The 144,179-nt window shown below is 40.5% G+C and overlaps 3 protein-coding genes across 4 annotated transcripts; 2 read left to right on the top strand and 1 right to left on the bottom strand.

Annotated features, from left to right (window-relative positions):
* Positions 1-28,205: 28,205 nt before the first annotated feature.
* On the top strand, positions 28,206-116,870 carry kcnb2b (potassium voltage-gated channel subfamily B member 2b). Of its 2 annotated transcripts, XR_003691526.1 has the most exons (4): positions 66,232-66,300; positions 66,988-67,029; positions 67,142-67,222; positions 114,427-114,479. XR_003691526.1 is itself a non-coding variant. In XM_028569577.1 (3 exons), exons 2-3 carry the CDS (start codon positions 29,493-29,495, stop codon positions 116,410-116,412), a joined length of 2,571 nt encoding a protein of 856 aa, XP_028425378.1. In that variant the 5' UTR covers positions 28,206-28,558; positions 29,372-29,492; the 3' UTR covers positions 116,413-116,870. The 2 variants fall into 2 exon arrangements, 1 of the variants encoding a protein (XP_028425378.1); XM_028569577.1 differs by lacking the exons at positions 66,232-66,300; positions 66,988-67,029; positions 67,142-67,222 and adding exons at positions 28,206-28,558; positions 29,372-30,077 and having other exon boundaries at positions 114,427-116,870.
* A 4,840-nt stretch (positions 116,871-121,710) lies between these two features.
* Positions 121,711-131,984, top strand: terf1 (telomeric repeat binding factor (NIMA-interacting) 1). The gene is made up of 10 exons (XM_028570033.1): positions 121,711-121,998; positions 123,807-123,902; positions 126,206-126,333; positions 126,555-126,641; positions 126,754-126,903; positions 130,512-130,618; positions 130,725-130,751; positions 130,878-130,975; positions 131,163-131,233; positions 131,703-131,984. Exons 1-10 carry the CDS (start codon positions 121,815-121,817, stop codon positions 131,862-131,864), a joined length of 1,110 nt encoding a protein of 369 aa, XP_028425834.1. The 5' UTR covers positions 121,711-121,814; the 3' UTR covers positions 131,865-131,984.
* Positions 131,985-131,988: 4 nt separating this feature from the next.
* On the bottom strand, positions 131,989-135,901 carry sbspon (somatomedin B and thrombospondin type 1 domain containing). The gene is made up of 5 exons (XM_028570034.1): positions 135,330-135,901; positions 134,153-134,347; positions 133,965-134,043; positions 133,284-133,460; positions 131,989-133,057 (listed from the first exon to the last, which is right to left on the bottom strand). The coding sequence occupies exons 1-5, from the start codon at positions 135,550-135,552 to the stop codon at positions 132,940-132,942; spliced, it is 792 nt and encodes a 263-aa protein (XP_028425835.1). The 5' UTR covers positions 135,553-135,901; the 3' UTR covers positions 131,989-132,939.
* Between the last annotated feature and the right edge of the window lie 8,278 nt (positions 135,902-144,179).

The raw sequence follows: 144,179 nt of genomic DNA, 5'->3' as shown, positions 1-144,179 counted from the left end.
GAGTTAGCGCTGCTCAGAGATGTTCTAGAATGCCCATGTTTTACGGTGCTAAAATGAGGGTTTAGCGAAGCAATTTTGAACCACCCCTTTAAGTTGTAACATTACCTAAAGTTCTTGTATTTGTCAACAGATGCCATGATGAAGTCACAACTGCAGTCTAACTCTGTAAATAGGCCCTATATTCACTGCTTTAAATAAAGTCTTTTTTTTCTGATTTTTAGACATCTGACATTGCACTGCATCGAAGGAAAACTTATCTTGAAGGTCTACCCGTATTTGTCCGTGACACAGCAGAGAAGCTCTTTCTGACCTGCCTGGTGAGTACAGCATGGCCAGCCAAAATACTAAGCTAGCTGCCTGTTCCCTGAACACGCTGTAAAAAAGAAACGCGGTCTCTGAAGACAGCTCAGGCTCCACAAACGGCAACAAAAACAAACTGCGCCAACCTGCCCCACGAACCATAACAAACAGTGTTCCAGCCAATAACCGACAAGAAGGAACTGGTTGAGCCATCACTGCAGCAGCGTTAGCATGTAGGCTACTTCCACAATGCGTATTCATCAACCAACTCAACCAAAACCTTCTTGTCGGTTATTGGCTCGAACACTGTTTGTTATGGTTCGTTGTGCAGGTTGGTGCCGTTTTTTTATTTTTGCTTTTTGTGAAGCCTGGGCTGTCTACGGAGACCGCGTTTTTTTTATAGTGTGTTCAGGGAACAGGCAGCTAGCGGATAGTGAGATGTTTGCCGTATGTGACAAAAAATGTTGTAGCCTAAAAAACGCATCGCATCACTTAGAGCACCTTTTAAATATAAATGAATGTATGGGAAACACTGAGTGAAGAAATAAGTTTGGATTGGAACACGACATCCCTAGTTACAATGTTTGCAGTTACACTCCAGAGCCAGACTTGTGACTAAAATCCTTCATCTTGTTAAATAATATAGTTAAAAAAAACAATCAGGATCTAAAACGGGTCATTAAAATGTGACTTAAAACTGGATCATTCAGTTTAACAACTTCTGTTATACAACCACAACACTGAAGATTACTGAAATGGAAATATAAAACTATCGACAGGTGATGAAATGGACTGTTGCTCTGTATAAAATTATGGATTTGTTTTGGTTAGGTAAACATATCGTCATTACCACAGGTATGGCAAATTAAAACGTAGCATACATCTGCAACCTGTGCCGACACCTTCATGGCCCTGAATCCAACTTGTATTGCATTAGTTATAAGGAAGATGACAACATAATTCATATACTGTTTGTTCGTGGCTTCTTTTAACATGACACGGATGCAGAAGATAGGCAGACCAGAGGTGTCAAGATGGGTATCCTGACTGTTTTCCTTGCAGCCCACAGTCAACAGTATTTACCTCACAGATCTTCCAGACCTCCCCACTGCGTTTGCGTACCTTTTCGGCCTGCTCTGTGCCTTGAACATGGAGTTTCCAAAAAACTCAAGTACACTTTTGAAGCTATTCAGCACATCTTCATGGATCTTTCTGCCAGTTGCTCTTAGTGTGTCAGGAACTTGAAAACAAAGTTCTTACTCTAAGTTGTTAGCTGGTCTTTTTGATTTTACATTATGGCTGGCCTAATCAGCTTTAGTGACATTTCAAAAAACTTGGTTTTAGTATTGACAACATAATGTCATTGTCAGTGTTTTTTGAGATGTAGGCCTGTTTTGTGATCACTTAAAGGGGTGATAGAATGATTATATAGGGTATTTCACACTCTTCTTTAAAGGTACTCTAAGCGATGTCACACGTTTTTTAGGCTACAACCTTTTTTGTCACATACAGCAAAAATCTCTTCAATATCCGCGAGGTGCCGGTCGGAACACACTGTAAAAAAAACCCCGCTGTCTCTGTAGACAGCCCAGGCTCCACTAACTATAACAAAAACAAAGTGGTCCAACCTGGATCATGCAAACATACACAAACCGTGTTCCAGTGTTCGGCCAATAACAGACAAGAAGGATTGAGGGGGGGTTAGTGAGCTGAAGCACAGAAGGGATGGAACTGGATGAGGAGCAGGGAGGAGTGAGCTATAGTCTTTGAACTAATACTATAGTCTAATACTTTGAACGTCAACAAGAAGTAACGTCACCCAATATCGCTTAGAGCACCTTTAAGGTCTCCTAATAGGGTATGTAACATTGATTGGGCTGAAAATTGCCCGGTTGCTATTTTATGGGCCCTTATGCATCCCTGTGTTTTGGCCCTATTTGCTTCCAAATATGATATGCTCATGAATATTTAGATGAGCTGCATGCTGATTGGTTGACATACACATACATTAGAGACATTAGTTGGACTTCAGGAGGTCCACACAGTCTGATGAGACAGCGGCAGCCCCTCTGCGCTCCATACGCAGGAGAAGGTTACTGTTTCTGGGTTACTGGACAACCGGCTCGGTGCTCCGCAGAGCTCGCTGTCTGCTGGTATAACTATAGTATATTTACTAGGGCTGTGCTCGATTGAAGAAATTCTTAGTCGACTAACACTCATTCAATTGTATCGACTAATCGATTAGTTGATTTAATCGACAGAGCTGCAAATCTGAGTTTCTCCGCAAAGAGTCATGCAAGAGCACCACTTTAATTCTTGTGTTTACCAGAGATGTGCTCGTACGTTTCTTGGAAATAAGTCATTCAGCATGAAAAAAAGCATAAAACATGACTAATCGACTAAAGAAATCTAAGTTGACTAAGACCAAAACGACCGATTAGGCGACTAATCGATTAAGAGGGAGCAGCCCTAATATTTACAGTTTGAATTTCGTCACGCCACTTATACTGTATTACAGCTAGTTAGCAGTTAGCTGCTAGTGTCCCTTCAATCCTATGGGTAAAGATCACGGCTAGCTGCAGGCCCTGGAGCTCTGAAAGGGCCTCTGCGACACAGTCGGACAGATTTGCAATTAGCCATCAATTTTTGTAAAACAGCCCATATTTGACCTCTACATAGTTGATTTCTCGAATAAAAAAGTCTCAGAAGTGAATTTAGTAATTAAAAACCAGACGAACATTTCTGAGATCTGCATGACCTAGATTCAGAAGACTAAGCTGACCTCAGGTGAGTGGTGTAGCCTATGTAAATGTTGGGGCGTGACAAAGGTAGAGACTAGAGCCAAATAAGGAGGAGGTGGTTCGTTGAGATTTGCCCGTTTTCAGAGGCAGTTTCAAATTGTGAGATTTGCAGAGGAAAGAGGTGTCATTGGGATTTTGAGGTTCTATGTATGTCCTATTTACCCTCCAAACTGTCGTTTTTCAACTATGACAAGATAAAATCGGTTTCTATCACCCCTTTTAAAGAGAAGTACAGTTGTGAAGTTGAGTAACATGTTGTTGAGGCAAAGTAAGTAAGCCTATTTTAAATTGCCCCAATTACATTTGCAAGAGAAGTACAGTTGACACAGTCTTGCCAATGTTTTTTTGTGATTGGTGATCAGATGTATATATGTACACTATTTTGAATGTCTGTTTTTAAAGCTTACATGATTCATGATTTGCATGATTCCAACTTGAATGATAGAGTTTTAAATGTGCTTAATGTTTGTTTAAAATAAACATGTTAATTGAAGTGACTTTGTTGTCTTTACAAAATAATTAGTTGGCAGTTGGCACAAATTTCTTTTTTGGAATTCTTAGTGTATAGAGCTCAACATTTTAAGTTTTTATTTAAATGAAAGCAATTATCTCAAAACGTAATTAGTTGGCATGACTTTTTTATAACTCAAAACTATGTTTTTATACATATGAAAGTTAATTATCTGAACAAAATATAATTAATTGGCATGACTTTTTGTTTTGGATTATTTAGTATGTAAAATTTAAGATTTTTACACAAGATCATTTTTGAGTTTGCCGAGTTGACCTTATTGTTAGCATTTGAAAAGGCTCCCTCACATTTTTCACCAAACCAAAGAAGAAACTTGACCACCTAGCCGCACATAACATACTGTATACCATTTATCAAACCATAACTGTAGGGAAACTATTTCCTTTCAAGCACATGCTTGAGATGAGGCATGTTCTGCTGCTTTTTGTGACAAGATAGAATAAAGATGACCTCCAAGACCTCCTTGTTGATGGTGGGGATTAAACATGTCCTTAGGGAATCTTTATCAGGCAGGATTATCAGATAAGGTATATCATTAACTAAGGATTACACTATTTCAACCAGCATTATCATGAAGGGAATAAGTATCATTGGAAATTGTAGACTGGTCTTTGACTACACAAAACGTATCTAGCTGCCATGCCAGCAGTACTGAATTTTCCAATCTTATTTTTAAAAGGTAACTTAAAACCATGCAAGAATATTACTTAAAATAGATGAGCCACGTAGTACTTGTTGCTCTGATGACCTCTTTGGTCCAGACTGAAATATTCCAACTACTACTGAATGGATTGCAATGAACATTTGAGATTCTTGGTCCACAGAGGATAAATCTGGTGATCCCCCTGACTTTTCCTCTAGCACCACTTTGAGGGTAACCTGACGCGCCAGATATTTTTTTACACAGAACCATCTAAGAAGCCATCATTGGAAACTGAACCTGGCAGGTGATTGGATAAACCACCTGTCTATCCCGTCTGCCATTGTTTTGAACGAACAGTCTTATGCCGTCACATACACCTAAACCACGTCCGTAGCTGCCAGTACAGCTCCTCACCCTAGGCTGATTTTTGTGGTAAGCATGATTCTCGCGTATCTCATGATAATGTGAGAATCCAGTTGCCGTGCAAGGTAAACCCAAGGGGGTAAGCTTCTCCTCGGAACACGTAGCTCCTATGGCGCCATTTTGATGCTAACAAGCCATCACCTCCCGTTAGCATTCCATTGACTGCCATTCATTTTGGTGCCACTTTGACAGCGAATAACTAGCTACAGCTGAAGCGTTTAAAGACTTTGTCCATTGTTTATTTCTAAAGAAACACGACAATGTATAAAAGGCTCCATTACCTTGTACTTCACGTTATGGCTCAGTAGCAGGCGTTTTTGTAAAAATAGGCTAACGATTTTGTTATAACCATGCGACTTACTGTCGCATAGTAGAGATATTACCGTACAGTACAGGAGAAGCCCGCGGGCAGTTTCGACTCACATTAGCCGTTTAAGTTTAATTACTAATGTTAACTAGCATTTTCGTCGCAATAATTACCCTCTGCCTATGTTATCTCCTTACATATTCCTACGCTCTCTGTCTCTGCAAGAATGGGAGTGATTGAGATTTCTCTTGGCACAGCTACCAGAAGACTTACAACTTTCAGACAGATTGCTCACGTCACATCTACGTCTTCGAACTCAGTTGAAGGCTGCTCAGTAACGGGATCTGTTGGTCCATTTTAAATGTCAATGGGTAAACCTTAAGGTTGACATTTTCAGAATGTAGGGAAATGTTTTAATAACTGCTGGATAGATTGCTATGAAATTTGGTACAGATATTCATGCAACGATGGTGAACAAAGACTGGGTAAAAAAACTACAATGATACATAATGTAAACATGCCAAATATCAACATGTCTCTGCCAAGTTAGCATGCTGACTTTAGCATGTAGCAAAAAGCACAATTGTGTTTGTTGTGTCAATTGCGGCCTCGCAGAGCTGCTAGCATGACTTTGGATTCTTGTTAGCATATTTAGTTATTGTGTATTCTGTCTGACAACATACCTGACTTAACCTCTAACACTAAAAAAGAATTGAAACTTTTGACGCAGGTCTGATTTATAGCCGCTGTATTATATTAATGAACCAATAAATACGCAAACAAGCAAGCCATTTTCTAATTTTATTGAAGATCTCTAAGTTTGCCAAGTACAAAATTATCTATCCCAATAAATGTCATCAGGTATACTTAATTTAGATCCAGAGTCCAAACCTAGCAAACGTCTAATATCTCAAAACTAATATTTGCCTGGTTATTGTTCCCGCAGGTTATCTTTGTTATTGTCTAAGCAATATTTGAAAAGCCACACATGCAACAGAAGTGGAGCCAGTGTCACAAAGCGTGTATTATCTGTCTAGCTGAGGTTGATGATTTGCCTGGATCAAGTTGTATTAGATAAATAAATACAAGTACAACCAGAACAATATGAATGTGTTTGTTTTGGAAATATGCGTTGGGTAATAATTTAATGCACAAAGGCAGAGATGGAAGAGAGGGTGAAAAAGACAAATTGATGAGCATGTATGTGTTTTAACTAGGGCTGTCAAAATTAACGCGTTAATTTTTGCATTAATTTATGCGTTAATTTTTTAATATCTAACTCGTTAAAAAAAATTAACGAAATTAACGCAGCTGTGTTTGTTTACTTTATGTGGCGGCTGAGAAACGTAATACGTCTCCATAACACCAGGCGGCGCTACTCTGTATTGTTGCCCAAGTAATGAAAACCGGCAGCTGATTGGACGAACGCGTCACATGGGTTTGTTTTCTCCGGATATTGAGAGCCAGACTGTCATGGCGTCCGTTCAGAATACGATCTCATATTGTACTAAAATAGTTCACTGAAACATGTTTCTGAAAACATTTTAAGCGAGAAATAGGCCGTGCAGTTGCTGAATCTGTCTTCATTTCAGCTCAACAAAGGTCAGTTTAGAAGATTTTCGTCAGATTTTGAGAGACTAGTCACGTCACCTCACTCCGCTCGCCTTTTCCGGGTGAGTCCCGACTGCCCTGCCGCCGACTGAACATAGGCTCGTTGGAGATGAACTGCGCCTCGCCTGTAAAGTAGACGAGAGCAGGCGACAGCAGCCGGGGACGGTGACAAAAATCTGCTCTCAAGTCAGACAGTTTCTAGCCGTTTCCAGCAGCCTTCAGCAGGACTAAATAAGCCAAATTGTTGCTGCTGTTGTTCTGAAAGATATTAAACATTCTGAACTTAGCAGAACCTTTCCTTGTTTGTTTTTTTCTTCATATTTGCAAAGTTAAATGATTTAGCATTTAAATATCCATTATTATAAGCTTCAGTCTCAATTTAAAAAAGCGATTAATCTCGATTAATTACAGCAAATTGTGCAATTAATTAGTTAATTTTTTTTAATCGATTGACAGCCCTAGTTTTAACCAAATTTGTTTCAGGTATTGACTTTATGAGTGTGTCTGTACATATATGTAATGGCTATATAATGATGATTTGAATATGCTGGCGTTCAGATGGAGGACATCTGTATTTAGCAGTGAAGTGGCGCCCATGTCATGATGCTCAACTGCACCTGTTGAATGATGTCGTAACTGCTGACGATACGGTTACCAAGCTCTGATGCTGGAAGGGCTACTGAGGAGTAAATTATACATTCATGTCATGTCATTATGCAGAAGAGCACACTGCATTAAACATGTAATTTCTTACATGCTCTCCCACATGCTAACCCATGTATTTGATACCACTATTACTAAGACATATAAAAACTTTATTTCCAATTTTACACATTTGCCCTGATTTACATATTGAGTGTTTTATCGGCAACAGAACATCCTCAGGCAACAAGGAGGAATATGTGATGCACTTCACCCATAAGAGTTATTTAAAGCTTGCTTGCAGTAGAAAAGCCTCTTATTGGCTTACAAAGTGTGAAAATGACAGGTTAATATGTTGCTCTACAAAAAGTGGCTGAGAACAGCAATATGCAGAGTGCTTTACCTGTAGATCTGTCAATCACAAGTTCACAACAGCCTAAGTGGTCTAAGTGTGTGTGTGTGTGTGTGTGTGTGTGTGTGTGTGTGTGTGTGTGTGTGTGTGTGTATACGTGTGTGTGTGTGTGTGTGTGTGTGTGTGTGTGTGTGTGTGTGTGTGGTCCTGGTAACATGTGGCACTGCGTTGGTGTTCTATCACTTATAAATGAGGTTACCTCTTAAGAGTGGTGGTGTCCTTGGGGACTGAGCAGCAGGCCTGGCTGCAAGACTGCTTTTTGACACTCTATTTATCCTTGCTGAAGAGGCAGTCAGCATTTTTGACTTCAATTTTCACATGAATCATCATTGAGTTGAAATCACTTCCGCATCCGTTAAACCAACATGAACCGACAAAACTTTTTATAATGCTTACTGTATGCTCGTTTCAGTTATTTTCCTGCTGGACAGTGGCAAACCTGTCACACGTTGAGCTATGGAGCTAAGTTCCTGCAAAACTTAACAAAACATGTTTTGCAAATGCCCTACAATTCACTAACACACAGTGTGGTTTCAAATGCAAAACATTAACAAACTAATGCATTTTGTTTGGCAAATACAAAATGTACCTATCAAACAAAACACGTTTTTAATACTTAATATTAGGAATCTAACAATACACTCAACTAACAATTCGATAGGATTCACGATTTTAAGTTCACAATGCCAATTTCCTTGATTGTTTATTCCTTTGTTTATAAAACTACAAAACAGCAGATGTGTCCTTTTCAAAATTGCAACTGAAATAGTATTTTATCTTAAATAACAAAAAATTAAAGATTAAAGAAAGGCTTGTTAATTGCTAAGGCCTTATGGTTATATTTAAATTATTTATTTAAAGTTTAATAATAACTTATAGTCTCCATTACCTTGTACCTCACGTTATGGCTCCGTAGCAGACGTTTTTGTAAAAATAAGCTAACGATTGTGTCATAACCAAGCGACTTACTGTCACACAGTAGAGGAATTACCGTACAGGAGAAGCCCGCGGGCAGTTTCGACTTACGTTAGCTGTTTAGGTTTAATTACTAATGTTAACTAGCATGTTAGTAATCAATAATTAGCCTGTGCCCATGTTATCTCCTTACGTATACCTACACTCTCCGTCTCTGCAAGATTGGGAATGATTGAGATTTCTCTTGGCACAGCTACCAAAAGACTTACAACTTTCAGACAGGTTGCTCACGTCATATTTACATTGTCTCTGTCAGTTGGAGGCTGCGCAGTAAAGGTAGTGATCACCGGAAAAGTGCTTCTAATAGCCTTCACTGGTTTTCGTCCAGAGCAACGGGCTCTGTTGGTCCATTTTATATATTTCAATGATCCGACTGGCAGTGCCCATGCTGTCAAAGTCTCCTCTGTGTCTTCAGCTGCAGCCGGTTTTAACGTCCCGGTGTTGGAATCCTTTCCAGTGAAACACAGTAACACTTTTATTTTTACTTTTTTTTACCATACTGTATGAATCACTTTGAACCAATGATGCAAATTTCAGTATAAATATCATGTTTGCACAGTGAATCTCTTTAGTCATACTGGGGATTAAATTCTTGTTAAGCATATAATTAAGAGCTCAAAGGCATGCTTTTCAGGCTTTACTAAGAGATGGAGTTATGCCAGGGAGACACATTTCCTCTTTGGAAAGGAAAAAATGTATGATGCTTGTATTTCTCCACACATTTCCTCAGGGCAATTAAAAACATTCTGAATATTGGTTTTAGTAACAATTATAAAGATGTGAAATTCTTCTTATTCAGAATATTCCACACAACGCTGAATTAATTATTAATGTCTGTGATTTTAATGTGACACAGTGCCTGTCCAAGCCAGACAGCACACAGCAGTGGTATCTCACACCAAGAGACATCGGTATCCATTTTACAATTTTGCTTTGTCTTCAGTGTAAGAAAACCCCATAATGAATAACTTAACAGTTGTCCTATGCTTTAGTGCAGAATTTGCAGACTGAGTGTTTCAGTATTGGACTTTCCTCTGTGCAGTGTAATTCAGTGTAAAGCAGCACTTTTTAATAATTTTTGCTTACCACAAAGAAATGTATGTATGAAAAGTTTATAAGACCCCTTTACATGTTGGGTCAAGGTAGATACAGAAGTAGATAAAGAGGTAATACATAAATGTCCACCCAAATCAACATGTACTATAAATGCCAAATAAATATATTTTCTTTATTTTTAGAATTTCTATATTACCACATTTAGGTCTTTCTTTCTTCTATCTATGTATTTCTTTATCTTTTAAAAAAAAAATACAACATATAAATTATTTTTTTCTTTGTTCATTATCCTAATTTGGGCCTCCATAGACTAGGCGAATATGTGTGTGAAGTAATACAAATAAAACAGCCATGGAAGATTTAACAATGGTTGATAGGGGTGACAACAATCAGGACACCATGTCAAGCTCTTTGGTAAAAAGTTTAATAGTCTGCTTCTAAAGTTTGATAATTGCCTCCTACAAGCAAACCATGCATTGTCCCACTATGAAAACTTGACAATGTGTAAGCTAATGTAAGTGGGATTTCTAGTCATCTCTGTTGCTGCTCTGAATTATAGTTTAGAAGGGTATTTCTGAACCTAACCTTTTAAAATGTTTCCCTTGTGGGCAAACATTTTTCACAGCATGACACGATAATGTTCAAACTATTTGTGCGTGAAAGGCTGAGCGGCCATAGATGTATTGGACATGATAACTAACAGATAGATAGATGATGGTCCCTTCTTCCAGGAAACTTAAAGGTGTAGTATCTCTTTATATCACTGTGTCTCTCTCCTCCATTTCTATCCTTTGTTTTTTATCTCTACAAAGCCCCAGCTGGTCTGAGCTAAGCTGAGGTGAGCTCAACTGCATTGTCTTGAGACTACCATGAGCATTATAACTGCTGGAACCCCCTGAGGGCTAAATCCTTGATCCTGGTGACTCTTATTATCTGTGTGGATTCGCACACGTCAAATTGGAAAAAACAATCATGAGCTACACAGGCTGTCAGAGACAGTATTCATATCCCATCGCTGCTACACCATCTGCTCAGTTTGAAAGGCCATGCCCTCACACACTAGTGGAGCATTGGATTTGTCAGCATTCCAGTTTTTTTTTCTCAAATTCTTTCAATAAAAAGGTTCACTTCGCAGCTAGATATTGATCATATTTATTGCTTGTTGTTGTTTACTGCTTATTGTTTGTGATTTATATTGCAGTATAATTCCACGCAGATTAGCAATAACTCCAGACCAGGACTGAAGAAGAGAAGGATGTGTGTTGCAGCTGCTTCCGGAAAGCAATCCATGCACTTCATGTGATTGTCTCCATCCCCTGGCGTACCTGGAGGACCCCTTCCCCTGAGCCAACCTTTAATCCACTTTAATGGTATTTTTCCACCTATCAATGCTGTGCTTGGTTCTGATCGTTAACACTGAATTTACACTTCGGCGACCAACCTGATGGGTCCTCACATCCGCAGTGTCAACAAAAAAAAGTAAGCTTTAATTTTGAGATAAGCAGCATTACAGGCAAACTATGTTCAGGAGTGCAACTGTACACAACACCCTAGATTGGGCTGCAACAGCTACTCTGAAATTCATTAGAGTGTGTTTCCCTCACAAATTCTTAGTAACCAACAAGTAGTAGCCATCCATTTTCTGTTGCACATCCAGGGAAGTAGCTAGTACCTAGCTAGTTTCAAACTCAATCAATAAATCTTAAGACATTAGCTAGTTAAGACTTAAGTAATGTGTAAACGGTAGGTATCATTTGTAGCATGGCACAATCAAAAGCAATGAACTATTTGTACCATCACTAACTGTAAGATATAAGCCAAAAGTAGCAGTTTAAGGGGGTACATGCACATGGCACAAGCGCGTGCTGCCTCTCCCCTCCCCCCCTACCATCAACTGTCACCGCCTGTTACCCATTGGCTGGAATAGTATTTTGTGGCTTGTGCACTCCTTTCTGTTCCATTTACACAGCCAGGGCTGTGTATTAACACTGGATTTTTTTTTTCAGCGCACACAGAAAATAGAGAGCTAGGTGACCGTGGGGATATATTCGCTGAATTTGACAAAAAGTGTATTGGAGTAACATAATTTACTATACCTTTAACCCTGGCACCAAGGGGGTTGTGACTGGGTTATCCTCAACGTTACACTTCCGGGATTGTTTTCGCCGATGTCTATTTCCTTCCGCTTTCTTTGTGTTGGAATTTTAAACTCCGGTGGATTTATGAGGACTATGGTTAACTGCTCCTCAGATCTCTGCACGGTAAATTGAGACAGCTAGCTATACTATCTGACCAATCTGAGTTTTTTTGTTGCACGACTAAAAACATTTGAACGTACACATTCCACCAAAACAAGTTCCTTCCCGAGCCTATTTTGCAGCGGAGTTTAGCACCGCCCATGATGATTGTGATTGGTTTAAAGTCAAGTCAAGTTACTTTATTTGTCCCCCAGTGGGGCAATTTGTTATGCAGCAGGTAGTATAATAAAATCACACACAATCATACACACAATACAGAGATTGCCTACCTTGCAGGCAAATTTAAAAACATAAATAATAAATCAAGTTATCCATGGTTCTTTATAGAATAAAAAAGTAGAATGGCTGCAGGTACAAAGGAGTGTTTATATCTATTTGTTCTGAGTTTTGGAAGTATGCCAATAAACCAGTGCACGTTTTTTCTCCCATCCCGGACTGGTATGTGGAGTAACCAGACCCTCCTCCGCAGCAAGGATGGTCTGGCAAAGCGAGACTATGACTGGGTAAGATCAGCCACAACCAGAGCTGACCAGGGCAATGTGTCTTTCTGTGGACGAAAGGGGTTTACTTATAATTGTGTTGCATATTCACTAATTTCTTTTTGCACACAGCTTGGAATTACAAGGGTAGATAATCTATAAAGTATACATCGATTTCTGGTTATTTTAAAAAAGCAAGTGAGAGTTTATGTGATGATCATGAGTGAGGATGAAATTCAGGAAGAGACCGAGGAATTAGGTTGGAAGGCTGATCAGTTGGAAAAAAGGACAGATAGGAGATAGAGATGAGAGTCAAGCTCTCACCACTCGAGGATGCCCTGTTTTCTTGCCCTTATTTAGAGATCGAGGATGTATGAGCAAGTGGACTGACAGGAGTAATGAACAGTATCCACTCCGCTGCAACCATTATTTTGAAGGACAGTGGATGGGTCAAGACAGCCAGCTCTATTTGCTGATACCATCCAAACTGTGGTAATGAATGGTTAGCTTCACTGTCTCACTTCACTGAACTGCTCTCAGCAGTGAAAGATTTTGTACAGTCACACTTGGCTCTTGGATAACAAGGGTCCACAGACAGTAAAATTGACTGTAATAAACAATAAAAAAATGCACATTTTTTCAAATCTTCCTTGACTGTTCAGACTGAATCAGAGTTAATTACAGGTCCACTTTTCACTACTCTGTTTCTTTCAGCTAGTGGTGTAGATGGTGGAAAGGGAGAGGTAGCATCACCCACCCAACAAGACAAGAGTCAGTATGATAATGAGCTGAAACATTTAGCTAATGAGCATGACACCACCTTGTGGAGACAACACAGATTTCTGACTGGAACACACATGCTGAGGGACTTGGAGAAAAGCTCTTTCATTAGTTTGGACAGACCATTTGTGAACATCACACTGTGCTTAGAGGCAGGCTGTTAAATGATAAAGTGGACAGGAAATGTGTGTCTGACAAATGTATGAATATGCTTTGTGGAGTGCAATATCATCCTGTGGCACCTCTTATAAATATTTGTTTACCTTGTGGCCACACTTTATCCCACTTCTTCCCAGAATTGCTGTTTTAAAATGTGTTCCACTTCGCGGTTGAAGAGACAACACTAAATCGGACCAGGCACCCCCAGGCACCTCCCATCAACCCAAAACATCCAATCAGGATTGATGAATTTGAAATTGTTGGCAATTCTTTATGAGCGCAGGCACTTACTTGTGTGATCAGGGCCACTGAAAAATTAGAAATGAGAAGAAGAGAGGTAGAGGAAGAGATTGCGAGGTGGAGGCAGCTAAACTGGGAAGGGGGGGAGTGAGAATACACTAGTAGATTTAGGGGTTCTTGTTTAGGGCATACTGCTGAAACAGACTCATAAATGTTTGTGATGGTCCACCAATAAATAACTCCCAGCATGTCCACTCAGCAAACCATAAATAATCCTAAAAAGTGTAATCATTCTCTATCCTTTCCGATTTATTTATTGAGCTCACATATACTGTAAAATACATAGAGTACAGCCAAGGCAGAGGCTTATACTATCTTTACATCTTACCCCATGTGTCACCTTCAAATCTGTGAGATTTCTACTGAAGTTGTAAAAATCTTGTGCCAACAAGATTGGGAGAAACGAACACTGGACGTGTCTTGTTCCTGCATCTGAAACTCTTCTCTGTGCAGTAATTTCAGTGTATGTGCTGAGAGCCACGTTCACCCCTGAACCTCCTCCTCTCCCACAGCAAATAGCTTCCCACATACACAGGTCAAGAGACTTACTGTATTTGTGCCCTTTGTATAACTCAGTACTCATTATACCACATAGGGCTCAGTCCATATGCGTCTTTTCATGCACCATTACATCTCTTCTCCATGCACATGGCATGCATGTGCAGTATGTGCTGCAAGCTCATGCTCTCACAAGATGCATTTCTGTGTAGGAAGACATTTGCAGTGATGCATGTGTTGGTGGGGCGCCTGCGATTGACCAGTGTGTGGGACTGCATTAGTGTGTGTGTGTGTGTGTGTGTGTGTGTGTGTGTGTGTGTGTGTGTGTGTGTGTGTGTGTGTGTGTGTGTGTGTGTGTGTGTGGGTGTGGGTGTGTGTGTGTGTGTGTAAACTCATATGTGTTGGCGGAGGTTTCCCTGGAGAAGCCGAGCAACAGAGCTGACCTTGCAGTAAAAAAAGACAATCATTTATTCATTGGCATTGCTCAAATTTCTCTCTATCTTCCATTAGGTGTTTAGCTGTTATCTCAGCTGTTTTAAAGTGTCTGTTCCTGGACTCTGGATATTATTGACTCCTCCAAACACTTCTTCACATCTTTAGTTTAGGACACCAAGATTGGAAAATTATGATCTCATCAGTGTGCACTAAGTAGCTTCTCCGTCATATTTTTGAATCAGTCGTATACCTCCTAAAGGTCCACACTTACCAACTGTGCTGCATTGTGTATTTTTAAACACTAAGGCTTAACCTCCCTGTAAAAATGTCTCTTATCGGACAGTGTCCAGCTGGCAGTCAAGCAGATGGCTTTATACCCCCTAAGGTTTCTATTCAGAATGAATTAGTTCAATAAAATACCAAGAGGGCACTTAGAAAGCAAACACCTTGCATAGAGCGCAGTCAAGCTGTATTTTAAATGACTGAAAGCTTATACTGATGAATGCTGTCATTTAAAAAGACAGCACTCAATACCGTTTCAACAATGCACAGTGAACACACAGCCAACCTTCAAGCAGAATCGGCCGGAGTTGAGATTAGTTCAGAAACCTGTACTTGGGATCAAGCTGTTATACAGTATAAAAGTGTGTTACTCAACGCAGAAGGCAAGTGGTGTTTACTTATGATTTAAATAAATCATCCTGTGACGTGTTGTAAGGTCCCAATTTGTGGAAAAATGTCTCAACGGTATTTTTGACAACACAGTCAATGTGCTGTATGAACACAAATTCAGTTCAGTAATTGGACCCAAATAGCTTCACAGCATAAAGGTTCATTAAATTGCTTTGTCGAATCAAACATCTAGTTTTTTAAGCTTAAATCAAAGATACTGTAAAGCATAATTAACGTCACAGAAATCCTACTTTAATGCCTTTTATAATCAGTGAAGACCAGCAATACATTTTCCAGATTGACAAACAGATCGCTCGTCTCACTCCTCTTGAGTGACTTTTGGCTATTCGTTAGTTGGCTAAGTCTTTTAGCTGTGGAAGAGTTCATTTCAGGAACTATGTCCAAGCCACCACCCGGCAAACCTTTGTAGGTGGCACTGCTATCTCACCCTGCTGCCAGTATCCAGGGATGATAATGAAACATTCACTGAATCCTACTCAACATAATTAAACTGTATTAACTTAATTACCCCTGCCTGTCACGGTAATCGAATGGATAGAGTTCAGCTGCGCACTAACCTTTCCCTCAGCTGTGAGTTACAGAGCACCTGTGGGATAACATTAACACAGCTGCCAAGGGCCTGTGTGACTTTTCTTTTGAGGGCTTCATTTCTTCGTCTATCTGCCACGTCCAGAAGATCTTTTCTTTTTGCCAAAGGAGCTTCTGACCACGGGTCTCTGTGCCCTCCGAAAACAAAGAAAAGGTATTCTTAGAACAATGACCCCCCCAACTCCCTTGTCAAAGTAAGCTTGCACCTGATCCCTTCACAGGAAGGTTAATGTTGGTGCAGCGATCCAAGAACCGTCATCTGTCCTCAGGGGTTCTCCTTTGTGGTGACAGCAATAACTCATTTTGAAACTTCTCATCACGAGACCGTTTTTTGGACCTGTGTGCCGGGTAGAGGGTGTGTTGAGCTGCGCAAGGTTGCCCAGCATGATGGATGAGGGGAAGAAAGTCTTGGTTTCTGACAGGATCTCCTCAGCCTGCCTCATCGTTTGGGGATTTGGAAGTGTCAGATTGTTTAAGTGCAGTAAAAATCAATCAGGGCACTGTTTGCCTAAATCATCTTAAAGGAATACGTCACCATTTGTTGAAAAAGGGTTATTCACCGTCTCCTCTATATTTATATAGGTGGGCAAACGCCTTTTTGTCTCTGTGCATGCATTGCCTTAGTTCGGCAGCCCCGCCGCTATCTTAGCTTAGCATAGTGAATGGAATCCTTTGTTGCCGTTAGCATGTTGTGAGTAAAAGTGACCCAACAACAACAAAACAAAACCTAATTACTTCTTGTGGCCTGCATATTTACAATGAGTACAAATAGCAATGCAGATTAAAGCGTGTTTTACAGTAACCGCAGCTGAGCTGGCGCTTTCATATGTGACGTCATGAAATCGCCGTGACTATTTATACCTGCGCTGCAGTCTTCTCCTGAACAGAGGTGGCGCTAATGAGCAAAGGCTATCTGTGGACTAGAAGAAGAAGACAAACGTAAACAACGGCTGAACTGGCAGCAGCATTGCCGTCAATGCTTCGATTTGATTCAGTGACCTACTTCATCGGATCGAGCCTTTCATTCACCATAAAAGAACTCATCTTAACCCAGTAAGTTTACCAGAAAGACTTGCAGTCACTGTGAGAGTCCTGACATCCGGTTATCGGCAAACTCGTTCAGGCCTCCTATTTCCGCTTTGTCGCGCGCCGCTGAAAAAAAAAGAGCCGTGCATGACCTCGGCTTGCGCGCCATAAATCGGACGCGCCGGCCGGATATTACATCATTTTGACGTCACAATGTCGCGCGCCACCTTGGACGCGTCTAGTATATAACAGCTTTAAGACTAGACGATTTCCTAGGCAGATATTGTTTTGGGACTATATTGGGTGGAAGCACAGCCGAAGAACTGCTACTCGGGCACAGAGATCAGCTAGTAGCAGCACCTGAAACCCCCCAACTTCCGTCAACATACCAGGGTGAATGTTAGCTGGCTATTTTTCCAACAGTAGACAGCGAATGGCGATGAACCATGATTTTGTAAGCGACGAAGAGGATGACTTCTCAGATGGTGGTGTGAGTGTGGGGGAATATGTCAACATATGCCGACTGAAATGAGTGTGCCGAGGATTTCTGGCTGTTGATCCATCCTGCAGTCCTCGACTTTTTTTTTGATTTGATAAAGTCAACTGGAAAAAACGCAGAATGGACCCAATAAACAGCTGTCCACAGAGTAAGTGATTATTGTAAACATGACGCATGGTTATTTTATGGGATAGATCGACCCTTATTAGACCTGTACTCACACAGAGTTGCTGCGTGATATCTCTGGGCCCGAGTAGCAGTGCTTCGGCTGTAGCCTGCTTCCACCCAATATAGTCCCAAATCAATATCTGCCTAGGAAATCGTCTAGTCTTAATCTGCATTGCTATTTGTACTCGTTGTGAATACCCAGGCCACAATAAGTAATTAGGTTTTGTTTTTGTTGTTGTTGGGTCACTTTTACTCATGACATGCTAACAGCAAACAAAGCATTCCATTCACCACGCTAAGCTAAGCTAGTGGCGGGGCTGCTGAACTAAGGCAATGCATGCACTGAGACAAAAATGTGTTTACCCACCTATATAAATATAGAGGAGATGGTGAGTAACCCTATTTCATCAAACGGCGGCGTATTCCTTTAAAGCTGATGATTTTCGCCCATATACATACCCTTGGCATGTGAAAATGTGTGGCTTACCTTAATTGTTTTAAAGGTTTATGGTTTACCCAAACAGCATCTGGCCTTTCTCCCCAACTGGACTTAGATCAGATAGTCAAAGAAAAGAAAAAAAGAAAGAAGTAAAACATTTAAATGGCCTGTCTCTGATTTACACAGGCCCAGAAAACCCTATTGACTTCTAGTGATGGCTAAGTGTATTGAAGTACTGGGCCATAAAGAACTGTGTGTGTAAAACTAATGACATGTGCCACACAAGTAGACCAGCAGATAAACCATCCTAAAAGACAAGCCTCACACAACCCATTTACCAGCATTACGTACACAAATGGCGTACAGGCATTGGGTTTTCACAGACATTAGGTCTATTTTTAAATGAGTATTCAGACACAAAAGCATGAAAGATGACTTCATTGGATCTGTATTTTGAAGGCAATTGCATAAGGCTAAGTTTATGACTGCTGCTACTGTCCTCCTACTCTGAATCCCAACAGTGTCCTCCAGAAATAATGGGGGAGATTATATGTTTTGAATCTGAAAGCATTTTTGTTTATTTGTATGTTTCCGTGTGTAGGGAGTCTGAGAAAGAAAAAGGGTGCAGAGAAAGAAACACTGACAAAAAGGACAAGCATAATAACTCTATTTCACAGAAGAAAGCAGAGGAATTTCCTGGCTATTTGAAGTAAGGGTACCAAGTGTACAAAAACATGAAGAAGAGGAAACATTTTTTGAATAGATAAAGAAACGTTTCTTAAATGTCCATCTTGGATAAATGATGTTTTTCTTTTTAAGATGTAATTTGACTTCTCTGTCCCCAGCATGGCTGCATTAAGGTATTAGGGGGCCTTCAAATTTGAACAGCTGGGGCCCTATGAACTCTCTGTATCCCCCACTTTCTATGCAATGTGTAAATTGTTATGTATATACTGCCTGGCCCCACATTTGCTGTGGGATAATTTAATAAAAGTAAAACAAAAGTCATAAATAAAACACGTTTTAGAATTATGCAACACATGAGCACAGACATTCTATAATGACGGTCTTGAAAATAGATTTTGATTCAGACACTCTCTTCAAGATCAGGGAAAAAACCTTTAGGCTCCGATCCTTTCAGTTGATGTGCTTTAGAGGTGCACATTCCCAAACAAATTGTCAATTAAACTGGCACAAACTAATGTAATTGACATGCAGTACATCTTGCACTTGGTAATCCAGGCTTGGTCCGCAGTCCCAAATGTTCCATTATCCTGGTCTGGGTCAATCACTTTGGGACACGTTCCCGGGGATCACCTACCGTCAAGGACAGAAATCAAGATCAGCAGCAGAGACCTCTTTAATAGACTGGCTTAAATTAGAAGGTGCTTCCAGAGAGCATGTACTGGAGTCCATCAAGAGCCTTGACATCTCCAGCAGTTAGCATTATCTTTAAAGTCCAATATGTGTAACCTTGAAGGACGTGAGCAAGACGAAATGATATCATATCACCAGCGGACGCTGATGGTGATTGAACATATCAATTGTGTACATTGGATTGCTACACGTCAAGTGACTTGATGAATTGGTTAATGCAAATATCCAAGGTTATCACTCACACACACACACACACACACACACACACACACACACACACACACACACACACACACACACACACACACACACACACACACACACACACACACACACACACACACACACAAACACACAGAGTCCAGTTAGCTGAGGGGATTGGATGTCAGTGCAAAGCCATCTCCCATACTTAAACCTCAGAAACAGCTCACTGTTGCCCAATCTCCTCAATGTGACAGCGGACCCACGTCAAGGAAACAAAGAAACAAGATAGGGGTACATCACCTGCTTCTGTTTGACCTCGACACAGACAATGTATTGTATGTCGGCACATGCTAATAGTTATCCCTATTTGCAAACATGTGTCACCCATTGGTCTGTTCACAGCAGGACACAGAACACAGACATCAATACATAAAGCAAGTAAAGTAAATCGAGGCATGGTACAAGCATGAGTGAAATGAATAAAAAATAAATGCAGGTTAGGAAAAAACACACACAAAAAACTAAGATTTTAATATTAGGGCCCTTTAATCTATTAACTTGGCTCTTTGTAATTAAACTTGACCCAAAATGGAAACAAGAAATGAAATGTAGTTTTCAGCCAGTAATCATTTAACATTCCTCCAGAAGGCAGCGTAATTGAACTTGCAACACATTTGCGCTTAAGTACGGTATTAATATAACAGGGGGCCATAACACCTTAGTGCAAAATGTGGCTAGTATCTTGATCTAAGAACTATGACAGATTACAAACCCACCCTCTCCTCCTTTTCAAGTGCTAATGTTATCTCTGGCAAGTGAGCTGAGTTCATCGGCAGCCAAAAAGCAAAAACAGCTGAAGCAGAGGTTAATGGATGGGTAGGTGTACCTCCTGTATCCATCTTCCTTTCTCAGCATGATGTCAGGAGGGGGTTTCAAGCATGTGAACACAAAGAAAGCAGCAGGATCTGACGTATCAGTAAGACATGTCCTCAAACTCAGAGATGTTCATAAGTCATTTTTTGAAATCCAAGACGAGTCTCAAGTCTTTGAGCTTGAGTCCAAGTCAAGTCTCAAGTCTTTGAGGGGCAAGTTCAAGTCAAGTCTCAAGTCTTTTGCACCGAGTCCAAGTCAAGTCTCAAGTCTCTGGCCATCTGATCTGTCCCTATCACTGTATTGTTAAATATTGTAAATTCAAAGCATGTCCTGTAGCTACTATCCACACAGTACAGTATCATAATCTGTTGTAGGATAACTTTATACTTTATGGGATCTACTTAACATATCCCTCTAGCCCTCGGACCTGGTGAAATATTAACCTAAGTCTGTCACATCATATGGATACAACTATAAAGATACAATTGGCCTGTTCCCAGCATTAGCACAACACTTTGCGATGGTTAGCTTTTTATCTGTGAAGATATATGCTAAATGTAATGTCTCCTTCACATTGCAAGTGACCTATCTGGTTGCGTTTTGAGATGCCTGATGAAGTTCGACGTTGTTGATCTGGCATCATTTATCTTGGTGCCACACACCTTGCATGTAGATGTTCGCTTACTGCCACTGTTTACGAAGTTACTGGAAGCAAAACTAATGACAAAAGGCACAACTCAGGGAGGACTTGGTGTCGCCATCGTCAATGCATTTTTTGATATGTGAGTGGGTGCACATTATGGCAAAGGGCAGGGGACATGCAGCTCGTCATACATTTCCCCAACGTACATGCAGCAATCAAAGAAAATAAGAATACATGAATACATTTAGATTTAATATGCAATAATTGCATGAAAATGGTTGTTGACGAGTCTCGAAGCTCGAGTCCGAGTCAAGTCTGAAGTCTTTTGGGTCGAGTCGCAAGTCAAGTCTGAAGTCAGCTGTTTGTGTGTCTTAAGTGCGACTCGAGTCCAAGTCTCATACTTGAGTCCCCATCTCTGCTCAAACTATGTGCTGACCAACTAGCGCCGGTGTTAACAATGATTTTTAACCTGTCACTGGCTCAGTCTGTCGTACCCACATGCTCCAAGAAGTCCACTATCATTCCTGTGCCCAAGAAAACAAGACCAGCCTGCCTGAATGACTACCACCCAGTGGCACTTATCTCTGTAGTGATTAAATGCTTTGAACAACTGGGCAAGGATTACATCTACTCCTCACTACCCAGCACAGTGGGCCAATTACAGTTTGCCTACCGTCCCAACTGATCAACGTTAGACATCAAAGCACACATCCTCCACAAGACCCTATCTCACCTGGAAAAGAAAGGAAGATATGTAAGATTGCTGTACAATGACTACAGTTCAGCGTAACACTATAGTTTTCTCCAGGCTCGTCACAAAGCTCAAGGACCTGGGAACACCTTACTGTGCATGTGGATTCTTGACTTCCTGACAAACAGACCCCAGGTGGTGAGGGTCGGCAGACAAACCTCTTTCACCCTCATCCTTAACACTGGAGCACCCCAAGGCTGTGTTTTGAGTCCTCAGCTGTACTCCCTGTACACATGACTGTGTAGCCATCATCAGGTTTGCTGACGACACAGCTGTGTTGGGCCTGATCACAGATAACAATGAAATGGCCTACCTGAAAAAAATAGAGGACCTGACCCGCTGGTGTCAGGACAACGGCCTACTCATGAATGTCAGCAAGACTGAAGCGATGGTAGTGGACTTTGGGAAGAAGCAGGGAAGGAACTACGCCCCCTCCCCCACCCCCTCTTAAAATCAACAGGTCCTCAGTGGAGAGGGTGGACAGCTTCAAGTACATCACAGAGGGTCTGACCTGGGTGCTGTATACTGACTCAGCACCAAACAGGACCGCAAGGTCCTGCAGAGAGTGGTTTGTTTTTGCTGAACATGCGGTACCCTACCCTGTCTAAAAGATACAGCAGGCGCGGCAAGAAAAAGGCTAGTAGAATCGTTAAAGGGCCAAACCACCAGGGTACCAGCTTTTTCACCTTGTTGAGGTCGGGAAGAAGGTACCTGATACTCTAGGCCAGCACTGAGAGACTCAGGAGGAGGAGCTTCTACCCGCAGGCCACTAGGATCCTAAATGAGAACACCCCACATCATACACATAGATTGTCAGTACTGTTTTAATGCTTAAATTGAAGGCACTGACAGATTACATTTCACTGAAATTGTAGTTTTACATGATTTCACGTGACAAATAATTTCACATGATTGTTTGATTGGTTGATTGATTGACTGATTGATTGATTGATTGATTGACTGATTGATTGACATTGTGGCATAAGGCTCATCAGTGTTTTGGATTTTGGATTATCTTAATTAGGTTCATGCAGTAAGCGTAGCAAGTTCCGAACACAGTCAGCATTACACATAAATTTAAATAGACCTCCCTCCTCTTTCTTCATTTTCATTTGTGAGACTAGGAAAGAATATATCCTATCACAATATCCCTCCCATGAGCGGGTACGTTTTGGTTTCCTGTCCAAATGATTCATCTTTCAAATTATTTCAAAGAGGGACTCATAACACCATAATACTACCTGTGAACCCAATTACACAACTGACAACAGTATCAATGCAACTCTCTGATTTATGGCAGAATAAATGAGGCAACCTTTCTGCTACATCAGCATAAGATTTACAGAAATGATCTGCATAAATTAGCAGGCCAGCTTCACTTGTAAAAGATGCAAAACAGTGAGAAATATGATAACAATCATGAAGATGTTTTCCCAGGTCCCATGAAATAAAAGTCACTGTTTATTTTTTCAGATAGGTGCTGCAATAAAGTACAAAGTAAAAAGCATTGCAAACCTATTGTCTAAAGTACTGTGGGAGACACTTTATTTTTCGCGTCGTTGGGCAAAAATTCCAAAGTAATCTTTCATCATATGGTAATTTAAATGGTCTGAGAGAAAACTAGACATCTGTACCTTCTTTTGGCTCTGTATTCAGGCTACATCGTCATAGGAGACTTTGGCCAATTACACATCATTTCAGAGAGAGAGAGCATTCCCGTTGGCTATTCTGCGCATGCATTGCCCATGCGACAAAGAGGCGAGAATGAGTGCTGCAAGAAGAGGTCTCACTCTACTTCAAATTCTGCCGTATTTTGCATTCTACCTACTGCAGCTTTAATACCACAGGCGGGGTGTTGTGTATTGGACACATAAAAATGACACTTGGTCAGATGCAGACCCAGCTGCAGGCCCAGCTAATATGCCGGCTAAACCACAAGTGAATTCATTGCTATTCATACCATGGTCTTTCCTCCCTGTCTTTCATTTCAAAGTTCAACTCACAGTGATCACTGGAACACGCTAGAGGTGCTACACCTGCTCTGATTACATAAATGCTTTCTCTCATTGTACGACTCTTGATAGAAGTAGCAGGTCAAATAGCCAAGCAGGGTGTTTTCGCAGCAATTAGACCGAGCGCATTATATTCACATTATCATGCTGCCACAAGCACTTTGGGTTAAGGTGCAGCACTGAGCATCTTGTCTACCCTGCAAGGCAGTATCATTCACATTGATGAATGCTGATGAGTATGGTGCAAACTCCTCAAATTTGGAGGTTACACTGAAGCTTTGCTGCAAAGGATGAGGCAGTCTGTATTTGGTAAACAATGATGCTGAGTTGTAGAGTCAGTCAAAACAGAGTAAAGCATCTCTGTGTGTTTCTTTCTGTCTGCCTGTGCTGGACAACATGACTGCTAGAGCAATTGACCAGCAGAGTTCCCAATAAAAATATAAAACCAAAACAACACCCAGTCAATTAGAGATCCCTTGGATGTATTATGCAAACATAACCAGCTGGACGGAGTGGTAATCAATCATGTTTGTTTGTCCGCAGCATCACGAGACAGAACGCTAGGGCCAGAGCACCATGGACTGCAGATGCACATTAAGAAAACAGTTTTTTTTTTAAAGATTGTTTTAAAGGTATTGTTGCCTAGCTTTGATTGATGGCAGTAGGGAGCGACAATAAACACGGGGAGATAGAGAGGGAGATTACATATTCCAAATGTCCTTGGTAGGATTTGAACAAGGATTTGGTAGATGGATGGTTGCATTGTACATACTTAGATCGATAAGCCCCTTGGAAACTGGCAAACTGTAGTCGCATTTTGCACAAACGTATACGTATACCAAAGCATGTTTATTGTATTGTGTTTATTTTTGACACATAAGGTGTCGTTGGCAGCATCAGAGGTGAACAGGTGTGTTTGGTTGGATGAATGACGAGATAACGTAGATTAATGACTCTAGTCTGCAGCAGACCATTATATTGAAGGCCACTGCTGCCCACTGTGGGTGGGTTGTGTGGACCTTGACATGGCCAGCAGCTAAAAATAGCCAAAGAGAATAAATAGGCTGCCGCTATGGCGTGTTTCCTCCCTCTTATTGACAAAAACACACAAACAAGTACAGACAAACCCCCCCCACACACACACACACACACACACACACAGTAGTGCATACTGTACTGAACCATGGCGTACTTACAAAGTCTTCAAACTCACAGTTGGTGGCCTCACATCAAGCCCAGTCATGGGCCTTCCCCAACTTTGAATTTCACAGAATAATAAATGACAGCTTTGAAAATGATGTGATATCCAAGCCTTTAAAATACCATGCACTGGCAGCAGGCAGCAGAGGAAAAGAGTGGGAGAGAACCTTGCCCACCTATGTCTTTTTTCTCTCTCTTTTTCTACAAGTATTCAAATTATTGCAGCTCCCTATTAATAGAAAGGTGTCCCACATTGATTGAATGCTTATTATTGTAATTTAAATGAATGTGACTTTTGATCCCCTCTCCTGCAGAAGCTCACAGTAAATCATAGCCACATTTCTTTTCTCTCTCTCTCTCTCTCTCTCTCTCTCTCTCTCTCTCTGTTTCTTCCACCACACTCAAACCCATTTTACACTAAAGCCAATGTGGCTTGTTGGCTTAAATCTGTTCAGCCTTTTTACAGAAAAACACATTTAGTAACTTGTTTAATGCAACATAGCCCCTATTACTTTAAGAACCCAATACAATAGCATATTTTCTTTATCTATAAGCGAACACACAGTTCTTTCTAATGAAGGCGTTATGGACACAGATGATGGTGTGCCTCTTTTATTTGCTGACAGCGTCAGAAGCAGAAGCTGTGGGGTGCAAGTGTGTCCATGGTGTTTTTTGGATGATGGAGTGGACACATTTTATGACAAATTGAAAAGGGGAAATACAGCAGGCAGTGACGGCTCGGGGATTAGGCAGCCGCTGTAGTCAGTCAACCCTTTTTTGGACTGTGATTGATGGGAACGTGCTTCCAAAGAGAGGAGCTAGAGGTGGCTGTTAGGTTACCTCCTTACCTTTGAATTCTTCTTTACTTTTCTCTGTCTTCACACGCAGAATGTACCATATACTGTAAAACTCCTGCATAGCATTCAGTTTCCATTATCATGTCACATTATCGTCATGGGTGTATAATATATTCTGATAAATACAGACAGCAAAGGTTAATTGACCAAACAGTTGATTCAATCACTGTCAGCCATGCTAACCCGTCAATTTATCTGGCTCCATGGCCCAAAGTGTTCCCTCAGCATGATGCTACAATTTTGGTTGCTATGGCAGCAACCCACACAGGCACACATGCCCACATTGTACACAGGAATAAAATAAATAAATAAATTCATTCAAGTCATCTCTATGAACACCCTCTAGAAAAAATAAAAAACATTTAGTAGTCCTTTGTAACCTGCAGTGCATCACCACATTTCTATATAGAAAGTTATTAATTACAGACATAAAGCTGCTAACTAGAGTTATTCCGCCCACTCGCTGGCTTCCGTGCATGCAGGTGGTGTTAGTATAGAGCTGGAAGCATCTATTGTACAAATTTGATATTACTCCGCACAACGCATTTGCCGTGGTGCACAATCCTGCTCTGCTGATTATTTTCTACCAACATCACTGCTACCTCACACATCATGACTCATAGGATGACTGACTGGCTGCCAGTTTGATAATGATCAGTAACTGGGGGACACAGTCAATTACTTCATCATTTCCCTGTACCCGAAGTAATTAACAACTCTGTCATCAGCGGTATTGTTGTCATCAAGAATATAACATCTGTCAATTAGGGGTTTACTGCTTCACTGCTCCTGAGCGCTGTCAAATAAATGTTATCCTTGTGAGGGGAAAAATGTCAAACTTTGTCTGGTAAACATTGTGTTGTTGGAAGAAAAAACTTTCTTCTCTTTTGCTTCTTGGATGCATATTTTCACACAACTCCTAGCCTAACCCTCTTGCTCTGTTCAAATCAAATTTGCATGCAGCCTATATGTGCTGAAGTCCCCTTTCAAATAATTCATCAGGTCCATCTGTGATTGCTATAAATATGGTATGGGATTCTGCAGATCCCCAAGTGACATCTGGACAGTGCTAAAAGCCTTTGACCTTCAAACAACAGCCCACACAGTTCAGACTTGGTAGCCTATACGTGCACACAAAGGCTGCGGTTAGTCAATGTGGCGTTATTGACCTCTTGTCACTGGAAGGAAGGAACATGGCAAGGAAATCAATTACACGTATGCATTGTATAATCAAATTTCTTAGAAAAATGCTCAGCTAAGGGGAAATGTTCAACTGACACATACGCTTTATATGAGGAAATATCATTGCTGTATTGAACCTATATGAAAGGTGGAGAGAGAGGAGAGAACACTCCAGCAGGTAATGATCTGAGGTATACTAAGGGATTCATCATTTAATATTTCTATTTATTCATTTAAAACCAGGGAGTGGGGAAATCATTATATATTGATAGCTAATAGATAAGATGGGGTTTGGGGCAATAAGGGGCATCTGCCTAAGTTTATCGCTGGCTTACTGTCTGGTCAAGAAAAAGAGTCAGGCCATCCTCTTGGATCAGGTTACTTGTTGTGGGTTCCAATAAAGCATCTTAAATAGCTGGTTAGTTGTCACCTTTGAGGTTTTAGCTGTTGTAGCTACTTTTACAGTAATGGATTGCAATGCATGTGTGAAAGTTATGGGGTGAAGGAAGCAATAATGTGTTCTGAAATTAAATTAAATAATATTTTCTATCAGTCTTTTGGGCCAATTCTTCGCATCGCTGCAAAGTAAAAGCCCAGGCCTTATTGTGCATTTACAGTCAGAGGCCGCATTACGTTTCATGGTCATTTCACTAAATGTCGCCTGTGGCAAAGTGTGCACCTACTGTAATATCATCTGCCACCAACACTGCAAAAGCAGCCTTTATATGGGGATGTGATTTCTAAGATATGATATAAAAGGTTATGGCACGTGTGTGTAGTTTTGTTTCTGTGTGTGTGTGCAAGAGCGGTTGTTTGTACTACAGCCTAATGTTATGAAATCTCATAATCAACTCTCTTTGCGTCCATAATTCACACTGCTACTACAACCAGAGTTCCAAGTCACACATCTCGATTTAAAACGAGTTGGTTTCATTTAGTTGTGTAACGGAATATGACCTGCTACCCATAGGCAGCTGCATTAAGGTTTTCACCATATGGCGCAGCCCACGTGCACCCCTCTGCTCCTCCTCATGGACTGTAGTATACAGCGGGACACTCCGCAGTTCGCTTATCCCGTTCCTTCCCGTTGCCTTTTTACGCGCACGACGTCTGCAGTACACAGTGATTCAGTGAGCCAGTCTTCACTGCACTGTGTGCGCAAGCTTTTGGTTGAAGGCAGGATTCTCTTCCCACAGTGTTCTGATGGCGAAACAGCGCTGGTTCTTTTCGGGTGATCATTTCTAGAGGAAGACAGTCACGCTTTTCTCTTCTCGACTCATTTTAAACAAAATGTGGGACGCGCGTTCTCCGCGCGGCGTCCGCGGAGTGCTCTCTTAAGTCGTTGCCGCTTGACTAAAGGGGGATCCCGGCACCCTTTCCATCCTCTACTCCCACAAGAGGAGTTTGCATGCAAAAGGTGGTTTATCTCGGCAAGGTGAGAGAGACTATTTTTCTTTGACATTTTTCTTTATTTGGATACTTTGAAAACAGTCGAAATTGTTTAAGACTGATTTAAATAGAAGGTGTTGGATTATAAAAACCTAACTGGACATATATGTTTTAGCGTAACAGGTCTGCAATGCTTCTGAATGTATAGGACTGCAGAACAAGTCAAGACATATACGTTACTAATGTGTTGCCGCTTTACATCCCTGCCTATACTCATTTTATCCAATTTGTATAGTCAAATTGTCTGTTTTGGCCATTGTTTGGTACAAATAAGCAAGCAGTGTCAAATGTCACTAAAAGCTGTTGAATTCAACATCTGCTCCATCGACTCCAGAAATTGCTGTCACACACGCCTCCTTGATTCAAATAGTAAGAACACATACATTCATTTCAAGGTTTCTTTCTCTTAATTTGCTTCCTGACCTACCACTGAGTCTCATTTTTGACCGATGAGGCTGCATATAGAAAGTAATGCTCCAGCAGGAGTACATTGCCTCACTACAGCCATAACAATGCTGGAGTGGAGTACAAAGCAAAGCAGCCATATAGGCTGTTAAAAGAAAATCATCGATTCTGCCTAACGCCTTCTTTGAAATGTAATGAAAGGGATCAATAACCCTGTGCAACTGTTACTATTTATAATTGTCAATTTAAAGTAACAGGTGACTGTGTCCTACTGATGATTAAAAGTAGCTTATCAAATCATAAAAATATGTTACATTTAGCAAAATAACAATTTGATCAATTTGTGTCATCTGCCTTTATGTCATCTCACAAACTGTCTCTTTTGTTTTCTCAGCCATGGAGGGACTTGCCTAAAGAGGATCCAACATAGTTCAACATTTGTCGACCTTTTTTTACATTTTCCTTTTTGTGTGTCATCGTAACATCTTCCCCAAGACGTCTCCTTTTCCATCACCATGGCTGAGAAGCTTGGACCAGCAGGGCTCAAGCCCACCAACAGCCGAACCGCTCCCTCCCTGCCCCCTGAGCCCATCGACATCATCCGCACCAAAGCCCGCTCCCGTAGAGTCCGCCTTAACGTTGGGGGTCTGAACCACGAGGTCCTGTGGCGGACCCTGGACAGGCTACCTAGGACCCGGCTCGGCAAGCTTCGAGACTACAACACCCATGAGTCCCTGATGGAAGTCTGCGACGATTACAGCCTGAACGAAAACGAATACTTCTTTGACCGGCACCCGGGGGCTTTCACCTCCATTCTGAACTTTTACCGCACAGGCAAATTACACATGATGGAGGAGATGTGTGCCCTTTCGTTTGGCCAGGAGTTAGACTACTGGGGGATTGACGAGATCTACCTGGAGTCCTGCTGCCAGGCCCGTTACCACCAGAAAAAAGAGCAGATGAATGAGGAGCTGCGGCGGGAGGCAGAGACAATGAGGGATAGGGAGGGAGAGGGAGAGTTTGATAACACCTGCTGCTCAGACAAGAGGAAGAAGCTGTGGGATCTCCTGGAGAAGCCCAGCTCTTCGGTGGCTGCCAAGGTAGGGAACCGAAACTGGAAGTGTGATCACACCGCCCCCATCTCACATTTCCTGAACACATTCAAAGCCGAACACTCTGCCTGGATCATAACACATTACAAGCACACTCATTAAAAGCCTACTCCCACCTGTAAAAAAAACTAATAATCATGAGTTCATCAATTTTAATCTTAAACAGGCGTGCACTGTACTCTCATCAGGTGTTTTCTTGTGCCATCTGTCTGCTTTACATCTTCGCAAGTAGCAACAGTTGATAGGATGGTTTAAATATAGAGGAAGCTGCCGTCTTTGGATAACAATTTGTGTGGATGTAATGGAAGAACAGAAGCAGAAGAGATGAGGAGATGAATTAGGTGTGTGATGTACAAGCAAACGTCATGGTGTAAAGTAAAATGTATAGTTCTGGCAGTGACACATTAGTAGTGGAATCACTGCATGAGCTTGACTTGGGCTCCGTTTGCTTTGACAAATTAATTGGTAGGTGCGTAAGCTTCTAGTGTTGCTTTCTTTGCAGAGATAAAGTTTGTCCGTGTAGACCAGATCTGTCAGTGTCAGTCAGTGTCAGTCTGATTGGATGAGTCAGTGAAAGGACAGGATGATGTCCAAAGTTTGTCGCAAGTGTATCAATGAATGCTGTTCATTCTGAAGTCGTTTACAATGTTTACTTTGAGCCAATTTATGCGGTTTGTCATCAATGCTTCTTCCTTCCCACGTACCACGTGTTTAGAAAACTGCTGCATCAGTCACGTGCAGTTTTCATTCGTACATGATACATCTCACAGAAATCAACTGACTGTGTAGCAATGTCCAGGCTGATGATGACATCTCTTTCAACTCCTCATCCACCTCCCCTTCATCCCAACCCCCATTCTGACTCAGTCCTCAATTAGGTAGGTAAACCTTGATGAAATCCAATCACTGGTAATTTACCTTTGCACTCCAGTATCCTGATCTCATCATTGTGGAAGTGCAGGGCAGGGATGACTGCTATTGTCTATTTTCCATGTCAGAGGATCATAAACACTGTGTGTGTGTGTGTGTGTGTGTGTGTGTGTGTGTGTGTGTGTGTGTGTGTGTGTGTGAGACCAAGGCAACATTATCCCCTATGTGGGGGAAATACAGCTCCTGATGTGCTGTACGTGTGGTGGATTGTTGAGGCATTTTGGAAATACTGCTAGATTAAATTTCAGCCCCTGGTGCCTTGTGCTAAATTTATAGTGCAGTATTGCACTTTAGAAAATAACATAAATATGGCACTGAATACATAAAGTTCAAATCCTTAATAGGGCTGCCATACATGTTTTTTCTTTCTTCCTGTATTATTCCAGCATAGCTTCGCTTGTTTACCCTGAATCATCTAGTGATTTGTGATTGACAAGGAATCCCGCCTCAGCTTAATAATTGTATTCAGCCTTCAGCTGTACTGTATATCACAAGAATCAATTATAAGGAGGCTGCCGATATCTAAGGCAAACTCATGTGACAGCAGTGGGGGGTAATTTGATACGCTGTGTGATATTTAAAGTGATTTACCTCCTCAATACAATCTCCCATTATCCAGACACATCTCAGTATTGCTGACCTGTTCACTATTGTGTGGGGGAAGCCTCTGATACCTTAAAGGGAAATCCCACCTTAATTCAAATTGACATTCCGCTGAGTGCCCTACGAGGAGAACTTGAACGTGACTCTAATGGCTTAGCCTTGCGATCGCACTAAGGTTATCCACAGCTGAAAGAACATTTAGTAATAGACTGCCGGGGCCGCTTGACTCGTCAGATGGCAGCTCCCCGAGGTCAGGGAAGCCTTTTATGGGGCACACACCATGCAGTGAGAACCCTTAAAAGCCCTTGACCAAGGAAGTACCATTACCAGGCTGGTACACAGCCGTGTGCTTTTATACAAAGCAACCTGAGCCCTTTGTCAAATGCATTCACAGAGTCTTCTGGCGTACACATTTTCTCTCTCCCTCTCTTTTTCTCTCACTCCATTTCTCCTACACTGCCTTAATCAGATATTAGAGCACAGAGTGCTGCTCTATAGCACCTATGGCCCTCTTTGCCCTTAAAAAAAGGTTAAGCATGAGAGGACTGACCTTTTCAGCATGGTCAATCAAGTAAGGATTACATTCATCAGCAATAACAGCAGTGCACACTTTGGGAGTATGGGCAGGTCCTCCCAGAATGGAAAAGATTAAAGCTAAGTGAACAATGCACCAAGAAAAACTGGTTGAAGAGAAGGGAGCAGAGAGGTGAGAGTTGAGAGAGAAAGCCACAAGTGAAGGAAGAGAGGTAGAGGCAAATGATTGTGGTAGAGGAAAGCCCTGAGAGAGAGAGAGAGAGAGAGAGAGAGAGAGAGAGAGAGAGAGAGAGAGAGAGACATGCAGTCATTTACAGATACACCTCAGGATGCTGAGTTGGATCTTTGCAAACCTTTCCCAATGAATAATGAATGCAATGGTCAAAACAAAAAGGACACTGGCTGATGCAGTTGCTTCTCTGTGTAACTGCGTGACTTTTGGTTGAGTGCCCCCGCTGTGTAAGGAGGAGGAGGGGGGAATTAGTTTGTGTCCGGTTGTGGTAACTATTGCTTGGCTTGTCACAGATGAGCATCCAGACTCCTGTATGTGTACTCCTGCAGGAGCTTTTACCCTTATTAAAAAAAACTAATAAACTAAACAGTCTGTCTTAAGTGCTACATCTCTTCTCTGTTATGTATCTCCACAGCTTATAGCCATTGGTAAAAGACTGCCATGTGCTATTAAATTATATAGGAATAGAGTGGCACTCTCAACATCAAATGGATGTTGCCATTGTTTCCTTACTGTGGGCTATAATTTCTATTAATCCAGTAGAACGTGTCATCCTTGATATTGAGCCTGAAGGATTTGTGCTGCCCTGACCCTCTTTTGTTTACAGTGAGTCACGGGTGTAGTTATTCAGCACTACAAAAGGAAGTAAAAAAGGAAGCCATATCTAAATTCCTGGACTGCTTTTTTTTTCTATTTTCCTGCATAAATGTATTACCATCATTCCTGCAGAGACAGATCTCAGTGCATATAACTGCATATATGTAAAGGTAGTTTGTAACCTATAGCTTATGTTTTTCCACTGGAAGTGTCTTTTTGAACTGTAATAAGATGCATTTATTTCTGTGTTCAGATCAACAGTGATATGAAGAAAGTGTGTAATTTATATCAGGACCTCACCAGCCGTTTACCACACAATAAGTAATTTAGCGGGAGCTTCAACATTAACATATGAGTCAGGCTGTGTTCTTGGCATTATAAATGAATGCTATTGGGTGCTACATTGATGCCTACAGTGCTCCGTTGTAATAGCATAATTTTTAGCATGTTTTTATTTTGATTTGTGTTCATGCAAAGCTTCTAGATAATAAATTATCCCCCGTTTAGGTTTTCTTCACTTAAGAGGCCATCCAGTCTGGGCAGTGTGAGAAAATAATGGCCAAGGATTCAGAGCATTTTAAAGAGATCAATGTTTCGACTTGCCAGACATTTCAAGTTGGGTTTTCTATCTCCCCCTCCTCCCTACACCAGCCATGTTCATCCTTCTGCTTGCTCTTAATGTGGATGTGTACCATTACTCTCCCCTTTATCTAATAATCTAGTCTAGCTAGTGGGAATGCTGAGCAATGGGCCTGCATGCTGTTTGGTCCTCCCACGCTTGAAAACAGCCAAAGTCTGTCCACCGCAGACACTGTTGATGATGATGATCACACAATGTGAGGGAGCTGTAGCATAATACTGTAACCGCCACCTCAAATGGTAATCTTCGTCAATTTTGTCATATTCATCTCTGTAAATGCAGTGTAGCCGCAAAATGCACAATGCTGTTTTGTTGATTAATTTATAGAATCAGCACATGTGAAAATATGAATGCATATAGTTTTAAGTGTGACAGGAGCAAATTCAATGAGCCCACTGTAACTGAGCTTACTGCAGACAGCCTCTAACTCTCCATCCTCCCAGGCTTTTATAGCACTGATGTAGTTCCTGATAATGGGAGAGTCAAAGGGAAGGGAGGCGGAGATAGGAAAAGTAAAGAAGAGGCCTTCTGTCAGCATTAAGTAAAAACTTTTGTACAGTATGTGCGCCCAAGTCAAATTCAAGCAGCATGTCCTCTACCTTGCATTTCATTATCATCCTTTCATCTCTGCATGGATTGTGGTCAGTCTTCATAAGGGTAAATCAATAGTGATTGGCATCTTATGGAAGAAATGCTCTCAGCTTGTTACTTTTTTGTTTATGTTGTAAAAAGCCTGCCCACTGGATGCTGACATTGACTGTTGAAATCAAATTTTGGTGTTTGTGGGTCATAAGCCTGTCTCAATGTTTTTAAGTCAAGTTGATGGCTCTATACAAGTGGAAGAGCGGCTGATAATAACTCTAACCTGAAGCAGTTATTATTGAACTTTTGAATCTTATTTGGCCCTTAGCAAGTTATCAGGATGCATTGCAGGAGACAACTTTGTCATTTATAGATTACACCTTCTCCCCTCCTGCAGCCTCCCAGTTACATAAGCCTTCCACCGGGCATATAATCAGTACAGCCTAGCATTTAGGCACCAGCACCTAAATCCTCTTTACCCTGCAATCATAATCAGATAAGAGAGGACCTCCTAGATTATAGGTGGCATGAGTTCTTATAGTCCCTGCATGGGCAGAGGCAGCAGCATTCATCATCTGGATGTCACTTTAACCCAGTCCTGTTCACCGCTGTCTTTCTTTTCTCTCTAGAAGTCACCTGCAACATTAGGATTATCTTAAATTAAAATCAGTTCTGTACGGTTTCATATAAGAAATGGTTATTTATACAATATTGGGGTTGAAAGGATAGTGAAAGCCTTTTAAATGCACTCTGGTGTCAGTTCCATACCTTGTGCACTCAAGCTGTTTCATTTGTTTAAAGCATTTCTAAGCGATCCTTCTGTTGTTTTTGTGAAAAGGGGCTGATTTGTTGTATACACAGTGAATACTCACTAGTTTATTCGGCTAATTACTCACTCAAACATGAATTTCCTCATATGGACAACAAACTGTGCAAGTGCTGTAAGCAGTGCATAGAGCACTTTCCACTCTCTGCAGCTTAGTCAATACTGTTTGAATTTATAGTTATGTTACTAAGCAGCAAATGTACTACTATAGACCATCTATACTTTCATAACAATAGCGTTGTGTAGCGTTTACCAGGTTTGTGTTATCTGTTGACTGTGAAATACTCAAATCACTTTAAAATCTATGGAATGATGTCTTGTAGCTCAGTTTTACACTGGTGCTGTGGGTGCATTTGATTTCTGATAGTGCTGATGGACCACTGTATGTATAAAAATAAAAGTGTTTGTGGCAAAGAATACACAATGCAACATTAAATTAGCAGTTCTTATCATATAAGCAATTTTTGAATTTGAAATGGTCTGAAAAAGCTTGTGTCATATTATGGTTTTACAGAGGTTTCCCAATGTTATGTTTAAATGGAAAGGAGGTTAGGACACTGCAGCCCTTTATTGATCTAACTACAGCGTTGTATCTGTGACTTTCACCTGCAGGGTTCAAAGGGAAAATTTGAAACGAGGTAAAGGAAGTTGTTGAAGACAAACCAGATAAGGCTATCGATACTGCTGCTGACCCTTAAAATTGATCTGTTAAAACCATGCTGTTGTACATTTTGAATAATTCCACAAATGCTTATTGATTAATGTGTTCAGTACACATCCATTCTCTCTTTTTGCTTTGCTTTGCAAAAATAACCAGCAGCTGCTTTCTTCCATTTTCATGATTACCAGTGGGAACTTGCATGCAGTGGAATTACAGTCTGGATGCAGCTAGCGGCAATAGTGTCCCAACAGAGCCTGTCTTGAGTCTTATTGCACTTGACCATGCATGTAGTGATTCGTGAATGAAGACATCATTAAGTGAAACCCATGAGCCATGACTAATAAACACTATATTATTTGTACCCTTTCGGGAACAGAGAAGGGAGAGAACAACGGGAAAAACTGGATTCAGTTTAACTTACAAACTCACTATAGCCCAAGTCTAGAATAAACAACATGGCCAATACAAGCCAAGGCTAATGAGTGGCCAGATGGTGTGAGAAGCCTGAACGCTGAAACCTCATGAGTAATTCTTCTGTCATCCTCAGAATACACCCTCACATTTCCTAAGATTCCTAAGAAACCTGTGATGACTATGGCTGCAACTAAGGATTATTTTCTTAATCAGTTCATCTGTCAATTGTTTTTCCAAGTGATCATTTAGTGTATAACATGTTAATTTCCCAGTGCCCAAGGTGAGATCTTGAAATTGTAGTTGTGTTTGTGTCTACCTGATGAATGTCAAATATACACTCTCTTTTCAGCTCTGTTTTGGTCTCCACCAACTCCCAAATGGAAATTTCTGGCTCTTTAGCTACTAAATGCTCCACTATGTTAACCAGCTAGTCGCTAACTTTAGCTGTCTGCTGTTTGGTGCTGTGCAGGTAGTCTGCAATAGAACAATTTTAATTGAAAACAATTCTATATGAGCTGTAAGAGAGAACCAAAACTGTAAAGTTGCAGGCTGGAAAGCAAAAAGCAATGATTAAAAATACGCTTAAAGCTCAATAGAGCTAATGGGAACTGCAGAGTCTGGAGTTTATTCTCTGTGGGTTCATTATTACATTACGTCACTAAAAGAAAAATATTGATTATGGCCTCTTTAAGTAAGCATTAATCATGTTCCTACCATTTCTTGTAACACACTTTTCTATGAGCACACATCAAGCCTGCAAAATGTCCACGAGATGTAAATTGGTGAAAAGGCCCAGGTTTGAGCCCAGTCAAAGCGAGACATAAATCCCACTGAAGGCTGGGAGTGGCGGTGGACCAGCAGCGAGTAGCGCTGGCTGGCACTGCCAGTTTGAGTGACACTCTGGGTAAGAGGCTAATGTGTTCCTTCCTCCTCCTGCCGTCCTCATCTCCTTCCTGCCCTCCTGCTCATTACCTCAAACGCTGCCTCGTGAGGTTAGCTCACCATGTATTTTGCTCTTTTCCTTGTCCCAGAAGGCATTGGAAATAGGGAGAGATGGAGAGAGGACAGGTTTCTCTTCATGCTTCAGTGAACCCCCTTTGCACACTTAAACATACACTATGTAGCCTACTCACAGTCAGTCTTCCACATCCCTGCACATACATACAATAGTAGACACATTATGCCCTCCTAATAGCACACAAACGGGCATGCCCATATGCGCACACACACACACACACACACACACACACACACACACACACACACCTCTTTATCGGAGAGCCTTTGAATACTGCTGAGCCAGCTTTCTGTGGTGGGTGCCACAACATAGTGAGTGCCACACTGATGTCTGCCTCACTCTCCCCATGCCATCTCTCTTTCAATATCCTTCACTTCCTCTCCTCTCCCTGTGTACTACCCCAGCTGCTTTCATAGCCTCCCTTTACATTTGCTTTTTTATATCGCCCCACAATCCTCTATTTCCTCCTATAACTCCGACCTCCTACGCCCTTTCATCTCTCTGCTCTGTTTTCCCGGGCCCCTCCACATTTCTGTCTTTATTTACTCGTATGGGGAAAGCTGAATTGTGATCCAGCCCACCGTTCCATCATGGAAGCGGTGATATGAGACTGCATTGGTATTCATTGTGCTGTTTTTACATTTGGCTCGTTATCAATCATGTTTATGATTCAGTGCCACTGGTCAGAAGAGTGCTTCCTCAGGGGTCTCCACTTCCTGCAGCACAGAGGTCTAGTCTGCTTCTTGATATAAAATCTGAGTGGCTTTACATGCAATAAATATACAAACAATACAGACACCTTGAAAACTGAGTGGTGGAGAATCAAAAACCAAGTGATACGGGGCGACCTCTAGCTCACCCAGTACGAGAATTTGCCCCATGTTGGCTGAGTCCTGCAGCAACACAGGTTGGAATGCGACCTGCTGCCCTTTGCTGCGTGTCATCTCCCATTTCTTTCCCCCTTTCACGTCTATCCACTGTCACTATAATAAAGGGAAAAGCCCCAAAAAAAGAATCTTAAAAAAAACAAGTGATACATATTGAGTGTCCTCGCTAATAAAAGGGATATCCTATAGAGTCCTGGCAGTCTCCACTGACCAAGAACCCCCGAGGAGCTCTGAAAAAAAAAAAAATAGTGTAATCAACTTCGTTTTACTTGTTTCCTCGGAAATGCTGTGTTTGCGTAGTTCCCATGGTGACCGTGGTGTGCCATGGTGACTTATCAACACCCAGGGAGCAATTCATGTCTATACAGGCTGTTTGAGAGGCAGAGCAGCTGGTACCTCAGCCCCCACAACCAAAGTCTCACTGACTTAAACTTGCCCTCATACTTTGCTCTGGCACTGGGATGATTTTCTCTGGGAGAAGTGTCTTTGGTAATTTTCTGTTTGTGTCATTTCTACCAAATGCTTTAGTAGCTCTCACTGACTCTGAAATTGCCTGCTATTGTGTGGCGGAGATGAGTTCACACACACTCACATTTCCAGCAGCTGCTGTAATATGATGAGTGTAAAATACCTTTTATTCATTTAATTGCGCCAAGACGGAAGACTGTCCTCCAAGTTCAAGTTGGGTTAGTGTTTTTATGTGAAAGAAAGAAGAAGAATGGTGCCTTCCTTATTGCGGCCCGGCTCTCCAGAAAGATCACAGGGTCTCCAGAGCTTCAGCAGCAGAACAGGGACTTGATTTAGCAGGATATGAGAAATTAATTTAAAACCTCTGCTATACTGCAGGAGACTCTCAGGAAGTGTAAGAGAAAAGAGACAGATAACGCAGATTAGTGGGAGGTTGAGAAGGGTTAAAGCCACTTGTTAGCCATCGCCTCATGGATACTTTGTGACGAAGCAGAAGCTATTGTGATTGGGCAACAAATTTCCTCACATTTCCCTCTCACCACCTCCTCCTCCTCCTCCCTAGTCTTTAGCTTTTCCTGTCTTTTCCTATTATAGCTCCTCTGCTGGACCGCCACCATTCGCACACGTCTTCCCCTCTTTCTCACTTCGCTTTTCTCTTGTCATCGTGCTGTTGGCGTCACTGTGGGCTATGTTGCCAGCTGTTTGCTGTCTCCCCGCACCCCGGGAAGTGACAGAAGAAATTATTATATTTCCTGCTCTGTTGTGCGTGTGTGGGCCTCCCGCATCTTCTGCTGAGCCACAGGCGTTCCACAGTGCCACCACAGTAACTGCCTTGCTTCAAATGCTTTAATTGACCTTAAATTTGAGTTCTCCTATATCTGACATTCATTATACAAAAGGTTCATCTTAAATACCATATTCTCATATTCAGTCATAAAAGTTTAAGCACTTAAAAACTTCTGCTTGTGGCAGGAGATATTTCTGCTTATTTCAAGAGTTTCTTTACTTGAATTTTCTTGAGATATGTGCCAATGTCTGTTAGTCCGTCCACCACTTTGGTTCAGATGGAAAAACTTCAACAGTTATAGATATCCAAGTTGTAAGTTGTCCAAATGCCTTTCAAAGGGATAGACATTCCCATTAGCCCCAGCTGTACTTTTACTGCAAATTAGCAAATGTTAGCATGCTAACATACTAAACTAACATGGTGAACATGTTAAACAATATACCTGCTTAACATCATCATATTTGCATTTTCATTGTTAGCATGTTAGCATGCTGACATTAAAGGGGTGATAGAATGCAAAACCGATTTTACCTTCTCATAGTTGAAAAACTACAGTTTGGTGGGTAAATAGGACATGCATAGAACCTCAAAATCCCAATGACACCTCTTTCCTCTGCTGCTGAAAACGGGCGAATCTCAACAAAGCTAAAAGTTGACATCAACGTCTTTGTCACGCCCCAACATTTGCATAGGCTACACCACTGACCTGAGGTCAGCTAAGTCTTCGTCACACAGATCTCTGATATTCCATCACTAAATTCACTTCTGAGACTTTTTTATGCGAGAAATCAACTATGTAGAGCTCAAATATGGGCAGTTTTACGAAAACGTATGGCTAATTGCAAATTTGGTAAGACAGTGTCGGACTTCAAGAGCTCCACAATCTACCGTGACAGCAGGCGGCTGCTGGCCGGGTTTGATGCCTTCCTAGTCGGCCTCTCTCTCTTCACAGACCCGCTGAGCTGGAGCTCTGTCATGATCTCCCACACGAGCTGCACTGTGTACTTTAAAAAGAAGAAAGACAGTTTTTAAGTTTTTCAAGGATATTGCAAATGAACCACGGTCGTAAATGCAGTGATCCAGGCTGTACAATGGAATACTGGCCCAGAGAAAAGTGTTTAGAACGAGTATATCGGATAATGGAGCGGGAGTTTGGATCTGTGTATAGCTCTGTGTATGTGTGTGTGTAGCTCTGTGTGTGTAGTTCTGTGTGTGTGTTTGTGTGTCTGTGTGTCTGTGTGTTTGTGTAGCTCTGTGTGTGTGTGTGTGTCTGTGTGTGTGTGTGTGTGTGTGTGTGTGTGTGTGTGTGTGTGTGTGTGTGTGTGTAGCTACGTGTCTTTGTGTAGCCCTGTGTCTGTGTGTGTGTGTGTAGCTCCGTGTCTGTGTGTGTGTGTGTATGTGGTTTGCTCAACCAATCAGCGCGCAGCTCATCTAAATATTCATGAGCATACCATATTTGGAAGAAAAGCTGTCGTTCCAAATAGGGCCAAAACACAGGGATGCTTAAGGACCCATAAAATATCAACCGGGACATTTTCAGCCCAACCAATGTTACATACCCTATTAGGAGACCTTAAGGAACAGTGTCAAATACCCTATATAATCATTCTATCACCCCTTTTACATTAGCTGTTCCAAAGTACACACACATTTTCTTTTACTAACTTCACTAGTATTAAAAAACAAGTTACATGTATTTATTTTTTATTAAAACAAATCATTTGGGACCAAATAGTTTTTACATCTTTTTATTTTGAGAAAATACATTTTACAAGAGGTTTAATTAAATAACTAAATTTAGTGCATGTCCTCTAAGCAGCAGCGTCCTTACCAGTTAATGAAATCTTTCTGTAACCCAAAGGTCAAAGCTTTAATCCCCTTAACAGCTAGGGGATGACGTTTTTAAATTAATAACTTTATATGTTCTATTCATCCCATTTTCCTGTGCCATTCATGAAATCAGTAAATCAGTCAAACGCATCACTAAATGTACCCTCCACTGGAGCTGTCAGTCTGTGCGTCTAGTGAGCCGAGGTGACAAAAGGCATTGATACAGTCTTTTAGCTCCCTAGTGTGATTGTAATCAGCTTACTGCAATTTAAAAGATCTGGCTGGCCTGAGGGCACACAGGGACAAAGACACACACTAAGAACATGTGACTGGTGTCAATGTCAGGAAGCCGAGGAGTGGGCCAAAGGATCAGTGTCTGACACACCTGAAAGGACACTTTGCCTTCTGCTTTTCTCTGTTGTACAGAATGTGCAGATGTGGAACTGGTCCACTGTTTGTAGTCAAACGTGTGTGTGTGTGTGTGTGTGTGTGTGTGTGTGTGTGTGTGTGTGTGTGTGTGTCTTAAACAAAGCAGGAAACAGCAGGCGTACCTCTCCTGGGGTGTGTGTGTCTGTCTCTTCAAAGTAAAAAGAAAAAGTAACTGGACCTTTTTTTGATGTGTTGTCAGGCATAGCACAACTCACATTTTCTTTGTGGTTTTCTGGTACTGCCAGCTAAAGCAGGATATGTCCTCCATTTTTGCATGATCAGCGAAGATTTGGGTCTGTTGGGTGTTGACATTTAGTTGAAGCCTTGCCAATCGATAGGATGACGCTCAGATATTGACCGCAGTGTTGGAAGGCCCAACGGTCTTGTTGTATTTCAGAGTACAAGGCTGTGTAGTATATACAGTGCAAGTTTCAACCATATAACACCATGGACCAAACACACTGTGGTGATGATTTTTAAACACTTGCGTGTATCTAATATTTGCTGTTTCCACCCTATGCTCTAGCAGATATTGTGAATTTATGTCAGGATTCTTATATTTATTTTTCTGAACTTGGTGCTACTTTTACAGCTCTTTTCTTTATGTGATTCACCTTTGATTCTCTTAATGGCCTTCTTTGATTGTCCACATCTCTGGTGTGCTTGTTTACCTCTTCATTATTGTCCTTCATGTTACCTTAGTTTCCACCAATCATTCACCCTTGCCCCCAAATCACTTGTTTCCTCTTCAGTCTCCTCTCTTTTGTCTTTCCAGACACTCTTTCGAGCTAAACTAACATTTATGGGATTTCTACACCTACAGTTTATGTATTTAATTTCCAATGTATCCTGGAATATAAATCCGCCAAACTCACTAGATGTCCGTTCTGCCTTGCACCTGTACATACCAATGCTTCTGGCACTGACCCAACTAAAGATTTTTAAAGTATACTTGTTTTGCAATAAATCCCCCTTAAGTAGCTTGACAGTATCTAAAGGCCACCTAGCATTCTTAAGCATCCCTAGTTTTTGCCTCCTGTTCCAAGGTATTGAATAAGGTGCCTGAAAGTGAATAACAATACTAATGTTGATGGATGACTGTTGATACAAAGCAAAGTAGCACCGGCTGTTGTCACGTTTCCAGTGTTGCTATTCTCGCCTTTTTGAGTGGTTGCTTTCACCGACTGTACAGTAAGTAGTCTCGCTCTATTTGGATCACACTAATACCGCTTTAAAACTGCATTAATGTTGCCATAAAAGTCATCTTACGCCACAGATAAAGCTTAGCATTAAAAATGCTTTAATACTTTAAGGCAGATGTAAAGGATAGCTCACTTCTAAAAATACGAACAAGGCAGCTGGTGCCACCATATTACACATTTAATGAGAGTAAACATCAGTGTGAAATCACGCAGAAAATAAAACTTGAAAAATCTAGATTTTCACTCGTTATAACCAGGGAAGATAGAATACAGGGAGAGATTAGGAGTTCTCATTTAAACATATAGCTGCATTGTGAATGGGTAAAGGCTAATGCGGATTATATTGTGAAGCATTAAATCGGGTAAGGCAGTGAATCATCCACCCTTAGATGCATGATTCATCTCCTCTGTTATTACCTCAATATGTATTTATTCCCTTTCTTCACATGTCACAGCTCACAAAACCCTGGTCTTTAATTTTATTTTAAATGTGGAATTTTATAAAGTGACACACTACCAGGGTGAACTTTTGGCGGTGTGTGCCTGTGTATGTATGGGTATGTGTGTCTCAGAAGGCATATTGAATTTTAAAGTAGTCTTGAGCACACAAGAGTACATACACAGATCTATGTATATTATGCACAGACTGAGGAATATTCAAACAAGACAGATGAAAGACCAAAAAAAAGATAACGATGGTGTCAGTTTAATTTCCATTCCTTAGGCAGCAACTGCGTACACTTGAAAGATCACTTTCTCCCTCAGTCAGCTGAATAAGTACAGGGATGTATTCCTCAAAAGATTAATATTTACCTGTATTGACATGTCAATTTAGATAACTTTTATTTATTTTTTATTTTGTGTCTCGTTCCTCCACTTGAGATTCACTTTGCTCCTATATCTGTGAGTTTACCACCAGATTTGCAGGTTTATCCAGCTGATGATTCCCGTCAGAGTTGGAGGAATGTGCCTGGAGAAACAGCACACACTTTGGCAGCGGAAAGTTGTGACAGAGGAATGCTGTTTATGTTTAATAGTTTAAAAGTTTCATAAATATTAATTTAAAAATGTTTACCATTTCGCTGTGTTTAAGTGGGGCGCCGATTTAATCATGGCAGTGTAATTTGTCTTGCTGAACACAAGAAAATTCCACAAATTACTCTTTTCCTAATTGAAAGCCGGAGTCTTCTTGCAAGGATTAACTCTGGTGCCGAGAGGTATAAATCCAGCCTCCTGTCTATCTGACTGACAGGCAGACACACACCCCCCCCAACCTGATGTGCTGCCACCCTAATCCCCTCTGACGACACTACAGACTCTGAGGACAGAAATTGTCAGCTGTGACATCCCGTCTGCTTGTCAACGCAACAATCACGTGCTCATGACGATGGTGAATCAATTAGCATTGCTGCATATATCAGATTAAAGCTAAACAGGGAAGAGGCAGGCTCATTAAAACGGTCTGTTTAGCTTGTCTAATAGAAGACCAAGCAGAGGCTTAGAGGTATTGAGGGACATTGTGGATGCCTCGTAGCCTGACAAGCCAGACCCACATCAAGATGTTGGGTCTGGGAACTCACCATTGGCAGGGCTCAGTCTGAGGGGCGGGATAAACAGTTGTCTTTCACATTCCCTCTGCACACAATAGGATAGTGCTGCAACCAAACAGAGCAATGAAGAAGGTAGATTAAACTTTTGCCGTATCCGGTCGGCAAAACTCTGATAACATCTTCCTTCCTTTTTTAAGAATGACTTTAGTGCCGTTTTTTGTTCTTTTCTCAAAGAAAAGCTTAACTCCAAATCTCCAGAGTTGCGGTCGAAAGGCCGCTGTTCGCCAGCAGCAGCAGCCATCTTCTTTGTTTTCAAGTAGCAGGGAATTCACGTGGTCGTAACTGTGCCATCATTATGTTAAGCCCGCCCACCGACTCTATACATGATGTGATTGGCCCGACTAGAGTTTTGCTTTTCCAGCTCGCAAGCCAACGGAGAGTTGCTAGACCCCCTGGCTGCAAATTACATAGGTAGGGTGTGTCTAGATTTCTAGGCTAGATGCCTGGGGTTCACTGTCTAATCTGGAGCCATTGTCTTCTCTGTCTCCAGGCTGAATAAAAATCAGCACATGGGGTGGAACAGGTGGAGGTGAATGTTTTATTTTTTTTAATGGATGTTGCCTTACCTTAAAGCTGCTTTAATCAACATATTTGCATTAACAATGGGTCAGATGACTATGTGTAATGTGAAAAATGTTGCTTGTAGTGACAAACCCAGACAATTATCACCCAACTCGGTAGTTTCCCTCAACTCTACGGCACATTTTAGCATTTTTCAGCTTATTGTTTTGATGTTACGCCCTGCAACTTTATTGTTTTGGTTAATTCTCACTCCTCTCATCAGCATTTCTACTTGCCATAGATCATTTTGTGACTTCGCGGGAAAAGGCATTAATAAAAACTATATAAAAATAGTGCTGTTATATTTGCTGTTACAGGTCATTTATGATCATCAGATGAAGATTTATACAGTTTCAGAAACATTTAAAAGTTACAAATAGTTACTTTAAGCATGCTTACCATACCTTATTTGCCCTAACCACAATCTTTCCTTAAACTTTGTTTTTGGAGAATCGTCCAAAATCCTTTCTTAAGGATGTATGCTTATATATACTGCATGCCCATTTGTATTTGATAATGTGTGTGCCTACTTGCATGTGTGCCGACATTTATGCCAGTTTTCTGGTAGGTAGGTAGTCTGCATACCTGCAGAAACAGATGTGTATAAAAGTCTTTTTATTGGTCCCCACAAGGCCCTGTACTGAAAGATGCAGTGTACACAGCTTGCAGATTACAGTAGAGCACACTGCATACATGTGGGTATAGTGCGTATGTTAGTGTTCATGACCGTGTAGGACTGCAAATGCAGCATACTGTAGCCAGCCATGTAGAACATTGCATGGACAGCATCATGCAAAGCATGTTGCATTTTAAGTCTGGTTGAGCTAACATTTTGCTGAGACAGTTTTTTTTCTGTGAATTTGAATAGTATGATAATGATGATCTCCAATCTCATCAGCCGTAGATATTTGCTCTGTGCTCTGACAAAGCACTCATTCGTATCTGGTGGCACCAGCGAAGCGCTATTGTAATGGAGGAGTTAGTAAGGGAGATGCACTTTGATATGAAATATTGATGGCCAGGACATTTACTTGAATTGCAACAAAGTGCTAACAGACAGAAACAGCAAGCTTTGGCTAAAGAAAAGAAAGAAAAAGATAGAGCAAGGACAGGGAAATACCATAGGCAGAGAGAGAGAGAGAGAGAGGTGAGGTACAGTGTATCAGAGTAACAGACTGCAGCAGTTGGACAGATAAAAGCCTATTATGAAAAAGATAGGTAGAAGGTAGACAGCTTCACAGGGATGGTGCTTTGGTGGAGGTTGTGACTCCGTGACCATAACAGGGAGGTGGCTCCTATCCACAAGATTTTACAGATAGTTTCTCCTCTCCTTTCTTCTCCTGCTTGCAACTACAGCCAGACTCCCTCAAAGAGTGTTTGTTGCAAGCCACGTAGAAGACTGAACATGGGAGAAAAAACACACCACTGAGGTGCAATCAATTGTCCCTAAATAATTTCCCAACTCTATTTACTTGATGCTTGGATTGATCCAAGAGTTCCATCAATATTGCTGTCAAATGAAATAATGTTGCATTTGGCGATGTTAAGAAGAGACACCCCCGTTGTCCCCCCTTGTTAAAATATGACAAGGCATACTGTACAGTAGTAAAGGTGTCAAGTTCAGTTGAGGACTGGGACACAGAGCCGTCTACACATTAGGGAATATATGTGTGTGTGTGTGTGTGTGTGTGTGTGTGTGTGTGTGTGTGTGTGTGTGTGTGTGTGTGTGTGTGTCTTTAAATAATTTTTAATTCCTCTCATTAATTTCTTCATCTCTTTCCATCTTGCTGCTTTATTTGCTTTTCTCTTCTTTTTCTTCCCTTGATGCCAATCCCTTTTTCCTGGCCTCTATTTGCTTCCACCCACACGCCCACCCACTATCCTCTGCTCCTCTAGCCAACAGAGAAAACTGCCCTGCATTTTACCTCTCCCCTGTGGAGGACACTGCATGTAACCTCTATCATCCCAAAACAGTATGTTACAGCTGTACTTAGAGCTAGTTAATATTTCATGCAATTGAAATGGTGTCCGAATTTGTTTTGTTTTTTAAATGTGACCCTGTTTGTGTGTGTGCATCCTCTATCCCTAAGTGAACTCTGAATGACAAACCCACAGGCCTGTGCAGCAAGAGTGCAAGTCATCACACCACCTAATCTGAGGCCACCGCGTAAAGCAATTTAGGCAAATTAGCAAGTGAGCCGTGCGTGCGCCAGTACTAATCTGGCATAAACAGAGTGGGCTATTTAAAGTTCAGTTTCCACTGCGACAGGTCAAATTTAGCGCAACTACAGAAGTGTATGGGTATCACTTTATCATCCTGATAACTTAATCCCTTCTTTGTGTAGCCATGCAAGAGGTAGAGATGGAGGGGATGCAGCTGGAGGTTGGATGGGTGTGAGTGTTTATTATTAAACTCATGGAACTCTGGCTGGAGCAGAGCAAAGGGAAAATACAGCATATTTCTGGTGATACAAGAGGGTGATGGAGAGGGAATGACTATAATGGGCTTTGATAGCGATGGATAGCAAGTTGTGTTTATGCATCTGGTTAAAAAAGAGTTTTTTTCTAAAAATGTTTAGAGAGAATGTGAAACTTGTCTGGGGTTAAAGTTGAAGCAGCTTCAAAGGAGGCAGAGGGAGTGCTCGCCTCAGATAGTGGGGCGTTTAAACACAACGCACTCCCACACAAGTGCTTCCAAGAAACTGAACAACCCAGTGAAATTGATGTTTACTTAATTCCGAAATATACTTTCAGGCTACTAGGATATGTGTATGAGGTCGTGTCTACGTATATGAGTGTGGTGTACACATTTCCCTGAGCCCTATTGCTACTCTCTGTGCCACTGATTAGCATTTAATCACTCTATGCTGCAGTGTTCATTTGACCATAATATAATTATGGTTATATCCTCATGCAGGGCTGTGTAATTGTCGGGTGGAGCGTATTTATTGCAGGACAGGGTATGTGGAAAATGGGAAAAGCTGATGAACTGTAGCACACAAAACAAAATGTAAATGTGTGGATGGAACATATGAAGTGGGAGAGGCGTTGGGGAGAAATATCAGAGGAAGCAGTAGGAAGTGAAGGAGAGAGATGAGAGAAAGAAACAAGATGGTGGGATGGAGGGCGGTGGGACTAATGTGTCCTTCATGGGGTGAGGCTGGACAGAAATGGCTCAGTGTGGAGCTAAATTGACTCCATTACAGGAGCGGTGCACCGGAAAGCATTAGTGACATCACCCACCCATCCCAGACAGGCAGTTACCACTGGGAGCAGTCTATCTGCAGGATGCAGCAACTGCTGTGGTTTAGGCTTGTTTACTGCTGCTTTGCATGTTTTAGACGTGACACTGGGGGAAAACAGCATTTTCACCTGCAGTGAAACATGCAGGCACATATTGACTATTAAATGCATGCAACATCTGTATTGCACTATATGGTTTACTGTACATAAACACATTAGCCTGCTTGCCTGTGTGTTTGTATTGAAAATGCTGTAAAACGGTGTACATCAGAAGAAATATCACCTGCTGGGTTACAGCAGATTCAGTTTATCAAAGTTTAAATTTGTATGTAACATATCTGCTGTTGAGATCATTTGATATTTCTTTAATTCAAAGTCATTTATCAACTTTCAGTTGAGTATTATGAAGATATAAGGGCTGCAACAAAGAATTTTTTTTATTTTTTATTTTTTTCAGTTAGTCGATTAATTCGTTGGTCTATAAAATAGATCAGAAAACAGTCAAAATACCTTTTGTGATTTCCTAAAGCCCAAGCTGACATATTCAAAAAGCTTGTTTTGTCCAACCAACAATGCAAATCCCAAAAATATTCAGTTTCTTTGAAACAGTGAATATTTGGCTTTTTTGCTAAAAATGAAAATTGTTGCATAATAAATTTGCATCAATCAATTATGTATTAATTAACTTGTAATTTCACCTCTGGATGATATAGTGTTTTGTGTTGTTAAACTATGAAAACATTGTTTTACATGTGATGTTTTTTTCCAATGTAATGCAGTCAAAGAGCAAAAATAATTTCTGATGATTTTGCATAAATGTGCCTTATCAAAATATTATATGTATCAATTTTGGAAAAGATTCTTATTGACATTGTAATATTGACTTAAACCTGTATCTGTCTATAAGCTTGTAAGCTCACCTTGTGTGTAATTGTGTCTTCATGTCACCTTATCTGGACTAACATCCAGTATATATAGCTGCTGAATCCATCTGTATGTTAGCCTGTTTCACAGAAAACAGGTGCAGGTTGTTGTACACATTCAACCATCAACACCTACACTAAAAGAAGAGTGACTATATACAAAATGCGGTTAAAAATCTGTGCTAAATCCTACCTGCAAGCCAGGATCAACAGCAACACACTGGAATCCTTATCGGCTCGGTTCCAGTGTTGGATCGCTCATGCACAGGCTTAAGAGAAGGTCATGCTACCACAAATATGGGAATCACATGCCTTTGTGTCATGTTGCTTCGTGTATTTGTTTCCTAATACACCATATGTTTACATTCATTGACTTAATTAAAGCCTTATTATTGATATGGTGACAGATTGTGTGGTTTAAATCAATCTCTCTTGTCCCAATTTGCCAATTACGTTCAATTTACCTGGTTTCCAATGTCATTTTCTTCTATTCTGCCATTCATTTTTGCTACTTGATGCTTCACACTGTGTTCCAACTGTTGACTCATACCAATGGGGGCTTCCTCTTGAGTTCAGGCCCTTTAGTGTTATTTATAGATGCAGAAACGACAAGAGGGAAGAGGTTACCAAGACAACAGTGGATACTTTCACACTTCACACTGGATTGGGTTGAATGGAAAAGAAAGCATTCAATTATGTTTCTTCCCTTACTGCAATACAGCTGCCTGATTATAGAGATAGAACATGCACAAGCTGGTGAATACATCCAAAGAGGCGACTGTTGAACAGAGTGTGCAGCATGTAAACACTTTTCAGACAATAACACCTCGTAAAACAATTCCACCAGCGTTTGTCTTTGTCTTGAAACTGCTTGTGTATCAAGTTTGTGCCAAACTTATACGAAGCAGTGTTGCTGTTGCGCTCCCCGTTGTCCAAAACAGTCAACCCTGAGATGTTAGCTTTGCATTAGGGATGAGCAACACAAGCTAAGTAATGAACAATGAGCAAAATATGATGTGCACCAACGAGCAACTGATTAGGGAAGGTTAGAGGAATAATTATGCAGCTGTATGGAGTAGTTCATTAAAAGGAGCTCTTGGCAGATCGAGCATGTTAGAAACACAGAGCACAAGATGGCCAGGACATTGGGAATTGTGCAGCTGCGTTCTTTCTGGCCACTGGCCCAGGCCTCAGTTTGGCCACGGTCTCTCCTCCATTTTTCCCGATCGATTCCCGGCCCTTTTACGAAGCCCGACCACCTGCTCTCTTTTCTTAGCCGGACCGCTTTCCATCTGCTCTTTTTTGAATTTCCTACAGTATGAAAAATAAGCCAGGGGAAGACAAAGGAGGGAGATCCTCTCAAGGTTAATGCAAGAGAACTACGTTGTCTACATGTCTCATCTCTCAGGCCCTTTCCATTATTGATGCCTTTTTCGAGAGGGATTGTAGGGGTACTGATTTCAGCCAGCTGGTCTTGATCCATGAGTGACAGTCATAGATCTCCTTTAGAGGAAAAGCTCTGCACAAAATGTCCAACTATCCTTCATACTTTAGCTGATGCATGTCCTGTATATCATATTTCAAATTTCATCCATCCTAATGTGAAATATCCCCTTAAATCTTTTGTTCCTGCATGACATTTTGATACCTCTTGATAGATCCTAATCCTCATGTTTGTCTCGCTGTAATTTTTGTGTTGGAGAGAGCAACAACAGTAGAGATTATGATTCTGGTTTTGTGTTTGCCATGGTGAGTACTGTAGTAATTAGTGCATCAGAAGAATACGGAGGGACATTCTGGTCTTTACAATTCACTTAACCCCTATTATCTGCACTGATTTGATCTGGTCCCCCTCCTTACTCTCATTAGCAGGGTAATTATCAAACAGAGGCAGAGCCCCAAGACACAGAACCGGAGCACAACATTAAAGCAGGATAGCTCTGTTATCATACCTTTATTAATTAGACACATCCTGACTCAGCATTTGTTCTCTGAGTCTCCTGTAGGATCGGAAACGTCTAACACCTGCAGCACTGTGTCTCTGTTGCTGTGCAATCAGTGCCCCTGCATCTCCTCATTTGCTTAACACAGTGACCCTGCTGCAAGTGCAATTCCTGTGGCCCCTATCATTGCAAGACGGCATTCCATCACCACAATTAAAGCTTTATGTTTCAGGTCGCCAGGTCTCCAACTACAGAGGAGGTGAAATGAAAGACGCTGGATGTTAAAGGGGGCTCATGGGAAAGCGGGCATTGAGAAAGAAATGAAAGGAGGGCGGGTGTGCATTGAAAGGATAGTGGGATTATCTGTCCTTGCATTTATGCTAATAAAGACGTCTCCTACTTCACAGTGTTTGACAGAGAGGAAGGGGGTTATATTTTATCAGTGGAAAAAGGATGATGATGAAGGGAAAAGAGAGAGAGAAATGGGGAAGGAAAGAAAGGAGAAATAGTTGCAATGAAAGGCAAAGGAAAGGACAGCTGTCTTTTGATGTAAAGTTGGTTTGGCTCTGGTGAGAAGCCCATCTTTATTGTTCAGGTGCACTTTGCCCAGATCTAAAACGGGCTGACTCGGACGACTCTTTGGAGTCCTATGAGGCTTATTTCCTTATCAAAGAGAGCTACCTCTTAGAAACTGTGACTGTGGGGCTGGCACACTGTCTGCCCTGTCAGTTTATTTAAATTAATGCAGCTTTTATGCAAGCTAGTCAGGAGAACAGGGTGGGCATTTCATACATTTCCATGTCTGTCTTTGCAATGGAGGGCCGCCTCACTCTGCTCTTGCTGATTTTTTAATATGGCTGGCAGTGAAATGTTTTTCCTTGTTTGCAGCTTTTGCTTGCATAGCTAACCACACTTTTTAAAGTTCTTATTGTTAAGTTTTTCATCAAATAAAATCATTTTTTGGTAGTATTTATGGTCATAATTTTTTCAGTAGTAGCCATTAAATGTTTTATCTCTCTTAGTAGATTTCATTGTAAGTGGTGGAGTCCGCATTCATATGCACAAGGGATTCACAGAAAATGATGCATGCTTGAAATCTAGACACATTCTTACTGTGTAATTTCATATAACTGATACCAGCCTCACTGTTTAACTTTCACTCTCTACACCCTTATCAGAGCTGTATTAAGTTCCTGCTAATGTAAACTGAACATATCCAGCATGAAATCAAATCACGGTCTATCATGGCCAAGCTGCTCAGGGAGAATTTGCTGTCCCCAGAATTCTGGGGCCGCATGTGCTGTCACCACCAGGAACCGAGGGTGTTGCCAAAGCAATCAGGAATGAAATCTTAAAGTTTATAAATTCAAGATATGGATATTATTGAAGCTGATAACCCTCACCTATTTAAGGTCTATCCTTGCTCTGGATTCAGTGGCTGAATAATTAAGCTAATTACAAGCATGCACTTTTTCAGAGTGTTTTGGCTTTTGTTTGTTTGATCAGCCATTCATAGTTTAGAGCAGAAATATAAGAAGGCAAAACATGAACAAACCTGTTTGGTCTAAATATATGTATAAGGTGGAAACAGACAAGGCTGTCCCTGTGGGCTCTCTGTCCCAGGCTTTATTTTTGCTGCACTTTACCTACCTGTCCTGTGAATGTGGCAGACTCCCCCTCATCCTTCTGTGATCCCACCCACACAACAGCAAGCCGACATGGCCGTTGGCAGTGTTAGCTTTTGCGCATCCATAAGAGAATGTACACACACATAAAAAAAAAAAAACAGTCAGAAAAGGATAGAGAGGAGAGTGAGGCAATGTAGGGAAATGAACATGAACCATCACCTCCAAGATTAAGGATAAAGACAACCGAAAGAAAGAAAGAAAGAAAGAAGAGAAGAACCTAAGTGGTTGAACAGATATGCAGGAGAAAGAAAGAAAAGAATGGAAAAGATGAGATGATAGAATACAGTAGAGACAGCTGAGTCACTTGGCTTCTGTCTGAATAATCAGATATTGTTATTCATGTGGAGCAAGCTGCTCCACACTGCCACGGGCCATGTGCAAAAGCTGAATGACTGTAAAGAAAGTGAACGACAAGCTAATGGAACTGGGAGCACAAGAAAGCACTCTGAGGGAGCTATGTGGATTTGTACACTGTTTACTTGATGACATTTGCAACATCATCATGGCTTATTATTTGGCTGTTTTCGTTCTTTCTTTCTTTTTGTTTTTGCATGTGGATTAGTGATCCTGTCCAAATAACAGAGGGGCAATAAGAGAGAAAGAGCAAAGTGAGCTATGTGTTGCTGGGAGTATAGCTATTAACCTTTTTTTCAGTGAGATGGTGTTGGCAGTTTGAAAAGCAAGCTCTCTTAGATTATTGCCTTCTCTTGTATTTACTTCAGAAAACAATAACTCTATATTACATGACCTGACCAAGCTGGGGCACACACACAGACCTACACAGAGATGTACACAGATATACACCCACACCTCCATGTAGAAATACATGAAAGCTCCCACAATATGCTGCAGAGAATCATAGTGCTATATTAAAACAGATCATATAACCGTATACTCTATGCATAAATGCACATGCCCCTATTACCTTTCTCTTTCATGTTCACACACCGAGATGAACAGACACACATAAGTCCCCTCACCTCATCAAACCTCATAATACCCTGACATTTCATCTAAAAACCCCAGGAAGGAGCCAGGAACCAGGAGCTGTGTGAACCGTGTGCAAAGCTATCTCTAATTTTCTCATCCGATACAAAGTGCAATCTGTACACTGGCTCTCTCTTTGTTACCCCGCCTCTCTGTGGTATTAGCCCATGTATTCTACCACTTAAAACACATTGAAAGCACCATCTTCATGTTTTAACTAAACAATGAGACAGTATTGTATCCTCCTCTTCAAGTCCCACAATACTGCAGACCATCAATTATGAACAAAGGCAGGGGCTTGATGTGGTACTGAACAGCTGGATATGATAGCCTATGTGGAGTTGGCAAATTTGTTATTCTCTGTGTAGTGCGAATGAATGGCTTTCCCCCAGACATCTCTGAATTGTTTTGCTTCACCTCATGCAGGTAGAGGAGGACCATGCCAAATATTAGAATTTGTCTGTAAGACTCCATTTATGATAGCCTATAACAGTAGGCTACATATATATTCATAATAGAGTTGCATGATATGAGGAAAATATCCAATTGTGATTATTTTGACTGATATTGCGATTGCGATAAAATTGTGATTAATTGTGCAGCCCTAATTCATAGTCAGTGTTGGACATGTTACTTAAAAAAGCAGCAAGTAGGCTAAATAGAGAGGCAAAGTCCCTTCCCTTTCTGGTGGACCACCATGATTTCATAAAAAGATACGTACAGTAGTGAACAGGGAGAGACAAATAATTATTTGATCCCGTTTGAAATGAGCCATTACACATATCACATTCGTCAATTTAAAAGAAAAAAAATACCGTATAAATTGACGAACATCATATGTGTAAATTATGGATCAAATAGTTATTTCTCCTCGTTCACTACATGGATGTATTAAGAGAACGGTTCACTACCGTGCATATTTGGTCCACCGGAAAGGGAGGGGACTTTGCCTGTTTATTACATTTGATTACATTAGGCTACTGTTGTTACTCTGTCAGTTATAGATGGCTTAACAATTCTGAATTTTCCACACCCACACATATTCTGTATTTAACACTTGTAGAAATAGAAATTGAGGCTAGCTTTTAATAAACAAGCAGCTGAGCTAGCCTACAGTTTTGGAGTATATTTTGGAGTATATATGTTAGTATCTGTTAGCTTGCACTCCAGAAGTCCTGTCCTCTCGTCCTCACTGTGAAGCTGCGGGGCTCACCTCCAACACTGAACAAAACCAGGTTATTCTAAATGTGGTCTTACAAGTGGCAAACGTTAGCAAGGTAAGTTGGGCTGTAAATAACATGCCTTTGGAATGAGCGAGGTGCATTTCTCATTAGTTTGCTTTTCTCCTCTTTTGACGTCTCTTTTGGTAGAAGTTAACCAACGCACATTCCAGCCCCTGCCTCAACCAGTCTCTTAACGCAGATACACCATCAAACTCCTGGTAAAACCAGTAAGAGTTAGATTTTTAAGTGGCATGTGGCAGCCGGAAATGGCATGTCCTGGCATGTGCCACGGGAAGTGGCATGTCCTTCAAAGTAAGACGTAAAATCTAACTTTTAACAATTTTACGTAAAATATATAAAATAATGTAAAAATATATGAAAGAACGTAAATATAGACGTAAAATATATAAAATAACATAAAAGAAACTGTTGGGTTTAGGAAAAGAAGAACGGGGAAAGCAAACGTAACTCGCGGGAAATGAGCCCCGGTCTCTGGGGGACGCGAGACAACAACGGACGGTTGGGTTAAGGAAAACAAGAACGGGGAAAGCAAACTTGACTCGCGGGAAACAAGCCTCGGTCTCTGGGGTGAAAGTCCTGTGTTTTTCCCTCAGACACACATTCTTCCTCTTACTGCTACGGCCTCAATTCACACACAATCGCAATTGGCATACGGAAGTACCGGAAGTACATGCCACTGGCACGTGCCACGTGCCATTTAAAACTCTAACTCCCACTCGGTAAGACAGCAAATAAGCCAACACCCAAACTGTCAAAGTAAGTGAGTATTATGGGGATTAATACATGTCATGTAGTCCAAAGTGTATTGGCCTACAGTATCCGTTACTTTACACATTACTAATGCGTTACTGCCTCTGTTCATAGCACTTGTGTGGCTTGAGCTGGTTCGCAGCACTGTGGAGATAGGTCTGGCACATAGACTGTCTATTAAACTAGGGTCTGGCAATGCAAGAAGATAATTATGCTAAGTTATACACAAAAAAACATTTTCATTTAATTAAATTAAATCAGAAAACATTTCCATTTAACTTCTATCTTGAATGTAAAGTTCAAAAGTAGTGCAAGTTATGAGCTGGTTGGTCTTTACAGCTTGCAGTATTTCAAAGCAACCCTTACTTCGGTGTGGATTTTTTTGTTTGTTGCTTGCCTGAGGGCATAACATCATTAATACCAAGATCCACTGTAATCTCCAGAGACCTCTCACAACTCACTGAATTGCAGCTAAACGAAGTACAACCTATTGTCTCTGTAATAGTTTTTATGTTGCAGCCATCTCTGGAAAAGCCAGGTGCATGGGTTAAGTGATTTGTTATTGTCATTACGCTCAACAATTTACATGTGTTCGGGGAGCAAATGTAGTCATCAGTAAAGCCTGGAAATTGCAGGAGAGAATTGAAAAATTAGTTCACATAGGCTACATTTTGTCCCAAGTGATACAGTTGTCTAATGCATTAAAGCTACATTGTGTAAGAATTTCCATCTAGCGGTGAAATTGTATATGTATATATATAATAATAGTTTTACGTTATTTTGGTACCATTTCCTTGCTAACGTCAGCTATGAGGTTCCCAAACATATGCAAGCTAATGTTAGTAAAGTATCAGTGGTAACATTATTCTGTATATTGTATGAGATTTACGTTTATGTTACAAGGTAGACAATCCTTTTTCATCATTGACGTGAGGAAAAGTATCCTTAGACGTCGTTCTAGTGTTATGCACAACCATGCATTAGTTAGCCAAGCAAGTAGCAACTATAAAACTTTGAATTTACACAAATAGGCAGAATTACCTGTCGGAAAGAAAGCAGGCAACTTCGGTGTCCCTTTTAAAATCCTTTCCATGGAAAAGCCACTCCAAAAACTTTGGTCTTGTTGTTTTGCCTGTCGTGTTGTCGTTTTAATTCTCTTTTTAACTTCCTTGGCGACTCCGTTACATACGTCCTTGAAAATAGGCGCAAATCCTCCATTTTCAACAGGCTTTCAAATCTGCCGGCAGTCGCAAGTGATCTTCTCCCCCTCCATCTCCCTTTCACTGAGTGAAAAGCGTGAAAGGCAGAGGTATGTCCCTCTTTGGCTAATGTATTTTAAAGATGGAAACCCAACACGGAGACCGTCATTCAAGCAAGTCGCTCGTATGTATTCTGAATGATTCTGAATGGCAGATTCTACACGTACGAGAATACTTTGATTAGTTGGTGGAAGTAATTACACATGAATGAGCACATATTTATGAAAGAACAAAGTTTTTTCAACTAAAGAAATTACACAATGGACCTTTAAGAAAGGCCTGTGTAGCAAAGGGTTGTGCAGACTTGTAGGCTCCTATAGCTGGTATTAATTAAATATCCGGCTATGGAGGAATGGTGGGGGGAAACGTTGCATTATGAGGACTGTTCTATCCCATAGTTTCCTCCTCACAGAAACCATTATTCGGTTTCATTTGTCACATGAGGCATGCAGGACAGCCCTGTGATTAATGGGGGCTTTATATGGGTGTGCACATCTCCTTCATTTCCCCCTTACATTCCTGTCTTTATTGTATCCCTCTCCTCTCTCCTGTATCCATAGCTCCTCACTCCATTTGTCTATGCTTGTTCTGTTTAACAGAAACAGCAGAGCATTTGGTGAATGATGTGTCTTTCCCTATTTTTTGACAACACCTAATGAATGCTTAAAGAAGTTGTGATTGATAGGGATCAGGAGTAAATATGGGAAGACAGCTGCCAGCCACCTTGTAGAGCATACGGTAGATAGATAGATAGATAGATAGATAGATAGATAGATAGATAGATAGATAGATAGATATATAGATAGATAGATTGATTGATTCAATGTTGTCTAATATATTGCACATAATGTACAGATTGGCAAATAAATTATGTGCTGTGACCCCTTTTTGACTTATCAGTGTAATCCATCAGTGTAATTCGACATTTTGGGAACGCTGTGGTGCCCAAGGTTTGGCGAAAATCAAATACAATATATTACAGTTGTCAGATGAATCAGAGCTGATCCATAGTCTGTCCTCCAATTTCATTTTGTCGGATGATGAAATGAGTGAGTTTTCCTTTTTTCAAACTCTTTAACTTTGTTGTTTTGTAGAAGAAGCTCCTCTGGATCTGACCCTCCCCGGCGTGACCTCACATCTCCGGGGGATGAGAGGATAGGTGACAGTAATTAGCGACCCTATTGAGATTGGGGTGACATTAGCCATGGTCTAATTTAAGGCAAGCTGATTATGTGACACACTGACACACCTGAAGGGTTTCATCGCCATACTAGAGGACGTGAGCGGAATTTCTGGGTTCTGCCCCTAGCCTAATGATATCATTGATTGACTCTTGTATGAGGAATGCCTGTAAACAGTTTCTAAGGTCCAGTGCTATTAGCAGTCTTGTCTCTGAACAAGGTTTTGAGAGATGTAATGAGTTCCAATATGAAGCCTGATATAACCAACGCATGTAGATATAGAACATACCCCAAACCCGTATCCCATCAAATTGCTGGCTGTTAAGAGAGGTAACATCATCTATGTGGATGTTTCCCAATGATGGGAGTTAAATATGTGTGATGTGTGTTTGGCAGGCTTACTAATGATCAAGAGGCCCCGCTGTGTGATCTCCTATTACTACTGAATGTTGTAATTTGCTGTACTCTACATGAAAGCCGTCATTAACGTGAACAGCTGAATGACGCTTTGTTGCTGATTGCAGGAAGCGGCGCGGAATAACTCTGTTGCAATGCTCCTTTTTATAGATTCACATGAAAACACATAGCATGTGCATCATGGGTTCATTAGGTCATTAATCATGCAGTATTATCACATTACACAGGCAGGCGCATGCTCAAAACCACACATACAAAGACACAGATTGCAAAGATTATGTGTGAGTAGGATAGTGAGGCTCATCCCTGTCTCAGCAGTGTGTCCCAGGAAGTATTGACTTTATTACTGCACCACTGACGGCTCCACCCACTGATAACCATCAGCTGCATCAGCCGCTGGTCTCAAGCACGTCTCACTTCATTAACAAGGCCATTATCACTGACGATGCTTATCAGAATGGGACGGACACTGAGCATTGATGTGTGTGTGTGTTTGGGAATGTCTACAGGGAAAATATTTTTTGCAACTGTCAAGGACTTGATGACTTTCCTCTTATCCAGATCCAAGAGAGTCTAATGTGTGTATGTGTGGTCTTGTCATGGTCTGACATATAGGATGCGCCAGCCCATTCAACACACAGCGCAGCAGGCGTGACACTGCGTGAAAGGATCTGTTAACTGAGACAGAGAGTTTGTCTGTGTCCTATTATGAGACCCATTTCAGGAAGCTAGAGAAGCAAGCCATCATCATAGCATAGCCCCGTTGTCTATCTCCGCAGCAATTTGCAGATCCAGTCTAGTAGCCAGCACCAGCGCGTGACTCAGTGCAAGCCAATTATGATTTATCCATGAAAATGATTCATGGCATTACTTTATCCAAACCTGTGCAGCGCACATGGAGTCTGGCACACTCCCTATAACTGCCTGCATTCATAAATCATGTTCTGAATATTTATCGATTTGCTTTTATGGTAGAACTATACATTGTTTATACAACCCACAATTTTGTATAGCATCCTCTCCTGGTGTGCCACATCATACACTGGCAGTAACACAGATTTACGTGGCATTACTTATTTTGATGTGCCTTATTTGCAAAATTATTTACTTTTTTATTATTTTTTTAGAAGAGCTATAAAATTATTGGAAATGTCAAAACAGTTGGCCTTTTGGGTTTATGTACAATACCACATTAGGATGTGCAACACATGAAAATGTGCATTAGCATCAGCTAATCCACAAAAATGCTTTTGCGGATATTAATGATACACTGTGGAATCCCTTGGAGGAAGCTGCTAATTGTTAGATATTGGAGCCTCCCTAAAGTCTGGTCTAGGAAATAGAGATGGTAAAAGCTCTTAGAGATCACTGCCATCACAGTGAAAAGCTTTCTCACCACACGTGGCCCTTCTCACTTGCCGGTACAACGGCACAAAGTGTTCTTCAGTCAAAAGCTAAATACACTTGTCTGAAGAGATGCACAGAGGGGAGGAGCATTAAGGAGTTCATATGACATGAGTGGAGAAACTTATGATTATTGATTATTTATTAGTTCGTTTATATGACGTTCTGTTTCACTATTGTCTTGAGAGGTATTTCCCCATTGTTGACCTATAAAACAAAAAAAAAAACCTTATATTAACAAGAAGATACTCTTATATTCTTAAGATATTACCTGGTTAGTTCGTAGTTATTTCTGTGATGCAATGTAAAGAACTACCAAACTCTTTGTATTTGAACACATCTGTGAATTAAGTGGTTCTTTGAGAAGCACTGGAGAGTTTACATTTTTCCTCTTTTGGTGATCCTTTTAACAGTTTATAGAGAAAAAATGTCACAACGTACTTTTTGCGAGAGCACAAGACCCTCAGACTCAACAGTTGAGGCAGGGGCAGTGAAGCGTGCAGTCTCCAAGTTCATTATGTTTTTTTAAGTGTACTGTACTGAGTGCCCTCCTGGAAAAGACTACAATGACAGTTAATAAGAGGATGGGTGTTGGCATCCAGCCTACGTGTCACTTTACTAAAGCTTGACGCAAAGCAACACTCAACATGTGCACACAGCGGGGCTAAGTCACCAAAAACACATAGTGTATACTGTAGTTACTTATATATACTCATATTTACACATATATGCACAAAAAAAAAATCTAATATACATGTTCTTATATGTACATACATACACCATACATGTAGAGATAAGGAAGGTTAAAACCGAATGGCTCTCGTTAAAACCGAATGGCTCTCGTTAAAACCGAATGCCCAACCCCCCTTCTGAGATATGAAACATCAATTGGCACTGCATTGCCTTTTCCACCTTCACTACAGACAATGGTGCAGGACATCCATAATTCATAACATCATTACATATGTACAGAAGGATACTCTCTTTGATTTGTCTTTGCAGGTGTTTGTGTGTGTGTGTGTGTGTGTGTGTGTGTGTGTGTGTGTGTGTGTGTGTGTGTGTGTGTGTGTGTGTGTGTGTGTGTGTGTGTGTGTGTGTGTGTTTGTGTGAGTGAGAGTTGGGTCATGTTTAACAAGCATCATGGTCAGGGTTGCTGTACAGTCTGTCTGAGTCAGTGTTGCATGTTCACTAAGTGTTTGACTGAGGTTAATCTAGTTAAATGGGATTGCACAACGCAGTGTGTATGTGTGTTTGTGTTGGCTATGACAGTGTTTGTTGCTTCGCTGTTTGGTATAAAAGTTCTCAAAATGTGTGGATAGTTGGAATGTGCTAAATGTGTACTGTACTTGGTTTATTTCAAAAAAGGATAATGCTTCTAATCCTCCTACAGATAAATTCAGTCTTCAACAGTGTTTTTATGCCTCTGCGCCAGCGACAGCTGTGGCCAGAGGCATTATGGAGGTCTAAGGTCATGGTCGCTGTGCATGACATGACCTTATGTCCCCAACAACTGATTAGATTTTGTAGGTCAAATGTCACTGTGACCTCACAAAATGCTTGTTTGACCATAAGAATTCTTACGCTTATTATGACAATATTTTACACAAATGTCTTAAGGATAAAATGATAAGGGGATGGCAGTTTATATCCAAAAGGTCAAAGGTCAACTTCACTCTTGACATCATAATATTCTGCAAAAAGGCTTTTCTGGCCATTATTCAACGCATTATTCAGGAACAGATCTTCTGTGCTGGCGAGTTGAAGGTGTGTGTGAAGCATCCATGTTTTGCCAAAAAATACACATAATACCATTTTATTAAATTGCTTCAAATTATTCACTAAATATATTATATGAACCTGGACAGACATGGATGCAAACTGCAACTTGACTGGTTTGGCATCAACTTTGATATCCTACCACTTGTACTAGATCTGCAGAATGCTGTGCGATATGTGATTTATGCAGGAGCAAAACAGTAAGAGGGAGAGAAGAATTGTTATGACCTTTATGAGTGCAAGAACAAAAAATGCTTCTGTTTCCTCTTATACTTAGAGCTTTTTTCTCATTGTCTGCCTGTCTCTCTCTTTCTATTCCCATGACTTGGAGCTCATCCTACACAACCCTAATCTTGTGTTCTGATGGGGATTAGCCCAAAATTCAGACAGTTCTTAAACCCTGGGATCACAGTCTTGCTTCAGCAGGCAGCTCCACGCACATTATGTCTTAAGATTAAGATGCGGCCTATATGCTTTATTCTCACAGCGCTCTAAGCCCGAAACCCAATTTAATTAAAGAACAATTGCAACTCTAATTGTTTTCTAATTGCCATTGCATCACTGGCTTGTTGGCAGAGTCACTAAGATGTCTTGGTGTTTTTTCCGGAAAGCTGCCCACCCGCATAACAAGGAGGGATTGTACCGGAAGTTTTGAGTGGATAGAGAAAGACCCACTCGGATTGAATTACTTTGCCATTACTGACCACTTAACAGTGGAGACTTTGGCTTTTCCCCCCACACAGTTGCATCTAGGTTATGAAAGTCTAGATGATAGGCACTCTATCCAATCCACTTTCCGGAGACAGAGGTTGGAGACAGAAAAGTAAGAAATACACATCAAGCCTCCAAAGTCTAGTCTTGACTGATTCTCTAATGTAACATAAAAGTCAAAACTGTAGGCAATTTTGAAAGTAAAGAGGTTTGATTATGACTTAATTGCTCTTTAAGAAGGTTATTATGAAGCATCAGAGCTGTAGTTTGTGGTTGATTGATGGTTAAAGGATAGTAGTGGGTTTCATTATGTGGCATTTGTCAGTCAACTCAGCCTTAATGTCTTGATTATAACCCACAAATCATCAGGAGCAGAATTAAGAATCACATGGCAGTCTTAGTTTTCATTTTAACCACATTACCACTAAAAACACAAAAAAACTCTTCTTATTCTGCTCTGGTGGCCACTTGTGCACCAAACATAAAAACCCTTACAATAAGCTAGTGAATTTCCATCAGGAGGAATGATCTGCAGAGAAAAGTCTGTATTTGGCAGGTTACATTACGTCCTGGATTTGTGCTTTTCTGCTGAGATGACATCACCGCACAGGTCAAATCCTTGAAAAGAATTGAGGTCAATTGACAAATGACAAAGATGTTCAATGGTGTGCGCTGATAAGGCTAGTTACCATGGTGATTTAGATTGTGATAAGATTAGTCAGTTACAGCGCTGTAATGTTAAAGGGACACGTTGGTACATAAAACATATACTATTTTGACATTTTAAAGACACAACCCAGGAAGCATTGAACCAGTGATTTAAGGGTCAGGAACATGAATGTATTAACCCTCTAAAACCGCGTCTTATTCATATTTTAATAATTTTATAGCGAAAAGAGATAAAAACATACCGTCTTTTGCAGCTTTTGCGGCTGGTGTCTTTGGTGTCTTTATAGCCCTTACAGGAGGTTTTCTTTCCAGAAGAACTTGTGCCTTTTTTCCGGGTCGTTGAGCAATACTCAATACTCTCACACAAGTCAGAATAGTAAAATGTTACCAAAGATTATCTTACTGTTTATGCCAAAACTGAAAACAGTGATGCCATTCAGAATGGCATCACTGTTTTCCGTTTTGGCATAAATTTGGGCCTTTTTTTGAAGAAATGTAAATAGTTTGTCCTTTATATGAGTTATAATGTTCATTATGTTTATTTTTGCACTGGATGACTCCAAATATATAGGAGAACTGTTTTAGACAACACAAATGCTTGTGTAGCATTGCTGTGTGTGTGTATGATAGCAATAAATATGACATTATTATTTTGAGTATTGGCATAAGTGAATGTCATGAAGGCAAAAGCGTCTGGACTTTTTTTGAAAAACTGTAGATATTTTGTCAACTGTATAAGTTATAATGTTTATTTCTTCACAGTTTGACTCCCAAGACATATGTGTAGTGTTTTAGACAGGAGATTGGCTTAGCTTTTATTGCTCTGTGTGTGATATCAATACATATCTGTGAGATTCATGTTCCGTTTTTATTTATGTATTTGTCTTTATGGTGCCACAACCTTTTTTTACATTCAAGTGACCTCACTGCAGTACAAGTATTCTAATAACCCAGTTTGTCCTGAAAAAAATATGTATATAGATTGACTGTGGACAACAGGGTTGATGTTTTACAAGCTTTTATAGAAAATAAAACCAGACGGACCATGAGTTCTCAAAAATACCTGAGGGTGCAGATTAAGGAGAACTAAATAAAGTGTTTGAAGATGCTGCCCTATTCATTACATCTTCAATGAAAGTTGCGCACTGAGCGTAGAATACACTTCCTTACTGGTTTGTTAGAATTCAAGGATACGCAAAATGAGTTTCGACACTACTAATACTACTACAGCATCTACGTTTTGGGTAAGAATTGGTTTGTTACAGAGAACACATTCACCTCACCTGTAAGAAGAAAACAACTCTCTCCTCTCTGTCTCCTCTTCATTTATCTAGAGCTGTTTTTCTGACATTAATAAAGCAAATACAAAAAGCAACTTGCTTTACTGTGTTTACCCGTTCCATGGTTTCGTGAACTTAACCTCCTACTTTCCCTCTGAAGTGATGTATTCATTAATTAGCTAAAAAAATTGCACTTTAGAGGCAGAGCTTGTGTGCAAGAATATCATCTGTTCTGAGTGGGCCAGTGCTGCTGACCCTTTGCTTGCTGCGCGGATGATTGTTTGCTCCTCACTTGGTGTAACACATTGTTCTATTCAGTCAGGTCAGCATGGAGACACACTGTTGTATTGGTTATATAAGTACTGGTTTTGGAGAATGAATATTTGATTGAGGCCCTTAATGCAGAGTGAGCGTTCAGATGAGGAGGCGGTCAGTAGGCGGGGAGCAGCGAGCTACATCGCTGTTCAGTGGTTGGCAGTATGCCAACACAGAGGAGAGCTTTTACTGTACCCACTCTTCTACTCTTCCAGCTACTCTGCAATGTTCTTTTCCTCTTATCTCCTCTCCCTCATTTCTTGGCCCATCATCTTTCTTTGCACTTATGTTGTCAGTTTTCACTCCTCTTTGCCATTAGATTTCTCTTTATTGCTGATTTGCGTCTTCGTTATCTGCTCTCAAACTCCAGCCTAGTCAACACAAAGTCAAGGGGCATTTGAGTGTTTTCCAAAACATTGAAAAAATGTAACTTCCTTGCCTAGGGTGTGAGATAATTTGCATGGAGGGATGTGGGATGTGTGTACGGGTATGAATGCACATGGCTGGGCAAGTGCCCACTGCTCATGTTTATGTATATGACTACATGTGCATCACAGCTCAGGAGAGACATTCGGTGTTCGGTCACATGTTTGACTAGTGACGGTTTACGCATGTCATTTAAGGCTGTCCGTGAGTAAGCTGAAGCCTGTTTACAGTAATATGTAAATGTGAAGAGTTATGTAAACATGAATAACATAACTAGCTTTGCAACTGATATCACAGACTGATCTCATGAAATGGTGTATGTATGACACGCCAATTCGTATGCCATTATTGGCGTGTTATAAAGACACGTACTTGCTGTTTATCAACGCCGTTTTGCCTCCATTGACTTACATTAGCTTGCGATTGCATGTCAATTTACGCCGTAGCGAGTAGTATGAAACGGCAAAATCCGCGTAGGGAGGTTGGTCGGGGGATGGGTAAAACATAGGACTTTCACCCAGGAGACGGGGATTGTGTCCCACGTCTCACGTTTCCTAAACCCAACCCCTTTCTTTTCCTAAACCCAACCGGTTCTTCTTTTCCTAAACCCAACCTGCGTGTCACGTTCCCCAAACCCAACTGTAGCTTTCTTCTTTTACTAAACCCAATCGGTTCTTCTTTTCCTAAACCTAACCCGTCCGCTGTATACGGGGCTCAAAATGCGTACAGATAGTGGCGTGTATGTTTATGCGATAACACGCCAAGTGGCGTGTACGTCCGCAGGGTAGACACAGTGGCACAAAAAGTTGGTATGCGCTATATGCGGCGCATAGGGGCGCAGCACCGTGGGGGCGCCAAAGCATGGTAAAAAAAATTGAATAAAAGAAATGTTAAAAATATTTGTTTTGGTGTTTTCGTGTGTTTCTAAATCATTTCTGCATTTCCTCAATGTTATTATATAACATTGTAGAGGACTAACAGGCTTGAGTAGGCGCTCTGTCTCATAAGATTCCATCATAGATGAGAAGAGAGAGCGGGTTGCGCTCCCGTTTATATATGTCAATATGTTATATACTATGGCCACGCCAAGACCCGGGCTGTTGAAGGGCGGGTCCGTTCTTGGCGTGGCCATAGTAGGATTCGTAATATCGCGAGTGGGGGCGCCGTGAGCGCTGAGCGAACAGGTACAGTAGTGAGTTGTCGTCTGTGGAAAAAGATGGATAAAGCAAAAAAGCTGTCGGTGGCTAAAAATAGAAAGAGAAAGAGGGAAAAGGAGAGCATGTCAATGGATGCAACAGCAGTTAAATACGTGGATGGTGAAAGGCAACAAGTAGGATTTAAAGTGTGACCTCTGTGCTTGGAGGCTTGCAAATATTCATGTTAACAGACTAGCTAGCGTTTGCTAACACTGGGAATGTAGCAGCCAAATGGGGGGTTACAGCTAGCTTAGAATATGCAGAACTGAGGTTGCTGAGCTGAAAACTGGAAAATATAAGGTAGCATGTACAATAAATGACAAGAATCTGGAAAACATAACTAATGCTATAACTTTGGTTTACCATGGAATCATTAATATATTTTGTGTTACCATTAGCTGTCAGACATACAGGCTAGGCCTATACATCTGTACATCTGTTGGGTGACAAGCTGTAATTACAGGGTCACATCTCTCTCTCTCTCTCTCTCTCTCTCTCTCTCTCTCTCTCTCTCTCTCTCTATTTAAAGGTCTCTGTGCTAAGTGGCTCTCCATATTTGTACTTTTTAAAACAGCAGCACAACCTTACTGCATAATAGTTGTCTTATCTAATGCCATCACTAGGCTGATTTAAGAATTGAATTGAGGCATTTAACAGTGAGTTCATTTCATTCAGGTGTGAGGATGGTGGATCAGGAAAGACAGGAGAAGGCAACAGGTAGGTCTAACATTAGGTGGAAGTGTAGGGGGAGCCACTTGATACCAACAGATTCATTTCTTAATATTATGGAAAAACTAATACATAATGTTTGTTTGACAATATGTCTTAGTGGAGAAGAGCACAGGCAAGGAGTGAATAAGACAGACATGAGGTCGGCGATGGCTAGAGATGAGCCCAGTGATGACATCAGGTAGGAGTTCTATTAGTTAGACCACACAAAACTAAATGTCCACTATGGTTTGAAGTTCTGTTGACCAACCTATTCACTGTGTCCTTTTTGGGAAAAAATAGTGCAGACAGAGATGGAAAATATAACAATTAGCCTATGTCTGACAGCGGGGACGTAGTAAACATATCAGAACTTGGGGCCCACTTATTTGTTAAAATAAATTGTTGTTGCATACCCCTCTGACACTGGGTAGTTGCACCCGTGCGTAGACATACACGCGGATCGCTCAAAATGCGTACAGATAACACGCCACTTGGCTTAAGAAAGTCGGCGTGTATGTTTACGCGAAGTCATGATGTCATGTTGGATATCAGAAAACAATCAATGCTGAATTAATAATAATGAGGATATGTAAGACTAGTGGTGGAGGGCAATCCCTGTAGGTCATAGCCTACAGCAGAGGTGTCAGAGGAAAGCTTTTCCTTATAATTATCTTTTGATGCTGTTCAAATCCTTTCTAAATAATAGAGGGGGGAGCCATGCAGAGAAGGGAAATGAGCCTCAGGGCCGCATTCAGTCGTAGAATAGTAAATAACTTCTCACTTGCTCCTGACAGAATGCCGAGCACTTTCAGATACCCCACTATATTATCAGAGATCTAAGCTGAACCTGCGTCGTCATGGTTATCATCCGTCTTGAAAAATTAAACAATTTGATTAATCTGTGAATCAAGCAGAACTTTGCTGGTTTCACCTTCTCAAATGTGAGGATTTGCTGGGGTTTCTGACTGTTGATGACATCATCTTGGGCTCTTCAAAATTCAAATGGCTTTTCACTATTTTCTGACACTTGATAGGGTAAACAATATTTAAGAAATAATCAAGAGATTAATCAGTCATGAAAATAATCATGAGTTGAACACTACACTGAAAAAAGCATTGACCTTTGAAACATGGACGTTCATTCAATATATATTATATATTTATATAGTTATATAGTTATATTTGTGTCTCTAAGATATTTCATTTTGTTGAGTTTGGCCATTTTTTGGATTATTCATTTTTGGATTAAATTAAATTGGGGATGGAGGACAAATAAAATATAAAAAAATCTTATTGGAGTTATCCTAAATTTAATATGTTACAGTACATATGAGAATGAATTGCAACATCCATAGTTAGGTAGCCATATAGGGAAACGTCCCAGCATGCACTGGGGGGTAACCCACTCAAGGACATACAGTAAGTCTCATTTTATGTGTGTTCCTGTATTGTTACTGATGTTGTTGTGTGCTTTACAACGTTGCCACTGTTTCCACATTTTCCATTAGTTATATCTGTAAGACTGAGACCGGTCACAGTGTTATGTGCATGATTGGTGAGATGATGGAGTGATTCAGGTTGAAGACAAGTTGGTGTAAAAAAGAAAAAAAAACTTGGTTCCTTCTAATATCCTACTGAATTCAAAAGGAAGGCTCCAGAAGCTTTCCAAATAATATCTTTTTTTTCTTTCATTTATGGCTTAACAAAAAGCTGAATTCCTGAGAGTAAAAACAAAACAGCCATTGGTCATTTAAAAAAAGCACACGCTAGCCAGGTCAGGTTGTGGTGCAGCTGGTGTACTCACAGACAAGGGAGATGAGATAAACTGGGACTGCTATAAGTTATTTCACCCCCTTGACTTCCCTTCTACTGTGGATAAGGTTAGACAATTGGACAGCCACTGTGTCACGCATCTCTTTCTCTTTTTTCCAGCCAGCTTCTCCTTCTGTTCATCTGGGTGTTTTCATTTTTAGAGGTTATAGCCTTCTAGGAAGGGGTGCAGCTGTGTGCTGGCGCTTTTTCAGCTCTCCTTTCTCCGTTGTGTCCTGGCTCGCCTGCTTTCCCCATGGGGGAGGTCATGGAGAGAGGAGGTTTGGCTCACTAGTCTAATGCCTCCCTAATTGTCGCTCCCATGTGGGTGAGTGTGAGTGAATGATAGGGAAGGGGAGGGAGGGGTAAGGGACGGATATGGTGATACAAGGTTCAGTTCTCTCACAAAGGCATAGGCTAATGATAGCAGCGCGGACGCAGAAGGAGAGCCTGGTATTTAGTTGTGTGCCCACCTAGTCTGCCGGTAAAGGAGCGACAAAAAGGGTCCAAAGGCACCGTCCATGGTCACAAAGACGTTCACTGAACATTCCACTGTGCAGACAGCCATATGGGAAGTCAGCATAATAATGGATAAACATGCATGGACAAGAAAGATGTAGGAAAAGAGAGCGAGGAAGGGAAAAAAGGGACAGATGGTGAAAGGTCAACAGCATTAACGCTCATATGGATTTACGGTTTTCATAACATCTTTTACAACGTTTACAATAAGTGTTGCTGTTGTGTCACTGTTATACGTCTTGAATAATCAGGATTTAATCAGTTGAATTTGAGACTAAAAATAGATGTGTGCAAACTGTTAAATGAATTTAGGAGCATGTGTGCGAATAACGTATTTTCACACTTGAGTTTGTTTGCAAATGCGGCATCCAGTGGCTCCCATTAGCTTTGCAACATTTAAGTTTTAATTTGTTGTCTTTCTGTCTTTGTTACTGGAGAACATATAGCGTGTCTCAGAGCAGCTAAAGCAAAAAAAAAGGTGCAACTAAAGCCAGAAGCAAAGATATATACCTGTGTATACCTGCACTGCGCTTTGCCTCTGTGCTCTGCGCCCTACCTCACGGTTGTACCTCTTATCAGCAGTAGTACTGCATTTCACACTGTGATGGTTATACTTTCTTAATTTTATTAATCCGCGGTTGCATGACGAACCGTGAGGCGGTCTGTTACACCACTACTGTATATTCAACATCATTGACTTTATTGAAGAATAGAAAATGTATTTGAAAAAATAGAAAACATTACACTTCATAATGTTTTGTATTCATAACACAATTGTATTATTGTTAAAAATGAGTTACAAGTATCACTGTACACCAACAGTAATAGCCATTACCTTATGTAAGTCACTCTAAAGCTGACTGGATTGAATTCTCTAGAGGTCAAATGGCCAAATTTTAAAGCACTTTAAAGTATGAAATAAAAAAATAAAAAACAGTTTGAAGCAGAAATAATTAAAAACCTAGTATACCTTTTCTATTCAAATAAATGAAATCACTTCACTTATAAATGTCTCCTTGTATTCCTTCTATTAAAGAAAATAGATACACTTTTATTGCACCCCTAAAGTTTTTATTTTTTACACGCGCTCCTTGGGGGAAAAAAGTGAGCGTCAAGCCCTGCACCTGTGTTTGTTTAATTTCCCTGGAGTTATGAAATACTTTATTTGAATATTCTTTTGACATTTAGTTGGATTTGGGGTGTGAGTTCCCAGTGGGTAAAATGTGCTCCACTTGTGCTGTGGCATTTAGCCGTTGCCATGGTCGTGTACCGTATTTACCGACTGCAGGCCACAGTGAGTTCTTGACAGCTGTGTGTGCGCATATAAGCCCAGGGTTTGGCTTGTGTGTGCTCGTATTCTACACTGAACTGCTCGCAAACAATTTGAGATGTGAAATGAAATCAAGTTTTAGTAATGTTATGATTACTGTATGTATCAGTTCAAAGCTCCCCTCTGCCCTTTAATATTCTGTGCCCTAATCTGTTCCCGACGAAGCCACCTCCTGCATAAATATGAATATTTACATAAAGATAAAGAGTCAAATAACATTCTGATATCATAATTAGGAGTGATTGATTCTCTGCATCATCATTGTTATTAATTTTGTGAAGGGATCATTATGTAAATTAAAAGGACTGCATTTCATTAAAATGAACTGTCAGCATGAGAGGAGAGACTCATTAACTGGAGCTGCAAGGGTTTCTTGTGAATGATTTTTCTTTAGCCCTTGCTCCAAAATCGAGTTATTCTTAGCTTTGGTAGCTCCGGGCAACTGTTGCCATGCATATATATCCATAGATGTGCTTTGTAGCACTGGCTTTCTTTCTTTCTTTTTTTTTTCCCAGTAGTGGGGAGGCACAGGGCGAAAAGAAGGTGAATGGTGAAATGAACCCAGGAGACCATTGATTTCCAACGAGTGTTTGTTTCCATAGCGTATGGAACCGTGAAATGTTCATTGTTTAACAGTAATGCTTGGATTGTCGCTGGGTCGATGGAGAGGTTCCCTGGTGGTGTGCAAAAGCATGATATAAAGTCAAAATAAAAATATGAGGCATGGCGTAAATTTATGGGAGTAGTTCTGGATTGTGCAACAAAGCGTGGTTGTTTATGTGTGTATGCACATGTGAGTGCATCAAGCAGCGGCTTAGTTGTTCCTTCTGGCCTGATGTGGGCAGATGTTTGCGGAAAGCTTCCCAGAAAAGAAAAGCTCCTTCATGTAAACATTTCAACAATACCTTATAAGCTTCTTATAGACTTACATGTCATTGCTGTGTTTGACCTTCATGGCTTTTAATTTACTTTTTTTTGTATTAATCTGCTATAACTTTATCATCTCAATACCTTGATGGGGAACTGCAGCTGCACTGGCAGCAGTTTGAAGAGGACACTTGGATGGATGGAGAGGATTTAAGGGATGCAGTGTGTAATTAGCTCCTTGGTACATATACGTTTCCTTTAATAGAATGTGGATAGATTACTTAGTTGGCTTCCTTTTCGATCTGAAACTGAACTCTGTAATTGAACACTTGACCGAACATGAATGTGATACCGTAGCTATTCTGAGCCTGTTACACATCATTTCTTGTCATCACATTACAGGAACCCAGCTTAAATGAATTACTTTTTTTTTTAGATTGTGGGCAGTTTTGGGTTAATATTTTGTTATGAACAACACAACGACTATAATAGGGGTGTCACGATTTTGGTTTTAAATCGAAAATTGATTGAAATCAAAAGCAGAATCAGTGATTCCCCCAGTATATTTTTTCTCTCTCCACTCCCACCTACTTGCGCGCGTCTGAATAAAAAATAAATAAATTTAAAAAAGAACAGACACAGTGTAGCTTACTGCAAGTAGCATGCAACTAAAGACACAGGGTAATGTTAGCTTATCGGTAGCCTGCAGCTGCTCTTTTCCAGACACCTGAAGTCACCAGTGTGGCAACATTTTGCCTTCTCCATGAGTGAGTTATGTAAACAAACAACGAAGGTAAAGCCTATGGGCTCCAACGGGACTTCATGGTGCGTTCATGTACATCTCGGTAAACTAATGGGGCTTTCATTGCAGCTAATTAAAAAAATAATAAAAAATCAAACTGTTGTCGTAAAGTACTGCCATCTAGTGGCTCTTATTGTGGCATTGCCGTCACTTCTTAAAAGAAAATGTTTAAATCGAAAATCGAATCGTGACCTGAAAATCAAAGTCAAATTGAATCGTGGATTTGGAGATTTGTGACACCCCTAGACTATACAATTCACTTCAGTATTCTATAACACCTGAACTGACTTGTACTCAAGTGCAAATCAGTGTTGGACCTGTTGAGACATTCGGCTTAGGTTTTAGTTTTTGTTGTTGTTGGTTGCTCTCCCTTTATAACTAGAGTGGACTTGATGGATGGAAGCTGTATCGGCTAAACTCTCCAATGTCTGATGGCCAGTGATTACAAATAAAAAGGGGAGAGAAAAGCTTGTGTGTTAGCCTTGGCGCTAAGGGTTAGGACAACAATCGAATTTCCTCAGCTTTGCTTCATCTATTCATGGATTTATCCCAAGCGAGCCTTAAGCTGGCATTATTACCTCATTGATTCTGGTCTGGAAGTGTGTGTGCGAATGTACGTGTGTGCCAGTGCTTGCTGACAACATGACATTCCCATTTCTTCTTCACTTCAAAGCACAGGAGCAGTGCTTGATAGAAGGTGACAGTGTGGAAAGCAAAGGAAACTTGTCTCTGCCAACTTTTTAACTCATTGATTGGCTGCTAATCAATTTGATTATTTATCTTTCAATTTCATGGAGTGTGAGCTAAGAGAATGAAGAATGCTGTCTGCATTAGGAATTTGGGAGGAAGATGAGGATGCGTTATTTCCCTTTAGTCGTACATGCCTCGCACTGCACCACTAAAAAGTTCTGAAGGATAAACCAAACTTGTGTTGTGATATTATGTACAAATTTTAAAAATACATTAAGAGAGTAAATATGTCATAATCATCACAATCCTGATGGCATTATGGGTGTTTAAAGTAAATCTGCACAAATTCTTCACATTGAGTTCAACGTTGTTGAACTTGACGCGCAAATTTTCACCGTACCAACTGCAAAACCGTCTTGACAGTGCTGACCTCTTAGGGAACAAGGGGAGCAAGAGAGTCCAAACTGATAAAGCTGTGTCATCATTTAGTATTTTAGCCAGTGTATTGGACTGGAGAGCTTTTTTCCCTCTTCAGTAACTCCTTATTGAATGAAATGATGGTAGAGCTCTCAAAATAAAGGGCTAGTAGCCGAGAATAGAAATTGGAAGAAGAGGGAATTGACTCTTAATTTCCTAACTCTTCATGTACATGTACATATATTCTCCCTTTATCTTTGCCTTTACACTGTTCTTGCCTTACCTTCAGACACCCAACCAGCACAGTTTAACATCCTTATCCTTCTCCCATTTCCATATTGCTGACTGTCTCTTCTTAATCACTACCCTGCAGTCCTGTCCCCAACAATCTGACCCGCCTCAACCTCCTACCTTGTCATGTAATCTTTGGCCTGAGGGTTCATTTCACCTCTGAATATCTCTACTACCATCTGTCTTCCTGCAGTCTCCTTATCTTTCTGTAACTGTCACTGACTGAGCTTCCACAGTCAGTGGCTACATCTTTGTGATTACGCTTTTAAGTAAACATGACTGGACCACACACACGCATTTCTGTACAGGATAATATCAGAGAGCTGCAAACCTGCAATGTGTTCCTAAAGACAGGCAAACCAGTATTTAACATCCACAACCTGCAAAAGAAATGCCTCTTTGGCTTTTTTCTACCCAACTTCAAAGTTATGTTTTGAACTGTCGTTGTGTTTTCTGCAGTAAGAACTAATGTTAATCTTATTTTCATGTGTCAAGCTGGTTGTGACAAGCTTATCATCATAAAACAAGACAGTTTTATGCAGCATTTTTATGCAAATCAAGCTAGTCATAACTGTGTCTACTCATTCTATTTATATTGCTGGTTGGATGCTAATATTTATAACCTCTCACTTTTGAATTTAAACTGAAACAACACTGTGCCAAATGGAGAGATACAATGTGATGTAAAGCATCAAGACCTCTCAGTACAAACAATAAGACAACTTTGAGTGCTTTGTGTTGCCGTATGGAGGCTACTGATCTAGATATACGCAGGTGATAAAAGTACTATATAACTAATGTAATGTAACTAACAGTGATGCTACAAATCTGTATTTATGACTGGTATCACTACTGCATAATGTTATGATCGTCCGGTGCTGGGGTTTGAGGGTTGAGGTGTGTTGGTCTGCCTATCCATCTGCTTTGATATTGAGAAAACCTGGAAGGATAGTCTGTCTTGGCAATGTGCTCTGATATTTAAAGCTGCATTAAGCTATATTTCTGAATCAACATAGAGTCAAATGACTCCCTGTAAAATCATCAAACCAAGTCAATGCCAGTTTCTATAAAGCTAAGGGCAGCCACTCCCAGGGCAGAAACTCCCATAAACTGGTTGAATGCCACCTCACGTTTGAAATGTTTATTACAGGGGTCGGCAACCTTAGGCATGCGTGCCACCATGGGCACGCGGGACCTTAACCAATGGCATGCTGGCAATATGTGTGCAAGCGAGTTATTGATGTGTTGAAATCATGGTTGAAATGCTGAAGCACTCTCTCATCCGCATGCCAAATTACAATGTTCACAGTTGCGCGACCTGTTATTTACGGTAGTTTGATTGACTTGTATCCCCACCATAGACTGTATAAAAACTATCCCCATCCGTATGCAGAAAAGACCCACCCTACTCTGCCTCTGCTCTGATTGGCTAGTAGGCTACTTGTAACACTGCTGGCGGAGGGCAGGCCCACTAGCTAAGAAAGCTGAAGTTAATATTTGGGCATTCCAGCCATCATGGACAGAAGAGTGAGAAAACGTTCAAGGATGCGGCAGACAAGACTGAATCTATCAAATGTGCCATGTCCAGGTATGGGAAGCAAGCTAACACATTCATAGTCTTTACAAATCAGAAATCATGCTACCAAAGCAAGCTATCACATTGCTAATTGCATTGCAAAACAGGGAAAGCCATTCACTGATGGAGAAATATAAAGGAGGCTTTCATCTGTAGCTCAGATGTTTTGTTTGATAGCTTACCAAACAAAGAGACAATAAAATCAAGAATAAAAGATATTCCCATGTCAGCCAGAAGTGTTGAACGACGCACCGAAGAAATGGCAGAAAACAGCAGACAGGTGGTTTGAAAGAAGCCATGGTATCGTAGGTAACGTCGCACTTGATGAGAGTGTGGATGTAAATGACATACCACGTCTGGCAGTCATGGCAAGATACGGTGATGTACGACACATGGGCTGCTTTTGTTGGAAAGCTGAGAATTTTTTCAAGAAACATTGCCACCTCCACTTTCCACTACTTCAGACACTTAAGGGAGCTGTCCACGGAGCACAGCATCAGATCAGCACCGCTGAAATATGCAAATACATCAGCAGGCTTGAGTCGGAGTTTACAACACGATTTTGTGAATTTCAGAAGTATTGACCCATGTTCTAATTCTTGATTAAACCCGATAGCTTTGATGGACATGAACAAAATTTATCTCTGATTGACTGGTTGGATATACAGGACGTGGAAATGCAGCTGATGAGCTGACGAAGTTTGCAGAGCCACGGAAACAGCTGGAAACCGCCGCGAAGCATGATCACGGAACTTGCATCTTCACCTGCTGGATATCTACCAGAGAAGTTTTGCTGTCTCAGGAACGTAGCATTGGCTTTGCTGACAGTCTTCGGATCAACATACTGGCCCTCATTTATCAACCTGACGTAGAAACCAGCGCAGATATGAGCGCAGAAATCATCTTACGACAGGCTTCACGTGTGATTTATGGAACGTTCGTATCACACCAATCAGAGCATAAGAATGGTCGTACATTGATAAATGCAGCGGCTGGAAACGATCGTAATTTAAATATCACGCCCCAATATATTCTCGGTTTTGAGGCCTCGCCCCTACAATTTACGACATGGCGAGACGTAATCCGGCTGAGAAGCGGCACTTTTCAGAGGAAATCTCTGGTTCATTTGCACTAACGTGTGTACTTTTTGGCAGCCTGAAAACTGTTATTAAAGGCTGTAGAAAGAATGCGGAATGGAAAGAGATCACTGATGCGGTCAACAGTGTTGCCGTAGTAAATCGGACTCCAGCTGAAGTTTAGCCTATTTAATTTATACATCCTTGACGCATTTTCTATAGTCCTAATAGTAATATACAGGCTTATTGCAATCTCTTAGTCCTACATGGTGTACCTATATTTAAATAAACACACGGCAGCGGAGTTTATGCAGTGTTATTTTACTCGTGTTTTTTTTCATGAGTCAGAACGAGATAACGAGATCCTCCGCCCCCCCCCGTGCTGGACCACCACCACGACCCTGTCTCCTGACAGCAGAGGGGCTGGGAAAACAAGCCGAAATAACTCGGTCAATGGCAGAAATAAATCGTTCACGACATAGAAATGAAAACCTGAATAATAAATAAAAATGTTGTGCATCGTCATGTTTCCTGTAGCCTATGAATATCATTGCCAAACATAACACTATAGTCTACCTTTTAAAAGCGAGGAATAATAATATCCTGTCTCCTTCAGTTGGGGCTGTTCTGGACTCTGCTCTCTGGGCATCGGGTCATCTGGCTCCATCGCTACATTTATGGCACCCAGTTTCCCTGCGAGATGTTGTGCAGAACCCCACAGGCTAAAACAATGTTGCAGACTTCTTCTGCCGTGTATAGGGTCCCCCCCCACTGATGCGAGCCATCTGCCCTTAAACAATCCGATGGAGCGCTCCACCGTGGCACGTGTGCGTATATGTGCACTATTGTACCGGCTCATAGAGGTCTTCTAAAAGAGCCAGATCTGACATTGCTGATAAGTGATCAACTGATGACTTCTCCTTCTCCTGTTAAACTGATTATATGCTGCACTGCAAGGCCACGCTGACTCAGAAACTTGCGTACACAAGTTCAGACCAGACGTGAGATGTGATCGCAGCCTACGCTCACGTCCAAATTCATAAATGCCGAGCTTTGCGTAGGAATCGGCGTACGCCCGTCGTACGCCTGTTTTAGGTCGTACGCACGTTTCATAAATGAGGGCCAGTGTACAGTATCTCTGTGATCAGATATTCTCACATATGAAGAGCGCGCTCAGCCCCTCCCGCAGTCGACAACTGACCACTCTGAAGCTTGTGTGCAACTTAAAGTGACTCAATATGAACCCCAGGTTATGGAGCTCAGCAAAGAAAAGCAAGGCCAGGGATCACATTGACTGGTAGGCATCTGTTTAATGTAGCACATACAAGGGCTCTGTCCCAGTCTCTTTTTTCATCTCAGATGTGTTTTCATGGCAGCATTCTTGTAGTGTTTGTTACACTTAATTCTCCCTTTGTGACATTTGCTGTCATTGCAACCTTTTTTAAATGAGGGAATAGCATTGCAAGCAGTATGCGAAATGGGAACTGTGCATATAAGTCTGTAAAACATATAAGCTCGAGTTGGCTGCCTGAACTAACTTGCAGGCTTCGCTCCATTTGTTAAAAAATGCTTAGTACAGCTTTAAAACGTATACTCAAAATCCTACATTAGGATTAGAATTTTAACAGTTAAGAAAACATAAGAGCGAGGGAGAGAGAGAGGTGGAACACTAGTCCGGCTATCACCAGACCAAGCTCAATCATGTAAGATTGAACATTAGTCTGGGGGTCTGCTCTGTATTTTCTCTGCACAAGACGCGTGATCAACGGGCATAGTTCAAATGACTCTGTACGCAATTGGATAGTCCGGGCTGCTGCCATTGAGTGCTGGGCTTCGGAGTGCAAAAAGCTGCTTGGTCGCTTCTCTATCGTCATCGTGTTAAACCCGCCAATAGCGCACCAGGTGGATAAGCCAGTTTTTGATTGGTTCCCGCAAATTTGTAACGAAAGCAGGATAGATAAAGGTACAGGTTTCCAGCCTGGCTGCAGGGCAAAATCAAATCGCAGGCAGATCGGGCTGGGTTTGCCCAGTCTAGTGGAACACAGTTCATTGCACTGAACATCTAAAATATTTCTTCATGCAATCTTCATGCAAAGTTCATGCAAAAAGCTTGTAAGTAGAACTTGGTGTGTAATGTGATTGTTGCGGGCAAAAATCCTTGATTATGCGGCACGTTTTCTTAAAAAATGCGATGGAATATGTGGGATATTTATGCAATTTTATGTGATGAAATTGCGGGAACTTGCAAAAATTGCAGGAACTTGCAAAAATTGCAGGAACTTGCAAAAACTGCGGTTTGATGAAAAATAGAAAAGAAAAAGTGATTCCCCCAACACCCTGCTTTTTTTTAAAATTTTATTTCAAAAAATTGTTTACAGATATTCAGTCATCGCAATACGTAAACAAATAAGATACAAAAATATATACAAATAATATAATATGAAAGTAAAAATAAAAGTAATAGTCTAAACAGAGGGAAATAAAAGATACAAAAGAGACAGACTTTTAAAAATCGTTAATAATATAGACAGCAGGAGCACTTAAACAAAGAAATTTGAGTAGACATCAGATATTAAGATAGCTTTCTTATTGGATACCAACTTAAGAGACTCAAAGTACATGTCAAATTCAACCTCCAACACCCTGCTTTTCGATGATGTTCACGTTGAGTAATTACATCACTTCATAACGTTCCCATGGCAACAGGGGGAAATGGCTGCTCTTGTGTGAAGTAAACGCAACATTTTTTCAACTTTCTGCTAAGATATATGGGACTTTTTTTGCAACAAAAATGCGGGGATTATGAAATCATGCAAGACCTGCATATTTTGCACGGAAATCGGCAATTTATGCGGCGAAAGTGTGGCGTATTTGAAAAAATGCATAAATATTCGGACTTTGGCTGATTATGCATTGAATTATATAATCGCATAATCGCGTTTTTCTGGAGGGACTGTTTTACCCAAGAGCCATAATGTTATATGTAACCATACTATGTATTAACATTAAAACCATACTATGATCCATACAGAAAGTTATATGTAGCACAGTATGTCTCCTCTTTACTCCTGTTAAATCATATTAGACTAAGGCTATCCAAAGTTGATTTGTATGCATTTTGTTTGAATTTTGTTTTACAGCCAACTTAATAAAATGTTGGGTTTATATTCGGGATTGAGTCTACAAATACAGTTAATGGGTACGGCACGAAGATGGAGATGACGGGAACAGGCTCAGTAGGCAACAGTTAGCTCCAGTTAACTTTATTATAAAGACCAGCTCGGGCGGAGCAGACTGCCGCACAGAGGTTGAACTACCAGACTCTGCTAAATGACGTCCGGGGTGCTTTCACAGTGGTGTGGCCGTGGTGTTTCTACGGTTTATCAGTACAGTTAATTCCATGGCAAGCCACAACAAGCAGAATGCTAGTACTAAGCCTCTGAGCCTGTTTTAGTTGAATTGTTTTAGTTGTTTTTTACTTCAGTCACATCAGCCAGACCTACAAACTTGTAGAATCAGTCCGCCAGTGTATTGGTAATCAGTAAGGCTCAAATTGTGACAAAACTCTTCCTATTAAATACCTGCTTCCATGTTTCAGGTAACGATAATATGACTTATAGTCAGCAGTGGTGCAAGTCAGATGTATATATGCCTTAAGGATACTATGTTGCAAGTTAGCTGTTTTTTTAAATCTTTTTTTATTTTGACATATTTTACTTTTACTCCATTCTGTCGAAAGAAAAAGAGGTAAGAGTAAAAGGTGAAAAAGCACCCATACAGCCTAATGGAGGAGATTACGTCATAGTCACATATACCCTGCCAGCAGTATGATATAAGAAAAGGCAATAGAAAATTGACCATGTAAAGAAATATGACTGTCATAGCCCATATTCCAGATACTTGGTCATCCTTACAGGCTGTAATGGCCAACTATTGCCACCAGTCCATAAGGTACAATAGATTTTACTACTCTACTATGGACACCTTATCCATCCTCCTGCACTGGGGGCTGCAGAAAACCGTAACCATGCTCACCTCATTAAAGGAGTAAAGGAAGAGAAACAAAAATAATAGCAGAAGTGACAGCCTTATAGCTCAAATAAAAAAAAAGCTTGTTGAATCGTTCCAAGGAAACACTTTGGATACTTCTCCAATAGTGTCATCTTTCTTGGACCAAATGTGGAAAATTCAATACACCCACTTTGTCATTGTCCCTGGAATAGCTGTGGCAGTATTGATCATGGTATTCTTCCGTTTTTGGCAAGGAGTCCTGGTCTCTCACTCTGGAGGACAGAGCACTCAAAAAGTGTTCCCCCAAAAATACACCATCCTTCACCCTCCTAACCGGTCTGGCTAAAAGAAACCTGCAGTCAAATAATGATATCATTCCATTTTTGGGGTTTTGATCTTAGAAATGGATGTGAATCTTATTATCTGAATCATTTCAGGTATGTGATGTTTGGGTTGATATGGACATACACTATTTTTCATCATCTAAGAGCGAGAGAGAGAAAGTAAATGGCTGTCATATCTTGCAGAGTGAAGTCATTGGTGAAAGGCTATGGGTCCTTTTAGGAACAATTTATTAGCATGCTTCACAGTTGCTCTGCAACTGATAAATAATTGATTTGGTTTGGAAAATCAAGATGAATGAAGGTTAAAGGGATGTTTATATTTCCCACCACTGTTACATTAGATGAAAGTTGAATCAGCCCATCCAGGGTAATTTGGAAATGGAAAACATTTGAGCAAAATTTGCTAAAAAAGACTTTCATGTACTGTGTCACAATATATTCTAACCATGTTACAAATATATAGCAGCCGTATCCTTTCCATTTACAACAAGGTCTTTAATACCCAATGCACACTGTAGTAAAATTTCATAGATAAGAAATTAAAGATAAGAAAACAGCAGTACCTTTCAAACACAAAATGCAGCATATACAGTAGTACAATATGATCAACACAGGTATTATAGCATTACAGTCTCCTGTCAAAATGTTGTCTCCTAATGACCCCTCAGATCTGTCATTTCCTGGGCAAGGCTTGTAAAATGATGCAGATCTAAACTCCTGTCAGAGTAATGTCAATGAAAGAGAAATGTATCATCCCCATATTTCCTTTTCTCTGGAAATGGGCTACAGTATGTCAGTCACTACAGATGCCACAAGGAGGATTATATTTAATTCTCTCTGGTGCCTGACATTGAATTTATTTGTAGTGACACATTGTACGATTTTGAATAAAGAGTTGCTGGTTGGATAAGTAGAAACGTCTTGTTCAACACCGACTCTGTACATCGCAGTGTGGGAAAGGAACTAAATTACTCTGCAGGAGTGATGAATTGAAAATGTATGCACAATTAAGCATAAGCCATATGGTCATTTGAAAGTACAAGAGAGGAAGGCGCAAGGCAAAACTGTTCAGCCCTCCTACAGTAGCTGGCTAATGATGCTACTTTATGCTGTTTGTTTTGCAAGGATGTTGCATGGACAAGCTGTTCAGCCCAGTCTGTGCATGATGCGAGGGCCGGCACGGTGCTGTGCCGGGACGATGCTGTACAATATTTCTCTGTGTGTCACAGTTGTTTGCAGTATTCAGTCCTGTAGTAATTGCCATTTGTCCGTCCCAGACAAAAATCAAGAAAAGATGACAGGGTAACTACAATATTCCAGACTATTCAACAAAATAGTAACAAAATAAACAATAAACCAAATAAACATATGTATAAATGACAACACCATAAGCCCATCATACACATCTCTCCCCAGCACTAAGCTTCTTAGGAGCCCTCCAGAAAGTTCAGGTACTTTCCCATTTTCTAGTATAGACATCCATTCTGGCAAACTGTTTATGATATTAATGGCGAGCCAAAAGCAGTCGCAGTGCTGTTGACGTTACACTTCCTGTGAGACAAGCAGGCACAACGGTGGTTTCTATGCCCTGGTGACTGACTGACAAGCTGAGGTTGTAAGGCAAGACAACTTTATTTCTATAGCACCTTTCAGCAACAAGGCAATTCAAAGTGCTTTACATGAAACATTAAAGAGCAATTAAAAACTGTCATGATGAAAATAAAACAGGCTAAAAAAGAATAATATAATTTTGTTGTAATTACAGAGGGAAAGTACCGAAAAAAGTACCGTTGGGTACCAGGAACCGAATTTCAGGTACCGGTATCGGTACTGATATTGGTTCAGATGCGAAAGGTACCCAACCCTAGTCTGGCTATCATCAAACTAGTTTAGACCCATCTTATTATGTGCTTATCCATCTTGATTAGAATTGACCCATCTCACAGAACAAATAATCTTGGGCTGAATGGAACCTGGATCCCTGCAATCCGAAATAGGTTATAATGTAAATATATGAACATAAACAAAAGAATCAAAATGCGTATTTGTGCATGCATTCTTTTAGGCAGGTGTTACTGCAATTTTGTATCTCTATTTGCGCCTATGTGTTTGGGCTTCAGGATTTTAGTTTTCATGACATCAAACGTGGTGCTATGAGAAAATTGTGCCCCCTGCAATCTATTGTTGAATATCCATGACATTACCTTAAGTAAGTAATTTTATAATTCAGAAAATTCTCAAATTTCTATTCTATTATTAAATATGTATGCAACAGTAGAACCAATCCCACAAACGCACATAGTTTGCAGTTTCATAGTATTTTCTCTGTTCTATATATACCTGCTTAACCTTTTTGTCAAATTCTGCTTGTTAAAGTGCTTTTGACATACGTATGCATGCACACGTAGACCACATACACAGTGAAATCCTGGAACACGTACTTATCTCTCCACCCATGCGACTAATTGTAACAGGCTGGACCATGAGGCAGTAAAGTGGAGGTCACCTTGTGTTTGGCCCCAGCTGATAAGCTGTAATGTTGTCTTTTATGTGATGCCATGCTCTCCAAGGACCCTATGCAGCTTACAGCCACTGATCAATACACTAAATCAGACAGTCTCATTATGGCACTCATGGGTGTGTGTGTGTGTGTGTGTGTGTGTGTGTGTTCATGCATGCTGATATCTAACTTTAGTCATGTCATTATTTGCTCAGACATTAGCTTGCAGAATATATCAAATTAAAGGCAGTTTAAGGTTGCCATGCTGGATTTGTCTCAGTTGACATTTTAAGTAAATCAGTGCTGTTAATATCATGTGGAATAGGGATTTCCAGGCAAAATGTCATTTGTATAAGCTATTCCATTTGACATTTTTTGAGACCATTCTTCAGTTCATCAGCAAATTTTAGTGTTAGCCCTCTAAATGTTGAATAAATGACAATCAATTGACTCGGCAACGGTAGCAAGCAACTTGACCTTTTCGTGGCAAGTGGAAAGTCAGTGCTTAGGTAAGATTTTGTTGTTATGTCTGTGTGTGTGTGTGTGTGTGTGTGTGTGTGTGTGTGTGTGTGTGTGTGTGTGTGTGTGTGTGTGTGTGTGTGTGTGTGTGTGTGCATGCGTGTATGTCTACATGCATTTGCATATGTGTGTGCGTGCGTGTGTGTGTACACGCAGGATCACGTGTGAGCTGGAAGAATAGAGTTGATCCCAGAGCCTGTAATAGCTACCTTTTTAAGGTTCACCTTCAAAACTCCAGATTACAAGTTGTGCCTAAGTTTTCCTCTCCTGTTTCCCAGTTTTTTTCTGCCCCCTGTTTTTCATCTGCCTTTGCTATAATTCATGCATGTCCTCGAAACCCATCACCTTGCTGTTTGGGAATGTCACAGCAATGAATGCAGGAAATGCTCCTTCAGTCCCATTGGACGCTGTATATATGTGAGATGCCAGTCTTGAGAGCTATATATATATATATAGTGTCAGTGTTTTGTAACCCCAATTTCACTGCTCTTTTTTAGAAAATCTCATTAGCGCAGCAGCAAAAACTAGCATTTAACTGTACTTTGGGGACATAAGGATTGATCATAAGTTTATGTCCCTGATGACTGATATTTTTTTATATAGCTCATTGTGTGCTCATCTCACACACCCAGGCACAAAAGCTGGTAATTTCTCCTGCCAGCTTGTTTTTATCTCCTCTATAAATGATGAACATAATTCTCCACTCCTAGCACGAGGCAGAGGAGGATTTCCAAATCTGCAGCGGGATATGTTGCTATAAACAATCCTATGACAGTATTTCCGGGTTTCTTCATCTGAGACTTTAGCAGTGATATGTGTAGCTGGAGGAGGCTGCGTGAGAAAAAGGTTGAGGGATTGTGAGCAGGAGGGGGAGAAAGAAGGAGAAAGTCTCAGAGTCAGCCAAGCTAAATGAAACAAAATCCAAATCTTTCAATTAATCTGCTTAGCTCCCCTGTGGGCAGATGTTGGAGAGACTGCAGCAGGGCACAGGTCAGAGAAATAAATAGACAAGAGGAATCAGAACTTCATCGCTGCCCCTAAGTTGTTACATACCACTAACAGACCTCTACATAATCTTGTCTGCCCTTCCAGCCACCTTGTCTAAATCTTTGCTTCTATTTCTTGTTTTTTTTGTTCTATCCACACCAACCATCTGGGTTCTAGGGGGGGGTACAAATAAGTCACCAGTGATGCAAGTAATTCTCAGAGTCTGTCTTTGTGCCCTAGCAATTACTCATCCTTGACTGTTTACAGTCTGTTGACCACTGAGACAACCTGGATCATGAGACTTACCAAATAATCATGTACTAAAATATAGGATTCATTATTGCCGGGGATGTGGTTATTGTAATTATTGCCCGACCGATACTGTATGCCCACCACTTAAAGTGAGGTGCTCATGGTGTATAAGAATACAAAATGGAGGAGTTTGACGCTGGAGACTAGGATTTGCCAAGTTTAGCCAAGTAAAACACTGTTGTTAAGGTTAGGGAAAGAAAAAAAATGTAACACGTTGATATGGGCTTTTTGAGACTGATTTTTAAAAGGTGAAAGATTCACCAACCCTGATATGGCCAATTTTGGAGCTGGAATAAAAATAGAACCTGTCTATTTGGATTGTGTACTGATTTTGCATTTGACTATGCAAAGGTACTCAGAAGGCTGCTTTCCTAAACAAATAACTTTATTAAAGAATATTTAACAATGTTATGCATGATAATATATATATATATATATATATATATATATATATATATATATATATATATATATATATATATATATAATGTATTACATTGTCAACCAATTCTAGAAATGAATATTGAGAAAATAAAGAATAAATAAAACTAAAAAGCTCAATACACATCATGTTTACTACACACGTACTGTCACTGTTTTCTGATCTTTCCCTCACTTCAACCAAGTGCTTAGATCTGCCTGATCAAACTTAAGTTGCAAGAGCAGAAAAGCAAAAAACAAATAAGTCAAAGTCTTTAAAGTCTTTTGCAGATACATACATTGTTCTCTTACCATGTGGTTAAAGCTTTAGTGCGTAACTTTTTGATATTAATAAACGTCCGTTACATTCAAGCCATTGCCAAATTAGTTGCTACAAAGCTAATTAATATAATTAAGACTATCAGCTCCACAAAACTCTCTCTGTATTTCTCAGTATGGCTAGGTTCAGAATATTGTGGTGTCCAGAAGCTCGAGTTAAGATAATTACCTCTTCTGAAGAGTCCATCGTGTTTTTTTAATCCTCCGTGTCCTCCTTGGCTACTAGCAACTGCGTGGAGGAGGAGGGGTGGGGGCGCGTGCACAATCACGGAAGGCTTGTATCATGTGAACGTGCCGACAGTGTTGTTGTCATTACTTAGAATTCCTCCTGGGGGAGACATAAACTATGCAGCATAGCTTTAAGAAAACACAATAGGTTGTGGCATTACGTTCCGTTTATATCTTATTTGTTGACGTAAATTTGTTGTATATAAACGTAATTTCTAGGAGAGACGGTTGATATTTGAGTTTCTCTCAGTATTGCCCAGTGCTAATTCACATCTGTTTGTCAATGAATAGTTTCTCACTTAAATGACTCAATCACAATAAAATTACATATACCATGATAGGAGATTTCATTTATTGACCACCCCTATTATGCAATGATGATACCATATGAAAGAAATGCACCTTTCCTCTGTCTCCTCCCATGTGTTGTGCTATCGCACCACTTTATTTTTAATTTTTATTGTAATTGTGCATTTATAGCATGGGTATTTTTCCTTATAAAAGAGAAATGTGAACAGGAGATACGGAGGGGGACAGGAGGGAGAAGTGGTGTGAATGGAGGTAAAAAGAATAGACATCAAACATATTCAGTGAGCATATCGAATTTGAGAATGTTGAGGGACTGCACGAATACCCTGTTATTTACTTAAATGGAGCTTGTGAATTATAGTAATTGAGTTTTTTTTAACCAATAAGCTCCATTTTGTTTCAGAGAATGAATCTGCACACCGCACTTGATATTCCCATTTGCAAAATATGTTCATCTCCCAATCCCAGATAATGCAGTGTAGTGAGCTGCACAAACGCTGTTGCTTTTGCTCAATCGAGCACAAATGGGTTTATACCTCAGTATACAGTAAAGGATTTGAGTTATTCTTTCATAAGCAATAAAATTGTGATAGCTGTATGAAATGGCTTTTCCTCAGGCATATATCTGCTGAGACCTCACCATGTATGGATTAAACTCTTTCTGAATACCCTGGAGTAATACCTCCTTTGATAACGTGCCTCTGTAAGACGGCCTAGGTGTGACATTGGTATCGCTTCTGCTGGAAATATTTGCAGATCTATTTTCATGGGGAGAAAACTATATTGAGGGCGTGAAAAGAGTGTCTTGAGTAGAAAGAGCTTTTAGCTCTAAAGAGAGATAGATAAAGCCTGCATTTTTCCTCCTCATTGCAAATGGAAATGATTGATTTGGCTATTATATCTTGTAGGAAATAAAATTATGTTTTTCTGCCCCAGACTGTAGAAAAATCTCCGTTTAGAGTTTCCATTAACATTGTCTAGTTTCAGCCAGCCTGTGTGCTGCATTCTCATTGTGGATCATTACTGTATATGGATTAGAGAAAATCTCAGTGTACATATCTCAATGTACACATCTTCAATCAAGGCTTTCCTGTCTGCCTCACAATGTAATCTTAAATCAACTAAGTCAGCCATAAACATACTTCATCCCATGGCAGCGTTATTCTTTTTTATTCTCACTTGGTTTTTATGTGAAATCTGTGTGTGTGTGTGTGTGTGTGTGTGTGTTTTGCAAACAAAAAAAAGCAGCTTTGTTATTTGTATTAAAAGTGGCCACATTATAGACTAAAGCCATCAACATAAAGTGAAGCATATGCTCAACATGTCAGTTCTTAATGGAAATGTGTTATTAAAAAAAATTCAAATAAAACACAAAGTGCAACATAACCCCAACACACACTGTACACTGTTTTCAAAACAACACTGCTCTGTTCATTCTATTTTCATGTTCCTCTGCAAGACAAATACAGTTTGTGATTTACTGTGTTGCTGAAATGTGGGATGATATTATAGTGCGGCTCAACTTTAATCATATGCTGAAACCCTGCATCCTCCATCTGCGAGGCTTTTCCCCCCCAATAACTTTATTTGAAGTTTTTTTTCTGCACAGGCCTTTCTGACTGAAATCTGTCTGGCTAAAATTAACCGAACAATACATACATTCCCCAAACCTTGACTAGTGAACCTAACGGTTCAGATTTGTTTACTTGAATTTAGAGCCCGACCGATAAAGGATTTTTAAGGCCGATATTGATACAAATATTTGGGGATTTAAAATTCCGATATATCGCCAGATATACCTGTATATTTTAAAGAAATCCAGAAACGTGTAACAAAACATGAACAGATTTCCCTAACATTAGTTATTTGTAGTTATTTATGAGTCCTCACTAAAATAATATGATAATGCAGTTTAAAGCTGCTTACACATCAACCAGACTGCCGACCGTCGGCAGAAAAGGCAGTTGGACTGATCAGTCTCCCCGAGTTGGTCAAAAAAAAAAAATGCCTCGGAACACACCAAAGAGACGAGACGTTATACGTCTCCATAACAGCAGGCGCCGCTAATCTGTATTGTTGCCCAAAAAATGAAACCGGCAGCTGATTGGACGAGCGTGTCACGTGGGTCTGTTTGCTCCGGAAAGTCAAAGCCAGACTGTCATTGCAGCTTGTTCGGAATACGATCTCATATTGTACTAAAATAGTTCACCGAAACATGTTTCTGAAAACGTTTTAAGTGAGAAATAGGCCATGCAGTTGCTGAATCTGTCTTCATTTCAGCTCAACAAAGGTCAGTTTAAAAGAGTTTTGTTCATTCCGCTTGCCATTTCCGGGTTAGCACTCTACCAATCAGATGGGTAATTTGAGTCTGACTGCCGGCAGTGCCCGTCCTGCCAAATATACATGTCAAATCGGCCAAAATGAAGGCCGACGGCCCCTCAGATGGACGATGGCACGGAACACACTGAACAGCCTTGAGTCACTGACCTCGCCAGACTGTGGAACACAACAGTGGAACATCAAAATATATTAAAGTTCAGATAAATAAAATGTATAAAAATACAAACTTAAGATATGAAACTTAAGGGTTAAACACGAGTGTTGCCAACAGGGACGTTGTAGAACGCCCTCTGGTGGACAAACTATGCAACACCAACTCTCATAACATGGTTGAAGGGTGTTTTGTCCATTTTTATTTTATTTTTTAAATATTAATTTATCGGCCATTATAAATGCCAATAGCGATAGTTTGGAAAATGTCTAATGTCGGCCGATATATCGGTCAGGCTCTACTTGAATTGCTCCATCCCTAACAAACACAATAAATAAAAAAAACTTAAAACAAGTACAAAGACAGCAAAGTGCAATGAATGAACAGTGCTGTCACACATGTAAAGATTGCCTAATTTCATTAAAAAGTAAAGTAAAAAATTAAACTAGAAGACGTGAAAAATGGCAACAGGAGAAGTGCCATTAGAAGCATAGTATAAGTCACCTGAGGCTGTTGGGAGGTTTTGCAGGTGTTTTGTCATAAATCAATTTAATATTTTTACCTGATAATGATGAGTTACGGTATTACAAAGTGATAACTATTCACCCTAAGGGGGAGATGAATGTCTGTACAAAATGTCATAGCAATTTGTCATATAGTTGTTGAAACTCTTCAGTCTGGATCAAAGTACTGGATAGGCCGACCGACCAGCACTGCTATCCCTAGAGCCATGCAGCTTTGAGTCATGCTAGCTGCACTTCCTCAAATTCTAGCTGCCCAGCCCACCTATTTATCAGCCAGCTACATCTGGTCCCTCTGCTCTTTGTGTAGCCATGTTGTGCTTGCTAGCAGTACAGCTTGCAGCCTTATTAGCACCAACAAATTTGTTCCTGACACTAATTACAGCTTCACAGTAAGCAGTGCAGCGGCCTATGCAAATGAAAGGCAGCAATCTCCCCATCAGCAAGGCCTTTTTGTAAGCACAAACAGTGACAGGTGTGGGGGAAGAAGTGAAAAAACAATGGATCCTCTTCAGGCTGCTGGGTTAAAGGTGGCCTCTTCAAAGAAAGGAGAGGGCGGAGTAAAGATGGGAACAGAAGCAAGGTCATCTGGAGGAAATGTCTTTTTGTCTTAATAGAGGATTGAAGGAAGTCAAGAGGAGGTTCCCTGTGCCTTAGTGCTCCATGCATCACTGGAGAGGCGATGTGTCTATGTCAGGATCTGTTCTCCCCCTGCTGCAGTTGTGCTGCCATAGATTCCCTCTCTCATTTCATGTTTTTCATCTCACAGGCTTTTTTAACCAACAGTAACAGGAGCTCACCATAAAGGTTTCCATTGCTGTTGTTTGAGATCAGTCTGCTTTTCCTGTTACAGGTTTCAATTCAAGTCTGTATAGATGTATCCCCATGTTAAATGAAAGTTTGCTCGGTACATCCTGAGGAGCAGTGATGCCCTGTGACTATCCAAGTATCTAATAATCTAAAAATGGAACAGTTCCCCTGATGTCAAGTTACTCTCAACCCTCCAAACATCCACTGTGAAGTCTTACGGTGGCTAAATGTTGGCATCGGTAATGGGCTCACTCACAGGACTTACTACTTTAGAGGAGTCAGGATGCATCTGATGATGGGGAAGGTCTGTAGGCGGCCCCACCAACGCTGCTGCAGATCAGTGGAGAGAGCAGCAGGCAGGAGGAGCTCTGCAGTATACACACACATACAGCTCCTACACTCAGCTATTGCTCTGAAGAGAAAACAGTGAGAGACAGAGAGATGAGGCTGTGTGTGTGCGTTTGTGTGCGTGTGTGCGTGCGTGTGTGCTGGGAATTGTAGATCATAAAGTAGATACCAGGGATTGTGCTTGTTTCTGGTCAGGGATCATAAGCTAGGCTACAGGATGCCTGGAGCATACTTTAAGCAGCTGGGAGTACAGTCACTCTTTCAGGAGGGCCAGCATGCTCGGTCTGGCCTCTTATTTACTGCTGAGGTTGGTTTAATGTCACACAAGGGTTGTCATGGTTTGTTTGAGCTGACTTTGTCGTATTTTATGTGCCAAATGGGTTGGATTTGTCACAAAGGCACCTAGCACCAGCTGGAGTTGGAGAAAGTTCCTGGAAAATATTTTTAAGTCAGTTTAATATTACATTTCTGCAAGCGACAACATCTGGCACATCTGAATAGTGCTGATGTCGTAAATGCCAACCTTCAGGCAGTCCAAGCAGGGTAAAACAAACACTAGAAATTATTTGGAAAGGATTTTTATCCAAGGTCCACTGGACGTACACACTGTACTTGAAACTTGGCTTGACTGACAGCGATACTCTGAAGCACCAAATATGGCGTGGATGCGGCACAGACTCTTGGGGAGATTCTGTGGTCCTCCCACATGTACTCCCATCTGCAATATTTTGTGGTAACGCGTGACTCACCTCTCCTCCCAACCAACACACACACACACACACACACACACACACACACACACTTCATGTGTACGTGAGTGCATGCACATATGCACACAGCCCAGTAAAGCATCAAGTCTATCACACCTGCTGCAGATCTCTCATTAGCAGGTATTTGGTCACTCCCTGGAATTTGCAAAGGAAATTAATCTGAAATGAGAGGCTGAGGACATTTGCATCAAAAGTACAGCCTATTTTTGTCAGGAAGAAGGAGTCGCCAAGGATATTTTTACTCATTTACTCAGAGAGTTGTCCTTCTTTTCTTTTATCTTACATCTTTCTCAGATTCACTCACTTGACACTCCCCTTCCTCTCAGAATTTCTACCCCCAGAAGCATTCAAGAGTTTAGAGATGACTTCTCTCTCTTTCTCTCTCTCTGAGGATTGTTTTCATTTTTCATTCATAAATCTGCACACTGTCACTCATAAACATCCTCCTGAAAAATAAATGAAATGCTAACTTTTGCATAATGCAGATTTTCAAATATGTCTCAATTGCATTCTACAGTAAACAAACAACTAATGATCAGTTGTTAGTCCCTCAACAGCCTCCCTTTGGGACCTTTGAAAAGGCTTTGAACATTTGCAACTTTTTAAAATAGCCTACGTGCCCAAAGTGCTGACCCAGAACAAGCAGATCCAAATAAAGATAGAGCAGGTCGAGGGTATTTGTAACATTTTCTTGCAGGAATATCAGCATTGTATCATGGCTGTGTATCCATTAAGGCCAAAGTAATTGCACACCTGGGAGATATACAGACAAAGTTGCGTCTGTTTTCGTCTCAAATTTATAATTGAGTGAGATTGATTATTTTGTAAGGAATACTTGTCCAACTCCATTTTAATTGGTAAGTTGTCTCTGATAATCAGAGACACTTCCCAGCGTAGCCTCACACGTCATCAAAGAATATTGCTTGTTTATCCAGCAGCCCACAGTGAAGCCATACACATCAGTGCAATGCAGCATACGAGTGGTGCCACTTATTATCATCAATATCTGCCTTGTTGGTGTTCGTAAACATTACTGTGGCACACTGTCATTAGGGGGGTTTGCTTGTCATCCAGGATTGTTCTTGATCCTCCTCCAGATTGCTCCGGCAACTTGTCTCTTTTCTTGTCCCGAACAGAGACGTCTGAGAAAACAAAGACGGTGTCACACTGTGTTAATACTTCATCCTGTCCGTCAGTCACAAGTAATGATGTGTTAGTTGGCGTAATAAACTGCTGTTAGTAGTTAGGCTAAAATGAGGAGATCAATTTAGAGGAAAGGTGGGAGGAGGAGAGGTAAAAGGAAAGGAGGCAACCCTCAGAATTACATTGTCATTACATGACACCCAAAACATAACTGTATTAAGCAGTAATGACCGTTATGTAGTTCAGTAAAAAGAAAGGGTAGGAAAGCGGAGGCGGAATGGCATATAGTGCCTACTTTCTTGCCGGATTCTGGAGTTCACGTCCTGTCACAAAACCATTTTTATTAACTGTAATCCTTATGTAGTTGCGTATCGTATCCTACCCAAACTATGGTTTATTTGTAGGGATGGCATGATTTTGATTCTAAATCGAAATTGATCAAAATAAGCTTTCAATTTTGATCATCGAAACCAAAAACAGGATCGGCTATCCTCCTAGTTATTTTTATTTTCTTCAACCCTGCCTACTAGCGCATTTCCAAAGACAAAAACAACAACGCACTTAGAAGACACAGCATAGCTTACCAGCCACCAAAAGTATGCAGCTAAAAACACAGTTTAACGTTAGCTTACCAGTATCCTGCAGCTGCACTTTTTCAGACACTATGGCCACTGCCGGAGTCAGAAATGACAGAAACAACAGAACTGGAAAATCCTTCTGCTTCAAGTCACCAGTGTAGCAACATTTTGAGTGAGTTATGTGAACAAACCGCGAATGGTAAAACGTTTGGGTCCACAGGACTTTATGGTGCATTCAGGTGCAACTCGTAACATCTGAGAAACTCAAACTAATATATTTTTTTGTTTAAGTGTTTAAATCGAAAACTGAATCAAATCGTGGATTTGGAGATTCGTGACACCGCGATTTATTTGCCGTAACCACAATCTCTCACTAACCTTGACCATACCGTAGTTGGCAGGAATCTTTATACAGTATGTTGTGCAGGGGTCTTATATTTTCTGTTCTATTTTTCTGTTTCCAACTAGTGTCAAGACAGACAGAGTTCCGTAAAAGACAGAGTGGTTGTAGCAGGACATTTAAATGAGAAAGAGAAAGTGAGGGGATAGTCTGAGGGAAATGTAGTGATGGAATGCAATGTAATCAGGGTGCCAAGGTTAAAGCCACTGTTGTTCATGTGGCAACTGTTCTTAGACCCTTAGTGACATCAGTGTGTGGTCTGCTGTCCCCAAGCCTAATTTAGCAACATAAACTGGCAGCCATGGGATCCACTGTTCCTGTTTGTCAAACAGAAACCTCTGATGCCAGCAATGACATAATCATTCAGATGCACAGGAAAGCTTTTTAAACCAAAGACATGCACACACACAAATGTACACATGCACACAGGAATTCAGTATCCCTACAGGAATATCATCTTTACATACTACAAGTGCAGTCAATGTTACTTGTGTTACTCTGGTGTCATGTCACAGCCCAGCCAGGGTTTCTTCTTCACCGGCGAAAAAGTTGGTGAAGACGCAAACTGGGAGAAACAAAGAAAGTAAACAAAGAAAATGTTTTTGCTTTGCAAGACAGTCATCATAAAGAGGGATTTAACTAGGATTTGTGGAAGGAAAGGACCACTAATCCCTGTAGTACACCGGAGCTTTCATACTGCATACAAATCCATTATTCTAAACACACACCTCCCAGTTTATACAACCACATTTTCCTACTAACCAATCCCCATTACTTCTGATGAAAATTTCAGATGGGCTTTTCAGAGTAAAAGCCACATGCTGGGAGTGCTTGTGACTGGACTTAATGAAAAAGAATCAATATTTTACATTGATTGTGGGAGTTTCTGAGAGTGTGTGTGTGTGTGGGGGGGCTATCAACATAAAAATTTGGTAAAAGTTTTCTGGAGGTTTCAAATCCTGAGGTCAAATTGACCCCAAGGATAACAGATGTTTGTAAATTTGAGGATAACAGGAGTAATGAAAAATAATCAATATTTGACATTGATTGTGGGAGTTTCTGAGAGTACGTTGTGCCCCATTGGGCCATTCTAGTAGCTTAAATTTTGTATTTTAACTGGAGCGGGAAACTGAACAGTAAGGGGAGATCAACATTGGAAGTAAGAGCCTTCTAATGCTGCTCATTATTACTGGTTGCTAATTGGCACATTAGCAATTGGGACACAACAGCAGATATATACACACTTGTACTATTCTAACTTAGACAATTATGATCCTGTTGATACTGTTTATTCAGCTCTATCTTACCATACTTTTAAGTATTGTGCAATTAAGTCACATTTAAAGAGTATCAGATCCTATAACAAATATCCTGGAACAATATATGTCATAGTGTAATGACTGACAGTAATTTTAGAGTTATTATACTATGCCAGGAATCATGGCATAGTATAAGAGTCCTCAGAGTCACTGCATGGAGGCCTCCACATTATTGTTCATTTTTTCTTTCAAAAATTAAAAAGTCTTAACATGATTCCCACATATTATTAGCAAATATAAATCCCCACTGATGATAGGCTTACTGGCCTATAGGTAACATAGTCACTAAGGTAGCCACCCACAGATACAGTTCATCCCAAAGGACTGACTGTTCCACATGTGTGTTTAACATTAAAACAAGATTTATAAAATTATGCCAACAATTATTAGGCTATTTGAACAGCTTAGTATCATGCAAAAAAAGGTATCTATAAACGCTTTAGGCTTAAGTTATTGTAGGACCAGATTAATATGCAACTTCATTTTATACAATATATGTAATAGGGGGTCCCTGATCCGTCTCTCTTTCAGTTAAGGGGTCCTTGGCTTAAAAAAACATTGAATACCCCTGCATCATGCTATTTCTCATAATAAAATGTGAATTTATTCAACCTAGTAAGCCAGGGGCAGAGGTTTACATTCATTATTTTGTACATTATTGTGTGTGTGTGTGTGTGTGTGTGTGTGTGTGTGTGTGTGTGTGTGTGTGTGTGTGTGTGTGTGTGTGTGTGTGTGTGTGTGTGTGTGTGTGTGTGTGTGTGTGTGTGTGTGCAAGTTTTTGCAAGAGAGAGCCTGCTGTTTCCTAAGACTTGCCACAAGTGTACCAATTGTGTTAAGTTGTGGAAAGTGGTCATGTTTGTTTGCCCAGCGAAGAATTACTATGTGAGGTGTCGATGTGCATCACTAGCAGGGTGAGACAGCGGGAATTTATGTTCTTGTATCCTGGTTTAAATTATGAAGAGGAAGAGCTCCCCTGCTGTTTGGGGGGTAACTAGAACATTGTTTATCTGCTGTTACACAGCTGAGGCAACGTATCACAGCCAATTATTTTGACCTCAAGTTTCTACAGCTTCACAGTATGAAGTGTGGTCTAACTGTAATATTCTTTCTATTTTTTGGGGCAAATAAGTGAAAAATAAAAGTTGAAAAACCAAAAAGCCAATTACTGCAACACTGAAAGTTTCAGAAATATTTACTAATTAGTTCTCAAGTTTTTTACATGCTCAGTAAGAACTGAAACCACAGTTATAAATTATACATAACAGAGTTCATTAAACTTAATAATTCAACTTTTCATGAGAACATAAAGATTTTTGCCTTTTAAAAGAATGACTAACACCCTCACAACAACTCACAACAACAAAATGCAGCAAATGTATTTTTAAATATGTTGTGTAGCTGTTACATCAGAAACAGAAAAGCATTGGTTTTTGACTTGAATAAGAAACAACAGCTGCAAAATCAAATGCTTATCGCAGAAATTAACCTGCTATATAAATCAACCTCATTGGGAATAACTTATATGACTGTTTGAGATGGACAGTAATTAAAAGATGCTTACAGATTTAAAAGGACAGGATTAGGTCACTGGAGAAGGTCTCTATTTTACAACCTCTATGCAAGCCAAAGAAGAAATGCTCCTGGCTGTTTCTTAATCAAGATTTAATTTACCTCCCATTACTGTTTTATAGTGTTTTCTTTCCGTGGTACATAGGAATTATTAGGCTTTTAAAAATGTGATAGTTCCCTACAAGGTAGCAGTGTTTGCTTTTTATTGGTCTATGTAATAAGAGTGATTAATAGACCCTGGCAGTGCATTGTACCTCAACAAAATATATTATCATATGACAAGAGATTTGTGGTTGCTTATCACAGGCCATCTTTTGATCAGCAGAACGTCTTAACTAAAACCAGTAATACAGACGTGGAAGAACTGCTGATTCACAGAATTTAGAGAGGATTTCAAGAGTTTTTATAGCAATAAAGAGGATGTCTTCTGTAACCCTGATGATCTGGAAGTAGCAGACACTATGGCCATCTATGTCATCTATGTCCCATACCAGTGTCATTATGATTCCTGGTTGCATGTGGTTCTGAGGAGATGGCTGGCAGCATTAGAAGTAGCTTGGTCAGCCACCAGCAGTATTGTCTCTTTTCTGCCTATCTTTATCCTTTCTATTAAGTGTAACCCTAATCTACTGTACTGAACTGTACAAATGGGATGTCCTGAGTTAATATCATCTTTGTCAACACTGCTGATCCACTTCACAGTCCATTAATGTAGCACAGGAGTTCCTTCAGTAATAGGATTACACATCCAAGAATGTCACTGTGTAAAGGTTTAATTGTTTGTTCACTCTTCATTGGATTTCGGTATGAGCACAATATGCCACCCACCCTCCTACTGAGTCTTCCCAGCAGCATGAGCACTGATTATTTGTTGCCCTCTGTATTATTTTGTGCATTCTGCTCTGCAGCACCTTGTAACTTTTATCACATGTGGTGTTGCAGTGACAAAGGAATGCATTACTGTAGAAACTAACAATTGTTTTTAATATTTATTTTGCTTACTTTTTTAAGGTTCTATTTGATTAATTGATTCATTGTTTAGTCTACAAAATGTCAAAAAATAGTGAAATAGTTCTGGTTTAGTCCAACCAATGGTCCAGCATTGAAAAATATTCAATTTACAATGATATAAAAGCAGCAAATCCTCACATTTGAGAAGCTAAATCTATAGGGTTTGCTCTTTTTGATTGAACAATTATAATTAATCGATTATCTTCATTGCTGTTGATTTTCTGTCAATCAACCAATTGATGAATTGGCTTTTTTGAATGTTAGTATGCATGTAAACATTGCTGCTGCTCTCATCTGCTTAGTTTAGACTCGGTTTGTTAGACTTTTATGGGATTTCATTTTGATTCATAATTGTACTACACAGCCTATGAGAGATGCTATTAGCAATATTGCAGCCTGTACTTTCCTCCGGCGGGAGTTCAAGGGTCACGGTCAGCCACAGAGCTGGTTGGGATTTGGTGTTTTGCACATTCAGCAGTGCAGATGCTTGCCAACATGTGGGCTTAAATGGATCTTCTGCATGAAGGGCAGCATCTCTTCTAACTAACCACGTTTCAGTTTTTCATGTGTTTTGATTCGTCCAAGCGAATCAGCCCCAGAGCATCATAACCATATTATTATCAGCTTTAGTTTAGTTTAGTTTGTTTGAGAAAGAACTGTGCATATTAACTAATACACATTATAGCAAAAACCAGATTTAGAGGCTATTTTTAATCTGCTGCCCCTGGCCAAGGTGTTACAAAAGGCTTCCTAAAATGCATCAAATCAAAAAACAAAAACAAGTCATGCAGTTTGTAGGTTGGAAAAGGACACACAGTTGTTATAAGCGGTAGAAGTGGTGACATACAGTATACATACAGTATATACATGTAAAATGACATTGAAAACAGGCAGTTCAGTGCTGACATGTATTAATCACGCATTGTTTTAATTGGTTACTAAAAGATCTACAGGTGTTTAGTTGTCCGATGTTAATTGGAATTCCATTCCATTCTCTTGAACCTCTGACCAGCTTGACTGGCTAAAAGCACCTCTCCGCAACAGAATAGTGGGATCTGCTCTTATAGACCCCTGGTGACACAATTAGTATTGGTTCTTCTGTTGATATAGGCTACAAGTGTCTGTGGAGCTAAGTCATTGATGACTTTGTATACCAAGCACAACTTCTCTCATCTCCCACCATGAACCTGGGCTGTAATAACTGTGTATCAGTGTGCTTAACCCATGTTGCACAAAGAAAACATCTCAAGTATAGGGCTGTGACAATAACCGCATCACCGCAATACCAGCGGTGACACCGCGATGATGATATCATCACCGTCAGCAGCGCCGTTTTGGCAAGAGATGAACCACTGTGTCTTGAGAAGCTCAAGCTTGTTGTTTTATTGTTCACTTTTGACTCACTTTACATCATCTTTGCTATCTCTTTTTCTTCTCGCTTTTCATCACAGCCACACTCATACGCTACTCTCACCACTCGCTCTCCTTGCACGACCACACAGACACTGACGTCACTCACTTTAGGTACCCTGCCACTCTCGCTCCAATTTACGCTACTCTCGTACCAGGGGGTTGCAGTTAACCGCCATATCGCAGTAATACATTGCTTCTTCACCGTGGTAAGAAATAATCTATACCATCACAGCCCTACTCAAGTGTTGAGAATTCACTGTCTGTTGGTGCGACAGCACCTTTCACTTCTCCTCTGCCCCCTGCAGGGACCTGTGGTTTTGGGTGTGGAATCTTCAGGGGCATTCATACCATCCAATCTGAGGATGGTTTGGGATAATTGTAATAGGATTTGAAGTCTATCTTTAGTAAGGATATACAGAGGGTTGTAAGCAGTTACTCACTCTGTCCCTCACGTGAGAGGTAATAGACAAATAATCTGATTGTACACCTATCTTTTCACTTTCAGCCGCTACCCCCCCACCTGCATGGAAACACTCTTGATGTTTGCGGAAACGTTGCGGTGGCTTATCGTCTTATACACACAGATTTGTTAAGCCCATACCTGCTTCGACTCAGCTGTGCTGATTACCTGATTTGACTGGGCCATAAGCCGGATGGCCACACTGACTCACATCACATTGAAATGTTTGCCAACGCAAGTGACAGACACAGACAACTTTTTTTTTCAAAAATTTAAATTGAATCAGACACAAATCACTAAGAACAAAGTCAAACGTGTTTTATGACAATATGAAAAACACTATTCTGCTTTTTTGGCCATGCTAGGGGTATGGCTTTAGGGATGGCAGTGCTGGTTAACTTCAACTTTAAATTTTGAGGAGTATGATGCCCTGACTTTTCTTAAGCGCTACCACAAGGTTGACGTTTGTGGTTTTTTAGTGAAATATCTTGACGATTGGATGGATTGCCATGCAATTTAGTACAGAAACTTATCTTCCCTTCAGGATGAATTGTCATAACTTTGGTAATCCCTTCCTCAACAGGTCATAATTAAATGTGTTCAATACATTGGTTTATGACCAAAAACCTGCAAACGTAATGACATTCCCATCAGTAAAACATTGTAAACCACGATACTAAGATGGTAAACCTGGTAAATATTAGCTGTTAAACATCAACATGTTAGCATTGTCAATGTGAGCATGTTAGCATGCTGACATTAGCATTTCACTCAAAGCACAGCTGTGCCTATACAGCCTCACATTGCACAGAGCTATAAAGTCTTAGTCTTGTTAAAACATATTCGCTAATTTCCCCATGTGACTTTTAGAATACTGTTAAATGTGTAAATACTAACTACACTTTCATCCTCTCCCTCACTTCTGTGGTGCTAATTGCAGGCAGGTGTGTGTGTGTGTGTGTGTGTGTGTGTGTGTGTTTGTGTGCCTGTGTGAATTGTAATTGTGTCCTCATTTAGCTAGATTAATTAAAGGAAATCTCCCGTGAAGAGTGGGGGCGTCCCAATCTGGCCTTCTCAAGGACAGGCAGCCTATCAATAATACCCGAGCCTCCACCCCAACCTGCACACAATACTACCACACACACACACACACACACACACACACACACACACACACACACACACACACACACACACACACACACACACACAGGCATACCTCATTCTAACGCCATGGAAACAGTAACCCAGTGCCGCTCCCAAGCCTGGTGATCATCACTCTCATTTGCAGGGGAACAAAGGCTGTGAAATTTGGTCTGTTATTACAGCTCCCTTATCAGCGCTCCCTGCTTGCCTCCGCCATGAAGCAGCACTCAGCTCAATTGCTCATTCATGGAATCTTTTTTGCCAAAGTGACATTTCTATTGTGGTCTGTTGGCTGTTCTTTTGTAGGTGACGACCACTGAGTATGATCCAGCATGAGTCATTACTAAAGTAAACATTATGGCACATTGCGAGGGAGAGGGCAGCATGTTTTCTTCTGTGTAAGGGGTTGCCCCAGCTAAGATTATTGCTGAAATCACTTAGCTGATCCATGCAAGTTTCAGTAGCAAAATAAAATATCCATAACCTTGATGGGCACATTTCTTCTAATGTTACAGTTTTTCCTGTGATGACGGCCGCCTTTCAGATATAAGAATAGGGGATTCCATTCACAAGTTTCTATGGTTACGGAGACAAGCGTCAACATGTTTACACCATGGTTGCTAAGCCTCTCTCTTTCAGACGCCAGTCTCGAGGTGTTGTTTGGTAATTGAGAAGAGGACCAAACGGAAATTGGTATAAAATAGGATTTAGAAATACCATGTTGGTGAAGGATTGGAAGCATCATTAGAGGTTCTTAAATATCATTTCACATGTAGCAGGACGATGGTTTCATCAAAAAAGAGGTTATGTCTATTTAATTAATTAGTAATTTAATTAAAAGTAATTTAACTAACTTAATTAATTTTTGGCTTTGGTGTCTGTTGTTTCACTCTTCATTTACTTATTCACTTACATAGTTGCTCTTGTGAATGTTTTGTTTCTCCTGTTGTGTCCATCTCACTCGTGCATATATTCATGTGCACATCATCTGAGTGAATCTCATTAGAAAGGAAACATGTCAGTTAGTTGTGTTTCTTATAGTTTGGGTTCATATTCACCCCAGTTTCCCATAGAGGAAAGACAGAAAAGATATTCAGAAACATCAGGAAATGCAAAAAAAGTGTGTGTGTGTATGTGTGTGTGTGTGTGTGCATACTTGTGTGTCTGTGATTTTGTGTTTGGATGGTGTTCGTGTGAGTGAAGTATTAAAGACATGGTGATGGAGGCACAGGACTGTCCTTGGAAGTAAAGCTGAATAACAATAAGTCAGCAAAGCCACATTGGAGAGTTTTCCACCGCAAGCACACAACTTGAAAGAGACTTTGTGAGATTGACACAATGCGCACATCTAAAGCCAGTAGTAAAAAAAATTTCGAGTGATGGTGTTGGGGTAGATGCTGGATTCTGATGTGGTGGGGAATATAAATGAAGAGCAGTGCCATTCAGGGCTCAGTGTTGTGCTTTATTCTTTATACTTGATTAGGATTAGCTGACTCCTCAGTGACCACTAGTCTTCCTGCAGACCCAAGTGAGACAGAGAATGAGACAAGGGATTCATTCAACTTCTCCTTTGCGCATCAAAACTCAGGAGCTTTTAACCAGAGTTTTCTCTCCACTTACAACTGACCTCCCTGCAAAAAAGGGAAAAAAAATCAACAAATCACAAAGTCACAAAAAGACATTTTCACTAGTTGATTTCAGTGCCACGGTGAGGAAGAGCTCCCTCTTGTGGGTGTACTCTTTGTCCAGCTTTTACTACACTAGAGCCCAATGTAATAATGTATCTGAGGTCAGTTACAGCTCAGTGGAAGACCAGTGATCACTTGAATTTCCCCTTGGGGATCAATAAAGTATCTATCTATCTATCTATCTATCAATCAGTGGAGTAATACTTCCATGTCTTGTGGTTCTCTTCACTCTGCAACAACCTTTATGTTCCTACTTGTAGCACTGTAAGCCTTTTTGAACAAAAGCTTCCCCTAAACTGCAATTGTTATCTCAAGTTGTTCGAATTCATGATGGCATTCATCGAGGCTGACAGTTTTTGCTTTGCATTCCAATGCCCCAGGTATCCTCTCTTTACCCTGAAATCTGTCAGTGTCATCCTGCTGCTCAAAGGGCTTCTGCCGATCGCTCAGCTGAATGGTAAAGGCTCTGCATCACAGAGAAAATAATGTTTAAGTCACAAAGCTGCTTTCTGCTCCACTTGCGTTAGTAATGCTGGGAGACATCCCCATGGTTACAGAGTTTGACTCAGACAGCAAGGTGATGCGTAGACGTAGTCATTGAGGATAACAGATAGAGGTACGAGAGGGTAGGAGGATAGAGAGAGGGAGGGGGGGGGTTCTCTTTTTCATGTGAGGGTGTTGCGCGAGTGCAAGCGTGCAAATGTGACAGTGTGTTTTGGAAAGATAGAAAGGATTGAGGATATTTTACAAACATTTGAGCTGTATGTTTTAGTGTGTGTGTGTGTGTGTGTGTGTGTGTGTGTGTGTGTGTGTGTGTGTGTGTGTGTGTGTGTGAGTGAGTGTGTGTATGTGTATGTGTGTTTATGTGTGTGTGCGTGTGTGTGCGCCGTAGAGAAGAGTTTTTCCTGTGAGGTTTTCCCCGTCTTATGTGTGATGGAAAAGCGCCCCAGAGAGGTGACAGGAGAGTAATTCTTATTGTGAGTAGGCTACATTTTTGGAAAGCACACACACACACACACACACACACACACACACACACACACACACACACACACACACACACACACACACTTGCCTCTAACCTCAGCCTCCAAGCTCAGATGGATGATGTTATCAGGAGACTCAGGGGTAGAGGAACTTGTAAGAGATCCTTCCCGTATTGTTATCTGCATACATACAGGCGAAGCTCTGGAGCAGCCAAGCACCCAGCGAGATGCCGCACTCACAGCATCATAAATATTAACTGTTACAGGGTTCGGACTGTGTGTTTGTTTCTCCTTTCTTCCACTGGTCTGTTGCTCGAGGAAGTGTGGGGCATGGCTGGGTGATTAACATAGGGATCGCTACTCAGGCACAGGGCCTATCACACTTAGAAGTAATTACATTTAGCGCTGTTGACTGCTCTCTCTGGCGCTCTCTCTCTGTCACACATAAAGGCATACGCCCCTGCGGGAACACAGAGCTGCTCAGCTGAAAATTACTCAAAACATAATAAAGTTATCTATTGTGATTATGTTGTTGTCCTTTGGTATTGTGGCTGTTTATTGTGTATTGTGAGCATGTGTTTAGGTGTATAATTTGCACATATATGCATACTGGAAGAGCCCTTGTGTGTGCGTGCGTGCGTGCGTGCGTGCGTGCGTGCGTGCGTGCGTGCGTGCGTGCGTGCGTGCGTGCGTGTGTGCGTGCGTGCATGCGCTGTGGAGGGTACTGGCTGTATTTGCCCTGCTGTTCTCTTCTCTTGCAGGGGGAAGTCAGAGGTATACAGGTTAATAATGTTGTCACGCCATGAGGGCCAGAGGCTTGTTCTCCCTAGAAACGCAGACACACATACAGAAACACATGTACACAAACCATGCAGTGCATGCTCAGAAACACATATATGCACATGGCAGGGAAAGGACATGGGGGAAGGACATTGTTTAAATTGATTTTTAATGTAGATATATATACCTAGATCCTCAGAAAGATTTATTGTAATGGCAAGACATCGCCAAAGCAATTACACAGCAACAAAGTAATGTTAACAGAAGACAAAGGCGTAGGAACAAGCTAACCTTCAGCTCTGGCTGTCTCATAGCTCATGGCAAGTTCTTGCATATTTTACCACAACAGGAATTACTTTTATTGGATTTTCTCCCACTAGGTGTAGTATCTTATTACTGCAGGTTTAAAACTTATTACACATTCATTTTGTTTCATGAATTAATTTTGCTGCCATATCTTTGTAATTTTGATAGTGTAATAGGAAATATAGCTTTGCGTCTGCCTCACAGTTAGTACAGCCTACTCTCCCCTGCAACACCAAGTCTGCCTGTGACTGCCTATTCTCCCTCTCTGTTTTTTTCCTGACATTTGTGTTGTGAAAGTCAAGGGCTGTGATTGGCTGCAAGGTGGCTTAGAGGGCAATAGTGATGGACAGATTACAGAGGAAGGACAGAGAGAGTCAGATAAAGAGAGCAACAAATATTGATTAGAATGTTTCCCAAAGTGAAAAGCGCTAAAAGTGTTGATCTTACAAAGACAAATCAAGACATTGTCCTAAATCTCAGTTTGTTCTTTGCATTAAATGCTTTGTGTCGCAGTGTGCATGCCTTTCCTCCCTGCCCTTCCTGGGAGGCTTGGCCTCAGCTGGAACTTTTACATCCAACTCTTAATTCACAAAACTGCTGAGTTGTCCACAGCACACTGTGGGAAATCTTTTTTTATAATGCCCTGATGAAGTATTGTTGAACTGCAAACATATCTGTGCCAAAGACTATACTGGGAGTAGAAATCAAAAAAAAAAAAAAAAAACAGAGGAAGAGGGCTATGTTACAGGATCTACAATATGATGGACCAAGCATTAGATATCTATTTTAGTCAGCGGATGGCTCAAGGATCCTATCAAAGCTTTAAATAAATTCATCAATACACATGATTGAGAAGGAGAGTTGTGGAATTTCTCCCAAGGTTGAGTCCAGAAATGGCCTTGCTAGCTTGTGATGTAAAGTTTAGCATTTGAAGTGTAGCTGTTGGGAGTGTGACTGTGAACTCATTGTGTGGCAGCCAGCTCATGAATGTTTAAGCTTACCTGAGTGCTGCTGTTGTGCTGTGTTGTGGCCTAAAAAGCTACGCTGGTCAGCAATGCTGGATGTCACTCACACGTAATTGGCCTTCCTGTTTACTCATTAATACACATGAATACAAAGCTGATCAACAAAGTATTCGACTGGAGTTTTTCAGTATTTTTTTACATTCACATAGACCCATATATTTTGCATAAAACTAATAAATACGTAAGAGTTTGTAAGGTTGTGTCTTTTTATCTTATTAAAACAAAAAAAAATATAAGAAAAACTGTGTGTGTTTATTTGCTTTAGCGTAAACTGCATATGTTAGCATTCCCAGCTAATTAGCCTATCACCTACAGTAGTAATCTAGCAATACTTTCGAAGCCTAGTAACATATCATTGGTTTATAACTAATTATTTTTTGGGATTAGAGTACAATCCATTTTAGGACTTGGATATGTAGCTTTAGCCTCTTTTAGCAACATGTCATCATGTGCATATTCTTTTTTTTTACAGTGCTCTCATTCTAAAGTGAACAAGCTGTAAACATTAAAAAAGTCTGCTGTTGACAAACTTTTCAGCCAACTCACGGAGCTAGCATCACCTTGCAAATGCTAGCTATTTAGAGCGAATAAAATCTGCTGGAAAATCATTTTAGCCAACATACCTTGCAATTAGAAGTCTTTTCTTTTTTTCTGTGTGAAATCAAGGACCCATTTGTTTGGACAGAGGAGGTAGAAGACGGTTGCCAACCTTTCAATCTGCTGGACTTTTCAACTATGAGTTTGTTTGTATTTGACAGGAGAAAGCAAATGTGGACAAACTGAACTTTTCAACTTCCCCTTCGTATTTATTTCAGTTTCATGTAACTGCAGAGCAGGCCTGCCGTCAGGAGTTATGGTCCCTTACCACACCGTCCAGCACCATAGACCTTTGCATGGGCCCCCGCTGGGCCTTGGGCAGGGGTCATCTGTACCCTTAACCCCCTCTGACGGTGGGTCTGCTGCAGAGTTTGGCAAAGTTTTGGAAAATATCTTTTATCTCAAAGTTGCAGGTAGTCTGCACTTTCTGCCAGTATCATTCTTCTCCTGAAAACAACAAATTAATGGTTTCTCCTCCATACCACCGCAATGTGACTGCAACATCCCAAACAAAGTCAGATTCTTCTCTATGCTATTTGGCAACTCTCAGGACTCATAAGGGTTCATACGCTGGCATATTTCCCACCCAATGTTATTGTTACAGTGAATTAGCAATACTTCTAATGGCATTCTGGTAATGTGTCACTTGAACAAACAGCGCCCCGGGAATTGTCAGTAAAATGTGTTAGCTAATACGTAATGTTATATGTATGATATTTCAATCTGCCAATCATGGTCGCGTCAATCAACCTAAACTCATCTGAGGCTGACACATACCGCTGCGGTGGCTGTTTTGTGCAGGTGCGTTTGTGCAACTGCTGGCCAGGCAGTTGAACGCACTCTATAAATATTTCATGCTAGCCCACTTTTCTCCCTGTGGCTAGAAAAAAGAAATAAAGTAACACAAACAAATATCAGTATAAATAAAGCCTGGAAAGGGGGATAGCACACAAACAATGTTAAAAGAATGGGAAGACAAGGGGGACACAATGATGTTTGGTAAAGAGCTCAAACGAAACATACTGTAGTACAGTAACCAGAAGGAACAGTGGAAGATCGTGTGCATGGTGGAGGGACATTCCTCAATAATGTAGAAGGCCATAAGGTTCCTCTGAAAGGCTGTCAGCCCACTCAACCAATTTTTGTGCTGCTGAGTGAACCTCACACCCTCAGCATATGTAACATTGGCTGAAACCCACAGGACCCCTGTTGTTGCTAGCCTCCAGCAAGGATAATATGAAAGTGAGAGAGAGTTCTGTGTATAAAGCTTTGTGCTTTACAAAGAAATCAACAAGAAAAATAATTGACTTGGAAAGTTTGTCTCTAACGCTGATTGTAAGGCACCTCACTGAGATCAACCCTGAAATTGTGACTTTAATCACATCATGCCAATACTCCTGATTAAGGTTGCTAAGCACAGAGGGAATCGTAATATAGTCTAGCTGACTGATGACAAATTAAATTGTAAGTGACACAGTATGGTGATGCTGCGTTATGCAAGACAAATGGGTTATATCCACTGCAATTATTGACTGCACTGAGAGCTCTCAGAGATATATTTTGAAATAATAAGCCTTTATTATTATGCACTAAACTCCCACTGCAGTTGCCAAAAATATTTTGCCAGATGGACACTGGAGTGGTTTCTTTTATCAGACTTTGTTGCAAAGTTGTAAGAAAAGAAGAGGCTTTGGACATATTTCAATTGCACACATATTTTGCCAATATCAAGGGATTCAGTTGAATCAGTTTTGCAATTTTTTTCTCTCCAGGGCTTAATGGGCTCAGTTATCTTATTCAGAGACAAATGGCTTTAGAATTGAGGTCCAAATGGTAATATCTGGCATTCCTCCAAACTTTTCTGACCTTTGGGGGAGCTGTGGGACAAAACAGTGGATGACCACCAAATATAACATTCCCCCTCTGCTTTTCTCTCTCTGTGAAGTCTTTGGAAACTAGCCATAGAAAAGGCACTCAACTCACTATCCATGTCTTTTAAATCTCTCTTAGTATGTGTGCAAGTTACCTTAAAATGCCATATTCGCTCAGTGCCATTATTAAAGGGTAACTACCATTGTTTTTCAACCTTTCAACCATTTTTTTATTAAGTGACTTTTAAGTGACTGATGGGAACAACAATCTTTGACATTGGTCCAGTATTAAACAAGATTGCTGCAGTTGGCAGTGGCGAAACAAGCTACAATGTAAGTTAATTGGGCAATTGTCCAGCTTGTATTTACCTTCACAAAAGTGCTTGTTTTGCCACTGACAGGCTCAGATTAATATTCTAAGTGTCTGACAACATTATGGAAGGGATCCCTTCAGAGATAGACCTTTAAAACCTCTTTGAGATCTTTCTGTTTAACCAGAAACAGCTCTGAAGTCGCTAGCGCTAAACAGACCAGACTCCATTGAAAAAAAGCAATACTTTTAGCGTGTATAGAGCCAACATATTTTCACATGTAAATCAGTAAACCATGTGTTTATTTCAACCACAACTAGAGTTGTGATGGTTGGAAACATGGAAAGATGACCAATAACAGCTTTTCATAGCTTTATTTTTGTTACTGTCGACTTTGAATGTAGTGTATTTTACTCTTAAACAGAAAGATACCTCCTTTGAAATCTTTTCCATAATGTTGTCAGACACTTGGAATATTAATCTAGTCAGTGGCAAAACAAGCACTGAAATATAAGCTGGACAATTGCCCTACTAATTTACATTGTAGCTTGTTTCACCGCTGCCGACTGCAGCAATCTTGCTTAATACTTGACCAATTTCAAAGATTGTTGTTCCCATCTGTCACTTAGACACAAAAAACATAGGAAAATAGGGTCCAGGTGGGAAAGAAAAAACAGTAGTTACCCTTTAATTGTTGATAATGGCTCGCTAACAGAATTTGTTCACATTTAGGAGTCAGACTTTGTCATTTGGATACTCCTTAACCCATTTCCACCACATGTAGCTATTGGTCTGAATAATGAAATGAAATTGCCTACTGGTTCATGTAAACTTAGTATGATAATTCATTAAATTTATGTTTTTGTTATTGTTTGTTTTAATGCATGCACAAAGCTGTGTAGCCATGTGACACCAACACCCTCATGCATCATCACACTGGGAAAGAAGATGAAATAACACACAAGTCCTAGGATCAATCGAAATTACCATAGCAATAATCGCCTGGATTGATTCCGCTGCAAAAAATTATCATACCTGAGGAGTGGCTCAATTTGTCCAGCACAAATTGATGACACAAGGGGAAGGAGGGAGAGTCAGTGGGGACATCAGAGGTGGATCATGGTCTGTAAGACCTCTGAGCGAGAAGATCAATAGGGGCTCGCTGGGCCTGGCTCAGTGTCCATAATGTGATGTGTACGCAATCAATAGCCTCCCCCAAGCTGGCAGATGGGCCACTGGTGTGGTGCGGGTTATTTTCTTCCCCACAGCATCTTTTCTTCCTCAAACTAAGGAATGATGGCGATGCAGAAGAGGGTGTGTAACCATGCGACCACAGTGCTGTCACTGATGACAGGACATTTAGAGAGGATTTAGTGGACCAATTGACTGCTTCCTGCAGGAATTAAAAGATGATCAGGAAAGGTTATTCTCACAATTTCAAGAGTAGTGGTTAAGCTAACAGGTGGCTGAAGATGGAAATCAAGAGAGGCTCAGAGAAGAGGCTCAAGGGTGCGCTTAACTCTGTTTTCAACTCTGTTTTCTCCTCTGGATGATCTTCATTCTTCCTGCTCGGGTCTCCCAGGGGATCAAATCCTACCTTAAAGGAGCTGTGGAATTGAAATTGTGAGAGTGGGTGTTGGTGGCTGAAGCACATTCACTCCCTTGATGCACAAAATATATTCTACAGAACTGCTGCCAGCACTGTTGCAGGCACTATTTTTGTAAACCGTCCCTTGAGGGATTGTTTTTGTTTTTGAGGACATTCGTCAAGTGATTTGTTTTTTCATGATGTGTTTTATAATGTGCTGAGGAGTACAGGCCAAAGTATCAAGGGGAATTCTTAGAGTATTGCATTAAAAATAAAAGTCATGTGACATTGAATAATCAATGATAATAATAGTCTTTTTCTCCATCTGTCTTTCATCTCATTGTATGTCTTAAAGTGAAACAGTTTTCAGCACAGTTGTGCTAAGCAGTCTTTGCAGTAGAATGGTGGAGGGATAGTAAAAGAGCCTGAATAGCCATGGACAAGAAAAGCATGTCACACATCACCTAATCATCGGAAGACATTACCCTCCCATTAGCCTCTAAGCCAATCAGGTCTCATGACTGGCCTGACCATGACCTGACTGCACCCTGAGGTCAAAACTTCCACAAAAACAAGGAAGCAAGACAGAAACATACAGAAAAACACGTGGCGTCTTCAACTTTATTTAAGGCCATGTTTAAAATCATCTCTGAATTATGACAGCTTCCATTTGGTCGATAATTTTGCATTTTAATTTGCTGTTAATCTTCAAATTGAGCAATTTCTAGTCACAGAATTGCTCTCTATTTTAGCTACTCGGGATAAAGGTAAATACCGTTTTTATACATTTCAGTAAAAGCACAGTGAAATGTTGATCTTTATCAGACAAAAGTATAGGTATGTAAACAGGTAGCTTGGCCAGCTGGTAACATTGATTAGTTTAGTAAAATTATCAGGGTGCTAGTGATGTTTTAATCCCAGTTATCTTACTCTTTGAACTCCTCTTCAAAAAAGTGCTCCAGAGATTTGAAAGTGTCCAGTTTGCTCAAATATATCTTGTTTTTTTTCCAGTCTCTGTTAACTTTTCTCCGCTGGGTCACTTCCAGGTCAACTGGTATGGCCGCGCTACTTTTCCGTCTATTAAACCAGCACTCATGCCATTTGAAGCTATACTTAATGCAACCACACATGCAAATCAGGGGCAATGAAGACTGAGTCCAATTAATTGATCTTTTTAACTACTCCCACTCAATTACAGTAGGTTAATGCAAGTCACCTTAGAATTGCTCATCCTCAAATTCAAATGCCATTTGCTGGTGTCTATGAGCAAGGGGTGCATGGCTGTGTGGGAAGGTGATATTGCATGGGTGTGGGTCAGTGAAAACATTAATCACTTTCTCTCTTTGTCTTTGAGTGTGTTTGTGTCCATCCATTCGGCTGCTCTTAGTGCAGTTCAAAAGGGCTCACTTGCTCCAAAGTGGAACAGTAGAAGATGAACTGCCTCCTCTGAGGCAGTTAATGAGAATTGAAATAAGGAATAGTTGACAACTAAAGAATGAGTGAACTTTAGCGTGTATTTTCATAAATTGATAGATTTAGATTCTTTGTGTACCTGTATTTGAAAGATTAAACTGATCAAAATAATTATCTCTATGCTCTAATCTACTCCTCTACCTTTGGAGATGACTTGGTGCCAAGGTTTTCAGCAACAGGAACATAAGCAAAAGTCCTCTGGCCGAGTGGCTTGGCACAAGGGAGTGAGCCTCAAATGTGCTTGCCAAAACGTTCAGTGGTATGGAAGCAATGTATGTCCTTACTGTGTGACTCTACAGTCTTTCCGCTCCCTGCTAGGCCAGGCCCAGGTTGCTTCACTTAGCTCCTAATAGGTTTAACCTTATCAGCAGCAGCGTTCAATTAGTCATAACACTTCCTGTGCTGAGCAGTGACACCCTCTTGTCTTTATTTTGCTATCTGCCTTAACCTATTTTTTCTCAATCTTTCTCGCCTAATAGAAGAACTTTCTTAGTTCTATTTCAGGCAGTGTCACTAGCCTATGGCCACTTTTCTCCAGAGTGTCATTGCCATAGATATATGGTCAGTGGTAGCTAGGGGCTAATGGATAGACTATAGAAATGGCTGACAAACTCAGCAAAATCCTTGAGCTCCATCCCTGCATGATATTCACTAATATGTGATATTTGCTAAATTTGGGAAGTCTCAAAGGACACACGGTGACTGTCTCCAGACGGCACTGTGTAAATTTATGTAAGATAATCAGTGTGTTCTGCAACTTGATGCGATTTGTGATTAGTATTCAGGGTGTCTTGTTTTTCCTTTCTTGACTAAGGCTCTTCAATCTTTGTTCATTAGATTTTAATAGGTTTTATAGTGCTCAGGTCATAGAGGACTTCACATAAAAGAATGCAGATTCTTTTTTCCATGCACTGGATTTCTGTTGATTGTTGAGGTTATATAGTGTGTAGGACCGAGACTCTTCATCTGTGTGGGTTGAGATTCTGGGCTGAGCAGAGTTGAGCTTTGTAAAAAGAACATCAGGTAATCCCTGCAGCATTGTAAGGAGGTGCCGAGGCAGAGGCACAGATAAAACATGGAGAGGTACTATTGAAGTAAATGACGAGAGAACCAATACTCCTCACTAGGGCTGGGACAATACAGTATGCTTTTGTCCCGATTCAATTCTTTCACGATACAATTCGATTTGTATTGCGATTGTCATTTATTGCGATTGTAGAAGTATTGTGATTCAATAGTATTGAGTATTGCAATTTTTTGTTTTCCTTCTTTAACAAAAACAAAAATTGAATAATACACTTCTAGAGACAATATATCATGAGACATTTCTAAAAATTAATAGTTTTCTAAAAATAATGCATATCACATGTCAGTCAGTCTGAAAAAAATCTCAATTGTAAAGAAGTACATAATACCTATATATGTATTTTCGGCATTTTCTGCTTTCGGTCAGAAAACGGATATGATGTATAAACCGTATAAACAGAAAATATTTAGGTGAATAGTAAAATATATATATAAATTCCAGTGAAAAGAAACAATTTTAAAAATCATCGGCAAAAAAATTCACGATAGGTACAATTTGAATAATACACTTCTAGAGACAATATATCATGAGACATTTCTAAAAATTAATAGTTTTCTAAAAATAATGCATATCACATGTCAGTCAGTCTGAAAAAAATCTCAATTGTAAAGAAGTACATAATACCTATATATGTATTTTCGGCATTTTCTGCTTTCGGTCAGAAAACGGATATGATGTATAAACCGTATAAACAGAAAATATTTAGGTGAATAGTAAAATATATATATAAATTCCAGTGAAAAGAAACAATTTTAAAAATCATCGGCAAAAAAATTCACGATAGGTACAATTTGAATAATACACTTCTAGAGACAATATATCATGAGACATTTCTAAAAATTAATAGTTTTCTAAAAATAATGCATATCACATGTCAGTCAGTCTGAAAAAAATCTCAATTGTAAAGAAGTACATAATACCTATATATGTATTTTCGGCATTTTCTGCTTTCGGTCAGAAAACGGATATGATGTATGAACCGTATAAACAGAAAATATTTAGGTGAATAGTAAAATATATATATAAATTCCAGTGAAAAGAAACAATTTTAAAAATCATCGGCAAAAAAATTCACGATACGTACAATTTTGATTTCCCCCCCCACCCCTACTTCTCACTCTGTACAAACAAGGCACACATACTCATCACATAACATGATGTCACTGTCACACACACCATATATTTTACACTCATTTTATAAATACCAAACCTCAGTCTGAACATCTAAGGTCAGATTTGATCTATTAAGGTCGAGGTAAAGAGTTGCAGTTGAAATGCAGTAAACACAGAGGAAAAGGTGGAGAAGATGAGTTTAACCTAGCAAGACCATCTCTGTAGCCATCTCATGACTACTAGTCACTTATCAGGATAGGGAACCCAACTCTCCTGCTGACTGCTGAGGAAATGGTGTAGATGGCTATCAGCTACAACCTATGGCTACGATCCCGATTACGTGGTCAAGCAAGACCATCTCTACATCAGACGGATAACATGTCACTGGAATTGTACCTTGCACAATTTAATGTGACAAAATGGATTGATTGATTGAAATGCAGCCTCATGCTGCACTGACTTCATTGGGATTATGCAGGATGTTCTTACCCATCCATTTACAAAGCAGAAGCACAGGAAACTATATCAAAGCATTGTAAATTTCACGAGAACGAAGAGAAGTTTTCAAAAAGTTGTTTGCTGTTGCTTTTCTTTTATTACTGAAAGCAATACATTTTATTTTGAGACAAATAGAGGGATTTTTGGCAATTCTTTGCAAACAGGTGGAGCCAAAATCCTTCATCCTTTTATCTGTAGATGGGTTCACACACACACACGCACACACAAACAAACACACACACGCACACACACGCACACACAAACAAACACACTCCTCTACTTCAAAAATAGATTTCTGGCCTAGTTATTTCCCATTATGTAAATGTTCTCCTCATTTAATAATCTATCCCACAATGCTGTATTCATTCAAAGATTTAGTTACTCATTTGTTACCTTCTTTTTTCATTTGACATTTCCATGCTGTTTTCCTTTGTCCATACAAACAACATTGTGACATGCATTCATATAATTTATAATCCACACCTTTCAGCCTTTAAATGCATCTTTTTCTGTCCTTAATTCAAATCAGACACCTATTATTATTCACTGTATCCCATATCTGCCACAAACTACTAAGCCATAACATGCTGATCGAGAGAGACAACACAAGATCTATATCTTTGTATGGCTCAGGCGTAATGTTTTATTTAACCTATTTTTCAGTGTATTATAAATGATAATGAAAGTCACATGAACATGGATAAATTTCTTGGGATCCGGCTAATATTTTATTCCTTTCTGTGCTCTTTTTTCAGATTCTAGCCATCATCTCGATCCTGTTCATTATCCTCTCCACCATCGCTCTGTCTCTCAACACCTTACCAGAGCTCCAGTTCATAGACGAGTTCGGCCAGGCCAATGACAACCCCCAGCTGGCCCACGTGGAGGCCGTGTGTATCGCCTGGTTCACCATGGAGTACCTCCTTCGCTTCCTCTCCTCTCCTAATAAGTGGAAGTTCTTCAAAGGCCCGCTGAATGTCATTGACTTGTTGGCCATCCTGCCCTACTATGTCACCATCTTCTTAACTGAGTCCAACAAGAGCGTGCTGCAGTTCCAAAACGTGCGCCGTGTGGTGCAGATATTCAGGATCATGAGAATATTGAGGATCCTGAAGTTGGCCAGGCACTCCACAGGGCTCCAGTCTCTAGGGTTTACTTTGAGAAGGAGCTACAATGAACTGGGGCTGCTTATTTTATTTCTTGCAATGGGCATCATGATATTTTCCAGCTTGGTCTTCTTTGCTGAGAAAGATGAAGATGCCACCAAATTCACCAGTATCCCTGCCTCATTCTGGTGGGCAACCATTACTATGACTACAGTTGGCTATGGTGACATTTACCCACAGACTTTACTTGGAAAAATTGTGGGTGGGCTCTGCTGCATTGCAGGAGTGCTGGTAATTGCCCTACCCATCCCCATTATTGTAAACAACTTCTCTGAGTTCTACAAGGAGCAGAAAAGGCAGGAGAAGGCCATCAAGAGGAGGGAGGCACTGGAGAGAGCCAAAAGGAATGGCAGCATTGTGTCAATGAACCTAAAAGATGCCTTTGCCCGCAGTATGGAACTGATGGATGTGGTGGTGGAGAAAGGTGAGGACAAAACCTCCCTGGACAACCATTTGTCGCCAAGCCGCTGGGGCAGCTCGACCAGGCACGCATCCTCCGAGAATGATCTGAAATCTCTAAATGAAAGAAACCCTGAGCCACAAAGCTCCCCTAATCGTATAACCATCAACACCACAGGAAGTCCCCAGCGGACAAACAGGGCCCCACAGCACCTTAATGTGCAGAAACTGGAGGAGATGTACAACCAGATGACTAAGTCACAGTCCTTCACTAACCTCAACACTACAAGCTCCATGAGCACTCTGAGCACAACCATGACCGCCCCCATCTCACCGAGGAAATCTCATAGCCCTGAATTTACATTAAAAGAGGAAGTAGAGCTGGAGATGAAGGAGGTCCAACCCTCCTCACCAGATATCTTTGCGGGCTGCTCAGCAGAATTTCGAGAACAAGACTCCAACTCAGATGAGGAAGATGCTGGGCCCTGTCAAGTCAGACACCCCAGGGCACCACCCTCTTTGGATCTCAGCCAAGTGAGGGCCATTGATGACCACAGCTCTCCTGGTGTCATACTCAAAGATGGCCTCTATGAATGCGTTAACCCAGGTGACGGATCAGAGCTCCACATAGAGGAAGGGGAGAGCTTTAACAGTGCTGTGAAGGATATCCAGAGCTCTCCAACAGGGAATAACCCTCTTAAATTAAAGGAATTAAAGGTCAACTTCACCAAGACCTCTGCTGAAGGCCCGCTTACACCGCCCAGCACTACCTCTCCTGGAGACATCAGCTCCAGCATCCTGGAAGACGATTCCCCGGAGGGAGAGATGTCACCGCTCATCCCCAGTACAGAGGATCTGGTCCCAGTCACAGAGGAGGAGACCTGCCCGTTGTCCCCTAAAAGGCTGGTGGTAGACACCCCACCTGGCGATGAAGATCAATCCACAGAGAGCCATGAGGAGAAACATCTGATGGAAGTGGCGGGTGCTGCAGTTGCACCCTTGTCACCTAAGACAGCAGCACAAAATTGCACCCAAGGTGTGGTTGGGGTAGGCGAGGAAGTCAAAGCTGACAGCAACCAAAGTGGACACAAAGTAGAGAACCACATGTTTACATCCGACATCCACCTGATACCCGGGGACGGCAGCCTCTCTCCGACCTGTGAAACCAGCATGTGACTGTAAGAGAAGCTCCGATGACACACTGCAACCTCAGCCTGGTGTGTGTGAGAGCAGGAAAGAAAAGACAAGGGTGCAGTTGTAGTGAAAGAAATTGTTGCATGGCATGACAAGTCCCCTTTACTTGTGTCGTTGTGTATTGCTGAAAAGAAACTGCAGTGCTCCGTGCAGATTTGAGAATGACTTTGGGGAAAACAGTGGACTCAGAGAGGAGGCTCTTGAAGAACAGAGGGAATTCATCAACTTATGTAGACATTTTGGTCCTCCCAATGTACATAATGACAGTCTCCTTTTTCTAGCAAAAAGAAGGAAATGCACAGAGGGACTTATCTGTAAAAAGCATGCATTTAAAAAAGACAGGTATTTTACGGTGCTTAGTTTGCTGAAAGCGCTCCACTGTAAATACTAGGACATCTAAGGCAATGGAAAACTGTCACTGAAGGTACAAATGTTTGTAATGTGAAAAGGGAGGGGTGGGGTGGGGGGTTGAATGAGAGCCCTCAGACTGGGAGTTGCATTGTAGCGATCTATAAAAAAAACAACAACATATCATTACCTTTTGTGGAAATGCAAAGTGTTCCCATGACGAACGACCCTGTTATGTTTTTTCATGTGAATAATGGTGTATGAAACTGTAACGTTGACATAATTGCTTTTGGTTTTCATAACCACTGTTGAACTTTCAGTTGAGCATCCGATACTCAGTCTTTGAATTAAAGGGCCGTGGTCAAGAAGGACAAAAAACCCTTGATTCCCCTGCCACGCATACACCTGTAGTTGCCAAATAAATGTAACCAGTAACAACAGAATATCAGATACTACCGCTACTGAAAATATTTATTATGTGGTTTCAGAAGTTAAAAACAAGGTTTAAGATCTTTTATTCCTTGTTAATGTCTTTTGATTCCATCCAAATCACAAAAATAAATCTTATTTACTCTCCAACATCAGATATATACATCTAAAAGTAGTTTTAAGAATAAAATATGAAATATGTAGGTCTAGATTGGTTGTAGAATAATCTACAGTAGGTAAGTGAGATTCCATTAAACAGAGTTAAGACTATTTATTTATTCAGCACAGTAGATCTGGTCATTAACACACATGTATGCTTTACACTATAATTATCTATTTTGGAAATTCATAAGGGATAAACTACCAAAAAAATGACAATATTCCTTCTAATATCAATGGACCAAATCAAGCACACTGACAAGCTTTCATCTATCTCAGCTGCATAGTAACATATACGGTAATAACATGTATTATGACAGTAGTTATGTTTTTTTAGTTGTTTTTTGTCCTTTGTTTGTTTACCTGCATTGTGTTCATTCTCCTATCCTCAGCGCCCTGATGTTGTTATCGTTTATTATTTGTTCCATACTACTGCAAGTTTATCCCATCCTGCTGATAAGTTTAAGGTATCTTTTTTTGTATATACGTAGTGTTTTGAAATGTAATTTATTGTGTTTCATGTGAACAAAACTATTTTCAGTCAAACTTAAACCCAAAGGAGTTTTTTTCTTTTTTGTCTTCTTTCTCGCTTTTGTTTTACACTGACTGAAAATATCTGTTGTATGTTGCCTTTGATTCCAATTTAATTGCTGGAATATTTGTTCATTGTTTCAGCATGACACTTGGCTGAGTGTACTTGTAGTGTGTTTGTGAAAGCCACACAAACCAGAATGGTACTAACAGGAAGTACGTGGGTGAATTTTTTGTTGTTTATTTTATTTGTTTTTTTTTCTTGTTATTATTATTATCATGTTTTTTTGTTCTCACAGAGAGGTGTGGAATGTGCAATACCGCATACTGCAATCTATGCAGGCCAAGAATTGTGGCACTTTATTTTCTGTCTATGGGATTTGTACAGTAAGTGTACAGGCAGAAATTACTTGTATTTTTCAAATGTTATATCTTTAATATGAGGCAAACAGTATTACAACTACCACAATCTCACAAACAATGCAAACGAGAATTTGACTTTTACTTTTTCGTATTATATGGCTGGCATATGCTGTATGGCACCTTAATGCCAGATATTAATGGACCTCAAATTTGATTATCTGTGGAAATAAGGATCCAAATTGACCGCTTTCAGCCTTTTATATTCTGTTAGATTTACATAGAAATCTAACAAATGTCTTTAGAAAGTAATAAGGATAATCTAATTTCAATGGCCACACACAAAGGATTTTATGTTTTTTGTGAATTAACGTTGAGAATGATTCTATTTTTTCTAAACCAAAATGGAGCACGACCACAATTTCCTGCCATATGGTGGTTGAAATGATGCGTGCCTTTTCATAACACTTCTGTTTATGAGAAGGTAGCAAGTCATTTTGCTTTGTTCATATAGCACTGTACAGAAAATTCTAATTTTATAGGAGAAATCAGGTCTTTATGTAATAGATACAAGTAATGTTATTGAGTTCTCAGGTTTTCTATAACTCTCTGATGTTCCGATTGGATAGATTCTCTGTTTTTTTCCTTAACAGCTAATGTCAACTAGTTACTTCTGTACTTTTTGAAAGGTGATGTTGTCAAAATCCACATTGATGTCTTGGCTCCTGGCGTAAGGAGCGGCAATATTTCTCCCTCCTCCTGGGTAATCTGTGTACCACCATTCAGTATCCACCCCCATGAACAAAGGGAGAGAAGATTAACTGTTAGAGTTTAAAGAGTCCCTGTTATACTCCTTGTCAGCATCATATTTGTATTCTTGGGGTCTACTAGAATAGGTTAACATGCCTTGATTTTCAAAAAACACATCATGTATCTCATACTGCCCATTGCTGCAGTGCCTCCACCTGAAAAGCTCTGTCTGAGCTCTTGGCACGCCTTCCCAAAAAGCCCAGTCTGCTCTGAATGGTCAGCTGGTCCACTCTGTTGTGATTGGTCAACCAAATTCAATTCTCAATCAGTGACATCACTAATTGAGGAATTTCAAACAATAATGTGGGTGAGGTGTTTTCAGGCAGTTGAGAAAAAGTGCTATCTGTGAGAGAGAAAGCTCCATTTGGAGTGAAATGTGTTTTTTGTACTTTTGTACATCTATTACATACACAAAAAACTATATAACACACTGAAAGATGGGAAAAATAAAAAATAAAAGCATAATAGGGGCTCTTAAAGAGAAAAAGACTAAGTCTAACTGACAACAGACAGGCAGGAGAGAGATCCCTACTGTCACTGAACTGCTACATCTGATTATTTCCCATGCTGACACCACTGAGTGCTCTAATCCCTACAGCTTCAGAGGCTATAACCCCATGTCATGCCTCAGGCCCAGTGACCAGTGGGTAAAATGAAGGCCAGGATATGGGAAGGCTGTGAGAGTTAAGAGGAGAGATGAAATGGAATCCTCTAAATGGTTCCATTGCATCAGATGATCAGTTGTGGTCCATATTTCCTTTTGTCTGTGTACTGTATGCCCAGACCAACATAATTTAACTCCGTAATCAGATTTGCATGAGAGCTCATGGAAATAACGTTGAAAAGATTGATCACTCATCGGAAACACAGATTCTTTGGTATTATCCAAAGTAAAAAATGCGGGGTCAGCGGTGGTTGTTGTTGTTGTTTGGGGTTTTCATATTTTCTTTATGAAGGAAGGTTTGATAATAACCTTCTCGTTAAAGCTATTTCTTTTTTCTGTACCTCTACGTTCAATGTAACATTTTTTTCTTTATCCCTTGCTTGTAGCATGCATGTCTCCGTGTTAGCCTTGAGTAATCCTTCATTTTGACAGGTAGGGTAGAGAAACAAGGGATTGATCAGCTATATTCCCTTGGGATGATGTTTGTGTGGATACTGAAATTAATTCTGTGAGCTGACAGTGAAAAGAACGGCGCTCTGTCTTACTGTCACATAGTGGCATTATCATCTGTGATACCGTACCGAGTGGAAAGGTTGTGTCTTTATTTTCTCTGAGAGAATGGGTATTGTCCGTGTCACTCATGCGTGCTTACTGAACCTTGCTCCCTAAAATGCATAAAACTACATTGTTTCTTCTTGTGTCTCTATGTATTCTGCCTCTTACAGTTTTTGATTTTTTTTTTTTTCTGTTCAGCTTTTGGAGAACATTATCATTATTATCTGAGCTACAGACTGTTTCTGTTCAAAGTAACATCTTTGTATGCATGTAGTAGTCCGAACAATTATGTGATCACAGAACACTTTGTTATGGTACATGTATGTCAACATTTCTGTAGAGCATTGTTCCCCATTACGTCTATTAGCATATGCAGAATAACAAATAAATGTGTATATAACTCATGTGTTTGTGTGTCTGGTGTTCTCTACTCTATAAATGAGCTGTTGTTTATAGGCCACATCTGCATTTGAAGGATGCTTTTTCTTTTGCTTAATATGGATAATTGCATAATATGATACAAATATGAGTTTATAAATACATAGCATAGAATTCATTAATACTGATGTTGCATTTGCAGCAAGAAGGTTTGCATGTTTTTCATATCCAAAAGTGTAGACAACTCAGCAATCTGGCAAGACTGGCTGATAAATGATTTATCACTGGGAAGAAATGTATTCCCTTCCATTAGATACAATTAATGGATCTCCACATTTCTCGTGTGTTGTGCTGCCAAACAGTGTTACTGAACATGAACAGCCGTACAGCCCTCCCAAACCAGAAGCTCTGGCATGTAACGTCTTTAATGTAAAAAAATAAACTAAAATAAAGTTATGCATTATAGTAATGTATTGACTTATTATCACTGTATTAATTGTATCATATGGGGATAGAATAGCATTATCTATTACATCCATTGTGTCACACAGAATTATAATAACTGTCTATTACATAAGTGTAAATACATAATGGGTGAGGATGTTTGCATTATTTTTTCCTCATATCCAAAACTTGTCTCAGGTGTATTGTAAATTGAAAGCACCTTATAAAAAACAATGCCTAAAAGGTGCCATCTGGAATGTCTGAGATTTCTTTCCTTTTTTGTGTAGATCTCTTAAATCTTTTAGAGTTTTTAAGCCTACATACCAAGGACATTTTTAAGTAAAATGAGAACAGACATCATCACCTACCCATGTTGATAACATATCAAAAGTTTTAAAATGTGCAAAGACTATTCCCTGTGTGTTTACATACACGTCGCAGATCATTACAATAACAATAAATAAAAAAAACATACATTTAAGAGTCATGGCTCTGACATAGTCCAACCTTTTGTCTATTAATTGGATGAAAAAAGAAGCTGTAGTTACTCCCGGTTACTCCTCCCAAACGCAAAGTGGCGCTATAGGCTGCCAAGCGACAACAAGTTCGCAAACTAAAGCGCGCGGAAATCAAACACCTTCCAAAGAAGAAGAAGAAATCTAACAGAGGATCTCTCCGATCTCTGACCAAAGCCGAGAATATAAACATGGAGCCTGAAATTAACAATAAAACTGCTACAGTTGCTAGTTATATAGATGGAAGTGTCCGTTTTGCCCAAGTTACCGCTGTTGCTACTGGGTGGATGTTGGATTTTATGTTTGTAAGTCTGTGTCGACGTTTCAAGGAAGGCAAATTTGATGAATTCAATGAAGCACTTTTGACTTTACAGGGTAAGTTATTCAAAGATAACAAACCATTAACGTTACCTAGCTAGCTAACATAAACTACTTATTTAAAGTATCCATGCAGCATCTCTGCCGAGTCCAGAGAGATATGGGTTAAACTAAACAGTTAGCGATAATGTTATGCTACAAGTTTTTAAAGTCGTTAACTAGCTAGCTAGCTAGCTAGACTAACTAATAACTCGCGCGCACACATGGACAAAGCAGAAACGACCTCTTATCTCGTAAGATATAACGTTAGCTAACTGTATTTGTTAACGTAACGTTACAGTCAACCTATAATGTTAACGGTAAGTTTGTACTATATAAGCAGCACCTATTAGCAGTGTACGAAGACTGCTGAAATAATGTAGAATATATGTAGAAATAAAATGTGAACGGTGGTGCTGAGGCGGCAATGGAAGATTAAATTAATGTGACAATATAAAGCCATCAATATAAGAAAATAATTGCTTGCCTCCATGCTAAAACTCTGGGTGCACCTCTGACCCGACTATCCACCTAGCCTATAGTAAATTATGAGTTCCTATAGCTAGCTACAACAACATAACTCTATCAATCATTAAAAAAACATGATATACAAAGTATCATACGTGTTACCCCTGGTACCTGCATTGTAACTTGCTATATCCGTAATGAGGAAGGGTAACAGTTCATTTTGTTACATTAATGTTAACGTTTCTACTAAGGGTGCAACGGATCAAAAAACTCACGGTTCGGATCGTTTCTCGGATCAGAGTCACGGATTGGATAATTTTTCGGATCAGCAAAAAAAAAAAAAGACAAGACAAATAAACATAAGTTTGTTCTTTTTGTCCATGCTATTGACCGAGATTCCCTTCTGTGATGCCAAATTCACTACATGTGCAAATAACCCAATCTGTGGGCCCAGTCCTGCCTCATTCACTGCATTTATTTGATTTTTGGCACTATCAGTTGTGACTGGGATATTACTAGTAGCCTACTGGGCCTCTTTATCTTCCATTCCTCCACTGCTTGTGTCAGTACCTGCGCAAGATGAGTGCTTGTGTGACTCTCGTAGAGGGGGCGTGTCTGCAGCACCGGACTTCTCATCTCCCAGTCTGCTGTGATGAAGTAAGCGGTTATCGTCACATAGCTCTCCGTTCCCCTGGACGTCCACCCGTCCGTCGTGAGCGTAACAGAGGATGCTCGGGATAGTTCATCCTCAACTTTTTTCTTCTCCTGCTCATAAAGACCTGGCACATTTTTTTCGCTGAAGTGGGTGCGCGACGGGATGTCGTAACGTGGCTCAAGCACTTTTCAGCATGTGTTTAAAGCCCTCGTTTTGCACAACCAAATATGGCCTCATGTCTGCACCTATAAACACACAGATAGCGTTTGTGATGGCTTTAGCCCGGTCTGATTGTGCAACAAGGGGCTGCTTAAATGCCGCAGTGATAAGCGGTTCTTGAGCAGCTTTCGTTTTCACTCCTGTCAGTGAAACACAGGAGTGATGTCTCTTCAAATACGTGGCCGTGCTTGATGTGGGGATTTAAATGACGCAGGGCGTTCAACCTCCTCCGTTCCTCCGCTCGCCACGACCACGCTGTGTGTGGACTGAACATGCGCACAACTTTTTTTTAATTCAGAAATCTATCCGCGGATCACGTGTGTACCGAACCGAAGATATTGATCCGAACGGATCACGGATCAATTACGATCCGTTGCACCACTAGTTTCTACAGAGACACCATCTTCATATCTTTATAATGTTTCTGAATACCTAATTGGCTAAAACTGTTTTGTGAATTTGTTTATTTGTGCTTTTTCTTTAGCCATTTCTCAGACTCCATCTCTGAAAGGAGACCTTCATGATGAGAAAACAATGATATGTGCCTTCCTTGCAAGAGTCATGCATGGAAAGCAATTGGGTAAGTTGTCGCTGTCAAAAGCTGAATTAGTCCTCTAGGCATCTTTCTACATCTGCATACATTATCTCTGTGCAGCAATACAGTTTGGGTGCTTCTGAGTGGAAGTTAGTACTGCAGGGAGGTCAGAACAAAGTAATTTGTTATTCAAACTTTGTCAATTGCATAAAAATACATATGCAATACAAATGTTTTAAACCACTCTTTTAGGGCTGGGCGATAAATCGATTTTATTTATTAACTCGAATGTGTAGTTAATGTCGATTTGTTTAAATGAAAATCAATTTTCTCCTTAACATCCGCCGACGCTCCCCTCTGGGCTCCCGTAGCTCCAAACGGCCTCAGCCCATAGATGTATGCCTCAGCCCTCCCCCCGCGCGTTTGCCATAGAGATACACAAACAACATGGCAGCGACAGGGACTAACATTAATTATTTTCTTAACTAGTCATTTCATTACTTATTTATCCGTTATCTCCGCCAAAATGACCGGCAGCTCGCGGTGCTCTGTCCCCGGCTGAGAGTCACCTATTGTCGGATAACTGAACCACCAGCTACCGCTGACCTGAAGGAGCACCATGCGGGGCACCAGAGACGGTGTTGAGGAACTCTTTTGCGACTCAACACATCTACTAAATGCCGCTGATACGACCGAGCTGTGACGGAGGTCTGTAGCGGTTTAAACAACTAGCAATCGCCGCTCTGTAGCACGGAGCTCCTCTTCGACGTTTGTTTTTACCGCTAGTTACTACGAAGGAGCTTGCTACAGGTATGCTACATTCAAGAGACTATGGGATGTTAATGTACGTTACTCAGCAACAGGTGAAAATAGGGGCACGGTTGTGCAATTACGTTAAAATGATTTGAACTTCTAGCGAGGAACGAGAAGTGAAGAGTTATCTCTGGCTCTGTTTACAGTAGGCCTGCATGATAAATCATTATAAAATCGCGATCTTAATTCACCCCTGTTGGCGATTTAATTTTTAAATTACTTCTATTTGTTTTTTTGTATTAGATTTTTTCCCTCCAATTAATTTACTGAAAGCATTTGACATTGACATGCTTTAAAGGAACACGCCGACTTATTGGGAATTTAGCTTATTCACCGTAACCCGCAGAGTTGATACATACCCTTCTCATCTCCGTGCGTGCTGTAAGGCTGTCTGGCGGCTCCTGCGGCATCAGGCCAGCACAGAACATGCAGGTGAATGGTTCCAGTAATCCTAAGTGACAAAATAACGCCAAAATGTTCCTATTTACATGCTGTGATTTGTAGAGTCACAGCATGTACAAAAAACAACGTAACATGAGACACAGCCATCTTCTAACTGTAAACAAACCGGGAACTATATTCTCAGGCGGAAGAATATAGTACTTGGGCGGAGTGATTTGCTCGCAGCAAGCCTGTCTGAGAATATAGTTCCCGGTTTGTTTACTGTTAGAAGATGGCTGTGTCTCATGTTACGTTGTTTTTTGTACACGCTGTGACTATACAAATCACAACATGTAAATAGGAACATGTTGGCGTTATTTTGTCACTTTTGTCACAATTTGGAGCAGTAGGCTAGTTGGAACAAGTTACCTGCAGGATCTGTGCTGGGCTAAGCTAATGCTGGAAACGTCCGGCAGCGTTACAGCACGCACGGAGGTGAGAAGGGTATGTATCGACTTGTCTTACTCTGGGGGTTACGGTGAATAAGCTAAATTCCCAATAAGTCGGCGTGTTCCTTTAAAGACATGTTCAAGGAGTTCAGATAGAGCCTGTATCAGGGCCATATTTAGTTCAATGTGTTTATATGTCACTATTTTTGGTAGCCTACTGTACTTAAATGGCCAGTATGTACTTTATTTTCTTTATTCATTGAAGCCTCTATGTTTACAGGCTTGTGATGATGCGCAATGTGCTATAGTTGCCAAAGAAAATCTATGTTGGGTTCTACCAGTTTGTCATGGTTCATGTGTACAATAAACATTTACACAAAAATTGTGATTCATATTTTTCCCCATATCGTGCAGGCCTAGTTTACAGTCTAGGCCTGAAGATGTTTACCAGTTGAAACTGATCCCAGCTGACATTCAAGCTCAAGTAAAAATGCATAGATGTCAGAGACACAGACAATGTTTTGATGACGTATTTTGCCATAACAACTGTAATATCAAAAAAGTAACTTGAAGCTAAAATTCATGATTTAAAACTGTTTCTTCTGCATCTTTACCTTGCATCCGCACATAATTATAACTGTCCACAAACTCAAAAAAAACCATAATGGTCTGTTTATAACCATGTAATCCACTGTTTTCCACCAGATGTTCTATTTGAAGAGGATGACGATGTAATGCCTTTGATGTCTGCTGCCAAAATATGGTCAAACCTAGAGCACACTGTGGCAGACGAAAGTTTGTTCACAACCATCACCATTCTTTTGCTTGTCCAGGTAATCGCACACATTATTTGCGGAGTGGAGAATGTCCAGACGGGGCTTTAAATGTGTCCTGGTGTGATTGAATGACTTGAAAGTAATTCTGGAGATTGCTACAGTCTGCTAATAGACAGATATCACCAGTTCAAGGAATAAGCCAGGTTTCAATCCTTATGTCACACAGGGATGCTTTTTCCTAATTTTGATTGTCTGATTGTCATTTGCCTTGTTCCCAGTCTGTGGCTGTGTGCTTGGAGAAAGGCAAACTATCTTCTGCCTCCTCTGTCCTGAAGTGGTTGGATAATAACAATGAATTCCCACAGGTCTGTATGTACATTAGTCTCTTTTCTTTTCAAAAGCACAAGATCAATACTGGAATATTTGGTAGCCTAGAATGATTGACTTTAATCCTTAAAAACTAACATTATTCAACAGAAAGTGAGAGTTAAGCTGTCGACAATAGTGACACGCAGGGAAACCTACCACCCTTTCCTCATGAGCTTCAGCTTCAGCCGCCTGCTGGAGACAATACAAACTTACTTGGATGCCTACTTGGAGAAGAATCCCTCAGACTACCTACTCAAGGTACATGACCTGAGCCAGTATATTTTTAGTTTTTCAAAATGAAACTAAGTCACCCCTTCTAAGTTCCGCCTAGTTCATAAAATGTATAGGCAAGCCTGACAATAGGCCCAATCCACTGCTAACTGGAGCTCAAATTTTTTTTTTTTGCCACAGATACATTTCATGTATGTATATGTATTTATTTGATTCAATGTTTAATGAATAGGGATGCACCGATCCAACTTTTTCAGTCCCGATACCGATACCAGGGCTTTGTGTATCTGTCGATACCCAATACCGATCCATTACCGTCGCTGAATTAATAATAAACTGTATACCTTCCACCTTATACCTTCCTTCCACCATATGGAAGAGACTAAAGGCATCAGACCTTCCTAACTAAACATTATTTTCCTAACTAAGACAAAATAACATAGATGTAATGTATTGAATTCGTATTTATTTGTTATTTAAAAAACAACTGTGCATTCAAATCGAAAATATAATGTAATCAAACTTCTTAAAATAAATTTAAATAAATAATAATGGGCCACCTTTATATAGGTTTATAATGGCTTATTCTACTGTCAGGAGTACATAGTATATCACAAAAACATGTTAATGTCATCATGTTTACTAAAAGCTTTTATTACTAAAGGGTTTGGCTCCACGACATTATACAATAACTTTATATTTAGGAGAATCCATGAAACAGTTACAGAAGATAAACTATTTGTATTGTACAAACTGCAAAGTAGTAAAATAAACTCAAATCGAATGAATACACATACAAACAACGTTAACATTGTTTCCCTTTCAAAACAAAATGGTTGTAAGCTAGTTGTATAACCACTACCTAGGCCACAGGTAATTTAGGATGTAGTGTGGTTGTAGTGGGCGACTGAACGGAGCTCCGCTGTCAGCCTCCTTCGCTGTTTGAATAATGTTAGCAGGTTGGCGGACGTATTTCAGCGAGGCAAGACCTCTTAAATCCAGTGTTTTAATCGTTGCTCTGACCCCTCTTTCTCAATGGTCTGTAGCGGGACCGGAGGTGGATTGTGTTCATAATGTTGCTCCGCTGCATGTTTGAAGTGACACGTCTTTAACGTTAGCACAGCCGAGTAACGTTAGACCGACGGGCAACAACCGGGGTTGTGGGTTATTAATTGTTGTGTTATGAAGTTACTACCATGAGTGAGAAGGGTACGCAGTTAACAGGGGTCCCAGTGCTGCGACGGAGTGAAAAAAAACAAAACTGGATCGGCCCGTGGATCTGTTAATTTTTCCGATCCAGCTATTTTGTCAATATCGGGGTTGATCCCCGATCCAAATATCGCATTGGTGCACCCCTAGTAATGAATAGTACAATCGTACACCACTAGACAAGGATATTTGGACACTGAACTTTTGTGGGGGAAATGATTGACAAGTGCTGTTCAGCTTAGTATAACATAGTCTCGCTAGTGATGGGACAACAGACTCTTTTACGAGAGTTGGTTCAACCGGACGGTTGTTGGTTGGCCTACCGAGTTAATAGATTCGGTCACCGGTTCGCGTGCCCTCGGCGGGGGGGGGTGATCGCGTTTAACTTTACATATCTATCAAGATAACATTACGTGTATTTGTATGTGATATAGGCCTAATACTTTCCCCTTGGTAATGTAGCATAAGAATTTCCATGAACACAATTCTAAAATGCACGAGACATAAAGGCTTCTGCTATCGGTTGATAACTCATACTTGCCGAGAACCTAGACACCCGTTTGATTACATGACTCATGCATTAGGCACGGTTATGGTCTTGTTCAGTAGTCTGGTGCACAGTCTACTGGTGACAGCCTACCTATCACGTAACAAACATTTAACTTAACATAACTACTAAGATAACATGACGTGCATTTGTATGTGATATCCATCGATAATGTAATCTATTAATTTGTATGTACACAATCATCTAAGATGCACGAGAAATAAAGGCTTCTGCTATCGGTTGATAACTCAAACTTGCCGAGAACCTAGACACCCGTTTGAATATAGGCTCGTGCAGTAGCCTCGGTTACGGTCCTTACAGTCTCGTTCAGTAGCCTGGTGCGCGGTCTCCTTGTGACAGCCTAGCCTAGCTACCATGTAGCAACATTCACTTCTCTTAACATTTAACTTAACATAACTACCAAGATAACATGACGTGTATTGTATGTGATGTACTGTACTTCCCTATCGATAATGTGTGAATTGCCGTGAACACAATCCTCTAAGATGCACCAGAAACAAGGCTTGGTTAATAACTCAAACTTGCAGAGAACCAAGACACCGCTTGATTACATTAGAGTCGAGCAGCCGGCCGGTTGCACGGTTACATTCGGTCTCGTTCGGCATAGGGTCTAGGCATTAGTAGCTCATTTCCTGATTGATTCTACCACCACCACTCCAGTCCAGCGGAGGCGCTAATGAGCTAAATTACAACACACACAGTAGCAGAAGAATACCGGCTACACAACGGCCAACCGTTGACATATATATATAATGCCAACGGCACGAATGGAGTAAAAGAAAAAAACAGGAGTGAGTCGTTTCATTGACGTATGGCACTCGATTCTCCCGGCTCAGTGACACGAGTCGGGTTAATTAACCGGCTCTTCGGTCAGTTCGTCAACACTAAGTCTCGCTTTGCCAGACCATCCACACGCTGCGGAGCAGAGGAGGGTCTATAGACTAAGTGTAACATGACCTTTGAAAATTGGTTGTGTGAAAAGGCAAAGCGCAAGTCTTTGACTGTTACTGGGAAAAATAATTTTCCCAGAGTAGGATTTATTCAGTCTATTCATGATGAGAGTAAACATTTATATATGGCTGGCCCTGCACGACTAATGCCAATGTAAGATTAAGGATCAACTTTGTATGGATCAAATTGAGGAATGAGAATTGCTGTGCAATACATTATTCTGTCTTGGTTTTAGAGGTGAATGAAAAATATAGTTTGAGTGGTGCTGTTTTTGATGCTTGGAAATTCCACACTAACACATCATAATTGAGTTTAACTCAATAACATCTGTCCTTTGATCCAAAGAAGTGTGAAAAGACTTGTCACTTTTTTGGCTGCTTAGCTGTTTGTGAGATGGAGAATATCTTCAGATACTCGTAATTGAATCGGCCAATACGTCAGGTGTCTAATGTTTTGCTCCAGCTAACAGCAAGTTGTAACAAACCGCTGTCAATAAATTTCCTTGATCTTGTGTGCACACCTGTTCAGCTATGCTCTCATCCTTCTGATTAATAGCAACTTTGACCAACCGAAGGTGCTGATGTGACATTATCAGTCATAGTTAATTGACAATTTGTCATCAGAATTAGTTGGAAGGGCACACTGCTACATACAGCAGAGCCCTCTTCAGGGCCCAACAGACCTGCTTATTCATGAAAGTTTTAAGAATGATTTACATAGAGGCCCCTGACCAAGGTTGAACTCAGAAGGGTGTTGTAATGACAGGCCTCATTAGTTTTGCTTTCTCATTATAGCAATACTTAAGCCTGGAAGTTAATTGTTTTGGAAGAGGATGAAAAAAGGTAATATTTACTATCATAATTTATGTTAGTCTGTGCTTTTTTTCTTCTGCCTCTTCATCTATCAGGCAGCTGAAATGATGGTGCAGTCCCAGAACATTGAGGGTTTGGAGGACGTGGTGACACAGGACAGCTCTCTCTCAGAAGAAGCCAACAAATCAACCGAGGGTCGAAAGTAGGAAAAATAACCTGTAACGTCCCCAGTTGTATTTATTGAGATTTGCACATGATCCATATCTGTTCTTTATTAAACATAATACTTTACATGTATGTCGTAACAGGAAAAAGAAGAACACAGTATGTTTAAGGTTAGTAGAAATGAGTGTTGAAATGTGTCTTTTGCTTTCTCTGTTTGGATAGAGGTGGGAATTTAGCAAACACTAGATATTGGCCATATGTGGGGTAACAAATAATTTCATCACAAACCTACACAGGACAAAACGGAAACTACTGTCGACTAAAATTACGGATGCATGGAAACCTGATACATGCAAGAAGGCTTTTGTCTCACTCAGAAGAATCTCCAAGAATGGTAAGTTTTATCTTTCCCCTGCCTTTGATATTTCTGTTCACAACAAAATGTATTTTGTTTTTATCTGATGTAACAATACTTTCATTTTCCATCAAATGTGGAAATGCATTCACCAGCACATTGTATTTCATACACATCTCTGAGTGTGAACAAAAGCTAAAGAGAATGTTAAACCTCCCACCATCAGAGTTATCTCAGATGACATCTCGCAAGTCAACAGACACCTCGAAGATCACAAAAACAAGAAAACCACCACAGGTAAGTTGAACCACACAGCTCATGTCCAGTTAATTCATCCCAAATCAAGTGAATATATGAAGCACTCAAATGCTACCTTCGGTTTGGGCTCAGATTTCAGAATTTTCCCCTGCATTCCAATACCCATACTACCATACTATTTAGTATGCCAGAAAAAGACTTAGGATTTCCCAAATACATAGTATGTCAAATGCAGTATGCCAAAAATACAAGGATATCCTAGTGCATCCGGTCAAATTTAGCAGTATGCAAGCCAGCATGCTTATCTTTCACGCAGAATATACAGTATGAGGAAGAGGGCCAAAGTTGAAGCCGCAATGTTATGATGAAGTAGTATGTCCCAATTGCATGCATACTGCATGCATTAGTACATACTTTGTAAGGGCAGCAGTAGTACGTACTAAAAGTAAAAAAGAAAAACTATGCGATTCGGGACTCTGCATTTAATTCCTTGTTTTACTTTGTTTAGAAATGGACATCCCAGCTGGACAAATACCTCAAGGATGGAGTTAAACACCACGGCCAGGGGAAGTGGTCTCGCATATTACTGGATTATGACTTTGAAGGACGCACTGGCACAATGCTCAAAGACCGCTGGAGAGTTCTAATGAAGGCAGATAAAGTAGGCTGAAGACGGAGAGTTTAAAATATGGACTTAACTCTTATCAGCCCGTAGCTTAACCCTTGTGTTGACTTTGGGTCAACTTGACCTGTTTTCAATTTTTGTTTTATATCATAAAATATGAGACGTAGAAATAAGCACTGAAAATGTAAAGAAGAAAAAGTTTACAATTTAAAACGTTGGAAAAAGCAAAAACTAACTGTGAAAAATATACTGGCTCAGGTCATGTACCTTTCAAGGTTGACGGGAAGACAACACAAGGGTTGCTGAAGATCTCCCTTTTGGTTATTGGTGTGTTGCTGCTAGAGACCACTTGAGGGCACTCAACACAGAAGTATTAATTGGCCTACCTATATGCATTGCCTTCTATGATAGGATACATTTAATGGTTTACAGAATCTGTAAGTGTGCCCCCTCTAATTTGTACAGTGTAGCCGATCCTGTGAATGAAACAAGGGATTAGCTTCCTCACTCATTTAACCTCTTTCTGTCCATTGGCTAAACTGATGAAATTGAGCCTTCATGTTGTGGGTGTGTTGTTTTGCTGTTGCTCTGTTTTTACCAAAAGAAAATTCATACCACCAGAGGGCACCAACACAGAACATTAAACTGGGCTGTTAGCATTGCTTCTTTGATAAGTCATACATGTAAAAAAAATATTGTTATAATTTAAGGTTATTATTGCCAGGAAATTGCTTAAAAACAAATAAAGTTTGTTACAATAAAAAAATATGAAATCAACTTTGATAGGTACTCAGTGTGTACTAAAAATGGTGAATTACTGTACAAGTTACATTGTCTTCACATCAGGTGCTGCAGAGTTACACAGAACAATGGAAATGTGCATGGTGATTGCAGTGATTTGAACATGCTTATAAATCAATGTGTAGCATATTTATTATATTAGAGCTATATTTTCATTGCACTGCCGTCAAGTGTTGAGTCTTAAGTCTCTTCTTCGTGTTGAAAACCTGCAGCATTTGAAGTGTCTGATCTGAACAACATATTTCAGTGAGGAGGGGAGCTTGGCTGTGAAAAGGATATTCTGAACATCAGGCAGATGTTCTGTGGTGCTTTGTTTGGATCAGATAAAGACGAAGCTGTGTTGTGGTGGACAGTTGCACTGCTGGGTTTTCTGGATCTTCTTCCATGTCCCCCTGCACTGATGGTTCCCCACCGCCTGCCAGTGGAGCAAAGCTTCTCTGCAACACAGTCACAGCCCCTGATGCTTATGGTTTTCACACCACCACATGCACATATTCACCATCTACGAGTGTACTGTAGATTGTTTTTACTTGATTCAAAATGTTAAATTTGGGATTTAAAAAAATGAAATGTGAGATTTTTTTTTTTTTTTTTTGTCAAATCATTGTCAGTAATCCAGGTTTGTATAAACCAGGGAGAACACACATATAAACAACTTCATACTTCTCTGATTCCAGACCGTCTCCTTGGCAGCTGCCGCTATTGTTTCGCATGGCAGGAGGTTCACACACCACACACACGTTAAAGCCTTCCGTTATGTAGCGCATCCAGTGTGTGTGTGGCCGGTTCTCCACTGTACAGTGGGGTGTCCGGTACTCCAGTGTGAATTCCACACAGAACCTGAGGGGAGTAGGAGCAGGGTCACGAAGGTCACAGTCATTCCTGTGATATTAGGACCAGTGAATCAAGATAGAGGACTAAAGCAAATGTTCACAATAGGAGGATTTTTGCTTTACCAGTCAATATTGTATGGACACACCCTTTATAAAATGGGAATAACAATAATTCATCCAATGGGTGCACGCAATAACTCACCTACTGTCATCTAGACATTATTAAAGGATGAGTATTCAATTTCAAAGGGTTGTGGACATTTGCTATATTTAATGGTTTGTAGACAGACGTCCAGGTGAGCAAACATCTAGCCTACTGGTCGCTCACGCAGGTGGAGGCAAAGTTGGGCTGTTATCTTTTTCTTTTTTCAAAATAGTTTGGTTATCACAGTATAATGTTAAATTGAAGTTAACTCCTGGCAGCATACATGAACTTTTCAACCCTTGAATTTAAAGATGCCTGAAGTGGTTTGCTGTTAGGGAGGCTTCAGGAACACGATGTGAAACCTACCCAGGGTCTAGGGGGTTTCCATAGTTGTCATGCTTGGGCCTTCCCTTGCCAAACTCCATGCTGGTGATAAATGCAGGGCCTGATAAGAGAAAACAATTCAGTGTTTCCGTTAGTAACTTCATGTTTATCCCATTTAAGGTGCAAAGTAAAAATGCATAAAAATATATGGGAAATATGTATTTGAATACCTGAGTGGAGTCCACAGTGGCGGCCCTGGTGGTCTTTGTACTCCCTGCAGCCGGCTTGTTGCTCCAGGCTGGGACAGGGCTCTCCACTGTTACTGGGCTGCTGCTCAATGTGACGGACACGGACTCGCACTGAAGGACGGCAGGGCTTGGCACAGCCGCTCCAAAAGCTCCAGTCGCTCACAGCACAGTCCTGAGCTGGATGTTGGCACCCGTATTGTGGGAGAAAGATTATTACAGGATATCCTCTGGGGTAGCAAACAATCAAACTGCTTTGAAACTCACAGATGTTGGACTTAACCACTTGATTTCTTAAGTTCGCCGTGTGTGCGGAGGTGACACTTCTGAGTCACAGCAACCGTAGAACCTTGCAGTGTTCTCGCAGACTGCATAATAACAATTTTCCTTGTGAAACTGTAATGGAGCTAAATATCCAGGAAATAACCTCAGATCAATGAAGCATTGATTGTGACTTGCTCTGTGTTCCTGCTCTACTACAAGTGGTTTGAGAGTATGCCAAGTGAGCAACCCATTCAATCACCAAGTCCTCGTGATTTTCCATTTTAGGTATTTTCAAGCTTTGATGCATTAAGCATGCAAATGTAGTCACCACCGGCCCGTAACACATAGGCTAGTATTAGGTACGCTCAGCTTGTTTGACTGGAACTGTAATTGCTACAACTACTTGATAGAATCACATTCTTCAAATATTTGTACTAATTCCATTATGTGGGCCAGTCCACTGAAATGAGGTTAGACCTTTTACAGTCTATGGGTTAGACCCTCGAGCATCCTGGGTTATTTGATGAACTGATTATTGCCTTTTTGTGATGTAGCAGCCATGATACATGCTGCAGAAGAACAATAATAGTGTTGACATCGCTTGAGGTGCACTGCACAAGTTAGAAGGAGGAGATAAATGTGCACAAACTATTTCACATGCCTTGGATGAATTTGGAACATATCCACTCCTGCCAGCTCTGTGTCATCAGAGATACAGTATGTGATAAGCAGCCCAGGTACTGCAAATAATCTTTCTTCTTCAGATAATCTATCTTTAGCAAGAGCTTGGGTTATCTCCCACTGGTATCATATAGTTAGGGTGTGTGCCGCGAAAACAAACAGTATCTCCACTAGTGATTTATTCACCCTGAGAGCAGCCCCACCATTCATCCCTCACCTGGGCACTCTGTGAAGTAGTCGAAGCAGCAGTCCTTGGTCCTGACGCAGCCCATGTCGCAGTAGCATGTTCCATACACACGGTCCATCCTCCAGTCAGTGTTCAGACAGCTTAAGTCTCTGCTCCGGCAGCATTTCCCTGCACAACCCCCAGACACCAAGTGGTTCTTTCCCAGAGTGTAAACCACCAGCAGCAAACAGGCAAACTCAACAGAGGATCCCATTCTGATGGGGTCAGGTCAGACCCCTGAAGTAAAACACTAGCCTCTTAGCTGCCCTAATATATAACTTACCACTCTCCTTTTCTTAATATAATTATTCCCTCCCTGGTCCTACTCTATGTCAGTCACACTCATGGCCGTGAGGGTAGAGGTTGAAATACCAGCCCAGGCAAGACTGTGCTCTGCCACAGGAGCCCTTGTGACCTGGAATTCCTGTGTCCGTCTCCTGTGTCCAGCCTCTCTGTTTCCCTCCAGAAACAGGTCTGCAGAGCAAACTACAGTACAGAATGACCCATTCCAGCTCTGATCAGACTTCCATGTCTCTCATATTGTGTGTGCGTCCTCTTCCTCAGAGTTGGTGTCTCTCTCCCTGTTCCTAGTTGAGCACCTCCCTCCAGTCTACCGCACACAGGAGGAGACAATGAGGGCAAGGGAGGGGTGAGCTGTTTTGCCTCCTACTTCTGTTCTCTCTTGCTCTCTCTCTTGCCACTTTCTCACCTGTGTTATTGTTGTTGACCCTTTTTCCTTTCTTACCCTCTCCCCTGCAGATTTACTGTGACCCTGATGCCAGTCTGGCCCAGCCAATCTGTGCCACCCCAGACCTCTGAGTCCCAAAAGAAAGGGAGGAATGTGAGCAGTTGGCAGGTCTCCAGACAATTGTGCCAGGGGGCCCGCTGAGTGTTGTAAAGCCACCCTTTGGTTCTCACCTCTCTCCCTTTTTCTCGTTCTCTTTCAGGTTACTGTAATCTGTCAGAAATCCCAACACTTCAGACATTTTTGTTTTACTTTGTACCTTTATTTGATCAGTTGATTGATTTTATTTAGCTGTTGACATTTTGGGAAATAGGCTTATTTGCTTTCTTGCCACAAGTTGAATACCTCTCATATCTATTCTGTACACTAAATATAAAGCTACAGTCAATAGCCAGTTAGCTTAGCTTAGCGTAGCATAAAGACATGGGAAAATAGATGGTTCTGTCCAATTTTTTTTTTAATCTGCCTAACAGCACCTCACAAGTTCACTAATTAATATATTATATAAAAATGTATTTAAGCCGTACAAAAAATGAAGTGTGAAAGTATGCTCTACCACCACCAATGTGTAGCACCCACCTGGGTTATGCACGGCAGCCTTACAATGCCAGAGGCTCATCACACATCAGCCCGGTAGAGAGGGAGGGAAAGTCAAGAAATAGTCATATTAATCCCCGTAAAACTACAACCTGATGTTTTTACACTTCAGTTGTTATACAGATTGAACAAATGAGATATACATGTTAATTAGCTTTAGAGTTGCTGGCTGGTAGGTACATTTCCTAACCTGGGGACAGAGCCAGGCTAGGTGTTGTCCCCTGCTATAGTCTTTATGCCAATCCCACCTAACAGTCTCCTGGCTGCAGCCTTATGCTCAGCGTACAGGCATGAAGGTGGTATTGATCTTCCATTTAACTCTTGGCAAGAAAGCGAATAAGCATATTTCCCAACATGTCTGACTATTTTAAGGTCCCAATAGATTGCTTGGATACAAAAGGGAACTGGTGAGCTGGAGCTCCAGTGTACCTGACATTATTTGCAGACCTGGGTTTGGCCTTAATTTATAACTCTTGACAGATTCATTTCATATACTGTAATTCTGGAGAGGCATGTCTATGACAATCTTATCTCATAAGGATGAGGCTTGTCACTGACACATGATTGATTAACACGATTATTAGCTTTGGTCTTCTGTGAAATTAAGACACGCTTACAGGAGGAAGTATTTTATGATGTCTAATGTGAGGATTTCAATATATAAAAGCTGATAACATCATGCTACTTTTCCCTATTTGTAGTCTTATTCATGTGGTGCAAAAGAAATTTTTTCAGATCTCTGCAAACTCCTATGTTCAAAAGGGAGCTTTCTTTCATGCATATTTATTTTAGGAAAAATTAGATCTATAATTTGGCCGGGCTCTGGCAAAAAGCATTTTTCATGTTATGTTTGCTCAGGGAGCCTGAATGTCTGAGGATGTTGAGAACTCCAGAAGGTCAGCTTTTATTTGAGCAGTTCCTCCTCCATCTCATGGGAAACAAGTGAGGCCTCTGCAGGGAGCATTAGCAAGGGATGAGGCCTCCCTATGCCTACTGATTTAGAAGGAGCAGACATTTGCAATAATCTGGATACTTTGCCTCTGCTGTCTTGAAGAAAAAAGCGTTGTGGAGAGTGGAGGGGGGTCTGTTTGGGTCCTTTGATTCTTCTTCTCGACATAAGCAGGTAGGTCAAGCGAATGTAATAGCCTTCATCTTCACCATAATCATCATCAGCAGCATCTCTGTGGAGCATGTGTCTGAATCTGTGTATATTAAAGTTTGAGGGCGCTGAACCCAGACTGACCTGAGAAGTAAAAGTTGTATTGGTCATTTTCTACAAATATTAAATATGACATATTTTCAGATAATAGATGATCTCATCGTAAAGTTATAAAACTTAGAACTTATTTTCAATCGTTTTGAGAAGGTGTCGGTTTTCCAAATCGTGGATATTTATTCCCCTAAAATGTCTCTAAGGCTAACACACTCACACACATTGCATTTTCACTGCTGATTTGATCTGTCCACTGATGCAAGACTTACAACTGCATCAGTTTGCTATTGCTCCAGCACGTTGGAAGTGCACATCAAAGCCTGTGTGTTTTACATCTGACAGGCCCCCAACCCCGGACCTCCTGCCCTCACTGTGCACTTGTCAAAGACAATCTCCCTTCCTACAGTAACACACCCTGCTTGAAATTTTCTTAGTGTATGTGAGTAGAGAGGAAAGGAGATTAAGCCCATGTTAGCGTATCTTAAGATGGTGAACCGTGTGTGTTTTCGATCTTCAAACTCTGTCACAAGCTGCCATGTCAGAGGATGAACTAAACTAATTTTAATTGACAAATATAAGAGATAACAAGAGACGAGAGATAGGAATGAAAGTGTACGTGCCAACACTTCTTGTGCTGGGTGTCAAGGAGACGGTAGGGTGAATCTTTGCTCCATCTCGCCTATGTGGGGAATGCAAACTGTGGCTGGCCCCATGGTAACCACTGACCTGGGTTGCTATAGTTTTACAACCTTTGATGACAAATGCTAGAATTCACCTTTTCATTACGCCACCGGTTGTAAAGGTACGCTGATGATGTCACCTCTGACCAGAATAACACCCTATCACACAGGTATTTTTGCTTTGTGGGGAATTATACACAATAGCACAGTGCACAAAAAGTATCTATATTTTGACAATAACTAATGGCAATTCCAATATGTGGTACATGGTGGAACTTTATTTTTTACTTTTTTCACCTTCATACTGATGCTCAAGATCCAATATATAACCCAAAATGTAATATCAATGCAAAATAGCATGACCTCAAAACTATTTAACCTTAACCAAATATTTAATTTAAGTCCGACTAATTAGTCGGAGTTTGTTTCTTTCTGACGAGTGCAGTCAGTTTCTGTCCTATGAATGGAAGCCTTTGTCCTCATTCCTCTGAATTTACTTTTTAGCTGTCCCATACTTCCTCCCTCCGCGTTTACATCCATACATTTGTTGTGTGTGTGGGTGTGGGGGGGGCTGTAAGGGAGTGTACATACATTATTTGTTTATGAGTTTCAGTAATTTGTGTACTGCATTTGACCATGCGATGGCATTTGAGAAAGTCTTTTATAATTCTTGTGAATAGTGTACCTGGCTATGACACACACAGTAAGGCGTATGACTCATTATTTAAAGAGTTGAGAAGGTAGATGTTTGACTTGGCTTGTGTCATCAGAACACTGGGACGAACAGGGAAACAGATAAGTACATATTTGAATATAAGTGCCAATGCCTGCTCTGTACCTAAGGATTACAACTAACATCATGACCCTGGCGAGTCTCTTGCTATTCACATCGAACTTACATGAGTATCTATTTGAGGAGCCATCTTGTACATCCCACTAACGATGCTCCATTCATTACAGGTCATTACAGTGTGATATGGATGATAACACACTTCTTCACGGCCGTGGCAGCACAGAGGCTCATGACACACTCTGCAGGCTGGCGGCCTTGGATCAGCGTCATTGTAATGACAACAAAGACTGTGAAAGTGAAATATTTTTTCCCCACCCAAACCTCCCCTTATCAATTACCTATCTTGGCATATTAGTCCCATATGTGTGTAGGTCAATGCGGACATTAGAAGTAGGTGGGGCACAATGTGTGGGTGGGGAGTGGGACTGACCCCTGCCTCTGAGAGAGATGAGACTTCAGGTAATATTCCATTAATCATACTGTGAAATGTCAGAGAGCAGTGGAAAGGTTAGGCCCCTATAGACACTAGTGTGTGTGTGTGTGTGTGTGTGTGTGTGTGTGTGTGTGTGTGTGTGTGTGTGTGTGTGTGTGTGTGTGTGTGTGTGTGTGTGTGTGTTGCTCTGCCAAGTGCAAAGTGTAAAAATATCAAAAGCTATACATCAAGGACTGGCACTGAAAATAATTTTACAGAATGTTCACAGTCACGCTTTGACTTGCATACTGTTGGCATACATGTCAAATTTCACTCACCTGGCAATAACAGATATTTTTGCGGTTAAAAAGAACCTACCCACCTGGCAGCTGTAAAAACTTGTATGCAAACATTCTTGTGATAAAAAGTTGTCTTTGTTTTTTTACTATCTTGAGGTTCTAGACAGAGCACAAGCAAAGAAACTAGTGAATATTTTCAGCACAATAAGCCCATTCGCCATAGATTTGACATCGTTTTTGGCTCTGCTGTGATGGCAAAGACAAAGATTTGACCTCCCATTGCCCCACTTGAATACACAGACACACAGGTTACCATGGGACCAGGACCTGTTGACAAATGTCGCTTGTTTGCTCTATTATTTGTTTTTTATCACTGTGTAACTATCTTTAAGGATCTTTTGACATGCTTCGTTGGAGCCCAAACTGAGCAGGGATCAGTCAGTGGGTTAAAGCCTTTATAAACCAAGAATTTTTATAGGTTGGCTGGAGGTCTTTTATGTTCATTCCTTTGTAAATAGATGTAGATATGATGCTGTGACTATGTGAGAGATAACTCACCTGATGAAGACTGCACTGCAATGAGCTTGGCAGTCCGACATCTGTCGGTTTTCTATGTGTCTGACATCTACAAAACACATCACAAAATAGTGAAAAATATCCATCACCATTTCCTAGAGCCTAAGGTGATGTCATCAAATGTCTTGTTTTGTCTTATCAATAGTATAAAATCCCCAAATATTCAGTTTACTCAAATGTAAGACAAGGAAAAGCAGCAACTCCTTACATTTGCATTTGAGAAAGCTGGAACCCTAAAGTGTCAACCAAGACAGTAAAGTTACAGGCTGAAAAAATCAAAACATTACATATTACTCATTTGACCCATTGTTATAGAAATATTGATTATAGCTGCTATGACTTCAGGTAGTGCACTGGCACATTAAACAGCAAACACATTTATTTTGAAGGGAATAAAGCACTGATCTTTGTCCCCGGACGTAAGCTGACTCTTTTCCTCTCATACTGACCCAAACATATTTAGAGCATTTTTGATTTGAGGCATTGGCAAAGTTATAATTTGGCAGACAGACTACATTCTCTGATCCCAGCTGATAGAGTCAACTGGCACAAAAGCACAAGTCAGTAACACAACCTGGCTTTTCTTCACTGGGGACATACACTCTACTCTCACTTTCTTATAGAAATCCAACATTAATAATATTATATGACATGTAGATTTTGGAAGCAAATGTCAGCAAAACCTTTCCATTCAACATAAAAACACAGCTGTACCTGAACCTGAAATCTCCATTCGAGGCATGATCAAACTATTTAGCATTGTTGCACCAACAGAGTATGTACTCTTCATCCAGCACTGTCCTGGTTTAGAGTACCGTGGAAGTACAGTGAAACGATAAACCACTTGTGGGCAGGCCCCAGTAGAGCTCTTATTAAAGACCTCATTGTTGACTGTTTGTTCCAGGTCATTTTGTTCCACTACACTTGAAAGGGATGTTAAAAACCCTGCAAGAAGAGGGAGACCCGGCCTCCGTTTGAGCGTGAATACAACCCCTTCACTTGAATAAGGGGATGGCTCTGTGTTTCTAGGTCACTCTGTGTCTCTGAAATGCACACCTCACTATCCACGGGGAGGGAGAGAGAAACACAAACAGAGCTCAACATTTGACAACATCACATTTGTACACTCCCTGAAATTAAACACAGTTAACAGCTGAGTTTCAATGACATAGTGACCAAAATCCTTGCTCTTACGCACATCTCGATGACTGTTTCTGCTCTTTGTTGAATATCGTCTCCTCCATCCTTGATCCTCCACTTGAAAGTGTTTCAAATCATCAAGAAGCTTTGATCCATCACTCTCAGGCACCACCCTGTCCGGTCCCACATGCTACGTGCTAGTCACAAAGCCGCTACAGGACCAGACAGCAGGGGTCAGATGCATTAAACTCAGTGTAGGGTCACAACTAATTCTCAATGTAAGCACAAATACAGAAATACGCATACCCAAGGGTTTTGCCCCATTTTGATGGCAACTACACTATGATCATTTTTATGACATACTATACTATGACGTTTTATGACATACTATATGATGACTTTTTATATTTTATGACTTTTAAAACATACTATACTATGACATTTTCACAGAAATTTTATAACATCCTATAAAATGTCAATTACAATTTACATATGATAATTTTTTATGATTTCCTATATTATGACCATGACAATTAGTAACATAGTCTGTGACATTTTTATGACATGTTTATAGTATACTATACTATGGCTTTTTATGACTTGTAATGGCATAGTATACTATGACTTTATGTAATTTTATGACTGTTTTATGACATACTATGGTATGACATTTTCACTGACAATTGTATGACATTCTATACTATGATCATTTTTATAAAATACTATACTATGATAATTATTGTGGCATACAATACTATGACTTTTTATGGCATACTTTACTATGACTTTTATGACATTTTTATGGCATACAATACTGTGCTATGCCAATTTTAATGACACTCATTTTTATGACCGTTTCATGACATACTGTACTATGATAATTTTTACGACATGTATTCTTGTCAAAAAAAGTCATAGTATAGTATGTTGAAATAAGTCATAAAAAAGTCTTAGTGTAGCATGTCGAAAAAAGTCGTAGTATGGTTAGTCTTGCTTTGCCAGACCCTCCTCCACAGCGCTGGGAAAGAGGGTCTAGCTAGTCCACACAGCATTCCGGGATGGGAGAAAAACGTGCTCTGGGTTATTGGCATTTCTTTAAACCAACCACAATCGTCATGGGCAGTGTTGTAATGTAATGAAGGACAAATACTTTACTACTGTATCTGTACTTTACTTCATTATTCATATTTCTGGAACGTTTTACTTTTACTCCATTACATTTCCCCTAAGCATCTTAGTTACTCGTTACTACAAAATAAAATCAGAAGAAATTTGTTACACTGGAAAAAAGCAGGTTTGGGGAATAAAATTGCTATAAATTTCCAAGATAATGTAGCCTCCACTCCAGTTGGTGACCTGTTTGTTCCCAAGCTGCAAAAAAAAAAAAAAAAAAAAAAACATAGGCGTAAAGAATGGGAGGAAGCATAATAACTGATAGTGTCATGGAAGCACCTGGTGCAGGCTCTTCCGCCATGGTAACAGACGATGTAACCCCGACAACAGTGATGATGAAGATAACGTTACATGCCTTTGGCCATAAAGTTCATAATCAAATTTTATAGTATAGTATGTCAAAAAAAGTCATAAAAATGTCATAGTACAGTAACAGTTTGTCCAAAGGTCATAAAGACGTCATATGTATGTTGAGAAAATTAATAAAAAAAATATAGTACAGTAAGTCGAAAAAGTCATAAAATGTCATAGTATGTCGAAAGAAGTACTAAAAAGTCATGTTATAGTATGTCAAAAAAAGTTGTAAAACCGTTAAAGTATAACATGTTGAAAAAGTTTTAAAAACGTGACAGTATAGTATGTCGAAGTTCAAAAATGTCATATTATAGTATGTCGAAAAAAAATCATAAAAAGCCATAGTATATTATGTCGAAAAAAGTCATAGGAACGTTTTAGTACAAAAGTCCTATTATAGTATGTCATAAATAGTCACAGTGTAGTATGTCAAAAAAAAAGTCATAGTATACAGAAAAAAATCATAAAAAAGTCATAGTTTATTATGTCGAAAAAAATCATGAATTTTAGCATAGGTTCAGCCAGGAAGACTATATTGTTACTCACTCATTCTCATTCACCTCACTCTCCCTCTCCTCCTGCATCACATTACCTGCTGATTAGAGAATGTTTCTTTAAGTTAAACCAACTAGGTTTAGCCCAATCACATTCTTGCTGTCAATATTGAAATGTTTTCCTCTCTTTTGCTGTCAGCTCTCATTTCAGTGTGAATTGTTCACCTCCAGTTCATCAAATCCAGCTCCCAGGTCTGAGCTCACCAGACCTCGCGCCTCTTCTCATTCATCTAGATCTCAGCATCCTCTTCAGTCATTACCATCACCACCAGTGTCTCGACTCCATCAGAGGGGTATCCTACATG

Source organism: Perca flavescens, chromosome 22 (genome assembly GCF_004354835.1).
Source record: "Perca flavescens isolate YP-PL-M2 chromosome 22, PFLA_1.0, whole genome shotgun sequence".
Taxonomy (NCBI): Eukaryota; Metazoa; Chordata; class Actinopteri; order Perciformes; family Percidae; genus Perca; species Perca flavescens.
Note: the sequence above shows the minus strand (reverse complement) of the source record. Positions and strands in the feature narration are given on the sequence as shown.

Excerpts from the sequence above, each read along its gene's own strand:
- kcnb2b (XM_028569577.1), top strand. The coding sequence starts at position 29,493 with ATGGCTGAGAAGCTTGGACCAGCAGGGCTCAAGCCCACCAACAGCCGA. Across the intron at positions 30,078-114,426 it reads GCTCTTCGGTGGCTGCCAAG|ATTCTAGCCATCATCTCGAT; the intron begins GTAGGGAACCGA and ends CTCTTTTTTCAG.
- terf1 (XM_028570033.1), top strand. The coding sequence starts at position 121,815 with ATGGAGCCTGAAATTAACAATAAAACTGCTACAGTTGCTAGTTATATA. Across the intron at positions 121,999-123,806 it reads AGCACTTTTGACTTTACAGG|CCATTTCTCAGACTCCATCT; the intron begins GTAAGTTATTCA and ends CTTTTTCTTTAG. Across the intron at positions 130,976-131,162 it reads CAGAAGAATCTCCAAGAATG|AGTTATCTCAGATGACATCT; the intron begins GTAAGTTTTATC and ends TCCCACCATCAG.
- sbspon (XM_028570034.1), bottom strand. The coding sequence starts at position 135,552 with ATGGGATCCTCTGTTGAGTTTGCCTGTTTGCTGCTGGTGGTTTACACT. Across the intron at positions 133,461-133,964 it reads GGAAACCCCCTAGACCCTGG|GTTCTGTGTGGAATTCACAC; the intron begins GTAGGTTTCACA and ends TACTCCCCTCAG. Across the intron at positions 133,058-133,283 it reads GACGGTCTGGAATCAGAGAA|AGAAGCTTTGCTCCACTGGC; the intron begins GTATGAAGTTGT and ends ACTGTGTTGCAG.